Here is a 144,179-nt window from a genome sequence, read left to right as displayed (position 1 = left end):
GAATGAGAGTCAGGTGGTTGTAATCCTTAGCTGCAGAACCAACGATGGCTTCTACCTCCTGCATCATGCTCTTGAAGGTAGCAATTGCGCTAACCACGTCCACAGGTTTATCCACAGGTTTCATCTTGTTCAACTTAGTTAAAATCCTCATGAACCGGCGAGTGTTTGATAAAAACATCTGGTCAAGAAACGCCCATTGTTCATTATGATCTCTAATCGCTGACACTTGCTTGCGTAGTTCCGGGTTGGTTATCACCTTCTCCATACACAACATCAGACTTAACCTCTGGTCAGCAAATCCATAACCAGAACATAGATCTTTAAAGACCTGTTTAAAGTTTGGGTAATCCGTGTCAGTACCGTCGAACGACGGCAATAAACTGTTGTCCCAGCGCCCATACTGCGGGTTGGAACTCCGAATATCCACGGCGGACATACTTCTGGATAGCATGGCAGGTGTCCCACTCTCATCCAGGTTAGATGAACGACGTTCCATCTCTCTAAGCCTTCGGTACATATCACGTACTTCTTGGCGCAACTCCACGGAAATTTTAAGCACTCCCATGTCCATCTTCACCTTCTCAATGACGTCAAGGTTCCTGGCGACAGTGCTTGACCTCGCGTCATCTGAATCATTGTCAAGCCAGTACAGAATTTTTGTGCACTGCTCCAACGACGCATAAACTTTATCTGCAACAGTTTTCTGCTCACTAGCTTCATCCAAATCACGCTTGAACTCGCGTAGCTCACTAGTCTCCACGGCAGGTTTTAGACTTTTTATTAGGTCAGATTGGTCCTTGACCTCACTAAAAATGTCACGAATTGATTTTACAGTCACATTTTCACATGAACTAAAACTTTGGCAGGCTTTTAGATTGTCATAAAATACTTTTAACTGTTCATCAAAAACTTCTAGCCTTTCACTGCCAATAGCGATAGCTCGCTCAATTTTCTGCTTTTTGGTTAGTGGCATATTGATTCACTAGGTACTTATTTCACAGAAAAATTGTCACAGTTTATTGCATCAATAATTCACTAGATGCTATTGATCTCTTGATGAATGCTAACGCCTATCCATCAGATACTTTGAAATTGTCTCAACCATGACACTTTGGTTGAGCTTGACTTCCGAATTAGCGGGAAGTTCACGAGATCAGTTGGCGAACATACAAACCCCCAATACCAGGAACCATCAAGTTTCAACAGCAGGTTTGAATATAGATTTATTGATGAAATTATTTCAAAGACCTGAAATTACAAGATCAATTAATAAACAGAATAAAATATTATTCGTTATCTTAAAACTTTGAGCACTAAAAAAAATCTTTTTCTTTTCTTATGGTTAAAGAATCTTTGGAAACTTTGGCTTTAAAGGAAAATTATTTGGTTTAATAAATCATTGTTAAATGCAACAATAAGGCACATAAAAATTACTAAAACTTATATTAAACATAATTAAGTTTCATGCTTAGCTGGCTAAAGCCTTTTTTAAAACTACATATAATCGTCCTATACACCATACTTCTTAATCAAATTAACAAATTCTACCTGAAGCTCTTATGGTTTCAAATCCCTGATATACTAGGGTCGTTCACACTCAATGAGACCAATGATAGGCCCAATTTTGTTCTCCGAAATCTTCACACTCTCATATCTCATTCAAAAGTAAAGAACGTGCGCATCCAAAATAAACAAACACTCTATGCCGCGCCACATTATGAAAGGAAAGCCCTAAAAGACGACATTTGCGCTTTGATTTTGGTTTAATGATAAGGAATTTAATTTCGAACTTGATAAACACAAAGCTTCCTCGAAAAGAGGTTAAGACAGGATGGGAGGGTGGTAATACATTGGGTCAAGACAGTTTAGGTTATATTGGGAGCTACCTAGTCTCGCAGGGGTAGAACACCAAAATTTAAGGCCTTATGGAGTTAGGTCCCTTTGCAGGGGTCAGGAATAGAGAAAAAAAAATATCCCACTTCCCCTTTTTTTTTGTATGATAAAATTATAAGGGTGTGGAGGAGGTTTTAGTGCTCGATAAAACATATTCATTAATGTAAGTGCATTTCCTTAGAAAGATAATGTTTTCGCATGAATATATTTGACCTTGTTCAAGTAAACTATCATTAGCTAAATATTGTTGCGCTACTATTATATCATTTGTTCTTGATTTCACAACAAAACAAAATAATCGAAGTTCTCTTTGTAAAATAATCGAGAGAAGAAAGACAGATATAAGAAATACTGTCATTTTTTTATATCAATCATTTATACAATATTGTAAATTTGTTTTTAGCTAATTAATATTTATCAATATTAGTCTTAATTAGTAATTGTTTTTAGTCACAAACTTGGATTCTTGGAGAAATAAGGTATACACTTATAGAGCATAGCAACTTTATAATTATTTTTAGAAAGTCTAATTTAAACATGTTAATTAATTTAGCGTTTTTTATATGATGTAGGTAACTATTTACAAGGATTACTAGTACGATTAGACATAATTAACACATACAATTTAAAAGAAACTATTAATATTGACGGGTTTTAGCTAAAACTAATCTTAAAGTTGTTTTGTAAAGTTTTTGTTTTGTTAAGAAAACCCATTCATTAAGCTGTATATGAGCATTCATTCAAAAAGCCTAGATACATATCCAACTTTCGGGAATAGTTCCTTTCGTGGAAACTCCCCTTATTTTAGGTTAGGTGTGGGTATATTGGGTTAGGTGATTGCCACGCAGGGTTAAGCAATTGGCCCCGCAGGGTTAGAGCTAAAAATAGGAGAAAAACTACTTTAAAAGTACGAAGAAACGCCCCATAAAGGGCGTTGCCACGAAAAGGGACTATACCCTAACTTTCAAACAGTATTTTTTCAGCAGTGCAAATTCTCTATAGCTCGGATTTTTTCAATAATGGATGTAGAATTTTACGTGGATATTATGATAGAGGAAAAAGTGTCAGCAATGTTGCTTGCTAACTCAGGTTTATTGGTCAGTTCGTTCATCTAATAGGAGGGTAAGAGAAGAGTAAAGAGGGTGGAAAGGTGAAATTGTTATTTTAGCCTGCTGCAGGTTTTACTTCATAAAATAACATGAAATCTGGCAATCATATATCCATTTGTTCAACCGTTAGTGGGACAAAGTGACTTAAAAATCAGCCACGTGCCTTCATAAAGATAAGAAATTATCCATCTCTTTTTTTGGGGTTTTCTTACACACTTCTTCTCTCCTAATCCCTCATTTTTATGACGTCAGAATTTTTTTGAGCGACTTTCTTCGTCTTCCTTTGCATTGTACACAAGAGAACTCAAATAATTGGAAATCAATACCTCACCACCAAGTAAACTTAATAAAAAGAAAAGGCTTTCTTACTAAAATCATGAATAAATTTAATGACATAATATGAAAATAACAGTATAACAATGTCACAAATTCAAATTGAGAAAAAATTATATGTAATAAAAGACAGTTAGTCTTAGAATTTAAGAAATGAGTACTTATCCTTATATAAAAGTAACAGGGTCTAAATCTGTATGTGTGTTTGTCTGACTGTGTGTACCGAAAGATCTCGCCAACCGCTGAACCGATATGGTTCTCCTTTACAGTGTAGCTACTCATAGGTCCTTTAGTTTTTAACTATTTTGGGGGCGGGTATCCCCAACCTCCCAAGAGAAAACAATTGGGTAGTGCCGAAAAAAAAGGAACTTTTTGTTCGACTATACTTCAAAACTAAAATTTCTCAAAAAGATAAATAGATATGTAAACCGATAAATGGGGCGAAAGAGAAAAAAGTTATAGATAGAGATAAGGAAAGAGAGAGAAAAGAAGATAAATAATTGAAATAAAAAATGATTAATAAAATATTAACTTTTTTATAATAGGAATGTTTTTTCCTGAAAATTATGCAACTTTATAACTAATATTTTAATTTTATTATTACATATTAAATATTTCTATTAATTTATTAATCTCATTAACTTTAGGTCAATTGATATTAAATAATATAATTGCGTACTTTTTGATAGCTCAGCTACTCTATAATTTTGAATTCCCATATAAAAAATGCAGTTAAAATAAGATTTACTATAACTTATAATCTTCTGAAATTCTTGTGAAGATTCCCTTAACAATAATCATCAAAATGTTGGCTGTTTTTATAGCTTCTTTACTTTGGTGTGTTTTCTCAAAGTGCCTATTGAGAATAGAAACCAATTTTTCCCCTTACTTACTAAATAATGAAAAATTATAGGGCATGGGGACTTTTTCGCTTTTTTACTCCTTTAAGACATGTTAGTTGAGTTTATATTGGGTACTAGGTAGTCCCACAGGAGAAAAAATAATCTATTTTCAAGATAATGGGTGAGGTTTTCAGTGCTCAATAGGCACTTTGAAGGAAATTATAAATTTTCTTTTTTCAACATCCTCTTTTAGTATTCAGATGTATTTTTGTTCCTAACAATTACTTAGGTTGTTATTCTGTCCGTAATTTTTAAAACCGAAGCTTTTCTATAATTAGGGTCGGTCCGTCCGTACATCCGTCCGAGATAGATAGCTTTTATTCGTTAATTTAGGCATGTTAGAATTGTCCTATCGATTTCAAACTTTGCATGATGATTCCTGTGGTAGTTAGGTACGATTTAGAAAGCGTAGCAACTCTATAATCATTACCAGAATGTCCGTATGTCCATTTAAAACATGTACATTTTTCTACTTTTTTAACAACAAATTTTTATGTGATTTAATTATCCGTTTGATCTGATTTTTGGTATATTGATTCCTGGGACAACAAAAAAACAATATTATAAGCGAAGCAACTCTATAATCAAGTCCTAAAAATGTAAGTATGTCCATAAACATTATCCTGTATCAAGCAGTTTTTCAACAAATTTACTTACTATTTTGCTTCGACTCTTATACTTTTATATCCTGATTATTCAGTTTAGACACTATACAAGTGTTAATGTCCGTTTGTCCTACCGTTTCAGTGCTTCGCTTTTATGGATGTTGTCATCCTTGTTTTTAATTAGCTTGATTTATGTTTTTTTTAGCAGTTGTCCCAATTATGATTTTAAACAATTCATGGGTTCACTTAAAACAGAAATAAACAGATTGTTTTTAAAAGCGAAGCTTTTCTATAATTAGGGTCGGTCCGTACGTCCGTCCGTCCGTCCGTCCGTCCGTACGTCCGTCCGAGATAGAAAGCTTTTATTCGTTAATTTAGGCATGTTAGAATTGTCCTATCGATTTCAAACTTTGCATGATGATTCCTGTAGTAGTTAGGTACGATTTAGAAAGCGTAGCAACTCTATAATCATTACCAGAATGTCCGTACGTCCATTTTAAACATGTTGATTTTTCTACTTTTTTAAAAGCAAATTTTTATGTGAACTAATTATCCGTTTGATCTGATTTTTGGTATATTGATTCCTGTGACAACAAAGAACAATATTATAAGCGAAGCAACTCTATAATCAAGTCCTAAAAATGTAAGTATGTCCATAAACATTATCCTGTATCAAGCAGTTTTTCAACAAATTTACATACAATTTTGCGTCGACTCTTATACTTTTATATTCTGATTATTCAGTTCAGACACTATACAGGTGTTAATGTCCGTTTGTCCTACCGTTTCAGTGCTTCGCTTTTATGGATGTTGTCATCCTTGTTAATGTTAATTCCTGTGCATGGCCCTTCTCCATTTAAAACAAAACAAAACTTTGTTTTTATGTACAGGAAAAACTTATTAAATGAATATATGATATAACTTAATAATGATTATTTGATAACATAAAAAATAATTTATGGATGGGTGACTTTTCTTGTTCATGTACATGGATGGGGATGGACAAGTATTTTTTTTCATTTTATGAGGTGGTAAAATTGTTATTTAGAACTGCCTTTAAATTTTCATCCTTAATTCATTTTTTTTCAAATTAAATTTTCGTCGAGGTGGTAGGTAATGTTATGAATTGTTATAAGAATTAAATAGAAGTAATTATTTTATTTGGGGTTGGTTATTTTTCCTAGGGGCGATTTCTCTTGTGGTGGTTTTCTCACTAAAAATAACTATAAACCTTTCCTGGATCAATGAAAAGCCACAAAGAAAAGAAGAAGTAAATAATTCAAATTAATAAAATTTCCGAAAAAATGTCAATGTTTGAAGCTAAAACAACTGTAAATAATAATGAATCTCCAAGAATGACAATATATTTAGTATTATGTTATGAATAAGAACTTTTGTATTTGTAAATGATTTGACTGAAAAAACAAAAGACGTATATACAGATGAAAAAGGTTATTATACAGATGTTTACCAAGCTCTTTTAAATGGTTTAACAAACAATATTTTGTAAGCGTGTTTCAACTATTTTTAGTAGCGAAGCTACTCTATAATTCACAATGTCCGTCCGTCCGTCCGTCTGTCCGTCCGTCCGTCTATCCGTCCGTCCGTCCGTCCGTAATTAATGAATTGGGGGAAACGTGATTTTCTCGGCTCCTATAAAAGATAGAGAGCTGAAATTTTTTGACAACATTCCCATCATTAAGGAGCACAATTAACTATAAAACATCAATGGCGGTCGGACTGCTTTTTAGCAGGTTTTAGGCTATTTTTTATATTTTCCAAATTTTCCCCATATCTTTGGTGTTTAAGGTCCGATTTTCAAAATTTTTTCAGTTAAAGATATCAAAATTAAATTTCCCGTCATTTGAAGAAAACAACAATGACGGTCAAACTGCCTTTTTGCAGGTTTTTGGCTATTTTTATATTTTTCACATTTTCCCCCATATCTTTGGTGTTTATGGTCCGATTTTCGAAATTTTTTCAGTTAAAGATAGCAAAATTAAGTTTCCTGTCGTTTGAAGAAAACAACAATGACTGTCAGACTGCCTTTTTGCAGGTTTTTGGCTATTTTTGTATTTATCACATTTTTACCCATATCTTTGGTGTTTATAGTCCAATTTTCAAAAATATTTCAGTTAAAGATATTAACATTAAATTTCTGGTGTTTTAAGAAAAGAAACAATGGCGGCCAAACTGCCTTTTAGCAGGTTTTTGGCTATTTTTATATGTTTGACATATTTCCCCATATCTTTGGGATTTTTAGTCCAATTTTAAAACTTTTTTGCATTAACAGTTTCAAATTTTTTCCCCCATTGTTATGTGCATCTAGTATGTAATTTACTTTAACCGTCTTCATCATACAAAATAAAACAAGGTTTCGTGTTTATTTTCTCCAATAAATCTATTCTTGATTTTAATAAATACACTTTAAATCTACTTCTACGTATTCCCATCCACAATTTTTTGTGCTTCGCTACTTATGGATGTTGTCATCCTTGTTTTGTTTCCTTTCATATTTTTTGACAAGATGATCATTATTTGAAAGTAACAGGATAAATCTTTGTTGTTGAATCTTCTTTTTAGAAACTTTTTATTGGTGGCTAAAGGTTTTTTTTTCGAAAGTGCACCTAGAGGCTTATAAGGGAGAAGTCGCTATTGTATTTATATAGGATTATTTCATTTATTGGACCCTAGAGGAAAAAAAATTATATTTAGAGCCATTATGATAAATATGTATCCTTATAATAAAATAACAGGATGTTTGTCTGTGTGTTTGTGTGTTTGCGTGTTTGTGTGTTTGTGTGTTTGTGTGTTTGTGTGTTTGTGTGTTTGTATGTTTGTACCGAAGGATCTCGCTAACCGCTGAACCGATCGGGTTTTCCTTAACAGGGTAGCCTCTCATAGGTCCTGGGAAGGTTTAAAACTATTTTCTTGGGGGGTGGGACACCCCTAACCCCCCAAAAAATGAAAAATCCCCCCCCCCCAAAAAAAATTTCTTTTAAAATCTAAAATAAGAAATTGAATTATTAAATTAGACTCCCTCCTCCTCAAGTGCCCCTAGAGGCCTCTAGGGGCGTAGCCGCTAGTACATTCTTAAAGGGTTTAAGATTGATTTTTTTTCTGTTAAAAAATTTTTTCACTACTTTCTCTTTCACTAGCGGCTACGCCCCTAGAGGCCTCTAGTGGCACTTTCAATGCTTTTTTTTATTTCAAATATCTAATTAGAGAAATAAAAATAGTTGGTTTATGTTTCGATGAAGTCTCTTTTTTGGGAGGGGTAATTTTTTTCAAGGGGCCATTTCTCTTGGAAGGGTGGTGATACCCTCCCCCAAAATAGTTATAAACCTTCCCGGTACCTATGAGAAGCTACCCTGTTAAGGAGAACCCGATCGGTTCAGCGGTTAGCGAGATCCTTCGGTACAAATACACAGACACACAGATACACAGACACATAGACATCCTGTTACTTTAGTACAAGGATTAAGCACATGTCATATTCTAATGACATAATCCCACCTTCATAGTTGACAATCATGAATTTATACAGATAGAAAGATATCTAATTAGATAGAAAGATAGCTAGAGATATCTAAATGAATGTTATGTTTACATCACACCTATATTGAATAATTACTCAGGAAGGGAAAAATTTAAATTTTTTTGTGCGTAGTGTCTCAACAAGTTTTATTTCACTTTTTCCCTTTATTTCTAATTCACAGATTTATTTTTACAAAGTTACGCTTTTATATAGCTGCAATGAAAGAAGTTTCGGCAGCTGCATATTTAGCCGCTGTTTTGTTAGCAAGCTGCTGCTGTGTGGCAAATTACATACAAGTATGAAAACGCAAAAATGGAAGTTTAATGCGGTCGCTTACACTTAAACACCGCAGCTAAGTTGCTTTCAATGCCAGCGATTGCTTATATTTATCTTATACCCTGAATTGGTGTGATTCCATTTTAGTTTTATGTCCTTTAATATATTTATAACAGCTGAGGCATTTTACCTTGTCTTTATGATTCATAGTTGTTATAATTAAACAAGGATGACAACATCGATAAAAACGAAGCCCTGAAACGGTAAGTGTAGAGTGTCGGAACTTAATAACCAGAATATAAATGTGTCTAGGGACTAAATACAATTTTAAGTAAGTTTGTTGCAATACTGCTAAAATACAGGATGCTGTTTAAGGGCATACTTTCATTTTAAGGACAATATTATAGAGATCCTTCGCTTATAACATTGTAACTCTTTGTAAGGGGAAGAGGAAGGAGCTTTGCCTTTAAAAATAATTTCTTCGTAATCTTTCTACTCTGTTTTAGTAATGTTCACTTTTCTCGTTTTACTAATTACCTATGGACATTAATGACATTGTTAATTTTGTTTTAATTCATAGAATGAGTGGCTTAAACATATAATTAATGAGTGGAGACAATTTAGTGTTACATATATGTACTGCATAAGATAAGATAAGATAAGATTTATTTCCTCTAAGGTGCATATAATTAGGGCGAGTTACTAATAAAGGTTACAATTATTAGACTAATTTGATTTCTTCCTGAAAGAGAATGCATATTAATAAGGTACTAAGTTTCTTCCTGAAAGAGATTGCAGGTAAGATAAATAAATACATATTATAGAACATATCTTTCATTGCAGTAATAAATATCCATTGTAATTTATTAGCATATTAAGTTTCTAAAGTACATTTACTATTTATGTACCTAGCTCAGGGTTGTAGTGAACTTCTCCTTCCCCGTTCACCTACATTTTACTTTTTACTATACAATTAATATATAATTGAACACTGAGCAAGCTGAGAAGCGAGTGGATGGCTTAACCCCGGCCGGGGTTGTTGAACCGCAGTTCTGCGCGGCGCTTACCAAGTCGTTTCAGAGCTTAAGAAATAGTTGTAACAATCAGATTAAATTACATAACTAAACATATATAAGACATATATAAAACTACTATACTAAGGTATGCTGAATATACCATCTAACATTCATTCCACTAGAATCCTTACGGGGTTTCCAAAAATAAGACCAATACAATTAGGTTATCGGTGCCATGGAAGTTAGCCATGTTTTTTTTCCCGTTATAAACTGCGACCCCCACCGCCCTATCGTTCCCGGATTAAATGATTATAAGAACTGAGTATTTTAATCCCGTGGGATTTAATCCCACACTTCTTTGATACCTGCTAACTTATTTCCGAACCGACACTTTATTCCTACATCCCTGGTGGCGTTATTATATAAGAATAAATTTGCATATTTATGTTTTACGTTAGGTAAAAACTTGAGGGCTTGATGGATTTTTAGCCACATTTAAACATTGGATTGCAATAACAAGGATTACATATTCACGATGGGCGTGTGTATGTACCTAGTATGAGAAAAATGAAGAAAGATATCTGACAAGTTAAATGAAAAGGAAGTAAAAAAGATTATGAATATCAGAGAATGTTAGAGAAAAACTGACTTAAGAAGAATTTTTTGTTTAAGTGGCGACGTGCATTGACAGTTTTTAATATCGTGTGTAAGTATCTTGGGCTAGGTAAGTTATAGAGTGGCTTTGTTGACTTTGAGATGTAATTTTTTTATTTAAGTTTGATATTAAGATTGTGTTTTTTTGTATAATTCAATTTAAAGGGAGTGTGAACGTAAAAATTTCTCATCTGATTATCAAATCTTAACATTTACTAAGCACATTTCACTACACTGATCAACCAAAAATGTCCTATTCACAAAAATATCCAGAAATAATGCCTTGATTTTATGGTATTTTGAGAGGGAAAAAGGAAAAAACAGGGAAAATCTGAACGTTTTTGTTTCTTATAATGTTTGTAGGGATATTTAACTTGTCATATATAGTTGAAACAATTTACTTACTGTTAAGGATTTATTTTATGCTATAAAATTGCCAATTAGTTTTTTTATAACGTAGTAGTTAGGTAATAAAGACATATTTTAAATTCGTATTATTGACAAAAAAAATACCTCACTGTCTACAAAGGGTTGAATCTCATAGGTTATATAAAATAATAATATCCTTTTTTATTGTGTTGAACAATAAATAACCCACTTTGGAGAATTAGTTTACACTTTTATCAGACTGTTTATAAAGAAATATTGCGTCTTTATTATTTACAAATTTGTAATTAAAGGTGGGCGAGAGATGGGCCATTTAAAGTTAATTGGATACTAATAAAAAACCTGTTTCTGGCTTTGTTATTGTATTTGGTTTTCAATAAAAAAATATTGCTTATTTTATCAATTTCTAAGTAACTATACATTGGTTTAAAGCAAGGATTATGTTAAAAGTCAGCTTAACTGTTAGGAAAAATCTAGAACTATGTGAAAAAGTTTAATTTTAGCTATAATGGGAGAAAAAAGCAATTTAATGCACATTTTATATAATACGGAAAATTTCTTCCTTTCCCCGTACCTTATAAAAATCGTCGGAAAAAGCCGTTTTTTAAGCAAACAAAAGCGCGTTTTGCTCTATCTGTGAGATATTATGAATGAGATAATGTTAAGATTTGATATTAAGATGAGAAAAATTTACGTTCACAGTCCCTTTAAAGGAGGATGAAAACTATTATTTTAGAAACACATCAGTTTACTACTATTGTTCTTCAAGTGAAGATTCTTGTATAAGGATTAATAAGACGTTAAGAAGAGAAGTTTTTTGACTGTAGACGGTGATTTTTGAGGAGAAAGAGAGTAAGGACAGCAAGGACAAGGACGAGAACAGAGATGGCAGGTACGGCGCTCGAGCGGCTGCGCACCAGAGTTCTGACCGCGGCGGCCAGTCCTTGGCGTATCTTATCTGAGCGTTTAACAAACGCTTCTTCGTTAGCAGAGTTTTATCTCTGGGAGGTTCAAATTGAGGATGAAGTTTACCTCGAATTGGCTGGGATTTATGACGAGATAAATGAGCTGCGCTCATTTATTTTTGTCGGGCAACCCCGCAGCTTGACTGGCCACCTGTCCGGGCTGTGCTCTTTACGGCGCACACAGGCCGCCATCCTTATCATCGAAGGAAGACTTGCTGTGTGCGCGGAAAGATGCGCTCAGACTCTTAGTGCGCGGCGCCGATCGCCCTACCTACCAGAAGTGGTTGACGCTAATGAGGATTAAATGATTAAGTGATCTGAGGAGAAACTGACCGACGATTTAGCCGAAGATTAAATGAGAAGGATGAAAGAAAATATTAAAGAGAGAGTGAGCTAGAGGCTAAAGACTGAGTGAATGGATTAAGTTAGATTGAACACTTGTTTATGTTAACGCCTAGTTTGTAGTGATGAATATATAAAAAGAAAAACAAAAGAAGATGAAAAATGTATCAACCAATCGTTCCTTAAACATTTTAGTTAGAATCTACTAGAGTCATTTACCTCACTGCTTAGTACCTATGTAACCGCATTAATAAATAAATAAAGAGATAATGGTATGGCCTGTTCGGATAAAGGTGGTAAAAATAAATGATGATGGAATGATGAAAGTAATGATTGATGGAGAAAAGAGTCTTGGTGAGATATTAATGAATATAATGAGTATGAATATAAGTATATAAGATAAAATAAGTTAAAATTAAAATTGGTGTAAGTTTTTATAAAGCACTATATACCCCCCCCCCCCCTACCCGGGTGAGTAAACGGATCTTACAGATCCTATTTTTAGATTTTTGAGTGTAAGGCATAGATAATTGATTATAGATATTAGAACACTTACCGTTTATAAAAAAAAAAAATATATGTTTTTTAGATTTTTAGGTACCTACGTAAAATCAATTTGGTTTAGAAAGTAGGTGAAACATTTTCTATTGAATTCTTTTTCATTTTCTATTTGTTTAATATTATTGGGGAGACTGTTAAAAATTGTGGGGAATGAATGAAGGGGTGAGTTTAGTAAAAAATTTCTATTTGCTCCATTTGCATATGCAAAATTATTTACATTTATTGTGTTGTACCTGTGGCGATCATGAGAGATTTCCCAGGTATTATTAAAAATTTCTGGTTGTAAGCCATGTAGGTACCTATACATAAATTTAGAAACATTAAATTTAATTAATAGATTAATGGGTAAAATCCCATTACTTTTAAAATATTCTGCTGTGTGTGCTCCACTAGGTAAGTTTTCTATAATTCTTACTGCTGCCTTCTGGACTTTCAAAATTGGGTTTAGAAGATAGGCTGGACAGGCTGTAAAAAGAAGGCAGCAGTATTCGACATTTGCCTTAATATAGCTGGAGTACAAAATTTTTAAGTGTTTCTTATCTAGTAAGTGGCGCATGACACGCATAGAATAAATAATCTTTGAGATTTTTGCATGTACTTTTTTTAAGTGATAAGAAAACTTTAATTTTGTATCCAGACTAATCCCTAAGTGCTTTACAAAACCCTCATTATTATCATCTACAAGGTTTAATTTTGTGATCTTTTCAGGGATGCTTTCACCTACGTTATTCATGTCTATGTAGACATTAAATTCTGTTTTTAATTGAATTTCTTCGGGGGTAAGATTTTCTCTGGGGGAAGTAAAGACCATAACTTTGGTCTTGAGGGGATGTATTAAGAGTTCATTTGCGTTATACCAGGCGGTCAGCTTTGGGACAGTTATCTTTGCGAGTTCGATCAATTCCGCTAATGAGTTCCTTTCCAGGAAGGTTAGGGCATCATTGGCGAAAAGATTAATGAAAATTTCTGGGCTACAGTTTGCAAGATCATTTATGAAAATTAAAAATAGTACTGGGCCAAGAACTGACCCCTGTAAAACGCCTATGATAATCTCTTCTAACGTAGATGAAAACAGCCCCTTAAAGTACACCTTTTGGCGCCTATTGTTATAATATGAGCGGAACCATTGTAACGGTAACCCCCTAATCCCTGCATTTTTTAACTTTTCAAACAATAGATTTCTTGGGATCATGTCGAAACACTTCCGTATGTCCAAAAAAATGGACATACAGGAATTGTTTCGACCTAGGCACTGAGTGATCATATTTGAGAGGTCAAGAACATTGTGGTAGGTTGAAATGTTTTTTCTGAACCCAAATTGCCTACAGTTGAAAAAGTTTTTTTCATCCAAAAAATTTACCAAGCTATCGCATACGTACTTTTCCAGGGGTTTGCTAAAGTTATCAATCAGACTGATACCACGATGGTTATCAGTCTGACTGAGTGAACCTGATTTGTGAAGAACAATGATTTTGCTTATTTTCATGCCATCAGGGAAAATACCAGATTGAAGGGAAAGATTATAGATGTGTGAAAGGGGGTGTGCGATAACATCCGCACAACGGGAAATTAGAAACATACTTACATCATTAATGTCTGTGGACCTTTTGGGCCTAATGTTTCTAATTAAGTTTATTACTTTGAAGGGGTAAAGAGGTTCAAAAAAGATTGAGTCCTGGATGGGGGGGGGTAAATATTCGGCAAAGTTTTTTTCTGTTGTTGGGATCTCAGGTTTAAGGGAAGTTCCAATCTGGCTAAAATAGGAATTAAATTCGTTAGCGATAGCTTGGTCACCCTCTACTTTCCTGTCCCCGACCTCCAAGTATGAACACTCAGCACTCTTTTGATCAAATCCTAGCATATCTTTTAAACAACGCCATAATTTTTTACTGTCTCTGCCGCAATTTCTTATATTTAATCTGTAGTATTCAAGTTTTGCACGTCTTACATTTCTATTGTAAGAGTTTCTGTAAGAGTTATACAACAGCTCACTTTCCCTTGTCCTTTCCCTAAGAAAATTGTCATGGAGGGTATGTTTGTGCTCTCGCATTCTCAAAAGGTATTCATTCATGAAGGGTTGTTGGGGTTGGACCCTTAAGTTTTTTTTGACTTTTACAATGGGGCATAAGGTGTTGTATAACTCAAGAAACCTCACAATAAAATTACTATAGGCAACATTGACGTCATTTTGGTTAAGTACATTTGACCAATCGGTGCCGAAAAGCGCGTCATTCAGTGAATTAATGTTTTCATCGCCTAGCAATCTTTTTTCATAAGAATCAGGTTGTTTTGGTTTTTTGTTAGCATTAATTCTATAAGCATTTATCAGCACCAAGTGGTCACTTATTTGAGATGTTAAGACACAAGACAACATAAGATTTGGAATAAAATTACCAACGCCAAATATATCAATTAAAGTTGAAGTGTTTTTTGTGATTCTAGTGGCTTTGGTGATAGTATTCAAAATGCCGTTGAAGTTTAATGACTCTAGCAGACGCATACTTGGACTGTTGTTTTCACCAATCTTAAACAAGTCAAGATTAATGTCCCCAACAATAAAGAACGGTAGATTGAGTGACATGATCCTATCAAGTAATTCTAGGTAAATTTCAAAGAATTCATCAAGTTCAGCACTACTTTGGTTAGGCGGTCTGTAGGTGTTCAACACCAAGAATTTAAATCCATTGAACGAACACTTAAGACAGATAGATTCACATATACGTTCCTTAAATGAGATATTGTCAAACATTCTTACTACTTTATAATGTTTTTGTACGAGCAAACCCACCCCTCCCCCCCTTTGTGATCTTCTAAGGTTGACATGCCAATTATAGCCTTCGATATTGTACACATCAAAGTTTGCATTGGAATTTGCCCAGAGTTCTTGACACGCAAGAACGCTGGGCCTTATTCCTTTGCAACTAAATTTGTCTATGCACGCCACTAATTCATCAAATTTAGAGTTAATTGATTGACAGTTTAAAGAAAATAAAATTATCAGTTGTTCTCTAAAAGATTTCAATTTTGTTATTGCTTCGTTTTCGGACATATATTGACAGTTAATACCAAATTCCTCATTAAATCCATCAAAATGCTGGCCATAAATAGGATTTAGGAGGTCAAGCGTCGGGTTAAGATTTAAGTTAGCAGGTACCTGTTCGTTTAATCCATTAGGGAGGCTTGTAGGGTACAGGTGTGGGGTCTAGGTTTATCGCAGGAGGATTAGCACGTATATCATCCAGTGGGAACGACTGAAAAACAATATATATCAGCATACATAAAACATAAACATATTTACAATAGTAATAACAGTGAGATAGATAAAACATTTAGCTAAGAGGTGATGTGCCTCCGCTCTTTACTCTTTCCCCCCCCCCCCGTGGTATATTTGCTAGATACAAAAATCAGTAATCAATATTTTTTAATCTAAGTGTTGACATAGGGGGCAGGTAGGTAAAAATAGAGATAAATTCTGTACGTATGTTTTTTTAATTCTTTGACAAAAAGATGACAAGGAGAAAAAACAGATCAGAGTTAAGATACAGCATGTGCTGTGTTACATAGTAGAACTCATATTAATATTAGTGATAATGGCTATATGGACAGTAAGTATTAATTAGCGGCTTAATAATAACTATCTATTTATTTTATCTTACTGTCGTTTGTTTTCTTTGCTGTTCTTGCAGGGAGAAATTTTTGTTGCGGTAGCGGCTGCAGTCTAGATGAGCCTGCTTCAGGCTCCTTGGCTACCGGGCGGGCTGCTACTGTGGCAGGGGCTGGAGCTGCTGCTGCTGGAGCTGAAGTTGGCTCGGCTGGGGCAGTTGCACTCTCATCCTCGGCCTCAAGGACATCGGCGGTTGCCGTGTCAGAGGCGGTGGCGGTGACGGGCTCCAGGGGCGGGAACTCGTCTGTGCTGGCTGCGTTGGGAGGAGGTTCAAAGTTATCTTCAAAGTCGTCCTCTGTGATGAGAGGGTTGCAGAACTTTGAATTTGGGAAGAATGATCCTCTGTCTGTGTAGGGCACGCTGTTGTATTTAATCAAGGGAGGCTCCGTGGATGTGCTGAACAGATTCTCGGTGCCAGGTATTGGTTTAGTCATACCAATTAGTGTGTCAGCAAATGGATTCAGCACTTTTTGCCATTTAGATCCGGACTTGATCTGAAAGGCCACAGTCTCTCCCACTATTTTCGTGCGGGAGATCAGCTTGGTGGAGTGCAGAAACGTCTGGACGCTTTTATTCAAGCGCGTCGCGTCGTACTGCACTTTCAGCATTCTTCCTGGGTAGTAAGGTGCAGGGGACACACTCTGGCTGGTTGACTTGTACTGGTTTACCTTGGCTGTATACTCCTCGAAGACAGGGCGCTTGGAGATCATTACCGCTTGGAGATGGACGCGACTGTGAAACCTAAAGATGGCCTGGGGGATCTCCTTTCTCTTGGGATTGAACGGCAAGTGGTGGGCGTACTCGATGACGTCCCCCCAGTACTGGGCACAGTGGTCCTCAAGGCAAAAGAAGTTTGACAAAACCTACCATAAAAACGGACTATATGGCCATCAAATATACACATTGGAGGGCCAGGAACTGATTTTCTTAAAATCATAGCTGTTCCTTCTTGGGGTTTATTCCATTTTGAAGTTAACAGACCAAATTCCCTAAAAAATCAAGGTTGTTTGTCGCGATTTTGTTGCTTTAGATTCAAACCTTTATAACTTTGGCTGTATGAAAGACTCATGAAAGCTAAACCTACCATTGGAAAGCCTATTGAATGACAATTTCAGACATAGCTTTAAATTTTTTGTAGCTTTCTTACTTTTTGCTCTACAAGGAAAATTGTAATCAAAGGGAGAAAATTTATTGATAAATCTATTCTCAGAAAGGCTTTCACTAGGGTATTGTGATATAAATTTTTTCAGGATTTTTCTTATGTTCAGTGATTCTTTTGATGACAAATGCAAAAAATACACTTTCATACATTTAATTTGGTATATTTGTCTTTTTTCTACCTTGAGCCAAAAATTTTTTATAAAAATTATAAGTTGGTGTATATTTTTTTGTCCAAAATTGTACATAAATTTCAGGAATAAATATTAAGAACCATCAATTGCTACATTTTACATGTGTAGTTTTAAATTTCCTATATTTATGGTTGTGTAGGAGCCTCAAAAATGCTAAACCTACCATTGAAAAGCATGTTGAACACTCTATCCAAATAAATCTACGACTTTAAAAAAAAAATTTACTTAAAAGGCTTGCACAGGATTTATGTTAGGTGTAATAAATTTCACCAAAAATGTTTTCTTTCCTACAAAATTTGGATTAGAAGGGAGGTTACAAAGCAGTAATAGTTATCACATGTCCTGTTTCAACACCAATCTATGGAGGGGGTGTGCCCCCCCCCTCAAAAAAAAAATGGTACAGGGCTTAGGTGCCCCCCCCTTTCCCCCCCTACAAAGGGAGGGGGGTAACATTTTGATAGTTGAAAATAATGCAAAATTTAAAAAAATAATTTTTTTCAAAAATCAACAAGATATAACATTCCCCCCCCCCCGGCCCCCCTCCCCTACTCCATATCTATGGAGAATAATTCACAGTTGGGGGAGAGGGGGGGGGGTGTAAAAAGTGCATGAAAAGTGCTGAAATTTATTTTATTTTCCTAAAATATATTTACCCCAGGGGTAACACTTTTATGGGGTGGGGGGGTATTATCTGCTATATATCTTTTTAAAAAAATTAGAGATGGGGGGTGATTTCAACCCCTCCCCCCACCTCCTTAGACATCTCTGGGAATTTTTTTCATCTTTTTTAACTCTTCCCCTTCTAAATTCTGGTAACTTTCCCCAGTTCAGGGGGTTTGGGTGGGGCGAAGAATCCTTCCATAGAAAAAAACCTGCTCACGTTCAATCTGCACAAAGTAAAGACCAATTTAACTTTGGGCTCGGGAACGAAGTAGAGGTTGGAAACAACAATATGATGTTTGGCTGGGAAACCGCTAAAGGACTAGTCAGGCAGATGATTCTGAATTCCCGCAGACCAGCAAAAATTTGCACCTGGAATGTTTGAACAATGTTTCAGTCAGGCCAGAAACAAAACATTTTCTGAGAAATGCTTAAAGTCAGGGTTGATATCCTGGCTACCGAATCAAGGTGGACAAATAATGGAGAGTTTAAACATCATTCTGGCTTAAAATAAATAACTCAGGCCATATGAATGAGAATCTAGGACATAAGCAAGGGGTGGCTCTTATGCTGACCAAGCAAGCAGAGCAGGCCATGATCAGTTACCAACCCCATGGTCCAAGAATCATGGAGGCTTACTTCAAATCCTCAGATATAAACATCAATCTAAGAATTATAGTAGCATATGCTCTTACAGAACAAGCAGATACAGAGGTCAAAAACGAATTTTATGACCAGCTTGACTATGTATTTAAGAATGGTCATAAAGAAAAGGACCTGACCATGCTCCTAGGAGATTTCAATGCTCAAGAGGGGAGTAATAATGAGAATTTAGAAGAAGTCATGGGCAAATATGGCCTAGGCTTAAGTAATGGCAAGGAAAATGACAATGGTGATAGACTTGTAAGTTTTTGTACTGAAAACAAACTTGTCATTGGTGGAACCATCATTAAACACAAGAAGATTCATACTGCCACCTGGAGATCACCAGATCAAAGAACCTTTAAACAGATAGACCACATCTGTATATCTAGATGTATAAAAAGTTCTCTCCTTGATGTCAGGGTTGAAAGAGGACCATTCAGACTAATATTTTCTATCTTCTAAAGTTCGGCTTAGATTTAAAAAGCAGGACTCAAACCCTAACCCCAGGAAGAAATATAATTTAACAACCCTTCAAAACTCTGAAAAGCTACAAGAGTTTAAGCTCACTCAAAAGAACAGATTTGAGTTGTTGACTCTTCAAGAGGAAGATGGAGTTGAAGATATTGGGCAAAGTATCAAAAAAGTTTCTAATGATACTAGCCAAGAATAATTAGGTTTCAAAAAGGCTAACCAAAAGCCATGGATCACTAAAAGATCCATTGATCTCATGGATCAAAGAAGAGATGTAAGACAAAAGACACTTTCTAGAAACTTTCCAGAAGATAAAGACCTGTATAAGATGCTCAGCAGGGAAATCCAAAGAAGTGTCAGAATTGACAAAAAAGAACACTTGGAAAACCTTGCTATGCGAGCAGAAAATGCTGCTAATCAAAATAGAATGAAAGATGTCTATGAGATTACTAAGAGCATTGCAGGTAAAGTACACAAATCAGGATCACACATCAGGGACAAGGATGGTTCACTCCTTAAAACTGATGAAGATATTCCAAATAGATGGGCAGAGCACTTCACTGAACTGCTAAATCTTCCAGTTCCAGAGGAAGAAACTGAGATTCCACCCTCAGATGCACTTGACATTGACTGTCAAGCACTAAATCTATTGGAAATCAAAGAGACCATTAAAAATTTGAAAAATAACAAGGCCACTGGACCTGATAACATACCAGCTGAGGTCATAAAAGCAGACCTAGATACATCAGCTGAGGCATTCCTACCTTTGATCACAAAGATATGGAATGATGAGTTATGCCCAGAGGACTGGAAGAATGGGCATATCTCATTATTAGCCAAAAAAGGACACTTGACCCAATGTGGAAACTACAGAGGGATAATGCTTCTTTCAGTACCTAGCCGTATCCTTAGTAAGATTCTTCTTAATAGAATAAAGAAAAAGGTTAATGAAAAGCTAAGACCTAATCAGGCTGGATTTAGACTAAACCGTTCCAATATTGATCAGGTAACCTCTCTAAGAATCATCATAGAGCAATCCAAAGAATGGAACTCTGAGCTCTTTGTAAACTTCATTGACTACAAAAAGCATTTGATTCTTTAGACAGAAGATCTCTCTGGAAAATCTGCCGACACTATGGCATTCCAGAAAAGATAATCAATATCATTAAAGCTATCTTTCATGAAGGAGGTGGAAATGTAATGTATAAAGGTAAACTATCAACCTTTTTTGAGATTGTAACAGGCGTCAGACAAGGATGCCTTCTTTCTCCCTTCCTTTTCCTCCTTGCCATCGACTGGATTATGAAGAACTGTGAAAGTAATGATGGCATTTGCTGGGAGCTATTTGGCAATCCAAAATATTTAGGAGTTTTGGACTTTGCTGATGATATTGCTTTGTTAACAAGCAATAGAAGTCAAATGCAAAGAAGGACTAACATGATAGCTGAAACTTCCAAGAAAATTGGACTAGAAATTAATGTTCCTAAAACCAAAATACTCAAATTAAATGCAAATTCCCAAGAACCAATTACTATTGGAGACCAAATTCTTGAGGATGTAGATTGTTTTGAGTATCTTGGAAGTAAAATTGATGAAGCTGGAGGCACTTTAACAGATGTTAAAGCTAGAATTAACAAATCTAGGACAGCCTTTGCTAGCCTGAACAAAATTTGGAATTCCAACAACATCTCCATAAAGACCAAGTTAAGATGTTCTCTCTGTTTTGCTGTATGCGGCTGAAACTTGGTTCCTAAACACAGCATTGGTCTCCAAGCTACAGACATATATCAATAAACGTCTCAGGAGAATCCACTTGATCTTTTGGCCAAATAAGATCACTAATGCTGAGCTTCTAGAGCGCAGTGACATGTCAGACATTAAACTGACAATAAAACAGAGGAAATGGTGATGGTTGGGGCACACACTAAGGAAAGGGCATGATGATAAATCCAGGCCTTGACTTCGAACCCCCAAATAGGAAAGAGGAAACCAGGTAGACCAAAAACAACCTGGAGGAGGGAACACTTAAAGGGAGTGTAAAGGTAAAAATTTCTCATCATATTATCAAATCTTAACATTTTCTAAGCACCTTTCAATAAACTGATCAACTAAAAACGTCGTATTAACAAAAATATCAAGGATTTAAGCCTTGATTTTTTGGTATTTTGGGAGGGAAAACTGGAAAAACGGGGAAAATCTGAACTTTTCTCTTTATTAAAATGTTTGTAGGGATATTTAACACATATATTTTAAACTATTTACTTACTGTTAAGCATTTATGTTATGATATAAATTTGGTAATTCATGCTGTAATAACGTAGAAATTAAGTAATAAAGATTTATTTTAAGTTCGTATTATTGACAAAAAAATACCTTACTGTTTACAAAGGGTTGAATCTCAGAGATTATTTGAAGTGATAATATCATTTTTTATTGTGTTGGACTATAAACAACCCACTTTGGAGAATTAGTTTACACTTTTATCAGACTGTTTATAAAGAAATATTGCATCTTTATTATTTACAAATTTTGTAATTAAAGGTGGGCGAGAGATGGGCCATCTAAAGTTAATTGGATACTAAAAAAACCAGTTTCTAGCTTTGTTATTGTATTTGGTTTTCAATAAAAAATATTGCTTATTTTATCAATTTCTAAGTAACTATACATTGGTTTAAAGCAAGGATTATGTTAAAAGTTAGCTTAACCGTTAGGAAAAATCAAGAACTATGTGAAAAAGTTTAATTTTAGCTATAATGGGAGAAAAAAAGAATTTAATGCACATTTTATATAATACGTAAAATTTCTTCCTTTCCCTGTACCTTATAATAATCGTCGGAAAAAGCAGTTTCTTAACCAAACAAAAGCACATTTTGCTCTATCTGTGAGATATTATGAATGAGATAATGTTAAGATTTGATATTAAGATGAGAAAAATTTACATTTACAGTCCCTTTAAGTTAACTAAAAGATTTAAAAATTCCATCTTTCAGCATTGCCTCAAAACGTGCCCAAACAAAGGAAGATTGGAGAACCATTGTGCATGGCCTAAGTTCTGCCAAGAACTAAGAGGCAATGATGATGACTCTTCATGCACTTTTTACACCCCCCCTCTCCACCAACTGTGAATTATTCCCCATAGATATGGGATAGGGGAGGGGGTCCAGAGGGGGGGTATATTATATCTTGTTGAGTTTTGAAAAAAAAAATTTTTTAAATTTTTAAATTTTGCATTATTTTCAACTATCAAAATGTTACGGGGATAGGGGGGGGGGCACCTAAGCCCTTCACCATTTTTTTTGGGGGGGGGGGCACACCCCCTCCATAGATTGGTTTTGAAACAGGACATGTGATAACTATTACTGCTTTGTAACCTCCCTTCTACTCCAAATTTTGTAGGAAAGAAAACATTTTTGGTGAAATTTATTACACCTAACATAAAACCTGTGCAAGCCTTTTAAGTAAATTTTTTTTTTAAAGTCGTAGATTTATTTGGATAGAGTGTTCAACAAGCTTTACAATGGTAGGTTTTGCAGTTTTGAGGCTCCTACACAACCATAAATATAGGAAATTTAAAACTACACATGTAAAATGTAGCAATTGATGGTTCTTAATATTTATTCCTGAAATTTATGTACAATTTTGGACAAAAAAATATACACCAACTTATAATTTTTATAAAAAAATTTTGGCACAAGGTAGAAAAAAGGCAAATATACCAAATTAAATGTATGAAAGTGTATTTTTTGCATTTGTCATCAAAAGAATCACTGAACATAAGAAAAATCCTGAAAAAATTTATATCACAATACCCTAGTGAAAGCCTTTCTGAGAATAGATTTATCAATAAATTTTCTCCCTTTGATTACAATTTTCCTTGTAGAGCAAAAAGTAAGAAAGCTACAAAAAATTTAAAGCTATGTCTGAAATTGTCATTCAATAGGCTTTCCAATGGTAGGTTTAGCTTTCATGAGTCTTTCATACAGCCAAAGTTATAAAGGTTTGAATCTAAAGCAACAAAATCGCGACAAACAACCTTGATTTTTTAGGGAATTTGGTCTGTTAACTTCAAAATGGAATAAACCCCAAGAAGGAACAGCTATGATTTTAAGAAAATCAGTTCCTGGCCCTCCAATGTGTATATTTGATGGCCATATAGTCCGTTTTTATGGTAAGTTTTGTCAAACTTCTTTTGCCTTGAGGACCACTGTGTGGGGGACGAAATCGAGGAGGCCATTGCGGTGGGCGATCTTTAGTGAGGGCAGAATAAGTGTGTTGTATATCTTGAGCATCGTGATCTTCTCACGGCAGTGCGGTGACTGGAAGTTTGTCACCCGCAGGCTCCACGCTCTGCTTCTCTGCTCGCGGCAAGAGTTCTGAAAGAAAGAATAACGTTTGAAATTGTCATCGTTATTTGCTTGCGTCTCGAATTTACTCTGAAGAACCGCTATGCTATCCTTAATCGCTTTTAGAGTTTCTGCCGATATTTGGGCATCTTTAAAGTTATCAATTTGCTCAAGTACAGAGATTTTGTCACTTAATTCGGAAAATTGTTTTTTTACCGCATCTATTTCTTTTTTGTGGCTAGAGATAGTATTAAAAACTTCTTCGTGCCTTACCTTGGCTTTTTTGTTATCGTATTCCTCGAATTTTTTGTCGAAAATCACTTCCATTTTTTTCCAGAATTCAGGAGATGAGTGTTCCGGCAACATTTTCAAGCAAGTGAAGCCGTGTAGCTAAGATGGAGGTGAATGTATAATGCAGCTAGCCAATAGGATACGAGGAGATATTGATAACAGCCAATAGTGTGGTTTGTTGTTGACGCTACTTACTATCTAGCCAATGAGAGGGGGACACAGATTTGGCCCTCGTGTGATGTGGCCAAGTTTAAAATAAAAATAGATAAAGAATTGCGGATTTTTATTTCACTGATTAGGCGATTTTTCACTAGGATAGCATAAAATGGCTTTACACCGGCGATTTGACCTAGACGGCGGTGTAAAATATGGTGCCAAAACTATATACGAGTTTGCCCATGGCTACCATATCTTCCCAGTACCAACACGCGGAGGGACCACGGACGTGGGGTAAAGGGGAAATTAGTAAAGAGCGGGGGGTGTGCTGTACAGACTAGTACACACACATGGGCAGGAGAGAGAGAGATGTTGTACGCTACGCATATAAAAAATTTATTAATAAAAAAACATTTGATTATTCCTTAATAGTATCAGAAAGCATAAGAAAATTTGTGTGTAGAGAAAAAGTAAATTTATTATAAGGCATTCAAATCTTCTTTTACAAATTTTGATGTGATGAATTTTTTAGGATTTGGCCCAATTTTTAATCATGAAAATCTCCACGAGATGTAAGTCATTTCGTATAATAACACGTTCCAAAATTAGACGACATTTTAGTTCAACAACAGCCGAAGAAAAACAGTATTTCTTTTTCAGCCATTGATAGTTAACAATGAACTCTTAGTTTTAACAAAACCCAGAGTACATCTTTAAATTAAAAGGGAAGTATTTTAAAATTAATAATCAGGGAAGTTTGTTTGGGTCAAGTATTTTGTTTATATGGTAGTTAGTTATATAACGTCCGCACTCTAAACTTTGTAACCCCCCCCCCCCTGGGCCCTCCTTCCCAATCCCATACCCCCTCTAAAAAGACTAGAAACAAAGCCACTGTAGTTATGTATAAATAAGTAAAGTATGATTATAAGAATGCAAAAAATTGAGTGATTATACAATTAATGTCTAATGAATATTAGGATTAAAACAAATGCATTCAAAAAGACAAAACTCTTTATTATAACACTGGCGGATACGCCCCTAGAGGCCAAAACACATTTTTCATTATCAGTTTTTTTTTTTTTTTAATTAAAGGGCGAATATAGGTTTGATATAACATGAGCTTATTTCAAAGGTGCCATTATATAGATTATAAATAACTTAAGGATATTGACATATCTAATTGTATAAGTCTGTTTATAGCTTAAAACCTTTCTAACTCAAGATAATATTATGTAATAAGTGTGGTTCCCTAAGAACTCAATTACCCTAGCATCACACAAGGCTTCGTAGCAAGGTTGAATTAAAAAGCTTTCGTTAAAGGATAGTCGTAATAACGTGGAAACCAATTAATCAGGGGTAAATATACCCATCTTCTACCTTAAAACAAATTATATAAAGTAAAATATTTAAAAGTTTTAAAAAACATCAAATAATGTAAAAAGTAAAAAAAATAATTGATAAAATTTTCTTGGAGGAAGAATGATTTCAAATCCCTGTTTTTTTAAGGTTCGTGTGTGTGTGTGTTAAAATTGCGTACATCAGGGTTTTTATATTTTCCAGAATTAACCAATGATCTTTGTACAGAAAATAAACTTTAAGACGTATTATTTACCCTAGTCAAAACTTTTACGCAAATTATTTCTACGCTTTTTAAAAATTGAATTAAAGAGTATATAATCTAAAATAATAAACATTTAAATTATCATTTAAGATGAGTGCCATTGTAATAGTCAATCAAACTTAAGCAAAATAGTCAAAAAAAAGTCTTGTAAAGGGCTAAAATAAACCGTTTGTCGTCAATCTCATTTATCATATGTTCAATTGAAACAGAAAATTGCAAAATCTACTTAAGGATTTTTTTGAATTTTTAAATTTGGCATAGATATTCTTAAAGTATGAAATGGCACCTTTCATATAAGCTAATATCATATCGAACCTATATTCGCCCTTTAAGGGGGATAGGAATACTCACTCCTTATTCAACTCCATTTTTATTTTAGTTTTAATTTTTTTTTGGGGGGGGGATTTTTATAGGTGCGATTTATCTTGTGGTACCCTTCCCCAAAATAGTTATAAACCTTACCGGGACCTATGAGAAGCTTCCTTGTTAAGGAGAACTCGATCGGTTCAGCGGTTAGCGAGATCCTTCGGTAAAAACACACAGACAAACACACAGAAAGACAAATAGACATCCTGTTACTTTAGTATAAGGATAGATCATTTTGTATAACAAGGATATTTGTTGAAATCTAAACTTTTCTATAATTTGTATACAAAATTATTCTGGAGCTTCCCGTCAATGGTAAAAATGTAACAGTAAAGATTTTGAATTAATTGTATTGATATAGTCATTTAAAATGTATCAACATCCATAAGTAGCGAAGGTAAATAATTATGGATGGGCATCCAGAAAAAAATGAAATTATAGATAGAAAATTTAGCAATCGATCTAGCCCCCCAACCAATAAGCCAATCTTAAAAACAAAGCAAAACAATTGCAAGACTTAAATAGCTTGGAACTATGTGAAGATTCTATAAAACGGAGAAAATAATTTTTTTAGTAGTTGGATGTGTAGGTTTTTATCCAGGTAATCAAACTGGTAAATCCTCTATAATACAAAGTAGAATGATGTCTGTCCGCCTGTCTGTCCATCCGTCCTTCCCTTAAGAACTCGGTAACCACTGAACCGATCTGATTTTCCTTTCAGAGAATATATCTACTGGTCCTGTGGTGGTTTTAGCTATTTTCTTGGGGGGTGGGACACCCCAAATCCCCCAAAAAACAAAAATCCGCCCCCATTTTTTTTGCTGAAGATTTTTTTGGTCTAAGATATAGGCTTAAACTAAATAAAAATAGGTATAATCTATTAGACAAGAATGGAGTTTGTAAAGCTTTTGAAAAGTTACCTGACAACAAATTTAAAAAAAAAGAATGCGATTCTCAAATTCAAAATATTTACGTTCAACAAAATAAAATGACGAAAAGTAATTTTATATGTCAACTTTGGATGCTTTGATTCAAACCCAAAAATATAACTTTTTTATATTTTTGCTCCTCCAAAAAATTAGCTAAGGATTATTTAAAGAAAAGCCTTCCTGCCTTTTAATTGTAAGGTTTGGTGAGTTATGTAAAATAAGTAGTAAAGGGAAATACTGAAATCAATATGCACTATCAAAAACAATAAACTTTTAAATTACCATTTTACACATATAGAAAAGCTAATGCTTGGAAGAAGCTTAAATTTTATACAAATTAATTGAAAAATCTCTAAAAGTATTATCAGTTCCCAGCCAGTTTGCTTTTAATTTTAATCAGGTATGCTAATTTTTCTGAAAGCTGCCTGAAAGGGTAATCGACCGAAAATGTTTTTTACCAAGAAATAAATACGAGAAGTAGCTTGGTGTCTGTCCGTCCGTCCGTCTGAAGCTTAAGATCTCGGTAACCACAGAACCGATCGGATTCTACTCTTCAGGGTATATACCTATTGGTCCTGTGGTGGTTTCAAGCTATTTTCTTGAAATTACCCAGCTCAAAAAAAATTGGGGGGAGAAATTTTTTTAAATTTTTATTTTTTTAAAAACTACCTTATGTGGGAAGGCCCCTAGAGGATAGGGGCGAAGCTGCTTGTAGAAAATAAAACGTTACACATTAAACCAAACTAGACAAATATAAAAGCGTAGCTACTATTTATTAAGTTTAACAGAACGAAGTTCGAACGTTAACTAAATTCTGTAACTATAGGATGCTATGTTTATTTGTGTGGCTTAAAAGTGTTTCTTAATTAATATGTATCATTTTTATTTAAAAATCCATATTGAAAGTTTGTTTTACTGCTTCGGCTTCGGGTTTTTATATTTATTTGGTTTTTAACATTCATAAAAGTATTTGTATCGGTTAGATCATAAAGAAATTGAAGTGACAACTACGAAAGGCGACATTTAATCGAATATATATTTTTTAAATATTAAACATTTTTAAAAATATGGATACAATATTTGACAAATAAATGATTTTTATAAAAAATACCTTAAATAAATAGATTGTATTTTACTTTTAATATTAAAATATTCTATAAACAATTTTATGTACAAAACCAGCTGAGATTTTTTTTATAGATGTGGTTGAATTTGATTTGATTATCGACGGTTTCCCTCAAAGTGTTCTACTTTAGATTTGTTTAGGTTATATTTGGTACAGGATATAGCCCCGCAGGGTTAGAGCAATACCTGTAGAGACCTGGCATGTTAGAGAAAGCACCAGATTATCTTTTGCGACATTACTAAATATATATTATATAACATTATCAATAATATGAATAACCCCATTGGTGGCTCTGATATCTTGTTCCAGAACAAAGGCAGATTTTTCCTCATAACTAATATTCAACTGTCGCCAGTACCTAAACAAGGAAAGTTTAATTAATAAGTAGCGCAAAATTAATATCAATTAAGCATTAGTCAAAAATTTATATTATTAATGTGATGATTAAAAGAAAATGTCTATTACAGAAGTTAAGTAAATCACGATTTCACCTTGTAAAAGATTATCCCTAATAGTATTACAGCCAGACCGACGCTCAAATATATTATAGAGAAGAAGGTAAACCGTTGGTAGTTGTTTCTACCTCTAGTAATAGCCAAATAAAGTGCAATTTTCCCAAATAAATTACATATGATTATTAGCATTGCCGACTTTTTTGAGCTTATTGACAGGAAATATTTAAATTTGTCGTCTATCTTAAAAATGAGCAGAAAAATCACATTTCTGACAGATGGTCATTTGAAAATATAAAGTAGTTTTGCCTCTCCAAATTGTGCTAATATTCAAATAATAATGATGATATTAGATATTAGATTTTAAACGACAGTATTGAGAGCTTTCACACAAAGTACCTTGTTGAGCCCTCTCCCTGCCCCCCCCCCCCCCTTTTAATTTTTAATATGAGAGCGGGGTCGGTTAGTAGTTTTTGTTTGTTTGTTAATACTGTAGGCCAGAATAAGTTATCGTATGTTGGTTACTGGTTATCCGCATAAATTAAAACTGTCCGCAGGTGTTAGGCACTAATTCGGGGGAAAGAATGAACTGGCACTTTTTATAAAATTACGTGGTATTTATACTTTGCTTTGCAGAGAATCTTCAAGTATAGATGTATAAGCCAGACAACTAACTGGCCTTGGTCTTGGGCGACCTTTCTGCTTGTAAATTCCTTTCTGCTCTTTTGTAGCAAATAGCTGTATTCATAATTCGACGCTAATGGCTGGTATTCAAAGACCCATTAAAAGTCGGCACAGGGTCTCTGTAACTTTAATCTTCAAAAGTATTACAAACCTTGAAACAATAATAGTATCTCCTCCACATGTCAATAATTTGTTTTCGCCAAATAGAATTGCTTCAGCAGGTTTCTTCTAAAAAATAAAAACAAGGATAATAACTTTATTGACTGCGCAATATTTTTTTGTTCCACAATTGTTACAAAAGCTTACAATCTAAAAGTTATTTACTTAAACTGTATAATCTCTAGAGGACAAGATACACCATTTGGTTTTTTGTATCTCTGAACCAAATCTTGCTAATAAGTGCCTAATTACGCGACGATTGTTCTAAGACAATAATCCCTTTGTCTTTATGTCCTATGTGCATAGTAATGTGTTGCGTCTATTTTGTTCTAAAGAATTTCCCATACCTATAATAGAAATGTCGCGAACCTGCTATATTGAAAGTAAGACCGTTTTCAACGTCTTTAGTTATAACATGGTGTTAGAACGAGATAAGATCTAAGCACCTACCCGACAACTAGCCGATGCGCTACATGTTATGCCAGAGCCCAGAGTCGAGGGTAAAACAATACCTTAGGTAAAACATGTCTTAGAAGAACCGCTGACAACCCCTCGGGGTCTGACAGAAGAGCTGACAGTTCGGAAGGTGGTATCTAAATAAAAAAAAACATTAAATCCTATATACGAGATGACTGCTATTGCTCCACAATTTTAAGTGAAATTTGATATTGGTGAAGAGAAGGTTTTAGGCTATAAAGAGTTGGAGGATTTGACCATGAAAAATATACACAACTCTCTTCACCCCCCCCCCCCCCAAAAAAAATAGTTTTGAGATCATAGTGGACACGTCACATACCTTCTCAAAAGCTTCATTATTTGGGGCAAACACAGTGAACTCTCCTGGGTCTGAGAAAACAGTCCCCAAATCAGCTGCTTCCACGGCTGTTAGTAAAGTACTCAAGCTTAAAAAATAACAAACATGTTAATAAGTAGCGAAAAATTAAAGAAGTAAATGGAGAAAGTCGCTCAGTGTGACGTTATAAAAATGAGGGAGATGAGAGGAGAAGTGGGAAAGAAACCCAATAAAAGAGATGGGTATTAACTCATTTTTATGACGTCACATGTCTTTTTGAGTGACTTTCTTTATTTACAACAAAGAAAGTTAGAATTATACGATTTTTGAAATAATATTATTTAACATAGCTGGGAATTGAAGATTATTTTAGAAATAACAATCTTATGGATAATCTAAGCAGGAGATTCAATTTATCATATTGAATTAAAACCACATAGGAAAGTATTCAAAGCCAATTTCAGCATATTAAAACAGCCTAAAAAAAAGGGGATAAATTAGTCATTGGTGATTTGTCGGCCAAAAGTTTTTAAATTCATTCCATTTTTAATAGACACTATAAAAAGCTTCAGCTCAAAAAGGTTTTATATTTCTTTCTTTTTATATCTACCTTTCATTTTCAGATAACATTTCTGCTATAGATTTGATTGGTTTTCTGTAAGCTCTAAAAATTAAACATGGTCATGTTGTAATTTTATATTAATAAAACTATATAATTTAAAAAAACACTAAAAATGGGCCAATCTGTGTTATATTTTTGTGGATAAATTTACAGACTATGAGATATCTGAAAAAAAATCTGCAAACAGATTGTCATATCTTAGCTACTGATAGATATCAATGAAAAAAGAATAAATGAATATTGTGAGAGATTCTCCATACCCTGATAAAATGTTTCTTACTTCCCCTTTACTACATCCCATCTCCTTACCATAAAGGAACTTATTGACCAATATATGAATACTATATTAGCAATATAAATTGACAATCATTTCACAATATCTATTTATTCTAAACATATCTTTTTGGACCTTATTGTTCTTGTCAATATTTTACCTTGGATTACTCGCTCCAAAACTTGACATTGACTGAAAAATAAATGAATTAAATTGTTTGTCTTTTTCATTTCGATAAGTCTACTGTTCTTTTAATGAAAATCGCATACAATCTAGTAACTTTTTCAATTAGCTACTTATAAGCTGTCGCAGCAAAATGCAATATCAGCCGCCTGACTAAGTAGCAGCCTAGTCAAATCCGCAAAAATTAAACCCTCCACAATAGAATCTATTTTCAATGCGTTGAACAATCCACAGATGTAGCTAAGCCACGTTACTAATGCAAAACGATTGAACATCCATTTTCCATATAGATAAAGCTTAATAGGATGGTCAAACAAACGAACATTAAAACAAGTATAGAGTAAAAACGAATTTAACATTTAATATTATTTCGAAATATGTCCGAAATTCTGTGAATATATATCATTAATACTTTCATTTTGATAATATCATCCATATTTTTCTATTCGTTATCAACCGACGGACCGACCCTAAATGTAGAAAAAGCTACGCTTTAAATTATAGGCAATAGGAATTAAATATACCTGAAAAAATAAAATGGAAACAATAATTTTGAAAAACATTATAAAAAAATCTTCCAATTATATAAAAAAAATCTTGGAAATGTGATTTTATTGTAAGACTTAATGAAACTAACAAATACTATTAAATTTCATTTCTATTTATTTAAATTTCTTTATGTTTATTTCAAACAACTAAAATAAGGACTGTCAAATTTTGTTTTGTTGTTTCAGAAACAGATCTTTAGTAGAAGAATATACAGATAACTACCTGACTAAGGAACTTTTTCGTCTGTGTTATCATTCCCGGCACTATTGGTTGATTTTCACAGGCCCAATTGAGATTCAGCACAGTGTCCTTGGGTTTAGTTAATTACCCTAATGTTTCCGAGGTTTCTGAGTAATATAAATTTCAGGTATAAAAGTAAAAACATGAAACGTTTTTGCTAATTCTGTAGAATAGCATTTTTGAAGAAACGTCTTTATATTTCTGGGATAAGGGAATATGCATATGGAATTGTCTGACATAATCTATAAAACGAGACGATACATGATCTTTCAGTATGGCTCCGAATCAGTTCAAATTGATAACAAAGCAATACTGGAAAATAGTATAAAATTAAGTTTCATTTTCCTATCCCTAAATTCTGAAATATTTTCACTTCGCAACTGATGTTTTAATATATGCTTCAAATTTTTATATATTTTCTGTACTTATTATTAACAAGGACAAAAAGGTTATTGAAACTTAGCATATGTCATAATGTGAAAGTACGCATAGAGGGAGAGATAGAGATAGAGAGGGAGAGAGAGAGAGATAGAGAGAGAGAGAGAGAGAGAGAGAGAGAGAGAGAGAGATAGAGAGAGAGAGAGAGAGAGAGAGAGAGAGAAAGAGAGAGAGAGAGAGAGAGAGAGGGGACAACAGGCTGTTTATTACACAAGTCACCAAATGAATTTATGAATAAATGAATTTTGATTGGTTGGTTTATTACATTGAGTGTCCATACGTTTTAACCTCTGATTATAATTTTAAGAAGAGGTAATTCTGTGTATTAATACTGGGGATGTAAATCAAATAGTCGGTCATTGTCTTATCCCTTTAGATCCCTGAAAAGTACGTTTAGACTTATTACGCTTAAAGACATATTTCAAATTAGAAAATGTTACCAAATAGAGTAATATTTAAGGCTGCAAATTTAAAGATATATGTCAGGGCTAGGCAGCCACGAATAAGCATCAAATTAAAACCCCTAAGAGTGACAAAAAAGTGTTTTCGATAAGATGGATTGTCTGTTTATTAACAGGTTTAGACATCAAGCTAAATTGTAAAGTTATAATATGACAATTTCATTGAGGCTTACACACGGCTGACGAGCGGCCGCCGAGCCCTGATATATATATATATATATGTTCAGAAAAATCGGCAAGTAAAGGGGGCAGCTACTGTTTTGGGGGCTACAAAGTTGGCTGCAGGCTTGACTGTTCTTTTGGAATAAAAAATGAATAACTTTACTAATAAAAAAAACATGACACCAATTACCAAATCACATGAATGAATTGTATTTTAACTTTGCTATTATGATCGTCTGACATACATAGAAATATTATGGAATAGCTTTGTTTTACCTAATTACATATTTACTGTTGTTATAGAGAAGTTCTTGCAAAAAAGATTTTAAAATTAAATAACCAAGTTTGAAATTTAATTCATTTATATCCTATTATATAAAGTAGTATGGTCTGTAACTTAAGATTTCTATAACCACTGAACCAATTGGGTCCTTCATTTTAAGGAAGGTCCCGGGATGGCTTTTTACTTCTTTATAGATTTGCTAGCGGCTTCGCCCCTAGCCTCTAGGGGCATCCAAGAGATTTGATCAACCCACTTTTTGGTATTTTAAATTTAAAAGAAATTTTTTTTTAAAAATTTGGGGTGGGGGGGAAATTGATATTTTTTTTTTGGAGGGGTAGTCGACCCCACTGTTTTTATTTTAGTTTTAAAAAGAAAAAAAGAAAATAGTCGTAAACCTTCCCTGGACCTATGAGAAGCTAGCTTGTAAAGGAGAACCCGATCGGTTCAGCGGTTAGCGATATCCTTCGCTACAAACAAACAGACAAACAAACAGATAGACATCGTTCTACTTTGTAATATAGATGTATTATGTTGGTTTTGTACTTCTTGTCTGTCCTTTTCTACACCTTCAAATCCAGAGCCCTAGATCTAGGGGCTGAGCCTCAGCCGCTAGTCTATTTATATATTGTAAAGCTTTTCTAAATTTAGTAGTAAAGGCGTTTAAAAGATTTTAATAATCAACATAATGTTTTCTCTTTTGATTCTAACGCAAAAATCTTCAAAATTGATTATATTTGCTATATTCGAATAATTTTGTTGGTTTGAAATGTAATTATCTTATGAACAGGAAATTTAAGAAATGTAGACACTTTTTCATAAATTTTATGATTATTCAAGAAAAGAAAAAAATACTGAAATTATATTTTTTTCTTTATCACTAACATAAACATTAAAAATTTAGTTATGGTTCATGAATGACTTTTATTAGTTGAAAAATTTTAAAAATGAATTAATATTAGAGTAAAACACTAGAGGAAGAAGGGGTTAAAAAATTGTATGTCCACTTCCTAAAGACCTTGTGTGAATCACAATTGGTTCTTTGAAAATCAACCCAATTTTCGGGAATATTAACACAGCCCTGGTAGCAGAATACAATTTGCTAACAGACGAAAAAGGTCTTTGGAAAAGTGGGGCAGGAAGTTATTTGTAAATACATCTATAATTTAGATCTGTTTGGAAAAGGGAGGCAGGTAGTTCTATGTATATACATACTTTAGATCTGTTGACTATATGAACAAAAAGAAAAACAAAAATATTTACTTATTCAAAATTAAACTTCCCGTTGTTCATTTAACTTTATGCCACCTTACTGGGGATGGTTGATAACATCGTAGGTCCACAAATTTTATAGCAGGTCAAATTGTACAAACATCCTCATTATTGTAGACAACCTTTGTCCGGAAGTCCTAACTGTGCATGGTATACTTACTATTGTGCATGGTAATGATTTGTGCCTGTTTTTGGCTAAACAATATTCTCCCTAATCTTACTATGTATGTCGCCCATCTTACATAGCAGTAGTATGTACATTTTTTAACGTCTTTAGTTATGACGAGGTTCGGGCAGTGACAGGCTAAACTTCTTTTTGCTCATGGTCAGTTATTGTTACATACCAGATATGAAAGAAAAAGGTAAAACGCACTATGATCCAGAATCGAACCCGATACCTTTCTGTCAGCATTTAGACACCCCCACTTGTAATCTTGTAGTTTGGCTTTTAATTAATGAATTGAGATTTTGTTTAATTATTTAATTACTATGAATGAAAAATAAACAGTTCATTATGTTTCTTTTAAAATTTTAATTCGCTCAGCTACTATATAACTATAGGTTACATGCGATCATAACTCAACACGTAGCGCATCCGCTTGTCGCCGGTGAGGTGATAAGTTCGAATCTCGGGCCGACATCGCGTCATATCTAAAGACATTAAAACGGTTCCTACTGCTGCTATGTCAGGTGCGCGACATAAATAGTAGGGATAAGGGGGAAACGTCTTGGCCCATAAATAGGCACAACTCACTGCCAAGCACAGTTAGGACTGACATATATCGTTCCATCAAAGGGTTGGTTTTCTGATGGATGTTAATTAACCTAATATCCTTGAGTGTTAGAGTATCGCATCCCATTACACGAGGATGATGCTCTGGATTCTCTAGATGATCACTTAAATTGAAGGAGAATCCCGCCCATACGAGGTAATGGTAATATAATTATAGGTTTTGTTAACAACTGTGGACAATTAGTTTTTTTTCACTTGTACACATATTGATTTACAAGACGGCGGCTGGAATGACCATACCTTTTTTAAATCCATGGATCTTAAGGGATAAGAAAATGGCCGACAAATTAATGTACAGCCCCGGTCAACAATTTTGATAAACAAATGCACACAAACTTGATAAGGCCCTTAATTGTGGCAACGCCCCTTAAGGGACGATTCTCTATATTTTCACAGTAGCTTTTCTCCTATTTCTAGCCCTGCGGGGCAATCACCTAATCCAATAAAACCCAAAATGAAATAGAATAACCTAATAAAAGCCATTTAAAAAAAAAACACGAATCGCCCCTTCAGGGGCGTTGCCACGAAAGAGACTATACCCAAATTTGAAATCAGTACTCAGTCAAATTTGCAATCCAATATCTCCTCCTGAGTAAATTACAGTTGTGTATTAGGTTAAGATAGTTATTTATCGCATCGCATTATATGATGTAGACAGCTTTCCGCGGATATTAAAATAAGAAAACAAGATTATAACCAGTTTTCTTAGCCAGAAGCGGCTGAAGATAAGGGTAACAAAACTGGCATTAATTTTAAGATATTTAATACTGTTCTAATTATCCGTGGAAAATTGTTTTCAGTTTTGATAGCCACGGGGGGTTGAAAATTTTGGCTAACAAAACTGGCATTAATTTTAAGATATTTGATGACGATTCGTGGAAAATTGTCTGTAATGCAATGCTATTTATGATTTTTTAGTATGGCTGAGAACTGTTTCTAATCCAGCAGATATTAATCAGTTTTGAAGCCATACTGGAAAGATCATTATTCTATGATTTACTTTTTGCCTGAATATTTGTCATGTTCTTGCATCATTAGAAGGTAATTAAACATCTACAATGACATGAGTAGCGAAGCAATAAAAATATTTCCATTTTTTTTATTTTGTTTTAAATGCATTGTTTTTTCATGATTTTGACACCCCCCCCCCCCCCCGCCCCCCCCCCCTAGCTGCTTTTAGTGAATGTATTGGTTGGGGTGGCTGTTGAACTCTCGTAATATTGCCAGGGGGTATACTATTGTAATATTGCCCCCTGCTGCATGCTTTTGTATATAGTTTCTTGAAGTGCCCGTTTCTTGAATTGTTTCTTTGTTGCAGTCAAGTGTATTCGGACAAAAGGACGTTTTAGGAGTATAGAAAAGCTGCTGTGTTAACAAAATGATGCTTTTTACCACACATTCATTAATTCTATTCATTAAACTTTGTTATTCAATAATTGGTTCCTAGGCACATTTTTAACACTTAGCTTATATTGTAAATGAGGCATGTTGAACTGGTACTTTCTTTTATAGTTATTGCATGGCGATTCCTGCAATTAGAGCAAGAATTGATCATGCTAAAATGCTGTGATTTTTAATTTATTTCAATTCCACTTTCGGCATGAGTATATTATCAAAAAAAATTTAAGCGAAGCTTTTCTATAATTGTGGTCGGACTGTCCGTCCGCCACGGTTGGCCTTTTTACGTTAATTTAGGCATAGGGATTTCTGTAATAGAAAGGTAGAATTTAGTAAGCATAGCAACTCTATAATTGTTACCATAATGTTGTACGTTCATTTTAAACATTTTTAAACTTTCTTTACACCGAATTTTTATGTGATATAATTATCCGACTGATCTTTTCTTTGGAATACTGATTCTTAGGACAACAAAGTACAATGTTATATTAAAAGCATCTCTATAATCGAGTCCTAAAAATGTAAGTATGTCCTTAAACAGAATCCTGTATTTAATCAGTTTTTCAACAACTACTTTTAATTTCGTTTCAACTTTTTACATATATTCTGATTATTCAGTTCTGTCACTCTACAAGTGTCAATATTTGTTTGTTCTACCGTTTCAGAGCTTCGCTTTTATGTATGGTGTCATCCTTGTTAAAGTTTTATTTTTAATATAGAAGGACGATAACATCTATAAGTAGCGAATCACAGATATATTAAACTATTTGGCAAGATATCAAAAAAGTAAAGCAACTAATGTATATTTCAAAGGTTTTTAAAAGAAATTTTCAGGATACATTTTTATATAGAAGACAAAGTGAGTTTTAGAGTAGCTTTTAACACAAAAGTTGGGCCATTTAACTTTCAAAATTATTATAATAAGAAATGAATTATAGATACTTTATTCTAGATATAAAATCAAATAATAATCAATATAAAATAAAATAATATAGTTTAATTAATTTGATACAATGTAAAATACTAGATGTTTCTCCCGAAGCCCCTTAGAGTTTTCATTTTTTTTCGGGGGGGGGGGGGGGGATTTGACAAAGTATTCAAAAAATATTTCTAAGATATTTAAAACTTACAATTAGTTTTAGTTGTTTGGAATTTTTAATTAAAAAGACAAAGAATCAAAAAGTGTATATCATATCTAAATCAAGCACATACTTTTTAGACAATTAAGTTCAAGTAAAATGAAAAATAATTTGGTTAAATTGTAAAAAAAAACAATATTTTTTTATTTGAGAAACTAGGACTAATATTTTAATGAGTAGCGCAGCAACATCAAGCAAACAATTTTTTTGACAACAAAAATAGTAAAAATACTAGGGAATTGCTCCTCATAAAAAAAATATGTAAAAGACTAAAACAAGTAAGTTAGCAATAAAAAATTTAAATTTCTTATATTATATGAAATCACCTGCTGACTTTTTTGTTCACAATAAATTATTGAGAAAACATGGCGTTATCCTCTTGAAAATATTTTTTTTCAATTTTGAAAATTTTTATACCCCTCCCCTGGACAGAACAACTATCTTAGGTTAGGTTAGGTCTTAGGCAAGGGAGCCGAGCGCTGCGTCTAGGCAGGCTTTGGGGCCATGCGCCGCGGCCAGAGTTCATAGTTCTGTCGGGAATAAAATATAATTCTAAGAGGATAATACCGGAAACATATTTTGCCACTATCAAGAAAAAATGACTTTGACAGCAAAAAAATATAAATTCATTAGCACATTCTGTTTTATGAAAACCAAATTTTAAAAAAATTGTGCAGATGAGCCTCTAAAAGTAAGTTAAAAGCATCTTTAGAAAAATTACTTTTGAAAAAATCAACTTAAATATTTTCAGATATTGTTTAAATTTTTAACTTAAAAATCAAATCTTGATCAAAATATTTTTCTTTAAGAGGAGCTGCACTATTGAAATGCTAATGAATTTATAATTCTACTTTACTCCAAGTGAAAGTTTCTTTGTTGTATTGAAATGCAGTGACCACTTTCCATTTATTGGTCTTTCTACTAAAGATTTGCTCAAGATATTGAATTATATCTCCAGATACTGTCATATTCAAGCTATATATTCTATCTTCACCAGTGTTACCATATGTACGGTCAAAATATTGATATCCTAGTTTTGTTTCTCCACTCTCATCTTTTTCTCTGAAGATACCATCTTTAAGTGTTTTATTCTCTTGTAACTGATGAAGAAACTCTAAATTGTCTTCACTATCAAACACCCTAACAAAATCATCTCCTTTGCGACGAAAACACTTACATGGATTTGCGAAAATATTTCCAGTCATTATACTCTGTGTTGTACCGACAATCAGTATATCCCAATTTGTCTTCTTCCAGAAGTATTCTGACGCCATAGGAATGTCTTCCCATGTTGGAATGTACCCTAAACAAAAATTGCTTAATTTTTCTGCTTATTTTCCGTAAAAGTAAGTAAACAAGTAAGTAATTATAAACTCAACTAGACCCGTACAAAGGCATAATCCCTATAAGACATATACAGGGTGCGGCACTTAACCCCTTACAGTCGGGCCCCTTGCCGCACCTTAATCAGTCGGGGGGGGGGGGGGGGGCGTTCAACGCCCCCCCCCCTATTATCTCAGTTCCTATTAGAGCTAGAGGGCTAAAATTTTTTGTGCAAGTCCTCTGTGTTATGATGAATTTCCGACCTTAAGTAAGTCAAGGTCAATTTTCGCTTCCTTCACCCTTTTATTTAACAACCTTTGTTTTCAGGTCCTTTTTTACTTATAAATTTCAAACGGCTGTAATTTTTTTTATTTTTGAAGCTAGAAAAAAATTTTTTTTGCAGAAAATGTTTATCTTTATGTAAATTTTATATTTGAAATATCAAAATATAATTTCAGCGGCCGCAGCTGTACTTGGCAGCTGCCAGCCGCCGCAGTCGGCAGTCGGCGGGAAAACGGCGGCGGATCTTTATGAAATTTTAATACATTATGTAGACATGTAAGATAAGCTTAAGTTTGAAATTTGAAGTCTCTAAGTCAAAAATTGCAGAAAATGAGATAGAAAAAACCGGATGGGGGGGCGTTTAACGCCCCCCCCCCCCGAATATTAAGGGTTAATAATCTAAGTGATGAGCTTAAATCTATTGAAGATAGAAACCTTTTTGCTAAATCTATCAAGTCTAAACTAATTAATGCCTTGCAATAGCTATTTTTATCAAATAATCTAAATCTCCAGCTCTGTAAATTTTGTAATTTTTTGTGTTATTTTTATTTTGGCGATACTACCTAGGTTTTATAAGTTTAAAGGGATCCAGGATACATTTGTTTAATATATTTTGGGCAAAGTAGACAGATCCTTAGTGATCTATTCATGGTTACCCGGGCAGAACTGATGAGGATTTAGGTTGTTTATTGTTATAGTAATTTTAATTGTGTTTTATATTTGTTTTTTGATTTTATGACTATGTTTAATTTTTATGCCCAAATAAATATGTTTATGTTTAATCCAAACTTTTTTTTACACATTCATTGAACCAAAGGTACTTGACATATCAGGACTGTTGTTGACCCCACTATAAAAAGCTTAGATAACAACCTGCATATATTTTTGAAGAAATAATCAAGATTTATTTTATTCTTAATGCTTTTTATTTTAATGATTCCATTTGTCAGTTTTACAACCCATGTTTTTATTGTGCCTTGCTACTTATGGTTGTTGTTATTCCTGTTTTTAATTTAAAGGAATAATTTTTTCAAAGGGTCCCCTCCCTCTCGCAAAATATACACATATAGTTAGTGATAGGGAAAAAATAGTTAAATATCGCATCCTGTATCATTATACACAGTTTATGTAGATAGTAAAATGGAAAACATTACAACAGATTTCCATTTTGTAGGCCCCAAGTCGCCAGATGCAAACCCCAACAAAACAGATGATATGAATCATGTTAATGAAATATTTTTTACTGAGCTTTATCTTCTCTGCAAGTTCTGAAGGCAAGTTCATTGCTGCCAGGAAAAACCCTTAAAGAAAAAAATTAAGAGAAGCTAGCTAAAATTTAAAAAATGAATTATTTTAAGTAAAGCAACAATTTAAAAAAATACATTTTTGCATTTTTTACATAGCTTTTCAGAACTTTTAAGAATAAGAGTACGTTGCACTAAATTACCACGAGGCTGAACAGAAAAAGAACAAATTTTGATTTCTTTACATAGATTGAGAAATCTTTTTAAATTTTGTAAATTTGAGTAACACCAACCTCTCCTCCTCCCCCAACAAAACTCTTAAAATTGGTCATGTCGCTCGGCCCCCTAGCCAATTACCTAGCCTAACCTAATTGTAAAAAAAAGCCACGGCTAGGTTTCCTAGCTCTTTACTTTCAGAATATTTGCTTGAAAACTTGTGTGTAACAAATTGCAATATTTTGGAGTCAAAATACTGTCAGAGGGGTTTTGAGTAGGCCAAAGTCACAGTATTATATCATTATAGCTAAAAACTTTGTATTCCTTGTTAAAACTACCTGAATAAACATCTTCAGCAGCTTCAGAAATAATTTTAACAGAATTCACTCCTTCCTCAGTCTCATCTAGTGCTCTCTGCACTGGGTCTAATCCTGGTACATTCTTCAGAATTTCTTCATTCAAATGGTTGTAGTAGGTCTGTTGGATGAGAGTAAACATACCCCGTGCTTCTAACACAAACCTAGACATTTAGTATGATAAACTTTAAAAATGTAAGTTATTGTTTTTCAGTACTGTGGTTGATCTTGGGGATTTCCCTTTGAGGGATAAAAGATGGATACCTAAATAATGAATTACATTGAAAGGAAAGTGGAAAAAAAGGTTAACTTATTATAGTAAGGAATATTTTTTAGTAGCGAAGCTACTCTATAATTTGAAATGTCCGTCTGTCCGTATGTCCGTCTTAGTTTGGGGGAAACGTGATTTTCTCGGCTCCTATAAAAGATAAAAGGCTGAAATTTATTGACAACATTCCCATTATCAAGGAGCACAATTAACCATAAAACATCAATGGCGATAGGACCGCCTTTTATCAGGTTTTAGGCTATTTTTTTATTTTTACATTTTTCTCCATATCTTTGGTGTTTATGGTCCGATTTCCAAAATTTTTTCAGTTATAGAACTAAAATTAAATTTCCTGTCGTTTCAAGAAAACAACTATGACTATGGTCAGACTGCCTTTAAGCAGGTTTTAGGCTATTTTTATTTTTCACATTTTTCTCCATACCTTTGGTGTTTATGGTAAAATTTCCAAAGTTTTTCAGTTATAGATATCAAAATTAAATTTCCTTTCGTTTCATGAACACATCAATGACGGTCAGACTGCCTTTTTGCAGGTTTTTGGCTTTTTTTATATTTTTCTTCATATCTTTGGTGTTTATGGTCCGTTTTTTTTAAATTTTTGTAGTTAAAAATGTCAAAATTAAATTTCCTGTTGTTCTGAGCATCCAGTATGTAATTTACTTTGACCGTCAGTCTGTTAGTCATAGTACTGAAAAGGTTTCGTGATTTTTTCCTAATACACATGCTTTTGTCAACTAATACCTAAATTCTTATTTAATTGTTTATGCTTCGCTACTTATGGATGTTGTCATCCTTGTTTTTTCTTCAAATGATATTTATTACCTATAAGCTTCATATAAAGGCTCAATGTTACTAGTACAACGTTGCTTATAGACAGCCATCAGATAATCTCTGACCTCACTTTTCTCAAATATTCCTTCAGAACCACAACATTAACATTAGAAGTAAAAATTTATATTGGAAATACTTTACATTCCCCTCTTTCTCAGCTAAACTTATTAAAGGGAGTGTAAACGTAAAAATTTATCATCTGATTATCAAATCTTAACATTTTCTAAGCACATTTCACTACACCGATCAACCAAAACCGTCCTATTAACAAAAATATGCAGGAATAATGCCTTGATTTTATGGTATTTTGGGAGGGAAAAAGGAAAAAAAAGGGATAATCTGAATTTTTTTTGTTTCTTATGATGTTTGTAGGGATATTTAACTTGTCATATATAGTTGAGACAGTTTACTTACTGTTATGGATTTATTTTATGATATAAAATTGCCAATTAGTTTTTTAATAACGTAGTAATTAGGTAATAATGTTCTATTTTAAATCCGTATTATTTACAAAAAAAAATACATCACTGTCTAGTTCTACAAAGGGTAGAATCTCAGAGGTTATTTAAAATAATAATATCCTTTTTTATTGTGTTGGACAATAAATAGCCCACTTAGGACAATTAGTTTTCACTTTTATCAGACTGTTTAGTGTTTATAAAGAAATATTGCACCTTTATTATTTACAAATTTGTAATTAAAGGTGGGCGAGAGATGGGCCAACTAAAGTATTTGGATACTTATAAAAAACCTGTTTCTAGCTTTGTAATTGTATTTGGTATCAAATAAAAAAAAATGCTTATTTTATCAAATTCTAAGTAACTAAACATTTGTTTAAAGCAAGGATAATTTTAAAAGTCAGCTTAACAGTTAGGAAAAATAGAGAACTATGTCAAAAAGTTTAGTTTTAGCTATAGAAGGGAAAAAAGACAATTAACTGCACATGTATTTGTATATGGTCCAGAAATTTTTTTCCCAATCTTGGATATAATAAAAATCGGCGGAAAAAGCCGTTTTTAAGGAAACAAGAGACAGTTTTGCCCTATCTTTGAGACTATATAAATGAGATGATGTTAAGAATTGATAATCTGATGCGAAATTTTCTCGTTTACAGTCCCTTTAAAACTTAAAACTGTATTTTTATAAGCTACAAGAAATGTTTAGAAATATGTCCAGACTAATATTGACTCATTGTCCTGATTTATAATTATTATATAAATGAATCATTTTCAATACAAAACTATTTATTTATCAACTTTTCCAGTTTATTGTTGTTATAACCTAGAAAAGTACGGAACTCAGCCCTGTAGGAAGAAAACTCAAAAGCCCATTCTGAAAGGTTTTTTCTTCTTTTGATCATGTCAGAGTAAGCAAACATTATTCTTTTGTATCCATCTTTGTAACGCATGTCTGTTAGTTCAACCAGAATTTGATCCACCTTTACCTTAAAAACGTCAGAGATTTATTGTGTTTTTCTGAAAGTAAAACTTTCATCACTTGACCACAGTGCATAAAGGAAAATTCACTTATTTTTTCAGAAGGAAATTGAAAAACCTATTATTGCCCTAAGTTTTGCAATGCAATATCAATACAGATAAACCTAACCTAATTAGTCATTCTATGAATCTGTTACAGTTTTTTTTTTTAAACTAATTACTTGGAATATAAACTCGTTTGAAATTTTAATTATTAAAAGGAGAAATTAAAAGTAACAGGATGTCTAAACAACTAGCTGTGTATTTGTAGTTTAAGAATGAGCTATTCCTTGGCCCAAAATGGTTCTCCTTTACAGTGAAAGTTCTTTTGGGCCAGATTAAAAAAATATTTTAACATCTAATTACTCTTAAGTGAAGTTGCCCCTTGTGAAATAGACATTGGGATCATACCTTCATTGGCTCAAGATAGTCCTTCAGATCCTCAAACTTTTCATCAAGTTTGTCAATAATGTGTTGTTTGTGAGCAGCTACAAACTCCAGATATGCCACATCTTTAGGAGTAAGGTTATTGAAATTAGCTCCTTCCAGTGATTGCTTCACATCAACAGATGTCTAAAAATTAATTAATTTATTAACAAAAGTAATATATATGCAAAAACAAAAGGTTTTGTCAATTTCATTGTTTTTCCAGCATAAAATTTTGCATTTACAGTTGATAACCACAAATCAGAAAAACGTTAATGTAATTACTGATCAGTGAAATTCTTATTCTTAAAGATATAAACACATTTTTAATATAAAATACAAAAAAGGGGAAGGAATTATGTGAGCCCTAACCCTATAGGGCATATACCTGCAAGTGTCCTAACCTTGAAAGACTGTCATGTTTCTAAGATAATATAACTTAAACTAAACTAACCTAATCCAACCTTAGCTTTGCTAAACGGGCTAATAAAACTGGAATTAATAGAAAGTGTGGTAACCAGAACTGTGGGTTAACAAGTTTCTCATGGCGGACGAAGGTGGACTAGGTAACTTAATGACATACAGACTGTGTTAACCTTGCACTATAGAGGAGCCCCGCTCCGATAACACCATATAACAAGATTTGTAATCAAGTATTTAAACAGAACTAACAACACATTAACAATGGGTACAAAATCAGGGTACAATGGATATCAACTAGATAATTCAGTTATCAATGATAAACAAGCACATTATCTGGCAATTAGAGCCCCTATCCCATCCTCCCTGTCCAGGGGAACAGCGGGAGAGGGATAAGGGTACTAATCAAACAAAGGCTACATAAAACTATGAGCGAAGCTATTCTAAAATCTACGGGTCAGGCTTGTGCCTTACTACAAAAGCTGTCTATATATGAGGCTAATTACCTATTGCACTATAAGACAGTATTACACTATAAATTATGTCATTTGGTTATTTATTGCTATTTTTTTATAACTAATCATTACTATTTGGAGGTTATGACAATGTGTCATTGAACAAGCCTGTGTTCATATAAAAATTAAATATGAACCTGTGAATTCCACTTGTAAAATAAAATTGACACTTGCTGAAGCCCGGCAGCAAAGCCCTTACTTATGGGATCATTAGTTCCACTGCCTATGGTTGCAAATAATTTTGATGCATACATCATTCCATGCGCCATTAATGGCCTTTGAACAAGTATCCAATTTTTTGCCTTTTCCTCAGACATTGTTTATATTATCTACATCAAGACGTAAGATTTACATTATTGCAATAAAAAAAACCGATGGATTAGAACCGGTTCTCAAACATACTAAAAAAGCATATAAATTAACGTTTTTAAGTTTTCATTTTAGTATCTGCAGAAAGCTGTCTATAACGGGACGGTATAAATAACTAATATACATCCATATATAGATACAAAGAGGCCTCTAGTGGCCCTTTAAACGAGTAGAAGACTTCAACCAATTCAAATTTATATTTTGATTTTAAAAGAAATCTATAAGAAAACTGGGGGGAAGGGCATTTTTTTCTTGTGGCGATTTCTTTAATTAGAGGCTGGAGTTACCCTTCCTTCAAAATAGTTATAAACCAGGACCAATAAAAAGCTGAACTGTAAATGAGAAATATGTTGGTTTGCTGTTAATGGGATCCTACGGTGAAGACAGACACTCACACAGACAGAGATCACTTTATAATAAGGTTAAAAATATATATAGCATTTAACAGGATATGTCAGTCAGGTTATACATTTTTTACAAGGGAACAAAATTCATTTACACTGTCCTTATGTACGCCCCTTTTTACAATTATTTGTTTTAGTATTTTTAAATAAAAATAACAGATGCAAGATTCCTATGCCACTTTTCCAGAATTATTACTAATTAAGTTTTTTTATTATCAAATTATATATGACTTTATCATTTTATTTCACTTCCTTACAAATCTTGATAACAAAATAATATTTCAGACGTCATAGCAATATTTGGAATCAACAAAGGGCTGTGCCCAAAGCCATTAGGTTATCTAAAATGTTTGGGGAGTGGATACAGCTCAAAAATATCCACAACCCCACATAATCAGCTTATACCAATAACGAAATTAATTCGGAAAAAATCACGAAACTTATACATGTTTTTCAGCTGTCGTTGGGGGCCAACACAGCGTAAAATTGACGACCTCTCCATTTGCCCCCCAAATATTATTTTAGATTTATTTTGCTTGTTGGTTATACCTTATACCTGCTACATAATTACATATTTCAAAGTCTTTTAAGTGACCTTATATTGGTAAATAAATGAGCAGAGCTTGCAGTTTTTTCCCCATCTCTACCAAGCTTGAGTTAACTGTGACTTTTTACATTACACCTCCTTTTGCCTTTTTAGAAGGTTGAATTCTTAATGTAGACCCTTGTCAAGGTGGTTGTCATGGGGAGTAGAGAAAGGACATCTATTGGGGGTGTGTCAGCATCCTTTATTTTTAACATGAGGGTTCATACACCACCTTACACAGCTCTTCTGCAACCCTCTGTAATCAACGAATTAATTTGAGATGTCGTCTTTAGTTTAAAAAGCAGGTAAATGTAAAGCAAGTCAAAATATCGCCCAAAGTTGAAACACAATGTTTTCCTGTGTGTCTACAATACAGGAAATAAATGCCCAGTCCACAAACAACTTCTAGAGGTCGACTGATTCATTCTGTAGGTCAACCAACTAACAACTACAACCAACAAATGCCTTTATAAAATCGGTCGAACTAAAATTTCCAAAGGTCTTTTGTGAACTAAACCAGGTTTCAGAATGGACTTTGTCTTAATGATGATTAAATGTTTTACATATTTTTTTAGGTTTGATTAATTGGGTCTAGAACGTTTTAGAACATCCATAAGGTTTAACAAAAATGATTATTAAATGTGAACGGGGGTGTATGGGGGTTATACTTGTGGGTGTTATGGATGTGGGAGGTTGTATCAAAACATCGTAATATTGCAGGGTGGATACACCCCCCTTCTTCATGCTTTTGTATATTGTATAATAATTCATATTTTTTGCTTGTATTTTGAATTCTTTTTTTTATTGCAGTCAAGTGTATTTGGACACAAGGACGTTTTAAGGGTATAGAGAAGTTGCTCTGCTGAATAATGATGCTTTTTACCAAAGATTCGTTAAACTTTGTTATTCATTAATTGGATACTAGGCACATATTTAACACTAAGCTTAAATTGTTAAATTAGGAAATTGGGACTTCTACTTTCCATATTATTGTATTGTATATTGTATTGTATAGCGATTCCTGTAACCATGAGGTATAATTTAAAACTTATGAATTTATTATCATGCTTAAATGCTGTGATTTGTTATCTATTTCATTTCCAATTTCGGCATGAGTATATATCACAAAAAAATTTAATGAAAAGCTTTTCTATAATTATGGTCGGTCCGTCCGTCCGCCACGGTTGGCCTTTTTACGTTAATTTAGGCATAGGGATTTCTGTAATAGAAAGGTAGGATTTAGAAAGCATAGCAACTCTATAATTGTTACCATAATGTTTGTACGTCCATTTTAAACATTTTTTAACTTTCTTTACACCGAATTTTTATGTGATATGATAATCCGACTGATCTTTTCTTTGGAATACTAATTCTTAGGACAACAAAGTACAATGTTATATTAAAAGCATCTCTATAATCAAGTCCTAAAAATGTAAGTATGTCCTTATACAGTATCCCGTATTTAGGCAGTTTTTCAACAACTATTTTTTAATTTTGTTTCGACTTTTTTATCTATATTCGGATTATTCAGTTCAGACACTCTACAAGTGTCAATGTTCTTTTGTTCTACCGTTTCAGAGCTTCGCTTTTATGGATGTTCTCATCCTTGTAAAGTTTTATTTTCATTAAAGAATAATAATAATGTGTATAAGTAGTGAAGCAAAGATATTTCAAATTTTTGACAAAATATGAAAAAAAGATAAACAAACTTATTACATTCAAAGGTTTTTTTAAAGAAATTTTCAGGATACATTTTTATATAGAAGACAAAGTGAGTTATAGAGTAGATTTTAACACAAAAGTTTGACCATCTATCTTTCAAAATTACAAATATAAGAAATGAATTATAGATACTTTATTCTAGATGTAAAATCAAATAATAATCAATGTAAAATAAAATAATATAGTTCAATTGATTTGATATAATATAAAATACTAGTTGCTTCTCCCGAAGCCCCTTGGAGCTTTCATTTTTTTTTTTGGGGGGGGGACAAAGTAATCAAAAAATGTTCCCAAGATATTTAAAACTTACAATTAGTTTTAGTTGTGTGCAATTTTTTATTAAATAGACAAAAATCAAAAAGTGTATATCATATCTAAATCAAGCACATACTTTTTAGACAATAAAGTTCAAGTAAAATGAAAGATAAATGCAAAATAATTTGGTTAAATTGTACAAAAAAAAACAATCTTTTTTTATTTGAGAGACTAGGAGTATTATATTATATTTTAATGAGTAGCGCAGCAAAATCAAGCAAACAATTTTTTTGACAAAAAAATAGTAAAAATACTAGGGAATTGCTCCTCATAAAAAAAAATATGTAGAAAACTAAAACAAGTAAGTTTGCAATAAAAAATTTAAATTTCTTATATTATATGAAATCACCTGCTGACTTTTTTGTTCACAATAAATTATTGAGAAAACATGGCGTTATCCTCTTAGAAATATTTTTATCAATTTTGAAAATTTTTATACCCCTCCCCTCGACAGAACAACTATCTTAGGTTAGGTTAGGTCTTAGGCAAGGGAGCCGAGCGCTGCGTCTAGGCAGGCTTTGGGGCCATGCGCCGCGGCCAGAGTTCATAGTTCTGTCGGGAATAAAATATAATTCTAAGAGGATAATACCGGAAACATATTTTGCCACTATCAAGAAAAAATGACTTTGACAGCAAAAAAATATAAATTCATTAGCACCTTCTGTTTTATGAAAACCAAATTTTAAAAAAATTGTGCAGATGAGCCTCTAAAAGTAAGTTAAAAGCATCTTTAGAAAAATTTTTTTTTTTTTTTTTTTTTTTTTTTTTTATTACACCCCTGTCCTGGATAAAATGTTTATTTAAAAAAACATGCGCGTTCAGTTTTTTTCATTTCCTGATAAATTTTTGTCCCCCGATTCTAAAAATATCTTCCCCGAAATCCTAGCTGTTCTAGAAGATATCCAAAACTGCAAATTACTTTTGTCACTGATTTTTCAATAATTTTTTACTTAACTAATACAAAATTTTGTTCAAAACATGTTTTAGTGAACAATAAAAAGTGTCTAACACACATTAGAATATACATCCCTTGAATGCCAACAAGGCCTAACAGAATCAATAAAAATATACCTGCTCTTTTGACAGTTATTAACTGTTAAACAGAGCCAATTTGGGTTTTATCTAGAAAAGACATTGAAGGATCAGTTTTTCAGACTTGACTTAGAAAAACAAAGTTGTAGAACTTGCCAAGCCTAACAATAGTTATAAGATGAACTGTTGCAGCAGTGGTGGAGATTATCTGCGTCAAAAATATATATAACAGCGCATAGCAATGTTGTGCCCATTTTTAGACGGGAAGGACTCATGTTATTGTGCTTTTCCAATAAATACAAAGTTGTAGAATTTGCTAGGCCTAATAATAATAGACATTATTGGCATCCATCTAGGACACACTTTTCTGAGAAAAACTGAAAATTGTGAGTTAAATGTGAATAACAGTCAAAACAGTGATTGGTGGGTTTAAATTTTTATCTAAATCTTCCCTCATTGGTTTGTTAGTTTGTTCAGACCACACCAATATTATTGCATCCTAAAACAATGGAAAACATCATTGAAACTTGGACAAATAAACACAAATGTAGTCCTGTCATCTCAGAGAACAGCTGGAAAAAGTTACAAAGATCACAGAAACTCTCAAACTCATTACTGTTAACCTTAAGATGGCCCCAGAACAACATATACATCAAGAAACATTGAGTGATGAAATCAAATCAATACCTTTTGACCGGCCATCAACCTGACCATCCAGCATACACAAATTTTCACAGACAACTGCCAGCAATGGTAGTAGAGATTATCTGAATCGAATGTAAATAAAACTAAACATTTCAATGATGTTCTCCAATTTTAAACAGGAAAGACTTCACAATTTTCAGCTTTCCTCAAAATGTCCAGAAAAGTGTGTTCTATGTCAATGTTAGGCCTTGCAAGTTCTACAACTTTGTATTTATTGTTAAAGCACAAAAAACAGTTACTTAAGTTGCTTTGGGAAAAACTGAAAGTTCTGACATTTAATTGTTGATAATAGTTGTTGTTGAAGTTAGGACTCAGATGCACATGGAGACTGGAAGTGAGAATCCTTTGGCCAATCTTAGATTGGTAAGCTTTGCGCACACCTGATTGTATTCTATACTACATTACAAGCTGACTTGCAATTCTCATGGAAGCTACTTAATTATTACATCACCCTGGCCTAGAGTTAGGGCAGGTGTTCCATATCAAGCCACACTAATTAATGGCACTCTCATACGAGGAGCATGGATGAGGGAAAGCATGGTTAAAGCTGCTTGATATGTAGAACTTCCTACAAATCTCCCTCCTTACAACCTTAGGGCATCTCAGGGATGGTTGTGTGATCATAATCTGACAAATTCCGACAGCATTTGTCAACCAAATGCAAAGTCAATGCGGGGAACTCAGTTTCTCCCAACCACAGCGTAGTGAGCTAACCACCACTTTGGAACAAACAGTCATTGGCAGGTTCAAATTTTTTGCTTAAATTCTGTCTTCATTGGTTTTATTTTAGTGTCTGATGTTCAGGTCCCCCTACAATGAGTCCTTCTTGTCTTAGAATGGGCACAACATTGCTATGCGCTGTTATATATATTTTTGACGCAGATAATCTCCGCCACTGCTGCAACAGTTTATCTTATAACTATTGTTAGGCTTGGCGAGTTCTACAACTTTGTTTTTCTTAGTCAAGTCTGAAAAACTGATCCTTCAATGTCTTTTCTAGTTAAAACCCAAATTGGCTCTGTTTAACAGTTAATAACTGTTAAAAGGGCAGGTATATTTTTATTGATTTTGTTAGGTTTTGTTGGCATTCAAGTAATGTATATTCTAAGGTGTGTTAGACACTTTTTACTGTTCACTAAAACATGTTTTGAACAAAATTTTGTATTAGATACTTAAAAAATTATTAAAAAATCAGTGATAAAAGTAATTTGCAGTTTTGGAGATCTTCTAGAACAGCTAGGATTTCGGGAAAGATATTTTTGGAATCGGGGGACAAAAATCTATCAGGAAATGAAAAAAACTGAACGCGCATGTTTTTTTAAATAAACATTTTATCCAGGACAGGGGTGATTATTTGATTCTTTATTTGTCTTAACTATATACATAAAAAGTTAACATATGAATTATTAGAGTTATTATAACAATATTAAATAAGGACTAATCCAAGATATTCTCTTATAAAAAGTGTAAGTTCATTGTAAAGCAGAAGTAAGCAATACAAAGAAAGAAATTTTGCCGTTTAACATAAAAAGTGTACATTTAAATTAGGTCAATATTAATTCAACATAATATCTTCTCAAAATATGTCCAATTTATACAAAAAAAAAATAAAACTTGAGTAAGTTCCAGAAAGAAAAATAATCGTCATCGAGAAGTAAAATATAATATTCATGATAAAAATATTAGGTCAATAGGTACTAATCCTTAATATAAAAATGTGTATAATGGATACACAGCTGAACTTAAAATTGTTAAGGAGGGATAAATAAGTGTGGCCTGTTAAATGAAAACTGCAGAATGCTTTAATGGGCAGATCACCAAAAGCTCCACCTCAAGATTATTGTTAAGGTTATATACTGACCCTCTATTGGATGAGGTAATTTTTCTTGAAGGTCTAAACGTCACCATATGAAAAACAGGCTTAAATTCATATGGTTAAAGTTAAGAATCACAAGAAATAATTATCCTCGGGATCATTCTTTTTTACTACACTTTATTTATCAATACCCACCTGTAGATTTTACAGGTGAGATGAAGTTGAGGTGAAATACTTAAGTGTGTCTAAAGATTTGGTGTGTTTGTTGCAAGTGTAGAGTATAGTATATATATATTACATACGAATTTAAATAAACAAACACTTTTTAAAAATGCCCTCATTTGCAGGTAGTTTTCTTTCTATACTCGAAACATGACATTTATCCCGGGTCAAATTGAATTTATTTAGAAAAATTACTTTTGAAAAAATCAGCTTAAATATTTTCAGATATTGTTTAAATTTTTAACTTAAAAATCAAATCTTGATCAAATTATTTTTCTTTAAGAGGAGCTGCACTATAGAAATGCTAATGAATTTATAATTCTGCTTTAGTCCAAGTAAAAGTTTCTTTGTTGTACACAAATTTAGTGACCGTTTTCCATCCAAAATTTGTATTGCTACTTTTGATTTCCTCAAGATATTGAATATCTCCAGATACTGTCATATTCAAGTAATATATTCTATATTCACCAGTCATTGCATATGAACGGTCAAAGTATTGATATCCTAATCGTGTTTCTCCACTCTCATCTTTTTCTCTGAAGATACCATCTTTAAGTGTTTTATTCTCTTGTAACTGATGAATAGACTCTAGATTGTGTTCAATCACTCTGACAAAATCATCTCCTTTGCGACGATAACACATACATGGATTTCCGTATACAGTTCCCTGCACAATACCCTTTGCTGTGCCGCGTATTAGTCCACCCCAATTTGTCTTCTTCCAGAAGTATTCTGAGGTCATAGGAATGTCTTCCCAAGTTGGAATGTATCCTGAATAAAAAAATTATATGAATGCACATTTTTTATGTACTTAATGCATCAAATTTAAAAAAAATTCAAAACTTAACAAAGAAGGGAAAATTTGAGTGTACAATGAGGCAAGAAAAGCACTAATAATTCAATCCCTTTCCACCCCAAAATTTGTTTAATAAGATTTAACATTTTGCAAAGACAAATTGGCATGATCCTTTTCCTATTATAAAGTATTGTCTATAAAATAACAGCAAATTATTCATAGTTTTTGATGGTTAAATGAAAAACAAGCAACAGTGAAACTCAGCCTATGTTACTCTCAAGTAGGCAGTTTTATGAAAACTGTCTTAGCATCCAAGCAAGCATTCTTAATTAACATGTGAAAGCAATAAATCTTTTAAAATTTAAACGTTTAGAATCAGCAGGTAAGATTCTTTCAGTAATGGATTATATAGACAGAGATATTTAGTTGCAGATTATAAACTGTTATGAAAATACTAGTGGCTACAGCCTCTAGAAGCCTCTAGGGGCACAAAGGTAGGAAGGGAAAAAGTCGACATCATCCCATTTTAAATTTGAGTTTCAAAAGAGTAAAAAAAATATTTTGGGGGGAGGGGGTTGAAGATACTTTTCCCAACAGTAGTTTAAAACCTTCCCAGGACCTAGAAGAAGATTCACTGTAAAGGAGAACAATATTGGTTCAGCGGTTAGCGAGATCCTTTGGGACAGACAAAAAACGCTTACTTCTTTATATAATAGGATATAATAACTTACTGAGCTTAATCTTTTCTGCAAGTTCTGGAGGCAAGTTCATGGCTGCCAGACAGAAACCTTAAAGTAAATTGTTTGATTTTGGTACTAGTTGCTTTGTATATAGCCAATAGTATCAGCTCTCCAAATGGATGATGGAAGGGTATGGTATAGAATTTAAAGTTCCTCTATAATGAGGTACATACTACACAGTAAAATAAATAAAATTGAGAAATACAAGCATAACATGTAATAAATTTAGCTACCCACATTTATTTGTAAATGACAAGTAGTGCAAGCATCTTTAGACCATCAACCTGTCTAACAGAGTAAGATAACAGAAATTTTATCTTATCAAAGGCAACGAACTGTGAATAATTTGTTATCATTAATTTCAAAACCATACTATGGGCGCTTTTTATATACCATCTTTCATATAATGCAGAATCTAACATGTCTAAACTTTGTATCAAAACTAAAAAAAGGCCAGATAAGGCTAATTCTTAACTATTTTATTTTTAATTTTCATACTTTGAACTTTGATTAAATGTTTGTATAGAGATTAGGAATAATTAAGATTATGCTTTTATTATTGAATTTCAAAAAAAAATTACTCTGAGAATTGCATTTCTCGTATTCATTCGAATCCGGTGGATAGGAACCGGTTCTCATCCATACGAAAAAACTATGTCTAGCATCGTATTATATCCAGCTTTCTATGAATATAGAAATGTACAATCATAAGATTAAAACTAGTTTTTTTAGCCGGTGACTTCGTCACCTCGGGGCTAAAAAAATAGTTTTAATCTCATAATTGTACATTCTATATCCGCGGAAAGCCGTTTATAATACGATGCGAGAAATAACTATTATCTTGTAATAACATACCCGAATAAACATCTTCAGCAGCATCTGTAATGATTTTGGTTGCATTTAAACCATCTTCTGTTTCATCTAATGCTGCTTGCAATGGATCCAATTGTGGAAGCTTCTTCAGAGTATCTTCATTGATATGGCTGTAGTAGGTCTGTTGGATAAGAGTAAACATACCCCGTACTTCTAATACAAACCTAAATATTTGATTTATTAACAGTGAAACTATATTTCGTTTGCAGGAAAGAGTTCATTGAACATTTGTTAAGCCTTCAAACAAATCAATTGAAAGTATTTAAATGTAATTATGGTAAAAATTTAATTATTCTTTAAATAAAATTTTATTATAAGAGTTATTACTTGTAAGCATCATACAAAGGTTGGTCAGAGTCTCTGCATCTTTGCTCATACACTGCTGTAAGATATTCTTTTACCTTTCCTTTCTCAAAGAATCCTACACAAAACATAATTAACCCTTAATAGTCGGGCCCCTTGCCGCACCTTAATCGGTTGGGGGGGGGGGGGGGTGGCATTCAACACCTCCCCCTGTTATCTCAGTTTTGTGCAAATCCCCTGTTTGATAAAGAATTTCCGACCCTAAGTGAGTCAAAGTCAATTTTCGCTTCCTTCGCCCTTTTATTTAGCAACCTCTGTTGTTTTTAGGTCTTTTTTTACTTAAAAATTTCAAACGGCTGTAATTTTCTTATTTTTGAAGCTAGAAGAACATTTTTTGCAGAAAATGTTTATCTTTAAATAAATTTTATATTAGAAATTCCAAAACATAAATTTTATCGGCCGCAGCTGTGCTTGGCAGCTGCCAATCGCAGTCGGCGGTTGGTAGAAAAACGGCGGCGGATCTTTATGAAATTTTAATACACTATGTAGACATGTAAGAAAAGCTTAAGTTTAAAATTTTAAGTCTCTAAGTCACAGGAGCCTTTTAAAGATTTCTGACGTTCTCCTCTTTTGAAAACTTTCAACCCCTCCCCTCCAGACAGAACAACTATTTTGGTTAGGTTTTATGCTAGGGAGCTGAGTGCTGCAGCTAGGCAGGCAAGGGGGCCGAGCTTTGCGGCTAGGCAGGCAAGGGTGCCGAGCGCCGCAGCCAGAGTTCTGTCAGGTAGGGCGGGGATACAAATTTTCAAAAATGAAAACAAAATTTTAAGAGGATATTGCCAGATTTCTGGAGACCTGGAGGATCAGGACCTGCAGGATCATACCTGGAACCTGAAATTGACTTGAACACCTTTATTTCATAGGAAGATATTTTAGTATTTTGGTAAGATAAAATGCTTTGTTTAAGTCAAAAAAATATTTTTTGCTCTTTACCTGGATTACACTGCCAGGTTTGCTGGCATTCTGTGACCGCCAGGATGGAGATATTCAAAAATTCCAACTCAGAGTTATGTGTCATACCCATACTTAAAAAGTCACGCAGTTTGGGGTCTTTATCTTTCACACACAGAAAGTGAGATAGAAAAAAACGGAGAGAGGGGCGTTCAACGCCCCCGCCCCCCCCAACCGTTAAGGGTTAATCATTCAGTACAAATGTACATATAAATTCGATTTAAAATTTATTCATTATTAATTTGAGGACATTAATAATTTAGATTTATTCATATTATTTTTGTATGTGAATTGGCTTACCTAGCAAAGTTCGAAATTCAGCTTTAAAAGAGGAAAAATCATAAGCCCATTCTTGAAGGTTATTTCTTCTTTTGATCATGTCAGCATATTGGTGTAATATCTGTTCATATTTGTCCTTGAATCTAATATCAGTTAGTTCAGCAAGAATTTTGTCAACTTTCACCTACATGAGAAAAGAAGAGTAAATATTATTAATATATTCTGATTTTTAAACAAGACCATACAACATAACATAAATTCTTTAATGAACTAAGCAAATACATGAAAAAATTTAATATTTTCATTGGATTCTTGTCACACAACTCAATCTTACTTGTTTAAAAAATTGACATCTAAAGACAGAATTTAATGTCTGGTACAAAAAAACCTTTTAAAATTACCTTCATTGGCTCAAGAAAATCTTTTAGGTCCTCAAACTTCTCATCAATTTTATCCATGATTTCTTGCTTGTTGGAGGCAACAAATTCAAAAAGAATTTTTTCCTCTGGACTCAGACTCCTGTAATCTTTTCCTTCCATTCTCTGTTCAATATCTCTGGCAGTCTAAAAAAAAATAAAAATAATAAATAAAATTTTTAAAGTGATTTCAAAGATAATTATAACTTTTTAACTACGCCTAATATTTGTTTACACAATAGTATAGTAGAGCAAAACAGAATCACAGAAACTTATTTTTCACAAATTTTCATTTTTTTTCGCAGGCGGCAATGGTAAGGTTGGTTTAAGTATGTTCCACTTTTTTTCAAAGTTCCTGTTAAAATCTTGTTACTAGGCATTTTTAAAATGAAAAAAGAAATACATTTTCTATACATACTTTTCAGAAAAAGCAAACAAATCTTGAAGTATAGATGTTTTAAGTAGAAACATTTATAATCATGAATAAAAAACAGATAATCTTACAATAGACAAAAATTGTTTATCAAATTAGATGTTAAAAAAAAACATTACAGAGCTAATAGGGGCGTATCCTTCTAGTGTATATATATATCTAAATATATTTAGTGTAAAAATTACCTGCTTATTCCATCTGTGAAACAGTATGGACAACTGTTGCAGACCAAGTAATATTGATTTACTAATTGGATCCTCAGAAATATCACTGATGCTCCCTATTATTTTCGTTGAATAAGACATTCCATAGGCTGCATTAGGTCTTTGTAAAAAAAGCCACTGCTTTACTTTCTCCACTGACATTTTTGAAAATTCTGGAATAAACTTAATTTGTAACTTTCTCTCAAGAAATAAGGCAAATTAATGAACCATTTTGTGCATTAATTAAGAAGTATATTTTGAACGTTAATTAATTTTCTTATAAGTAGATTATCCTTAAATAACAGGATGTCAATGAGTCTTTGTGTGTGTTTGTCTATCCACATGTACTAAAAAACTGCTGGACTGATATGCAAAAAAAGTCCCTGCAGTATTACTACTTGTTTTTTTAACTAAAATTGAATATATAGTTGGGGTTGACCCCTCCCCCCCCCCCCCCCTCCCTAACACACATAATGCTGAATATAATAAATAGATTTGGAGAATCGTGTTAAAACTAATTTAGAAGAATAAATTTAGCTCTATTTATGACAAACCTTATCTCTAAACTAAGGTAGATTAAATTTAGAATATTCACAGGGATAAGAGATAGGAAACCTGGCCATTAATTAGGTCCCAGCCTATAATCGGAAATGAACTTTTACCATTTCCTAAGTAAATGACGTCATTGGAGGCAGCTCCAAATTAGCTATTGCTCTAAAACAATAATGATTGACTTGTTTTGTATCAACCAATAGGCAATTGGAGGCAGGCCATATAAAAACCACGGCATTTTTAGAAGCAGACAATTCAAGAAAAAATAATGAATTGTCTGCTTCTAAATTGGCGGAAATTTTAGAAGCAGACAATTCTAGAAAAAATAATGATTTGTCTGCTACTAAAAAATAAATATAAATGGTGTTATATCACATTAGCTTAATTATTAAATCTGCTCAGAGTTAAACATTAAAAAATACCATATATATAAATAAAAATAGAGGGATTTTTTTTAGGAAGTGCATAGCTAAGAATATTCAGATGGCAGTTTATAAATGAAGTGTTGTATTTCAAATTTTAAAAAATTTATACAGAATTGATGAAACACATAAACCTTAATTTTTGTACTATTAGCTATTTGCACAGAGTACAAATCAAATATTAGATTATGATTCATAGAACAATTGATAGAATGTTACCAAAGTGATTATTTGTTAAATAAAAATAACACAACCTAAAATCTGTCTGCGACAAACCCAATGATAGCTTTCTGAAAAATTCAAATTACTAGAGTGAAAGATAAAAAAATTTTGGGAGAATAAAAAAACATTAAAACGTAATTTTAACAAACGCCATTTGTATATTGGGTAAAAAAAGTCCTATTTTTATTTAAGGCTAGATACCTGAATTCTATTTTATTATCTACTTTGGACTTATTTAGCTATTTCATTATTCTAGTTGATAGTTAGTCAAAACTACTGCACCATCATGTAACTGGTTTTATAGGCCTAGTTAGAAAATAGGCCTGGAATAATATTTTCCTACGTTTCCCATCCCTTATCCCTGAATATTCATAGCTTTTATTAGTGTTTTACTAATTATCAAAATTAAAATTTTATTCATGCTTTTACACTTCCATTAGTAAAGTTAACATTACTTTTATATTTAAACTTACCAACCTATATACTTAAAGAAGCTGGATATAATTGTGTTGATATATAGCTCTTTGATTTTCTGTGATGCTATGGTTTTTTAAGAGACAGGTTATATTAAAGGGCGAATATAGGTTTGATATGATATGGGCTTATTTCAAGCGTGCAATTATATAGATTATAAGTAACATAAAGACATTGACATATTTAACTGTATAAGTCCGTTTCTAGCCTAAAACCGAACTGATTCGTTGATATAATTACGCCATTTCGCGTAACTTGTGTGGTTCCCTAAGGAATCCAAACATCCCTGCATCACACAAGGCTGCGTTGGAAGGTTGTATTATAAAGCTTTTGTTCAATCATAGTCATAATGAAGACGAAAGGAATGGGAAAAAAAAGGATGCTGCAACTTTTACTTTAGATCAAATAAATTTTTCATAACATAATTTCGTAAAAGTACATTGAAAAAGGGAGGGCTGAAAACTAATTTTAAAAAAATATTTCAAAATTAAAATATTATGTTTGTTTGCTAAAAGTTGCATCATGTTTGTGTCTTTACCCAGGCTACAAAGGGTAAATATATTTTACATATTATTTATTTTTATATAAATAAATTGTATTCATCATGAATAAATCTAAAATCTTAGTAGAGAAAATGAATTTAAAAACTTAATATTTATCTTTATGATGCACTATAAAGCAAAATTTTTGACGCTATTTAAAATTTGAATAAAATACTATATAATTAAATAAAATAAACATTTTAATTATCAATTAAGATGCATGCCAATGAAATAAGCAATTAAACTTAAGAAAACTAGTCAAAAAAAGTCTTGTAAAGGGCTAAAATAAACGATTTTGTAGGCCATCTCATTTATTATATGTTGAAGAAAACACGAAAATTGTAAAATCTACTTAAGGATTTTTTTGAATTTTTAAATTTAACATAGATATTCTAAAACTATGCAATGGCACCTTTGATATAAGCTCATATCATATCGAACCTATATTCGCCCTTTAAAGACATTGAACTATTTTTTTTTTGATTTTTTTGATTATTTTAGGAACTTTTTAAAAGCGAAGCTACTCTACAATTCGAAATGTCCGTCCGTCTGTCCGTCAGAGACAGAAAGGGGGAAACATGATTTTCTCAGCTCCTTTAAAAGATAGAGAGCTCACGGTTGGACCCTCAGATGTAAAAACTTTATTTTAGTGTTTGGCCAAAATGACTTAGCAATTGTATCTGTAAGTACGTCTAATAACACCCTTTGCTATTTTAAAAATCCTAGAAAATTTTTTTTGCAAGAAAATTGCATAAATTCGCAACCTTTTTTAGAACCACTACATAACTCGAGGTTTAAAACTTTTTATATAAAATCCTTTTTACAAAAAAATATTAATAATTACTTAAAATTAAACCTGAAAGAAAAAAATCTCATTACACGTGTTAATTTGCATGTTTTAGGTCTTTTTTTGAGGAAAGTATAACTTCCACATTTTTGACAATAATTATATTTTTTTAACAATTCAAAGTAAAATATAATAAAACTTAAACGATTTTTCTTGAATTATCAGTTGAAAATTTCATCAAACATGCAATTTAAGTGATGAAAATTTAATAAAATCATTTTTTGAATGTTTAGAATTACCAATTTTCTACATTTAAAACAAAATGTTAACAAAATTTAAAAACATTTTAACATATAACTTCAAAAATCAATAACATTTTATAAAAAGATATTTCAAAAAATAAATCATTAAAAGGTATTAAAATGCATTTGAAATTACTTAAAATTAAAACGAGAACATCTTTTTACACTGTATTCTGTGTAATAGAGTTTAAATGACATGATTAGTGAATGAAATATTTCCTAAACTCATTAAGCCTTTTTGTGGCTATATTAAAAATAATTTATTTTGTTTTATATTGTTTTTTTATTCAAATATTTGACAAAATTTTCCCTACGTCAATAAAGTAAAGTCAGTTTTTTACTGTTTCCAGGTTTTTCTTTATAATTATAACAATTAAATATAATATAAATCTTCATTATCTTTTATTTGAATTATCATACACATTAAAATGTAAAGTATAAGCTAGAATAGCACTTTTATTAACGAATATTTTAATGACATTATATCAAAATAATTCCTCTTAAATATCAAACAACATATGATTGGGAAGTATAGCCTTTTCTTTGAGGTATAATATTTACAAAAATACCATTAATTCTGTTTTTATCAGAAGTTAAAAAAATTGAACAATTCTAAAACAATGGTTGGCTGTCTAGATATTGAGTACACTAAGACTACGGCTCTGTTCTATTGAAATAACGTTGCAAAAAGAGGGGTTCTGAAAGTAATCTACCTAATTTTTTTAAAGAACAAACAAGTACTGTCAGTATCTTTTTTCTTGTAATCTAGCAGACAATCAAATCATAACACAATTTTCATGATAAAATATTCAGGTTTCTACTTCACATTTAAAAAAATATTCTGATCAATAAAATGTTCAAAATTTTACTTTGTACTAATTGAAAAAATATGTTGTAATTCTTATTTTAAAGTTACATTTTTATCCCTGACAAAATCATAGACGACTTTTAAAGGCATCTTATCTAAACTTTTTGAAGAAAAACTTAAAAACGTTAATTAAGTATGAAAACTATTTTCTTCGATTTTTCTGAAGTTATTATCGCATTCTATGGGTTTTTTATTATCATTTACTTATATCGAAAGTGCCAAACATTGTACCCTAACTTATTCATTTAATAAAAAACCAACCGTGAGCTGAAATTTTCAAGGAGTGATTATGTTAACATTCTTCATATTTTCGCAAAGTTTCATTAAGATTCGTCAATTGATTGGGGTGCTAGATCGATTCGTACATTTTTAAGTTTTCATTATTTTCTCAACTCCTATTCAAGATAGACGGCTGAAATTTTCATATTCTGCATACTTTATTGTTTTATAGAAATTTGCTAATTGGTTGGGGAGCTAGTTCGATTTCTAGATTTTTAAGTTTTCATGATTTTTTTATTCCTATTTGAGATAGACGGCTAATATTTTTAGGGATTAATTAAGTTAACAGTTTACTTATCCCCACAAAGTTTCATTAAGATTTGCTTATTAGTTGAGGTGTTAGATCCATTCCTAGATTTTCACGTTATAAATCTTACAAGGTTTTGTGATTTTTTAGTTTAATGTTTTTTTATGAAACTGCTCTACAGTTCATTTATTCCGGGTATCCTTCCATAATTTTTTAGCTTCGTTACTTATGGATGTTGTCATCCTTGTTTATTTTTTATTTTTCCACTTATTTTTGATAATGTTTTTGCTCCATACAAAAAAGTAACATTTATATTAAAACTGTTACTTGGTACACCTTGCACTGAAGTATCCATACTCCAATATATATTTTCAACCTTGCAGTTAATATTTCTCAATATTATCTCAGCTCCTATTAGAGCTAGAGAGCTGAGACTTTTTGTTTGATAAAGACTTTTCAATTAGAAATTAGTAAAAGTAATATTTCGCTTCCTTCGCCCTTTAATTTAACAACCTTTTTAGTAGCGAAGCAACTCTACAATTTGAAATGTCCTTAGTAGCGAAGCTACTCTATAATTCGAAATGTCCGTCCGTCTGTCCGTCTGAGACAGAAAAGGGGAAACGTGATTTTTTGGGCTCCTAAAAAAGATAGAGAGCTTAAATTTTTAAGGATTAAATATGCTAACAGTCTTCATATTTTCATTTTCACCAAATTTCATTAAGATTAATCAGTTGGTTGGGGTGCTAGATCGATTCCTACATTTTTAAGTTTTCATGATTTTCTCAACTCCTATATAACATAGACGGCTGAAATTTATAGGGATGGAATACTTTCATATTCTGCATACCTTTATGAAGTTTTATCGAGATTTGCATATTGGTTTGGGTGCTAGTTCGATTTCTAGATTTTTAGGTTTTCACGATTTTCTTTACTGCTATCTGAGATAGACAGCTGATATTTCAAGGGATTAAATAAGTTCACAATTTACTTATCCCCACAAAGTTTCATTAAGATTTGCTAATTTACTGAGGTGCTAGATCAATTCCTAGATTTTTACGTTATAAATCGTACAAGGTTTCGTGATTTTTTAGTTTACTTTTTTTTTATGAAACTGCAATAAAGTTATTTTTTTCCAGATATTCATCCATAATTTTTGAGCTTTGCTTCTTATGGTTGTTGTCATCCTTGTTTATTCCTTTTTTACTAAAAAATTTAACCTGTAATTTTCTTATCTTTATGGCAAGAAGAAATATTTTTCAGAAAATGTTTATCTTTATGTAATTTTATAGTCATTACAAAACATAAATTTCGTTGCATTCAGCTGTACTTGGCAGTCGCAACTGTTAGTATAGCGGTCAGCTGGAATATAGCGGTAGATTTTTATGATGTTTTAATATGTCATAAAGTTTAAAATTTGAAGTATCTAAGTAAAGAAATGCGGTCAAAGATTTCTGGAGACCTTGAGGATCATACCTGGAACCTGAAATTCACTTGAACACCTATATTTGATATTAGGATGTACTTTTGTAGGATAATTTAGTATTTCGGTAACATAAATGATTTGTTTAAAGGTTAAGAAACTATTATAGTATTTGGGTGTCCATCTGTTCACCATGACCGATGTATTGATGTATGATGGAATTTTAACATGTAGTGTTTTCTCCCCTTTAACAAATTGCCAAACTTAAAAAGTCATCAAGTTAAAATAATGAGAGTAAAAAAAGATCTATTAGGGTTAATTATAGGCAACTTGATGATTAAGTTTGTCTAACTCTTATATACCTATACCTCATATACTTTTTAATAAGGAATCATACAAAATGCATGCATATATTTCATATAATAAATTTATATCTTTTGAGGAACTATTTTTTCAAATATCATTGCTAATTCTAATTGCCAAAGATCGCTCATTAAAAATTAGTAAAGATGAATGTTTATTTTAAACTGTTTCTCTCAATCATTGTTTGTTGTAAAATCTGCTTTAACAATTTTAAATTATATGGGTCTAAATTCCGATTTTCTAAATGATTTTCTTGAATTTCTATTAAGACAAAAAAATGATGTCTCATACTTCAAATGTACATGATTTATATCCTTTAATTCGTAATTTATCTATTATAAACATTTAAAAATACATAAATTTATAATTAATGTTTAACTCGAAATGTGGTAGGCGGCATACTGACAAGCCTTTTCCAGAGTATGTGATGCTCCGTGTTTACCAAATAACACCCAGACGCTAATCCCCAGCTTATCACAATTCTAGCCAGCCCATTTTTGGCCATTGTTTAATCATCAGAGACAGCGGTCAACTTATACACCGCTGATAACAGGAGGGGCGCTGCCCCTCCCCACTTCATGCCCCAGCAACCTACCCTTTTCCGGGGGATGTCTACCTTACCCCCCTATGGTAGCCTACCCCTCTGCTGTTCACCTGGATGGGGTTTCCCCCCATCTCCCCCACACCCTTCTCTACCTAACCCATTTGTAATCTGTTTTGTATATAAGCTATTAAATAGTTGTATGTGTATTCAGTTCAAATATATCTTTTAAACAGTAACTACTTGTAGTACTTTATTGATAGAATCCTTAAGGCTAGGGGCTCTTTTGAATCGAACTCGCGTTGTAGGGTTGAAATGTTTCACCCCTACCACAATTTGGTGTCAGCGTTAAAATAGCCGATTCTATCTCTGGCCGAGAGATTGGACCCTTTTGCAAGTAAGGGGACAGTCAACTGACAACCTTAGAAGCACTCCTGGCCGAGAGATTGGACCCTTTGGCAAGTAAGGGGACAGTCAACTGACATCCAACAAGACTTCAAGAAGCCAACTGACAAGAGAGATGGCCTTTTTAGGCAACTTTTCCATCATTTTGAACGCACCACACTGCACCCTTAGTGACCGTCCAAGCCGCTTTGCGGATTCGTCATACACTTGCTGAACGCCTTAGCGTCTAGGCCAGCAAAGGTAGGATCCACCAGTGGGGCACTTCCCCAAATTTTGCGGGTTTGATAAGTGTCTGACAACCTGATTCTAGGGCTCAAAGGACCAAAGGTCTAGACACAACTGTAGCTGAAAGCCTCGTCCCCGAGCAGTTACACTAGCTGACACTCCTAAAAGCTTGGAGAATGCTAGCATAGTTGTAGTCGCCTCCTGCGAGTATCAACGGACTAAAGGTCCAGATGCAGCTGTAGCTGAAAGCCTCATTCCCAAGCAGTTACACTAGCCGACACTCCTAAAAGCAGGGAGAATGCTAGCATAGTTGCAGTCGCCTCCTGCGAGAAACAACCTAGAGGGGAGTCTTGAATAGAAACGACCACATTTGTCACAATGTTTTGCGATTATGCTTAGGAAGGAGCATTTGAATGCATTGTCAGAAGTGTGGGGCACCCTCTGCGGGGTGTAACAACTGTGCTTAGAAAGGAGCATAAGTATTGCACCACAGAGGTGTCCATCATTTGCCACACTGTTGGGTAGTCACGATTGGGGTGATACTGCAGTGTTGGAAGTGTTGTCCACGTACTTTTCCACAATTACTGGGGAATTGTACACCACTTAGTACAGCATTTGCCACACTGTTGGGTAGCTGCGATAGGGGCACTGCCGCGGTGATTGGAAGTGTTAGCCCATACGGTTAGAGCGGGTTCTAACTTGGCACGTGCAGCTGGGAACAAGCCCCAGGGCACCTAGGCCAGACCCATGAGACAGAGTGCAGAGTAGCTGGTCTCCCCCCGAGAATCTACAAAACGGACAGCTGCGTAGCTGGTCCTCCTATGAGACAGAGTGCTGAGTAGCTGGTCTCCCCCTGCGAACTGGCAACGTGTCGGCTGGGCAGCGCCCGGACACGAGTAAGCCCAGAACCCCGAGACAGACAGCTGAGTAGCTGGTCCCCCTGAGAGTGTGTTGCAGGGCACGAGCCCCCAGGACACCAACGAACATTGCACCATCGTGCCCCCTGCGATGGACAGCGGAGTAGCTGATCCACCTGTGTAGCTGGGACAAGCCCCAGGACACGAACCCACGGCGCTTGCAGGACGAGTATTCCCTGCCGCCACCGCTTCCAGATCACCTGTGTAGCTGGGACAAGCCCCAGGACACAAACCCACGGCGCTTGCAGGACGAGTATTCCCTGCCGCCACCGCTTCCAGACCAGCCTCTGGAGTCCTGTGCCCCTCACCATGGTACGGGAGGGCAGCATAGCTGGGGCCTGGCCGCCGCCGAAATTCCACCCAACCCCTAGCGGAACGCGAGAACCCCCAGGGGAGAACCTGTAGGACCCCATGCGGACCTGGAGCTTGACAAGACTGAATTCTGGGAGATAGACCCCATGCTCAAGATGGAGGTACCAAGTGCTCCAGGACAATGCCAGGACGTCAATTACCCTTTTAACCCAGGAGGATGGAAGCTCCAGCCCGATACAGCCCAGGGCCGTAGGAAGAGGCCATCACCCGGCACCAGGAGTAAGGGAGAGCCAGCCCCCCTGAGGAGAGTCCAGGCCCCCACAGGATCAAGGCCTGGGGAGGACCCCAACCTCAAGCCTCAGGACTGCCCGCCGGGAAAGCTACCTGTGACATCAACCCCGTACAGTAGGGTTGCCCCTGAGGCCCTGTTGCAACCGTGTCCTTTCACTCGGACCCGCAACTACCCGGTCACCTGGCCCAGCTTATTGCCTGCCTTGGACAAACGAGACGACCCACTGTGCAGCAAGAAGTCAGGGATGGCCAGCTTGTGACCCTCAACCACCTGGCATCAATGTACACCGCCTGGCTGCCAGTCATCGTATTGTTAATGTTGAGTGGTTGTACCTGGCTCTTACCCCTACATCTCTTGATGTTCTTACAAATGTTCACCTGGATTGGAAAGTCAGCGACTGAGTACAGCAGCAGTGGTATATGGCAGCATGGGAGAGTCCAGGCATCCAGCCGGTTGCCATATCCGGCACCATCACAGAAACCCAGAAGATCCCCTGACCAAGGCTCAGGGGGTTAGAACCCATGCCAGAGAATTGGTTGCCTACGAGAGAGGTACCAGACCCCTAGGATGGGCCAGAGGCCACCAGAGGTTGATCACCAGGCCAGCCCTGAGCAGCTGCCAGCCACTGCAGCATCTCAACCTGCCCTGACCCAGTGCCACCAAGGGACAAGCCCCCCAATGGGAGATGTGATGAGAGGAGAGGTGACCCCTGTCACCACCAACAACCGTTGCCGCCACGGAGAGACCAGACCTACTGTACGAGTCAAGAGGAGGAGGGACCACCATCGCCCCCCCGGGAAACCAGCCAACGGGGATCTGCCAGAAGTTGGAGACCCTGCTTGGACGCTAGGGCCCCAGCCAGATGAACAGAAGGAGACTTTAGCTGAGGCCACCACCCCCAGCTGTGGACTGGGTCAGAGGTGCAAGGGGATAGCAGAACACCACTCCCCAAGAGGCCTAGAGGCCCCTGTGAGACAATCGGCCGCCTGCCTCTGCACAGACCCAGTAGCAACCAACCTGCCTGTTCCTGGGAAGGGTTCACCAACTCTACCCTCAACTGCCAACGAGTGGTCACCTCTAGCCAGACACCCCTGTCCAAGGCCAGCCAAGAAGAGCTTGCCAGCCAGGGGAGACCTTCCAAAACCTACGCCTCCAGCTGATGATGTGTGGGACCCAGGAATACCGACATCAGCCACCTCCAGCAAACAGGTGGCTGATGACCTGCAGAACTGGGAACAGCCGCTCCGGCGCGACCCACCGACGCGATATGGAACCCAGATGCCGACATGGAGCCTCTGCCAGCCAGCAGCGAGCCCCCAGGACAAGAAGAAGCCACTGAGATGTAAGTTGCGGCCCCCGAGGACGAAGCTGAAGCGATGTGCCCCCCCAGATGACAGCTATACCCATCAGTGTTGGAGCCAAGGCCCCCAGTAACCTGGACAAGGCGGGTGCACCCATGGAGCTCTATGCGCCTACTTCCATCGCCGTCCCCCTCTAGGGGCCTCTAGAGTGAGCTTGGGCCTCCATGTCAGATTGCCAGCTGAGACAGAGATAGTTCTCCAGACCAGACAGAATTTCCGGCGCCGAGGCCTGACCATCACCAACCCTCAGCTGCGAGCCGACAGGGAGCTGACCATGCTGATCACCAACCACAGCCAGACCGAGCAACGAGTATCCCGAGGGGCCTGTGTGGCCCGATCTGTCCTACACCATGCTGTGCCCCAGGGAGAGTCTGCCGCCCACCATGGTTCAAGGCCTGATGTCCCGATGGTCCCGCAGCCCTTGAAGGGGAGATTGTGGTAGGTGGCTTACGGACAAGCCTTTTCCAGAGTATGCGATGCTACGTGTTTACCAAATAACACCCAGACGCTAATCCCCAGCTTATCACAATTCTAGCCAGCCCATTTTTGGCCATTGTTTAATCATCAGAGACAGTGGTCAACTTATACACCGCTGATAACGGGAGGGGCACTGCCCCTACCCACTTCATGCCCCAGCAACCTACCCTTTTCCGGGGGACGTCTACCTTACCCCCCTATGGTAGCATACCCCTCTGCTGTTCACCTGGATAGGGTTTCCCCCCATCTCCCCCACACCCTTCTCTACCTAACCCATTTGTAATCTGTTTTGTATATAAGCTATTAAATTGTTGTATGTGTATTCAGTTCAAATATATCTTTTAAACAGTAACTACTTGTAGTATTTTATTGATAGAATCCTTAAGGCTAGGGGCTCTTTTGAATCGAACTCGCGTTGTAGGGTTGAAACGCTTCACCTCTACCACAGAAATATAAAAACAAAACAATAAATTCTGTCAATAATAGCAAACAAAGCAAAGTTCAAGGCAGTTTATTGATTTGCCTTTCAACCTTATCACCAATTCTAATGAATTTAACTACGTCAAACAGAAAAAAAAACTGTTTCTAAGTCTAGGTACTAATATAAATTAATATTAAAAGCAATGATCTTCCATAATTCGGGTCGGTCCGTCCGTTTGTACGTGCGTCCGTTACAGCTAGCTCTTTGCGTTAATTTAAACATGTTAGAATTGTCCTATCGATTTAAAACTTTGTATGCTGATTTCTGTAACGGTTAGGTACGACTTTGAAAGCGCATCAACTCTATGATTTCTACCAGAAAGTCCATACGTTCATTTAAAACAAGCTGATTTTTTTACTTTTTTGACAACAAATTTTTGTTTGTTAAAATTATCCTATTCATTTGATTCTTTCAATACTGATTTCTATTACAACAAGGTACAATGTGATAAGCAAAGCATCTCTATAATCAAGTCCAAAGAACGTCAGTGTGTCAGTTTATTAAGTTCTGACACTCTACAAGTGTTTGTTTTTCCATCCATTTCAGAGCTTCGCTTTTGTCATCCTCGTTTATTTACACAGAATATTAAACTAAAATATACCTACAGAAAATGTATTGGGTCGATACAGGATGAAAAGACTTAATCTTTTTTAAAGTTCTAGATTTTATAATAATATTTTTCATCCTTGTTTTTGTTTTTTTATTTGAGAGATAACACGCTAAAGTTCAACTGTATAATTTTTGATATCAAGTAAATTCAACATTATTTATATAAAATAAATACAATCATTATTATACATTATAATAGTCTGCATTTTAAAATAATCTTTTCATTTTTAAAATATGTTAAGTTGAATCAATTGATGAACATCGTAAAAGTAGGAAAGGTTATAAGGCTTTTAAACTTTCATTTTCTTTTCGTATATATTTGAGATGTCGTCTTTAGTTTAAAAAGCAGGTAAATGTGAAGCAAGTCAAAATTTGGCCCAAAGTTAAAATACGATGTTTTCCTGTGTGTCTACAATACAGCAAATAAATCCTTTTTCAAAACCAGGTTTCAAAATGGCTAAAAAACAATGGATTTTGTTTAATAATGATTAAATTTTTTAGTTTTGATTGGGCCTATAACATTTAAAATAAAGTCAGAAAATTATTTCTGGTAAAAAAGAATGACAACATACATAAAAGGAAAAACAAAAATGATTTACATCAATATCAAATAAAGATTAACAGAATTTCAGAAATGTTTAGCTTTTCTGGTTATTATCATATTTTGTCTTTACTTTCCCGAATATAAACATAAAAAAGACATAAAATATTTATCTAAGTCAACATATTAAAATACAAAGATAATGACAGATTATGAATATTCCCTTTTGTTACAGGAATCATTAAGTAAGGTTAAAAATAGCTTATACAATTCCACCTTACCTAAATTTACAATAAGGAAAGAAACGACTGAATGACAAAAGCTTCGTTTTTAAATTAATTTATCTTCTGGCATTGTGAAAACATAAGTTTCGATTTCTATTCGCCTCGAGACACACCTTTGATGGGTAAAATTCATAAAACGTCTCAAAGTCCACTTCGCCGAGGTAGTCTTTTTATTATTAATTCTAGTTTTAGGCTATTTGGAGAGGGATGTGTAAACAACAAAAAAAATCAAAATGATAAAGTTATACCCATTTTCTTATTCTTATGTGTATAAATCAAAAATACTTTTTAGCGTTTCAGTAAAAGGGGTTAGCTCATGTGGGACGAAAAAAAGACAATTAGACATCATTTTACTTAATTTTATAGTCAATTATTTTTTTAACCAAATCCTCAAAGATAGCCTAAAATAATACTTCACCTAACACCATTTAAAGATATTAAACAAACCAATATCATATTGTTTCAGGGGTGACGTGCATAAAATCAAAGAATACGGCCTATCCTAAATAATCCCAAAGTTGCATACCAACTAAATACGCGACCCGCTATTGTGCGCGCACAAAAACATATAACCATGCACGTACGCACACCCTAACGAGCACGCACACACACAACCACTATGCGCCAATCTACCTGTTACCTACAAGTAACCATTTGTGGGGTGTAAAAATTTTGAAGATTTTTTTTATAAATGTTTAATTTTTCTGTAAAATAACATTTGTTATCTATTTTGTACATTACCTTATAATTTCTTAAAATTTACCTATTTTATTTATAGTCTACAAAATATAAGGAAGAGCCCACCCTATTTCTCAGGATATTACTGTAAGATATTCCTACGCTCCTAAGACAAACCCACACACACACCCAAACACACACACACACACACTCAGATAGGCAGACAGACAGGCTTATGTCTAGATTTCAAGAAAAGATGAACAAACATCGCTTTTTTCGGTCTGTGAAAAATATGCAATTTTCGTGATTTGATAAAAACCACAGTTGAATATAAATTATAGTGTTAATTTTGTGAGTTTTATTTAACCATCCATGTAAATATGATGGTTTTAGAGCGAATCTTAATATTTAAAATCATACATTTGTGAAATGTTATAGGTTAAGTTATGGAATTTTGACATAACTTTAGTATCATTAAAAGTTAATAAAGTGATAAGCATTCAAAAATAAAACCATTTAAAAGTTTTTCCAGTATGGCTATTAAATATTTTGATATATTTTGGCTTAGAACCGGTTCTGATCCATACTGAAAAATCAAGCATAGCATCGTATTACAGATAATTTTCCACGAATCATAAAATTAGTACTAGTTTTCATGTTATATTTTTTTATTTCAATATCCGTAGAAAGCTGTCTATAATACGATGCGATAAATAACTATTGAAATTTTTCTTTAGATTGGATCAAAGTTAATGAAAGTAAAAAAAGTTGTCAGAAATTGCAAAAAAGGTTCATTACAATCAGACAATTCTTACATTACCAAAAGGTTTGGATTTCTTTAGATTAGAAATATGTATTTTACAAAAAGGACAACGTTTGTGAAATTTAAATGGACCCCAAAATCTAAAAATACAAATTTAGGTCTTTTGGACTCTTACAAAAATTGTGTCCTAAATTAGGATTTGAAAATACAAAAATACTCATTTTATATTCATAATATATTTTCATATTTTTATTTAAAATGCAGAGCATGTTCTATAAAGATTTTTGGATCAAGTCAAGCTGAGTATGCCAATAGCCTGTTTTGGCACACGCTACTTGACTTGGGGGAATATTGGCATACTATACTTGACTAGGGGGAATATTGGCACACTCTGCTTTACTTGGCGTAATATTGGCATACTCTGCTTTACTTGTCAAGATATGCTTTTTCTAAAAGAAGTTGTATCAACTTTTTTTTTTATAGCTAGCCGGTTCTTTTAGTAAGTAGTAGATGTAAAATTTTTCATAGAATTCAAATATGCAATCGGTTTTTTTGTAGACCTCTTATTTTTTAAGTAATTTAAGTTTTTTAAAAAAATAATTAAGTCGGTTTTAAGGTACTAAAACGCACCAAATAAAAGAAGAAAATGGTCAGTAAGAACAAAAATAGTAAGATCTTTAATTTGACACCTTACTTTTAAAATTCTGTTGAGTAATTATTGAAAAAATCTATTTTTTTAACCTCGGTATAATAAAAACTTTAGACCTAAATATTTTCTCAAACAGACATAAAAAACATGGGTTCATATATACCATTAGAATCAGAAAAATATTACGAATCCATTGTAAGCAAAATTGAAAAAAATTAAAAAATTAAAAAATTACAGAAATGGCCAATTATTTTTTTTGTTCAGACAACACTATTGTTTTCCCTTTTTTACCCCCTCTTTACCCCCTCTTTACCCCCTTCCCATTTTTATACTCAATTGAAGAATTAAGACGTTGCCTGTACAACATAATATGATATTTTCATATAATTCCTTTTATTGTAGTTTATATACTATATTGTAAACTTTTTTTTTCAATTTTGCTTACAATGGATTCGTAATATTTTTCTGATTCTAATGGTATATATGAACCCATATTTTTTTATTTGTGAAATAATAAAATTAAGTTCAAAGTTTTTATTCTCGTGGGTTTAAAAAAATCGATTTTTTCAATAATTACCTGACAGAATTGAAAAAGTAAGGTGTCAAATTAAAGATCTTACTATTTTTGTTCATAATGACCATTTTCTTTCTTTTTTTGTTGCATTTTAGTACCTTAAAATCGACTTAATTTTTTTTTTTTTTAAACTTAAATTACTTAAAAAATAAGAGGTCTACAAAAAAACCGATTGCATATCTGAATTCTATGAAAAATTTTACATCTACTACTTACTAAAAGAACCGGCTAGCTATAAAAAAAATAGTTGATACACCTTCTTTTGAAATAATTTATGTAAATTTACTAGCAACTCCACCCCTCGCCCCCCCCCCCCTCGATGTCTCTAGAGGCATTTGAGGGAAGAAGAGAGCTGAAAATATCCTTTACTTACATTTAAGTTTTAAAAAGAAGAACTATTGTAACAAAATCATGGTATTTTAAAGGACCAATAAGAAGCTTCAATGAAAGAAGAACCATAACAGTCCATTGATTAGTGAGATCTTTTATTTTGAAATTTTAATGGTTATAGGCTAATTTTCGTAACTTTACTACTACTTGGAATAGAGAGCTCCTAGATGCTAGGGACGCAACTGCTAGTTTATATATTTTACGTACATAAAGTAGTAAATTTGTAGGTTGAATTATCATAACATAAATCGGAATATATGTTAAATTCATCTTTTTTCATTTTTTTCTCATGCTGCTTTGTTTGCTAAACTATTGGCATACTATGCTTTACTTGATGAAATATTGGCATACTATGTTTTACTTGGGGGAATATTGGCATACTCTACTTGACTAGGGGAAATATTGGCACGCTCTGTTTTACTTGTTGCCATTGGCACACTCAGCTTGACTTGATCCAGATTTGTATACATCATTTTGTCTGTAATTGTAATATTGTAATTATAATTTTGAAATTTGTAATTGAAATAAGAGGCGGGGTTAGTTTTTCTTTAGTTTGTTTATTCATGTCAGGTTAGGTTAGGTCATAATTTTGTACTGGGAAGCCCCGCACGAGTATGGCACTGCTGGAAGGAGTTAGGCAAATGGAAAAAAAAACTACCATTATTCTAAATTTGTTTTTAAAATAGTTGGGTTTTGTTAGAAAGGCATTTTTAGGTAAATCATCAACTTCAACATCAGAGAGAGGGGAACAATGGGCTGTTTATTACACTAGTTTCAAAGTTTTAAAATAACGTTTTCTTTTTCGTTGGCTAATAACTTTAGGGACTTTTAATAAATTTTGATTGGTCGTGAATGTCCAAACATTTGAACCAAAAATTGTAATCTACAGAAGGTGTATTAACATTGGATATACATCAATTTATCGGCTATTGTCTTATCCCTGATCAACATAATCTTCTTTAATCATATTTTTTCAGGTGAAAATGTTGTAGATATTATTAAAACTAAATAATGATGCCACAACTGTAGACACTCTACCCACCATATATATTACCATATTAGCGCCATGTATTATAGTTGTATTATCATGTTATTGTTGCCATGCTTCTTTTCACTCCTACTGCACCCTGCACTAGCACAAAATCCTAGGATTATTAATAACCAAGGTAGGCGGAATTTTTAAAAGTGAACTTTTCATATAATTAGGATCAATACGTCCCTCGATCCATAACGGTTAGACATGTTAGAATTGGACTATCAATTTCAATTTATTCAAGATGATTCTTATAACATTTATGTACGATTTTGAAAATGTAGGAACTCTATTATCGTTACCAGAATGTCCCTAGGTCCATTTGAATTATGTAGATTTTTAATTTATGACAGCAACTTTTTATGTGATATAATCATTCTATATATCTATGTATATTTGGAATACTGATTCCTAGGACAAAAAAGCACAATATTATAAGCGAAGCATCAAGTTCTAAAATTGTAAAAATGTCCTTTAAACTATATCCTGTATTTAACAGTTTTGCAACAATTTTATGTACAATTATGTTTAAAAGTTATATCTTTATATTCTGCTTACCTATTCAGTTCTGACACTCTACAATGTTCGTTTGTCATTCTGTTTCAGAGCTTCACTTTTATAGATGTTGTCATCCTTGTTTTTATGTATAGCTGCTATATAAGTATTTAAAATAAATTAAATTTTATTCTTTCTTCTGTATGGTTATAATTATGTTTACTGAAAGCTTCGTCCCTAGTATATAGGGATTTTTTTCTGAAAGGGATTGGATAGAATAAGCAAAGAGCCCATATCCATCTAAACACTTTAACTTAGAAAAAAATGTCCTAAATTAATAGTTTTAACTACCGTATAGTGGCGAAATTTAATAGATCATAAAATAAACTTACATTTACTAAACATAATACAAGATTTTCTTTGTTTTACTATATAAGACTTATCTGTTTTTGTCAGTTTCCTAATTCTGTGTTACATATAGACAAAATTATCCTTGATAAATCTTAATATTTAAGAAAAAACTTATAGCCAATGAATGTTTTAGCAGAGAATAGGCCACCGCGGATACTGCAAGCGAAGCATCAAGTCATAAAATAAACTTACATTTACAAGATTTAATACAAGATTTTCTTTGTTTTACTATATAAGACTAAACTGTTTTTTTGTCAGTTTCCTAATTCCGTGCTACTTATGGACAAAATTGTCCTTGTTAAATCTCATAAAAAAACTTTTAACCTATGAATGTTTCTGCAACAGATCTATAGTATAGATGTATGTATAGACAACTACCTCCCTTCCCTTTTTCAAAGACCTTTTTCGTCTCCTTCTAAATTATTTTCTGCTACTTGGCTGTGTTAATATAAGCGAAACCATTGGTTGATTTTCAATGACCCGATAGATAGGTTGCACAAGGTTGATGCGATGGGGAGATAAAGATATTTAACCCTTATTTCTCCCTCTAGTGTTTTACTCTAATGTTTCAGCTGAGAATAGGCCACCGCGGCTATTGCCCCAAGGTGATCTAGAGAGGTTTAGCATTGCTGAGAACACTCCGGTTGGCACTATTATCTATAATCTCAGGTAGAATAATAAGCGGGGCTCGGCAGCTGCAACTTCAAGGATTTTTCTGAACAATTAATTCAACTATCTGCTTTCTTGCAAATAGATCAACACACAAGCTTTTTTTGGTAGGGGTTTTCTGGTTAAAAGCCCTTAGTTTTTACAAATCAGATAAATTAACAGGCATATATCTAACTCATATGCTACCAGTGGCGTGCACAGCGATTCAAAAGAGGGTGGTGAAAAAAAAAGAAAGGCGATCCCCTTACCGCACGCTAGTAAATGAATGTTTTTATGAACACCTCTTTTATCCCTTACACCTTTTAATTATTGTTTGAACTAATCAATAAGGAATTATTGTGTATTTTTTACAAGAATAATCATGTTTTGAATACCTATGGATATACTATACGCCTATTTATGTTGCTACTATTATAGTCTTAATTTATTGGTAAGTACGTTTATTTCTGTAGGAGGGTAGGGAATGGGATAAAAGAGTTGGATGTGGGGTATATTTATAATAGCCATCTGGAAGGAACATTTTATTATAGTAGGCGAATATACGGTGCAATATCCAATTAATTACATATCGATTTGACAACCTGACTTTAAATAATTTCATCTTTAGAGCTGAAGACCCGGAGGGTGGAAATGTTCTATTCTTCATCAGTGGAGACTATCTTAGTGTTGATAGCAACACAGGAGTGGTGAGTCATACATTCATCCACAAGTAGCAAATTATATAAAAGAAAAATAACTAATATAATTAAAAATCAAGAAAAGATCAACAGACAGACAGAAAAGTAAGCTTTATATCAGATAAATGTATGAATACTAAAAGGAAACCGAGAAAATTCCATTTCTCCTTGTACATTTTTATTTATCTAATTTCTGTGCATCTCAACAGATGGAAGTTCAGTAAACTTTGTAGTCTTAGAAATAATCAAGAAATTTCATATTTTACTAAGTGTTATCTTCTGCCAAAGCACGGACAGCCATTTACAATGCAGGTTAAAAAGTCGCTTCGCTTCTTAAATATTTAAAAAACACTTACATTATCTGCTTTAATCATATTTATTTGTTAGGTTACTTTGGCAAAAGCTTTAGATAGAGAAGTGACGCCTGTCCTTGATGTGGTTATCACAATTGAGGTAATTTGTTATAGGAAGGGAGGGGACATTGGACTATGAATAATATGATGGTACCCAAAAGTTTTCTATATTTGTTCTCACAACAGATATTTACTATAGATGTATATACAGATAACTACCTCCCTTCCTTTTTCAATGACCTTTCTCGTCTGCTATCAAATTGTTTTCTGCTACTTGGCTGTGTTGAAATTCCCAACACCAATAGTCAATTTTCAATGACCCAATGAGAGTCGGCACAAGTACATTGTGATGGAGAGATAAAGTTATTTAACCCTTTCTCCCTCTAGTGTTTTACTCTAATGTTCTCACATTCGTTGGCTTTAAAATATTAGGTACTTTTATCAAATTTCATATGGCTATACAAACCTTCAGTAATTGTAATCTGCAATACTTTTTTTTGTTATTACGGGTGTACAATATTTTTTCAAAAACCTGACTACTTTATATATTAAGATGACTATGATAAAAAACTTAAAATACTTAACTGCAGTATGTTTATACTTGACTGTATATATAAATGTATATAATATTCATTTAATTCATTTATTATTGTAGTTTTTTTTTCTATGTATGTATACCCAAGAATAATAAATCTAATCTAATCTAAATCAGGATGAACCGATACGGGAGGCTCCAGAAAACCTTGTGGCCGCCAGGAGAACTATTCCAGGTATGTTTTAATAAAGCGCTGGAAAAAATTCGTCTACAAAGGAGGGATGAGAGGAGAAATTGGAAACGAAATTCCTAAAAAAAGAGATGGATAATAGACGTTTTTTATGACGTCACACATGTCACTTTTCAGCGCTTCCACAATTTTAAGTGTGAGTAAGGCGGTTAAATGAATTTGACAAATTCTTGTAATGCTGGTATATTGCTGGTATGGACAGCAGATAGAAACGCTCCCTATTTGATTCCATGCATTTATAAATCTAAAGCACTATTTTCTTCCGATGGCTTCAACTCTATAGAGTTTGTATTTTGCTTGGTTGGTTAGATAAGTTGAGTGTCTAAAGTTAGACAACTAATTGTAATCTATACAAGGGATAATTTTGTCATTAGGGATGTACAGGGTGTCCCTCGTAAACTGTTTTTTTTTTTAAACGCTTATTACTCCCTTAATATTTGAGCTATCTATCTAGAACTTTAAGATTAGTTAGGGTTCAAACGGCTGGTGGCTCAGACTTTCTAAGCACAAAAATAGAACAGGCTTGGCATGGCATACCAGAAATTCTCAATATTCAAGAATCTGAAGTGTAATATAAGTGAAAAATATGTTAAATAGGCATAATATTGATCTTCTTGGTTATTTTTTCATGTGAGCTCGCTTCAAATGCACACTAGAACCTGAAATATATCAGATCTTTAAATTAAACTACAATGCCAGTTCTTATAACGTCTGGAGTAAGTCTTTGTAATCCACCGTTTGACCACCAGCTGACTTAAAAGTTAACTAAGGCATATTTTTCTTGTGGATTAGTCTTATATTCACTAAAATCAGTCTGTTATGTATTACCTTGTAGATTTTTTTCTGTTTACTTTGCGGATTTTTCATCACTATATCATTAAATGGTCAGTAGTAGGCTGCCAAACACTTTTTATTATACTAAGATAGCTAAAATATTAAGGGAGTAATAAGCGTTTTAAAAAAAAACAGTTTACGAGGGACACCCTGTATATCACTTAATTGACCTTTGTCTCATCCCTTAAGATCCCTGAGGCTTACCAGACCACAAATGCATAATAGCTAGATTGTGCAAGTTTATAGAAATTGGCATTAAAACACAGCCATAACTTAAAAAATAATTGAATCACGCACTAAAAGCTTATCATTTTTGAATTGGCATTGTATCCAATATTAAGCACTAAAACAATTGATAAAATTATGTCAATATTTCTTATGTGAACACCAGTGCAAAGTTCAATAGGGTTAAAAAGTTACATGTTTTAGAAACAATGGATTTATTATCACTTAGATGTTATACCAGATTTTCATGTTCTCTTATTGAAATTAGCAGCCCCATCCATCAACTTTACCCCATCCATTTCCCCTCCTACTGGATGAACGAACTGGCCAATAAATGAGTTCAATATTAGCAACCTAAATTGACGACAATTTTACCCCTGTCATAATATCCACGTGTATTATTTATCCATTTATAAATCGTCCCCATGATGAGACTATAGCGGTTTTCCGGTATTTACTTAATATGCACTGTTAAAAATTAAATATATATGATAATAGCTGGCCAAAGCATTTTATAGTTTTAGTGATAATTAATTTTTGAAAAAACCTATCAAAATTGTTGGCATTCTTCAATAAGCAATTTATAAGTTTATATCGACCAAATTTTTATGATAAAAATTTGTCATGGTTGACATATAATCGAAATTGCTATGATATTATAACTATATACTTATGTTGACTTACTAATGACACAATTTCTTGACAGTATACTGGTATACTACTTAGTTTTTTTCTGTATTTTTTTACAGTATGTCATGTCAAATATGTGAAACAAATATTTTAATTACATGATGCATTTTGTGCCTTCTGATTTAACTAGCGGCTTTGATCTTAGCCTCTAGGGACTTTGCCTCAAGAGTTTATGAACTTTTGGGTGGGGGTGTTGCTACCCCCAAGCTAATGGCTTAAAACCACCACAAGACCAGTAAAAATATTCCCTGAAGAGAGGACGGCCAGACAGTCATCGTTCTACTTTGTAAAATATTTTCTATTTTTACATCAAATTTTGTTAGGTTTCTATTTATTTTTAAACTCTAAAAACAAATCATTACCTTTCATTATTTATAGTTTATAGTAATATCTTCGGAAAGGTAAAAAAGAAGCTATTTTATAAATTTTATTGAACTTTTAAATAGTTAAAAATATAATTTATCAAACAAAATACAAAACAAAGTTCCTTGGGCTAGCCTATAAGTAAAGGTTTCTTTAGCATTGCAAAGATTTTAAGAATACTTAGGAAACCCTAACTTCTACACTACCATTATGAATTTTATAGGATTTGTTTCATTATGATTTTCTGCAGGGCAGTTGCCGGTATCTTAAGTTGAATCCTCTAGTATTTCCAGAATTACCTAAAAAAATGTTTTTTTATAAGTACTAGGTATTAAAGAAATTATTTTAGATTTTCATTTGATTTTTGTTCTAAAAATTGATCTATAAATATTCGAAAATTACAGTAGGGTTGAATCCTTATAATTAGGATATTTTTCTGTCTGTCTGCTTATCTGTAACGAAGGATCTTGGTAATTGCTGAACCGACATGGTTCTCCTTGTTTTTCATAGGTCCCGGAAAATTTTATAACTATTTTGGGGGAGGTTACCACCACCCTCCCAAGATAAATCGCCCCCATAAAAAATTACCCCCTTCACAATTTTTGTAAAGCTAACATTTAAAATGAAGAGGGGGTAACCCCCCCCCATCAAAATTTTTTTTTTTAAACTTTTTGTTAAAATCTAAAATAATACATTGGGTTACCGAATTCAACTCGTAGCGTAGCCGCTAGTAATATATATATATTAGATCTTTTCATGAAAATACACTTTTTCGAATTTCAGTCTTCTGCTAACCTAAAAAGTTACTTTAGGAGCCTAGAAATACATGTACAAAATTTCAGCTCTCTATCTCTACTGGCGACCTAGCGCCAGGCATGTAAAATATTAACAGATAACGGTAGCACGGCGGTTTTAACAATATCTCAGCAATGTGCAGGTTTTAAGCTATTCTGCATATTTCAATTTAAACACATAAGTACAAAGGTATATAATCCCAAAAATCTTTTGTCAAAGTCTACTCTACACCTAGCGCCAGTCAGTTTTCTAAAATCATGCATTTTATACCTGTGAAAATAGAAATCGCCAGCGCTAGGTGTAGAGTAGACTTTGACAAAAGATTTTTGGGATATTATATCTTTGGCCTTATGTGTTTAATTTGAAATATGCAGAACACCTAAATTCATCTTCCAAGCCATTCTCTAAGCATTTTAATTTTTTTTATTAAATAACGGGATTTCAAAACTGCCCTTTGAAAAGGCCTAAAAAATATCTTTTTTTGTCACTTTTTTCACTGCTTATAATTACAACTTATTAAGATATTATGCTCAGTTAAAAAAAATCGGCGCCTCCAGCACCAAAACCGGCAAAAACTGGCAGTTAAACTTCTGTGCCCCTGCTTGCTCCCCTCTTCGGCCAACAGTAGTTATCTCAAGAAGTAAAAGAGATATCAACACACAGAAAGAAAACTTTTTTAACATAATCGAACAGATTGTAATGTAATGTTTACAGATTTCATTTTGGGACTTTCCTTCTAGGGGATTGTGGAGCAAGAGCCCCCAAAAACACTAAAAATATGAGTTCTGAGCTTATTTTTAAAGATATCAACCTGATTTTTTTTTGTAAACTTTGTTAACATAACCAAACTCAGTAACATTAACAGATTTCATTTTGGGACTTTCCTTCTAGGGGCTTGTTTGGCAAAAGACCCCCAAAACTAAAAATATGCGTTCTGGATTTATTTTTAAAGATATCAACCTAATTTTTTTGAGAAAACTTTTCCACATAACCAAACTCAGCAACCTATACAGATTTCATTTTGTGACTTTCCTTCCAGGGGCTAGTGGAGCAAAAGACACCAAAACACAAAAATATGAGTTCTGAGCTTATTTTTAAAGATATCAACCTGATTTTTTAAAAAGAAAACTTTTTAAATAAAACTGAACTAAGTAACCATTACACATTTCATTTTGGGACTTTCCTTTGAAGGGCTTGTGGAGGAAAAGACCCCCCTAAACATAAAAATTTGAGTTCTGAGCTTATATTTAAAAATATCAACCTGATTTTTTTAAAGAGAACTTTTTTAACATAACCAAACTCAGTAATGTTTACAGATTTCATCAAAACACTAAAATATGGGGGGTCTTTTGCTCCACAACAATCTTTAAACATTACTGAGTTCGGTTATGTTAAAAAAGTTTTCTTTAATAAAATCAGTTTAATATTTTTAAATATAAGCTCAGAACTCATATTTTTTGTGTTTTGGGGGGTCTTTAGCTCCACTAGCACCTAGAAGAGAAGTCCCAAAATGAAATCTGTAAAGGTTACTAAGTTCTGTTATGTAAAAAGTTTTCTAAAAAAAAATAGGTTGATATCTTTAAAAATAAGTCCAGAACTCATATTTTTAGTTTTTGGGGGTCTTTTGCCAAACAAGTCCCTAGAAGGAAAGTCCCAAAATGAAATCTGTAAATTTTACTGAGGTTGGTTATGTTAACAAAGTTTTTTTTAAAAATCAGGTTGATATCTTTAAAAATAAGCTCAGAACTCATATTTTTAGTTTTGGGGGTATTTTGCCCAACCAGCCCCTTTGAAGGAAAGTCCAAAAATGAAATCTGCAAACATTACTGAGTTTGGTTATGTTAAAAAATTTAAAAAAAAATCAGGTTGATATCTTTAAATATCAGCTCAGAACTCATATTTTTTGTGTTTTGGGGGGTCTTTTGCTCCACAAGCCCCTGAAAGGAAAGTCCCAAAATGAAATGTTTAAATATTACTGAGTTCAGTTTTATTTAAAAAGTTTTCATTAAAAAAAATCAGGTTGATATCTTTAAAAATAAGCTCAGAACTTATATTTTTGTGTTTTGAGTGTCTTTTGCTCCACTAGCCCCTGGAAGGAAAGTCACAAAATGAAATCTGTATAGGTTGCTGAGTTTGGTTATGTGGAAAAGTTTTCTCAAAAAAAATTAGGTTGATATCTTTAAAATAAGTCCAGAACTCATTTTTAGTTTTAGGGGTCTTTTGCCAAACAAGCCCCTAGAAGGAAAGTCCCAAAATGAAATCTGTAAATGTTACTGAGTTTGGTTATGTTAAAAAAGTTTACAAAAAAAATCAGGTTGATATCTTTAAAAATAAGCTCAGAACTCATATTTTTAGTGTTTTGGGGGGTCTTTTGCTCTACAAGCCCCTAGAAGGAAAGTCCCAAAAAGAAATCTGTAAACATTACATTACAATCTGTTCGGTTATGTTAAAAAAGTTTTCTTTCTGTGTGTTGATATCTCTTTTACTTCTTGAGATAACTACTGTTGGCCGAAGAGGGGGGCAAGCAGGGGCACAGAAGTTTAACTGCCAGTTTTTGCCGGTTTTGGTGCTAGAGGCGCCGATTTTTTTTAACTGAGCATAATATCTTAATAAGTTGTAATTATAAGCAGTGAAAAAAGTGACAAAAAAAGATATTTTTTAGGCCTTTTCAAAGGGCAGTTTTGAAATCCCGTTATTTATTAAAAAAAATTAAAATTTTTAGAGAATGGCTTGGAAGATGAATTTAGGTGTTCTGCATATTTCAAATTAAACACATAAGGCCAAAGATATAATATCCCAAAAATCTTTTGTCAAAGTCCATTCTACACCTAGCGCTGGCGATTTCTATTTTTACAGGTATAAAATGCATGATTTTAGAAAACTGACTGGCGCTAGGTGTAGAGTAGACTTTGACAAAAGATTTTTGGGATAATATACCTTTGTACTTATATGCTTAAATTGAAATATGCAGAAGAGCTTAAAATCTGCACATTGCTGAGATATTGTTAAAACCGCCGTGCTACCGTTATCTGTTGATATTTTACATGCCTGGCGCTAGGTCGCCAGTAGAGATAGAGAGCTGAAATTTTGTACATGTATTTCTAGGCTCCTAAAGTAACTTTTTGGGTTAGCAGAAGAATGAAATTCGAAAAAGTGTATTTTCATGAAAAGATCTAATATATATGACCACAAACCTTCTACAGCTGAATGGAAATGTAAATTAAAGGGAACCGAACATGTGATGATTGGATGTTCAGCCGTTGACGCACTAAACACATTCAGTAATGGTCCACAAAACCTAAATAAATTAAATATCAATAAAAAATAAAAAGGATCAATTTGGTTTGAAATTGATTTTAAACGGCTCTTGTGGCCAAAAGAATAAATTAATCAAAAAGAACATTTATTACATTCAAAAGTCTGATTATTATCTAAAGTTAGATTTCTTCATACCACCAAGAAATATGTTAAAACGAACAAGTTTTTGTTGGTGTCTTTTTCATACCCATCCCCTTTATCTCTGTTTTTTTGCATACCTAGTAAAAGATTGGGGATTAAGACCATCTTCACTTCCCTGGGGTATCAACAAATAATCTCGTCCATTAGCCCTGCAAAATATATACAGTTTGATCAATTATTATCATTTAAAATTAACAGGATGTATGTATGTGTGCGTGTGTTTGTGTCTATCCGCGTGTGTATACTACATTGCTATCTTCTGAACCTATATGGTTCTCTTTTATAATGTAGCTTCTCATCGGTCCTGGGAAGGTTCATAATTAGTTATGGTAAGGGCACACCACCCTCTCAAGAGAAATCACCCCTAAAAATGACATTTCCAAAACTTGCCGCTAGTTTTAAGATAAATATAGCCCCCCCCCCCCCCAACTTAAGTTTTTCCATGTTTTGCTTGCTATGAGGTCAGAATTTTCGCTAAAAATACACATTTTTACAAATTTTTTATCAGTTTTTAAGCTCAATTATGTTATTTATGAAATATACTGTAGGAAATAAATATGTAGATTAATTTTTATCTTAGACATGCACCACACCCCCCCCCCCCCTTATCCCCCACAAAAAACCACTATTTTTCGGAAACTAAACCTGCACGTAACAGCTGTGTTACAATCGCTTGTACATGTTACTTCATTTGTTTCAAACCCGTCAGGATTTTCTGTTGCTATATACCTAAAATCTAGAAGGTTAATATTCATAAATAGCGCTTCACTAATAATTATTTAGATAATACCGTCCTATGGGGGAGGAGGGAATTCTGGTAGTTTACAGTTTCCAAACTTGCAATATATAGTTTACAGTTTACACAACCCCCCACATTTTTGGGAGGAAGGGGGGGGGGGGATATAACAAACTTGTTATAAATCAGTTAAAATTTCATAGACTAGTATTTGGATTTGGGGTTATCCACTCTTCCCATAAGTAAAGTTTACCCCATGGAGTAAGTAAAGGTTTGATTTTATCTATTTTATCTTACATACGTTGATTTTGTCATCCTTGTTAAGATTTTAGAATGCTTACTTAATACAACAGTGGTTAGCCTCTCTTCTTATACAAATAGTATAATCCATTCCAGCTAAATGTACCTAAATATATATTTTCAATTAAAAACAAGTCAATAACGTCTATTAGTGGTGAATCTGTTTGGAATTATCTACAGATAAACCGGAAAACAGAAAGTAAATAAAAAGAAAAAAGAGTTAAAGAGAGATATTTGATATTGTAGTTTAAGGGTTAGTCATAAAAATCATTCAACCCAAGCTATATTAACAGAAAGACAAAAGAACGAACAAACACCTATAGTGTAATTGATTTACTGAAAGGAATCTTTTGTTTTTTTGGCAGTGAGAAGGAGGGGTAGCTGAGGGTTAATTGCTCTATTAAAATTACTCAATTCATTACTACAAGATTTGTGAATGCATAGCCCCTTTTTTTATTTTATAAGCTGTTACCTGTTTTGAAATATCTGGATTTAAAAAGTTGAAACTTGAAATCAGACCTGTTGATCCTAAAAAATAATATAAAAACAATAGTTTTTCCCTAATTTCCACAGCAACATCAATAATCATCAAAAAATTGTTAAAAACTTCTTCATTTGGAAAAAAATATTTTTTTGTTATGCTCCTCCCCTTCCCAATATCTTTCTTTTCAAAAAGAAATAATTATTATGAAACCAGTTGATAATTAAATTTCACCTGTAAAATATTGATTACAACCAGGATAACTTTGTCCACACTCAATGTATCTTACCAGTACGTTGTAACTGGCACTAAAATATTAGTTAATCTATGCTAGAATCGTCCTATCCATTTCAAACTTGGTATAAAGATTTTTTTGTAAAAGTCAAGTAGAATTTTAAAACAGTAGAAAGTCTAAAAGTAAGTGTAAAAGTCATATGTTGATTTTCAAAAAATAGAATAAAATGAATAATATTGTGTAAACACCTGTGGACCTGTACCCGATACAACCTAACCTTATCTGAAATAAGTCTAAACACTAAAACGCAAAAATCTATCCCTTTATTAATAATTAATTTAAAACAAATTGAGGAGGGTTTCTTTGGTCGTTAGTCACTTTGAGGGAAACTGCTACCTTCTAAACCACCATCCTCCAACCTCCAACTGATGCAATTATACCTGGAGCTTTGAATATCAAAAATAAGATTGGCAGTCTCTCCTGAGTAAACATCAAAATACAAATGCTGACCTGAAATTATAAAAAAGCATGGCTCTAAAGGAATAAGACAATGGATGATAAATTGATGTACCTACCCAATGATTATAGATACAATACCCCTTTTGTTAATTAAACATTTGGGACACTTTTAACAACCGATCAAGATAAAGTCATCAAAAGATTTTTTTTTAAATTAGATAATCTGTTATTAAAACTTTGGGTACCAGTATAATTTACAGTCCAATGTCTCATAAATCTTGATAACAAGAATGACAAAAATATTAAGAGCAAAACTTAACAAACTTGTCAAACAAATTAAGATGCGTGTAAGAATTAAATGCATACCATTTGATTGTATCCATAGTTGTTATTAACTTTCTAGATTAAACCTTACAGTATCAGATGTCTTAACTATTTTGGCAAAATTATATTGAAATTAACTGTTTAACCTACAATCTAAAGTACGTAATAAGAAACCATAAATATAGAAAAGTTTTTCAATCATACCCTAAAAAATATTGACATAGATATGCAAAAAAAAGATTTTAAAATCTTACCAGAATTGTAGCCGCAAAGGGTTGGACTTTGGGGTGAGTTAAGTTGATCTATTCTAAATATAAATTTGTCGTGGAAAAATAAAATTTTAATATTTAACTATCAATTAAGTTGTTCATCTTAACATTTAGAAACAAGGACAAATTCTTTTAAGATTATCCATATTGCATTGGAATTAATTAAAAGAGTGGGGTTGTAAAAAAAACATAAAGGGGTTTGGCTCTGAGGGGGGGGGTAACATTTAACCCCCTTAAACTAAATTTTGGTTAACCACATTATTTACCTAAACGTATCAGTAGAACATAATCCACCCAAATCTGCCTAAAAAATATAAATTAACTGAAACTGTTAATAAAAATATTTTAAGATAAATTGCAAACATATTACCTACCAAGAGAAATTATAATTCATAGTAGCATTTTGAAAATGGGCATACAGACGTTTTGGAAAAGATTATAGAGTCGCCACACTAATAAAACTGTTTGACAAATTACCATGCCAATTTTTCAATTTGATAGGACAATCCAAACATAACTAAATAAACGATTAGTAAGGAACGGAAAGACCCTATTGGTAGAAAAACTTGGCTGTTTAAAAGTTATACTTTACAATTTTGAACCTACCATTGAATTGTCTGTAGGGCCATCTAGCACAAAAGTTTCAAAGTCTAGCCTCACTTGACAAACCCCATCCGGTGCCTTTATGCTGTATTCACAGGAGGACTAAAGCAAATAGAAAAAATATTTTGTGCTTTCCTTCAAAGTGCCTATAGAGCATTGAGCACCGCCGCCCCCCAAGATTTCGTTTAAATTGAATGGGATATTTTTCCTTAACTCTGCGAGACATATAGATATCTGCGGTTACCTAACCCTGTGGGGCTAATCAGTCCAAATATAACCTAACCAGATCTAAAATAATGAACAAAAAAACGAAAAACAATAATTATCTATTTTTCATTGATTCTAGGCTCTTTTTAGATGTCCTTTATTTTTAAAAAAATATAAACATTCTGATTTTAGAACATATACGAAGAAATCATATACGTTTTAAAAATCACTCAAATCTTCCTCACTTTTTTGATTCTCTTATAGGGGCGAAATCCCTTGAGCAAAGAGGCACAGCAGCTTGTAAATAAACTTACTACATCTTGATTAGAGCTTGTAATGTAGGTGTTGTTAAATTCAAGAATGGCTCCACATCCTATAATGGAGATTATTCATTCAGCACAAAATTCATGAAAATTTTAAAGCCGTACCTTACCACATTTTACTTAAAATAGGAATCAAAAGTACATTTTTTCTTTTAAAAATTTGTTGAAAAAATTGAACTAAAAGCTACTCTATAAATATATTGTGTATGTATAAACATTCCTTGAGCAATAATAAGACAGCACACACCAAATCCATGGGCGCAGCTACCCTGGTTCGAACCTGAGCATTCTGCACACTTAAAAAATAAATAAAAAAGGTGACAACATAGGGATAAGACAATGGCCGATAAATTAATTACATCCCCAATGATGATACACAAAACTACCACTTTTGTGGTTGAAACATTGAAACACTCAATTTAATAAACCAACCAATTGAAATTCACTAAAGTCACCAAAGTTGTATAGGCAATGAAAAAAAAAAACATTTTTGAAAAAATTTGGGGACTAGTGTAAAAAACAGCCAATTGTCCCCTTTCTCTCTCTGGTGACAACATCCAAAGAAATATGATTTGATAAAAAGATTTGAATCCTCAGCCTACAATTTTTCTGCATTTAAAAAAATATTGTCCCCCCCCCCCCCATCGAATTTCAGCATACAATATTGTAATATAATTGTTATCAACAAAGAAAAAGTGTTTTATATTATTTCACGATTTCTGTATCCTGAAATGATTCAAATCTAACCTGTTGTTCTGTTAAACATGTGCCTGTCCCTAGATCACTATAACATTCAGTATTTCTATAATATCAAATCAAATCAAAATATATTTTATTTTTATATGTATATACCCACCTAACATAAAAGACATAGAATTAAGTTCTTATAGAGAAAAATTTGATATAAAGTGACACTTATAATAAATTTATTTAACATAAAGTGATAATAAAAATAATCTTTTTACAAAAAGTGACATTTGATATAAAGAAACACTTGACATAAAATGGTACTTGACATAAGGTGACACTTGACATATGGTGACACTTGACATAAAGTAACCTTTGACATAAGGTGACACTTGACATAAGGAACATAGAGTAACATGTGAAATAAAGTGACACTTGACACAAAAATCCTGTGATATAAAAGGAATCTTAATATAAAAAAAGTTTACATAGTTTAACATTAGACATAAAAGAACACCTGACATAAAATATGTTAACAAAAACTTACTCAAATGTAAAAATTGTAAAAAGGCCTCTTGCATATTCTTCATTTCTAAAATAGATATTTTAATTTTTTGGTGGTTTCTCTCATATTGCATTTGGAACACAAACTAAAGCTTAGCCCCCACAGAACAAAAATGTTGTTTTTAATTCAAAATAGAGGGGTTCGATGGTCAAGAAATAGGTTAGAGTTAAAGCATCAGTTAGTTGTTCAAGAAACATAAGCTTTTTAACAAATTTATCACATTAAACAAAACAATGAATATAATAAAATACAAAGAAACTGCGTTTTATTTAAGAATTTCTGGATTTAATCAAATTTCTTTAATTATGAAACCTTTGTCATTTTATTTATATAAAAAGACTTGATTTGACCAAAATTGCTTCCGTTTTGGGGACAAATTTTATGAAAAACAAAAGGTAGAACAAGGCAGACAAAACTTTCTGTTATATCTGAAAGAACACTATACTACTAATACTGTACTATCCTCATTATAAAGTAACATGATGTGTGTTTGTCTTTTTGTCTGTCTGTCTGTTTGTTTCTAGCGAAGGATTTCGCTAACTGCTTAACCGATTGGGTTCTCATTAACAGAGTAGCTTCTCATAGGTCCCGGGAAGGTTTATAAATATTTTGGGGGAGAGTACCACCTACATCTTAAGAGAAATCGCCCATAAAAAAATACGATCTTAAATTTTCTTTTAAAATTTTTCTTTTAAAATCTAAGATAATAGATTGGGTTATTAAATTTGACTCTCCCCTCCTCAAGTATCCCTAGAGGCCTCTAGGGGCGTAGCCGCTAGTTATTTATATTTCAACATTTGCTAAATATCCAGAGATCTTAGGGGATAATTTATTTACATTTCTTATGATGATGAACTAAATCACTCCTTGATTAGATTAATATAATTGGTTGAAAAGGTTGACCACTACCTCCCTGTATATTTCACGATAAATATTTATTAAATAATTGATATATTTTACTTCATATTATCTATAGCATAGTTAGTCCTACTGCGCCATTTATGGAGATGATTTGTCATATTATAAAACAAAAAATGTTCAAACCTGGTAAAATTTTCTGCGTTTATGCTTCCAAATGTCAGAAACCTAAAATGTAGTATTATTATTAAAATAACATATGTAAAATTTAAACAAATAAATACCTTTTTTCTATTATAATACAATTTTCTGTAAAATTAACTTTTATTTAATTCCTAATTGATCAATGCTCAAAATAAAAAGTGCATTTTGAAACAAATCACAAAAACCTACATCATACAAATGTTTAATAACATCTTTGCAAGAAAGTCTTCTTAAAACTGACTTAAAATCGTGAACATTTCATACACCTTTAACTATTTCAACTTAAAAACTTTCTAAATTCCTTTTTATGCAAATTTATAAATTGTTTAAATTGCAAATCTTGTGTTCTTAAAGAGCAAAATTATCTAAGGGAGATAGAGGCCATTAGACTACAAATTATACTGGTACCAAATAAAACTTTGGGTACTTTTGATAAATCTTGATTAGTTGGTTTAAGCTAACAGGATATATTTTTCAACCATTAGATTAAAAGGGGTAATTTTGTTTATCATTGGAAAAATCATCAATTTATGGTTCATTTTATTTTTCATTTCCCGGCTATCATTAATCCAACACCTATGTAAAGCTTTCATGTAATTAAATATTTTGAGGAGCCGTTTATAGATCTTAATTTACAGGTAGATAAGCTTTTCTACCAACTATTCAAGCATAATTCTATGGTTAATGATAATAAGATATATAAACACACACATTTATTTGATAAATCATCTTTTTATATACTTAAATTCTATTTTGTTCATTTATAAAAGGGATAAATATAAACTTTTTGTCTTCTAGGTTCTCTGTTTTATAAAGAGGATGGCTGGTTTAGAAATATAGCCTAAAACCCTTCCAAAACTTGAGTTTCAAAATAGATAGCATAAAACCATTCTAGGATCTGTGTGAAGCTTCCCCAAAATAAAGAACTCCGTCGGGTCGTTACTCATTACTCATTACTTTACATATTATTTATATTGTTTTAAAAATTCTTCGAGTTTAATCTGAAAGTTGTATATTTAGCCCGGCAAGGCAAATGATTATAATTTTATGTTGAATTTTCATACTTTTCATTTTAACATGAAAAGGATAGAGGGTCTAACGAAAAAATAACTTTCCTAATTTTGAATTGTTCACAATAGAATTCAATAGTTATTTCGACATAAGGCATTAGATAAAGATGGTAAAGTCTGACTTATTATTAATATACCTTTTTTACTAAAAAAATAGCCTGTTAAATTAGGTTATTAATGACCCTTTTTAATTATTAACACGATGTAGTCTACAAAATTATATACCGATAGAATGTCAATAGTTTTGACTGGGAAAACTAAAATGTTTATGTCAATATAATACCTTCAAGCTAACAAGGAAACATAAATTTGGTTTATAATTTTTTTTGAGTTTCCACATCCCTTCTTGTTAATTTTGATTATTTTCATGGTCTTTGGTTTCCCAGAATAATTTCATATCAAACTAAATGTAAGAATAACTAATTTTAGTTTTAGTTTATCATTAGAACTATACATTAGTGATTTTATTTTCTATCCTTATATAAAAGTAACAGGATATTTATGATTGACGTTATATTTCGAAAAAGATTCAGTATACGAACATAATAGTTATTTCTCGCATCGTATTAAAAACAGCTTTCCGCGGATATAGAATGTACAATTATAAGAAAATTGCCGAAGGCACCGGCTAAAAAAACTGTTTTTAATCTTATGATTGTACATTTTTATATTCGCAAAAAGCTGGATATAATACGATGCTAGGCATAGTTTTTTCGTATGGATGAGAACCGGTTCCTATCCACCGGATTCGAATGAATACGAGAAATATATTTATCTGTGTGTCTGTCTATTTGTACTAAAAGATCTCGAATCTTCTTCAAAACTTGTTTGGAAAATCGATCCTAAAACACTAAAAAATTTAAGTTTAGTATTATTCTATAGCAGGTTTGAAGCTATGTAGTTGGGGGAAGGGGGGGGGGCAGATGAACCCGATGAAATTTTCTGGGGGTTAATTTGGGCGACGTTGGAATCTTATTAAGGAAAACTAAGACTTCTCTGAATATTATTTAGATTAAGCTTTCAATATTTCTTTTCAATTACTTAATCTTTTTCTTGAATTTATGGCTGTCATGTTCTACTTTTTTCTTTTCAGAACACTTTTCCTTGTTTATGACAATGTAAAAAATTGTGAGAAAAAATGAAAGAAATGAAACTTATTTTAGTTTTGTATTTATTTCTGCATGCAGAAATAGATTGTCAAAATCTAATTGAAAATTCATCTTTGTTTAAGAATACAAAAAGGCAGATTTACTTCATATTTTGCTTTAAATTTAATAATATACTTCATACTTTCAGCAAGCATAATTATTTCCATTTAACATATAACGCATAAAATAAAATTCTTGTGAAAGCTAAGCTTCTATTTAAGTATGGTTTATCGAGTCATTGGTCAAATTTGCTGACATGAACTGAATTATTTCTTAATGATTAATAATTACAAAAACCTTCAAGTTAATTTTTAATTACATTCCATTAACTGATTTTAACACATTACCTGCTAAAATGTGTACTAGCGGCTGCCCCCTTGGCATCATAAGCTCTGAAACAGAAAGGGTAGGGAGGTACCACTTGGTCCTATATAAAAATGTGGGTTTTCTGGCCACGCTAATTATGGATATTGTTGTTTATTTAGAATAGTATTAGCTTATTCATTGCTTATTGATATAAATTTCCTTGTTTAGTCTAGTAATGGGTTATTCCTTGTATAGCTCCGCTACTTATGGTCTTGTAACCTTGTTTTAACATGTGAAAAAAATTGAAGTAGAATAAATTTGAAGTAAAAGTATATCTATTTAGAGTCGAAAATACTGAAATTGAAAAATTACCTAAATCTACAGAAACTGAAAATAAATCTTCAAAACAATTGAGAAATAAACAAAATTTTGTTCCTTTCTCACTAAAGTCATATGAAGGTTTTTATATGTTATAAAAATTATAAATAAAATAATCGAATTAAAAAAAACATTAAGTAAATTTTAATTATACAATGTTTGTATGTATCTCAAACTTTAAGTTGGACTTGATATCATATTTTAAAGCCCTTCAATGATATTATGAAAAGGTTGATTTATTTTATGCACATGGACATCACTTATTGGTCAGTTCGTTAATTCAGTAATAGAGGAGGGGATGGGTTAAATGGGGGGGGGGGGGGCATTATTTTGGCCAGCTAAAAATTTCACATTATAAGATTACATGATAATCTGGTGTAAGATCCAAGTAATAATAAATCCATTAGCCGATCTCATGAAGATATTGTTAAAATATTGTAAGATTAATAATGTCATAATTAGACCATGAGTTTCATAAAGTAGGAACAATCTGACTAAATTATTGGTTAGAAAATGTACACATTTTATAAATCAACGAAAGGACAGTTTTTTTAATCTATTCATGTTTTAAGTCAGCTATAAACAAATGAATTTTCTTAAATGAAACTTTGCTTACAGAAATTAAAACTTCGTCCCTTGGAATCCTATTTTACTAATTATAAGTCTGCTATGATTTCTTTTTTAAAATTTGACTGATTAATGTGTCTAACCATACCCGCGACCGTGGCTCAACACGTAGCGCATCCGCTCGTCGTCGGGAAGGTGATAGGTTCGAATCTCGGTCCGACACCGCGTCATAACTAAAGACGTTGCCTTGGCCCAAAACAGGCGCAACTTACTACCATACACAGTTAGGACTTCTCAGACAAAGGTCGTGCAATCAAAGGGTTGGTTGTCTGATTGGCAAATGGACGCTTTACACCGCAATCATAAGGATTAGAGCTGACAACCCTATCCCATATCCATAAAAAAAAGCCACATTGTTACAGAAATTGTCAGCGGCCTATGCTCTCCCTGTGGAGTGAAAAGGGCTTGTTACTGTTACTTCAATGTGTCTAACCAACTATCTAAGAATCTATTAGATGATGCAATTTTATCATATAAAAACCTTTTACTTGACTAAAGATCTGTTAAAACTGAGTCCTAATGCTAGTTTTGTTGGACAAAGAGATGGATACAGCCGCACTCTACCAGCGAGTGCTTTGTGTAAGCTCATTTTTATAATTTGCCAGGGGCGTGCATTGCATACGCCTACTTTTTAAAGTGGGCTGGGGGGGTTATCGGATTTCATTAGGAGGTGAACCATCAGAATATAATATCAGTAGAATCACATCATATTTGAAATTAAACACTTATATATTTCACATTTACCACAGATATGAATATTTTATACTATAAGGACATCTCAATAGTTGTCTAGCTGTATGAAGAATTATATGAAGTTTGTCTTATGTTAAAGTAAGACTTTGGACCTTGAAAACATGTTTGACCATTTCCAGTTGTTCTATTGTGTCAATAAATTAATAATACATTTAGCTTTTTTCATTTCAATAATAATTTGTATTGATAAAAACTTTTTTTATTTTAGTGTTGGACCGAAATGACAATCCACCAGAGTTCAGAGAGAAACCATATGCATTCTCAGTTCTGGAAACTCAGGTAAATTATTTATCTATCTATCCATCTTTTTGTCTGTCTGTCTGCCTATCTATCTATCTATTTATCTATATATCTATCTATCTATCTATCTATCTGTCTATCCATCTATCTATCTATCTATCTATCTATCTATCTACATATATATCTATATATCTATCTATCTATATATATTTATCTATCTATCTATCTATCTATCTATCTATCTATATATCTATCTATCTATCTATCTATCTATCTATCTATCTATCTATATATATATCTATCTATCTATCTAGGATGTTGGATCAACAGTATATTCGTCAGTGTTGGTATTTGACGCTGATTCTGGTCCCAATGCAGAGATAGACCTCAGATGTACCGAGGAATCTTCTATAGGTAATAATTAATGTTTTTTTCTTTTAAAGTGACACAGTATTCTTATGGATAGTGAATTAACTATGCTAAATATTACTAACCTAGCCATACTAAAAATTACAATTACATAGTTTTAAGACAAAAGTTTTAAGACAAAAGCGATTAAGTGATGCAAACCCCCAATTTTGATAAAAAAAAATTAGTAATTATGTATATTCTGTAAAATTCTGTGTTCATAAAACTTTGGAAAATCTTATAATTAACAGACCAATGTCCCATCTTTCTCCATAATCTAATTAATTGTTTCGCTACAGGTATCATTTAACATCTCTACTATGAAGCGTTTTTGTTAAGGCTTTAGACTTAAAATTTTAAAAGAATATCATTAATTAATTGATAATTTGTAATTTAAGTAGATATTTTGTATTACTACAACTTACCCATATCCACCCCTTAAAGACAAAAAAATTTCAGATGCCTGCGAAACCTTTGATATTTTTGCAGAGAAAATCGAAGAAGGAAAATACAGAGGTAAAATTTTACTACTTTTTTTATTTGGGGGGGGGGGGGAGGAGGGTGTCAAACGAGAGTAATAGACTATTCTAATATGATGCCATTTGGGATACTTCGGCCAAAGGTTTTTTTTTTAATTTATCCCCCTTTTTGTATGTTACGTACTATAAAGAGCTTTAGAATTTATTAATGCTCATTCCTCATTGTCTAACTTTACAATAATGCTTATTTTTTCAGGTTTGGTTGTGTTAAAAAAGAAGTTAGATTATGAGCGTGTATCCTCCTACAACATTGATATAGAGGCAGCTGACAAAGCAGTCGGTGGAGAGGATAGATTAGCCGCTAGAGCTTCTATAATTGTCAAGGTAACGGTTTTAGCACCTGTGGTCTTAAATATTAGCAGCGAAATTACTCTTTATATAATTGAGTTTTTTTTCTATTTTTTTCTGCTTGTACTTCAGTAAATAAATCCTCTTTTTGGTTTTCTTTCTTTTTCTTTCTCTCCCCCCCCCCCCTGTCTCTCTCTTTCTCTCTCTCTCTCTCTCTCTCTCTCTCTCTCTCTCTCTCTCTCTCTCTCTCTCTCTCTCTCTCTCTCTCTCTATCTCTCTCTATCTTTATCTGGACTTTTGCTATTGGACGTGATCATACACATTAACTACTCTCAATAAAATTAAAAAATATTTCTAACTAACATGTAAATACTGTAAAATACTGTAAATACAATACATGCAATGTTGATATCTTTAGGTTGACGATGTCCAAGACCAGGATCCGGTTTTTCTGAACTCTCCTTATAGCGCGACTGTGGCTGAGGGAGCTCCACAGGTAGATATACAGACAGATAGATAGACAGACGGAGAGAGAGACAGATAGATAGATGTATAAACAGACATAAAGACAGGTAGATAGACATTATAGACAGAAAAACAGACTGGAACTGGTTTTTTGAACTCTCCTTATAGAACTAAAGCGTCTGAATGGGCATGTGGATTGAGAGTGACAGACTGACAGACACAATGACAGGCAAACAAAATGATTAAAAATTATTAGGTAGATTATTTCATGGTTAAATTGGAGGTTTGAATAGTTGGATAGATATATAATAATGTGTTAGATGGATGTGATTTATAAATATACGAGATCACAATACAAGGTTATATAGATACACAAATTCATTTTAACAGAAATACATCATAGGGATAGACATATAATTTTGAATGAAAAACACAAACACACAAACAGAAAGACAATTTAAATACATACTATTTACAGAAAAAAGATAGATTCCGTACTTTCTGAAATACAAAATTTGGTTTTACAAAAACAGCATTAAAAATGTAAATTAAAATGCTATTTCTTTTTTAGGGAACTGAAATCTTTAAAATAGAAGTTAGAGACGGAGATACAGGTAAAAATACTAAATTTTAGGTATTTTTAAGCTTTTTACATGTAATTATAACGCTTTGCCATTTGGGGCATTTTAGGGTAGGGGGGAGCAGGTCGATCATTTATGTTTTATTTTAGATATTAAACAAAAACTTTTCATCTTTGTTAAGGAGAACCATATCGTTTCAGTGATTGGCGATATCTTAAGCTACAGATACACAAACAATCATGTTACTTTTACTATATGGATTATACTTTTAATAGAAACGTTTAGGAGGATAGAATCAAAGAGGGAAGGTACATGGCTTCCAAAAGTCTTATAAGAACATTTTTTTATTCGTTGGCTTAACAACCTAGAGAACTTTTATTGAATGTTGATTAGTTGTATAATTTAATTTAGCCTCCAAACTTTTCAAACACGAATCGTAAATTACAGACGGTATAGTTTTGTGTATCAGAATTTTGGATGTAAATCAATTTATCGGTCATTGTCTTATCCCTTTCGATCCCTAAAAAAGAAGGGTGACCTATTTCCCTTTCCTTCTCCCGTAGAACACAACGCAGCTACTCTATAGTTGTTGTATTATTTAGGAAAACCTCGAGATTTGAATGTCAGACTGGAAGAAGATATACTTCAATATTTTCAACTTGTGTAAGTATTAAATTTAAAAATTTATATAAAAGGTATGGTTGAGGTATTTATTTTCCTTTATTTGCTTGTTAAGGTTAGGTTATTTTGGGTACAGGGTAGCCCAGAAGGTTAGGCTTTTTTTGATGATTCCTATAACAAATGTGTACAATTTTGGATGCAATACACGTCTATAAGCAGAACCAGAAAGTCCGCATTTACATTTTGAACATATCCAAAACAAAATTAAATGAGAAGAACTTTAAAATCAAGTTTGAAAATTTATCTTTTTCCAAAATAGGCATTCCTTTTTCAAAAAGTTTTTTTTGACTATTTATTTTTTCTATTATGAATCTTATTTATCCTTGTTTGAATGCATATATGTTATTAAATCATTCCCTTTTTTAGTGAAGAAAATAAGAGTGCAGATGGGGTGCTGACATTAAGCCTACAGACATCAGAAAATCAGATTGATAGGGAGAACAGCCAGATTTTAAAAGAGGGCGGCCTCTATACTTTCACGGTAAGTTTGCATTTGGTCTTGGCCTAAGTATGTCTCATTTTATGATTTATTCGAAGTTTTCAAATTTTTCCCCCTATACTTGCGGCTACGCCCCTATCATCAAGGGGCTCTGTATTCTAAGTGGTTAGGAGAGACAAGAAAATAGCCTAAAACCTTTACGGGATCTCTGCGAAGCTTCCCTACACTTGAGAATCCAATCGGTTAAGTATTTGACGAAATCTTTAGCTACAGACCAAAAGACCTTGCTACTTTGTCGGATATCCTTGAACTACTATACGACATAAGCAAATGATAATATAATTTAGTAGTTTAAAATTTTGTTTTGGAAGTAAACATTAAATACATAAATATCAATATTTTTAATTTAGATTGTAGCAGAAGAAATCTCGCCTCTAGAAGACGGAATACCAGGTAAAGAAAACTAATACGAGCACCTAAAAGGATTTTCTCTCAGAAATTATAAAGGGATGTCCGCTAAGATCTTACAAACGACTAAACCAATTGTTCAACAATTTTGAGAGAATATTGATATGGAACCTATGAAGGGTTTAGACTATTTTGCGTGGTTACATACATCATATGTGTATCCTTTTTTGATGATATGAAACAAATTTTTCAAGTAAATTATTTTTTAGGTGCAGAGACTCGAACTGGAGTGACTGTGGTTATTACAGATATTGATGATGAATTGCCAGTTTTCAATAGGAATGGATACTTTCTATTTTATCTGATTTTACGTCGATATTATTACTGATATAAATTATATAATCTTTTATAATCTTATGTTGATAAAATAACAGCATGAGTGTAAAATCTTCATATTCAATATATTGATATATGTTTTACCATGAACTTCCCTCTTCCTTTCAAAATAGCTTGAATGGCAGCTGTTTTTAAGATATTACTGGACACATATACAAGGACGTCCAAGCTTTTTGTTGAAAGGGGAGGGGGGGATAATTACCCTTTACCCCTCCCCCCTCTTGGACGTACCTGCATATATATATATAATACAAATATGCAATACAAAAATTAATATCTATTATATGTATGATTATTTCAATTTTGTTATCCCATTTTCCGGTAAAAATATCAAAATATCCCCCCCTGCAGAGAGGAGATAACAGTACCCGTGCCCGAGGATGTGGGAGAGGACACCCCCCTCCCAGGACTTACCCTGGAGGTTGTAGACATGGATGTCAGCAAGAATGCAGAGTTCTCCATCTTTTTAGAACCAATCACCCCAAATTCTGAGGTAAAAATCAGGGATTAGGGAAGGGACAATGGCTCACAACTAGTGTTGGGCCGGATACTTTTTTGGCCGGATACCGGATAGCTGATATCCGGCTGATTTATAATGCCGGATATCCGGTTCCGGCCGGATATCTGGCCAACGTTCGATATTCGCAAATTACCTGATATCCGGCGTCAAAAATCAGCCGGATATCCTGTAACCGGATAGTTTTAATATCATATATTCCGGCCGGATATTGAAAATGGCCGGATATCCGGCCAAACCGGATATCCGACCCAACCCTACTCACAACGTTTATATGATTAAAAACATTAGGGGGTAATTGTGAATCTTGATTGGGTTGCACAAATAATCATTGACTATCTTTTTCAACTAATAAGTTGAATCTATTTTTTGTAGAATACTGAAAAATTTGGTATTGTCTCCTTCCCTGTTAAAATACCTATTTATCAAGACCGTTTTTTTCATAAGTAGCACAACAGTTACATACTAAAATCCCTTTTTAAAAATCTGTAGAACGACTAATAACCAGAGGTTTGTATTCTTATCTATAGGTTTAGTTTTAGGTTTAGTTAAACCTATCTTATAAAAAAGTTGAATCCCACTAATTTAGAATTTAGATAAGTAAATATGTTTATACATAGATTTGTGTAATTTTAGCTTTATCTGAAGATTGGGTTTCATAAAAAGTCAATACTTCTAAAGGATAACACTATCCTAAAGAACCAAAGGTGCTGACAAATATTTACAAATATGTTGCTATGTTTTTTAGGGTGTTTTCTATGTATACCCAGAAACGGCAATCGGTAAAACTCCCGTCATTATCAGGTATCATTATTTGTCTTCTTCCAAAATGTCAAAACTAACATGAAATATTAGTAATAAAATATATCATTTTTGAAAAAATATTTAAATGCATTACAAAATTTGATATTAGCTATCGTAATGCAATCGTAGAATAAGTAAAATTTTTGGGGCTGATCGAAGTTTTTTTTTGTAGGTTGATAAAATCAGAGGTTTCAAATGTTTAAGGGTATTATCTAATGTATTTATTTAAACAATGACGGATGTAAAATAAGGGTTTTAAACGTTTGAGAGGGGTAAACAAAACACCCCTTCAATCCACCCCTTTGGACGTGGATGCTGATAATCATGGTTTTATATAATGCTACTGCTGAAAATTCCTAAATATTAGCAGCTTTTTTATATAGCTGCAATTTACTACCTGAACCTTTACCTATTTTTAGGGTCAAAGATCCCGGTCAGCTTGACCACGAGAACCCCGAGGCGAAGGAGTTCTCCTTCTATGTGGTTGCTCTGACCGCCAACAACGAGGCTGTCAAGTCCAGGGTCAACGTCATCGTTACGGATTCCAATGACAATGTGCCAAGGTAAGGATTATTAATACCTTAATTAAAGTAAATTCTTATTCGTCGGCTTAACAACTTTGGAGACTTTGAGGAAATTTAATTAGTTGGATTTTAAAATATAAATTAATTGAAATCTACATAAGGGGTAATTTTTTGTATCATATTTGCCAATATCTTATTCCTTTAGATCCATGTAAATTTAAAACAATTCATCAATAGAAATAAATGTTAGTAATCATTTATAGCAATTGCAAAGGATTAAAAAGCAATTTAAAAAAAATTATATATGATCTTTATTATTCTGTCTGTACGCTGTTTTATATTTTTGTAATTATTATTTCCAGCTTCCCTGAAAATACGTATGAATTTTCTGTTCCCGAAGACGCACAACCTGGCACTGTTATTGGTCAAATTCAGGTAGATAGATAGACAGATAATAAATAGATTGATTCTACATTAAGTATAAAAGGCAGATTTAAAAGTAGATTGAATAGAAATAAATAAATAGATATATAAATAGTAGACAGATAAAAAGTTAGGTCGACGCATAAACAAACCGATTAACAACTGATATTTCGCTTACACTATTCTTTTATAAAATTTCAACTTTGTTTCTTTATTTCAATAAATACTCTGATCATATAAATAAATTGCTTAATGTTTTTACTACATAGTACATAAAAGTGTGGCTGTCAGTTTATCTAATTTAAAAGTTTTTAACTATTAAAATATTAGATTGAATTCAAAGGAGTTTATAACATCTATAGATAAAGAAACACTTATTATTAAAAATAATTTTGTAAATTTTTTAGGCATTTGATCCAGATTCCGGATCCTTCGGACAGGTTCAGTATTCAGTCAGAGGTTTCGGGTCTGAGAAATTGACAGTTAATCCAACCACTGGAGATATTGCTGTAGCTAACTGTGGCCTGGCCCCATCTAGGTCTAGGAGAAGGTATTGATTAATTGATTGATTTTCATTAATTTAATTAACTATAAAGAGGTATAAATAGATGGATCAAAAAAGTATAGATAAAAGATTTATTTTATAGATAGGTCATCTTTAGATAAATTGTAAAGAAGTTGCACTCTGTTTATTACAACCATAGCGCAGTGTGATAACCACTACACTTTGGGAAACTGCTATGTCCGCAAGAATCTCGTAAACGGCTGCGTTAATATTTCAATAATTGTAAGGGAAGGTTCAAATTTTTTCTGAGAAAGATGTATAGATAGTTCAGGATATGCATTATGTAAGGATAGAAAAATTACCATTAAAAATTTATAAAATTAATAAAAATAATATAATTATTAACTGTTAATAATGAGAAAACTATTTTCAATTTTAGGTCCCAATCTTGTCTTGACTATGAAGCCCAGAAAACCTTTTCTCTAATCTACACAGCTACAGACGGTGGCGGTCAAATTACTACGACAACTCTTATTGGTAAGTTATATTTAACTGGGAGGAAGGGTACATTGGTCTGTTTATTACACTAGTTCCCAAAGTTATAGAATAATGTTTTCTTAGTCGTTGGTTTTTCAACTTTAGAGACTTTTATTGAATTTCGATAGGTCAGTGCATTAAGTGCATTTAATTAATAATTGTAATCTAAAGAATGGGTAATTTTGTGTATCATCATTGGGGATGTACATAAATTTATCGACCATTGCCTTATCCCTTTATCCCTATACTAGCGGCTACGCCCCTAGAGGCCTCTAGTGGCACTTTAAATGTTTTTGTTTGTTAAAGTTTCTCCGATAATTTTTTACGTACGATACCTCTTTATTTGACGTTGAAGTCTCCCATAATTTTTTTAAAATTTCAATTTTTTAGTCATTTTTCTTGGGAGGGTGGTAGTACCCTCCCCCAAAATAGTTAAAAACCTTCCCAGGGCATATGAGAATCTACCCTGTTAAGGAGAACCCGATCGGTTCAGCGGTTAGCGAGATCCTTCGGTACAGACAGACACACAGACAGACAGACACACAGACAGACAAACATCCTGTTACTTTAGTATCCCTATATAATTAAAATGGTTAGACTTTGTTAACCCTAATTACATTATACCTAACTTTAAATAAAAACTTTCTCTCTATGGTTTAAATAGATCAAAGAGTTAAAAAAAAGACCTGTTAGATAAAAAGTTATTACAGCCTGTTTTCTGGACTAGACATAACTTCTTAGAATTTTATGCCAGATCAGTAGCATTAGGGAACAATTTCTTTTTAAAGTTTACATTGAAACATGGAGTGACAAATCCTTTAGTAGCGAAGCACAAAAAAATCATGACCGGCAGACTAACAAAACAAGTAAATCGTACACTGCACTGGATGCTCTTATTTTCACAAGAATATTCAGCAGTCTATCGTGAATAACAGCCGAGAAAATCACATTTCCCCCATAGCGAAACAGACAAAATAATCTATTGAGAAAGATTGCTACTAAAATAACTTAATTTTAGTGAACATCGAGGATGTTAATGACAACGCTCCTGTATTTGAACAGACTGAGTATAGACGAGTAGTTAGAATTGGAGATGACAAGTTCCAACCTCCGCTAGTTGTCAAAGCCACGGATAAAGATGGGCCTCTACAGGTATGGATTAGTATATCATGTAAAATATGATGTTGAATTTACATGAAACATCTTTATTATAAAGTAAATTTTTCATATATAATACAATACTTATATTAAAGTAATAGAATGGTCTTTTGTCTGTGTGTGTTTAAAAAGATATCACTAACCGCTGAATCCACATCGTTCTCATTTACAGTTAAACTTCTGATATAATCATTAGATTCATGACGTAGAAAACTGGATAAAATACAATGCTATACATAATTTTTCAGTATTGCTGTGAACCGGTTCATATCCAACGGATGTTAATCGGTTTCGAACCGATACTGAAAAATACCTTTTACTTTTTATTTTTAAACTAAAATTTAAATTGGTGGTTCGATCAATTAATCTTATTTTATTTATTTTTCAGGGAGGCGGAAAGGTGTTCTACACAATAAAATCCATCAACACCGACGTAGTGGTATTTGAAATAGACCCGCTGAGTGGGGAGCTAAGAATGTTACGTCCAGTCAGTGTCGAAGACACAGAGAGTGGCAGATATGATCTGGTTATCAGAGCTACAGATCAAGGTATGTCAAATCTTTGTGAACAAGGAAAATATAAATTCTTATTGGCTGTTTTAAAGAGTATCACTAGATTAGTGCAGTTTAGTGTCTCTTTTAGCTTAACGAACATACACACATCATACACTTTCATCTATTTTTAGGGGTGTCCTTTCCCTTTTCTCATCTCATCCCTCCTTTATAGAATTATTTTTATGACATCACACATGACACTTTGAGCTTTCTCGTCATCATGCTTTAATAAATATTCATATTAAAACACAAAATTTATGAATACATAGTAACAAACAAACATTTGATAGGAGAAACTTACACTTTTTAGAGAAGCTTTAACACTTAAAAATTTAGGTAATCCCGAACCATTACACGCAGATGTGAACGTGTATGTTAATGTTGGCAGTATGAGGAATCAACGTCCCAAGTTTCAACAAAGGTAAAAAAAAAAAATATTTATTGCATCGTATTATAGACGGATTTCCGCGGATACTAAAATGAAAAATTATAAGGGTAAAACTAGTATTAATGTTATGATTTTTATTTTATTATTTGTTGAAAATTTCTTAAATACTATGCTATTCATGATTTTTGATTATGGCTGAGAACCGGTTCTAATCCTACGGATATATAAAAAAATAACAAATGGCAGTGTTATTTTAAAGCAAGTTTCAGACCGTCCGACTAACATACATTTAAATTAAACATAACAACAAAATGACTCTAAAAATTAAAGAAAAATGTATGTTAAGTGTATAAAGTCGTGTTAAGTTTTTATTGTATAAAAATAATGTTAAAATTTTAAAATCTCTATGTTGTATGATATTCTTTTAAATTAGGCAATAAAATTATATAAAAGATTATAGAAAAAGATAATTAATTGAGAGAAAGAAATAATTATAGAACAAGAATAGTTATTTCTCGCATCGTATTATAAACGGCTTTCCGCGGATATAGAATGTACAATTAAAAGATTAAAACTAGTTTTTTTTAAGCCCCGAGGTGCCGAAGGCATGGGCTGAAAAAATGGTTTTAATCTTTTGATTGTACATTTTTATATTCGTAGAAAGCTGGATTTAATACGATGCTAGACATAGTTTTTTCGTATGGATGAGAATTAATACGAGAAATATAGCTCCTTGGCAGGAAAATAAAAAATTCAAGATTTCTTACTGATAAACATATTTGTATTTCTACAGATTATACGAGGCTACTATCCGAGAGGACGCAGGACCTAAGACTGAGGTTATTGGTGTAACAGCTACAGATCCAGATGGTAGCGATGCAGATTTAAGGTACATATATATTTATCTATCACTTTTTTGGTGGTTCGTTCAAAATGACTGGTCGATAGAAATTCCCCTCTTCTTTTTGAACATAAGCCAAAGATGTAGTTTTTTTGTGTGTTTGTTTATTTAGTGCTCGACATGTACTTTGAAAGAAACCACGAGTTTTTTTTATCTGTATCTTTTTTTATTGATACATACTCAATCTCATAAGCAGAGGCTGCTATTCAGCCAATTAATTCCATTTGAAATATTTTGTTGGAGTAAAGTTGGAGTAAAACTTGTTTTTTGATGAAACTGAAAGGGAAGTGGGCAAGAAGGGGGAGAAAAAAGGTAATTGGGTTGAGGGGAAATTTTCACTTAGAATTGTTTGTCAGAATCACATTCCCTTTTCCCTCCTAATAAGATTCACCTAGTAAATTTAGTACAGTTTGACTTCAGAATAACATTCGATAAATTATTAAATCTTTGAATCTTTATGATTATATGGATCAAAGTCGAGTTAGACCTAATCAATTAAGAATGGGTGTCAAATTTTATACATAATTTATGCATTAATATTAATCTAACCATCTACCTATCTATTTAGGTATTCCATTTATTCTGGTTCTAAGGACAATTTTATTATTGACCCGATTACTGGTGTTATCTCAGTAGCCCCTGATGCTAACCTGGATATAGATCAAAATGGAGAACTTTACGAGTTAGAGGTATGTATTTTTTTTAAAGCAGCGCAGCTCAATACAATTTAAGCCAACCTTTGTTATATATGTTCTGGATCATGGAAAGAAAACCCAGTAGCGAGTTTTGTCCTATTTACACAACCTAAAATAACCTATCAAAAGCTACTCGAAAATACGACGAAACCTGCTACTTCGTTTTCTTTCCATGATCCTTTCTTTTAAAAAGAAAAGGACCTTTTCACTACAGTGAATATATCAAAAGCTTTTCTGCAAAATTATTTGAATAATTCAATTTGAACAAAATTAACAAATGTAACCATTTCCAAAAGAAGAGCTTCGCTTTATGACATCCTTGTTTTAAAATGTATTTCTTTTAAATAGGTACAATCCACTGACCAAGGAGAACCACACAAGCAAACTGGCAACACAAAAGTTATCCTTACAATCCAGGTAAAGAAACTTCGGGGAAACAGGGATAGGATAATGGACAATAAAAGTATATCTACAATACTACCTTCCCCTTAAATAATTATGTCTATAGTTGATGGTAATTTAAAAGAAGCGGTGATATACATTTTCAATCGCTATTGTCCTTTCATCCTTGAAAAACTATGGTTTAGTAGAAAAATAAGGATTGACAAAGATTTAAATGATGGTAGTTGAATTGATTGATTGAGTATTACAATATTTATAATTTTATTAAAGATATTGTATTATCCTCTTAGAAATATTTTTTTCTATTTTGAAAATTTCTAGATTCCCCCTCCCCCCCCCCCCCCTCCCCACTCTATAACCTAACCTAACCTAATTGTAAAAAATTTGTTCTCTGGGGGGGGGGGGGGAGTTATAAACTAGGATAACACCAAAGATATTTTAGCTTTATGCCATGAGAGGGTAATCATACTGATTAATTAGAGGCAGATCTATTTGGATAATTGATACAACTGCAATTTTTTTTCGTGTGATTTAATCTTATTCATAATATTTTTAATTTTTAACAAAACAAAGCTTCTCTATAACTTCTTTTCATTTTCAGGATGTGAATAACAAACCGCCAAAGTTTACACAGAGCAGCTACACAGAATATGTTCTGGAAAATGAACCTAAAGGCTTCCAGGTATGAAAATCAACTAAACAAATCCGTATATATAAAATAAACAGGATTTGTCTCTGTCTGTCTGTAGGTATGTATATACTGAAGGATCTCGGTAACTGCTGACAATGTAGCTTATAAATAGGTTTATAAATATTTTTTGGGGGAGGGTACCACCAAAATTCCAAAAGAAATGAAATTTCAAGTAGAAGGGGTTGTCGACTTACCACCCCATCTCCCACCACAAGTGCCCCCAGAGGCCTCTAAAGGCGTAACCGTTAGTACATACACATTACACATATTACATGATGATTGAAAAAGCAGCGTCTGTTTATAATACTGATCGTGAAAAATATTTTCTTTCAAATGAAAAAATTCTTTTAAAACATAGATTGCCTCAATACCTATGTATTTGTAGTCCTATGCCTATCATGCCTAGATCATGCCCTTTGAACGATCTTTTAATTTATTGGTGTACATCCCCAATGATGATACACAAAATTACCCCTTTTGTAGATTGTAATAAGTGGATAAAAAGTTTGAACAATTAAGTTACTGGACTAACTAAACAATATTTGATCCCCAAATGTTTTAAGACAACAATAAAGAAAACGTTCACATAAAACTTTGGGGACAAGTGTAATAAAGAGCCCAGTGATTATTTTGATCTATCCTATGTTTAGGTTTTGGAAGTAAAAGCAGTAGATCTAGACCGTAATGCTGATCTAGAATATGATATAGTTGAACCTATAGTGGCTAGGGATAAGAGTGGATCTATTTTAGAGAATGTGGCTGCTTATAATTACAGGTAGATAGAAAGAGAGAGATAGATAAATAAATACATAGATACATAATTGGTAGAGATAAGAGTGGCTCTATCCTGGAGAATGTTGCTGCTTAGAATTACAGGTAGATAGATAGATCTAAATGTAGATAGATTGGCGTATAGAAAGAGAGAGATAGATAGATAGATAGTTGCCAGGGATAAGAGTGGCTCTATTCTAGAGAATGTTGCTGCTTATAATTAAAGGTAGGTAGATAAAATGAGAGTTAGATAGATAGTTAGATGCCTGGATAGATAGATAGATAGTTGCCAGGGATAAGAGTGGATCTATCCTAGAGAATGTTGCTGCCTATAAGTACAGATAGATAGATATACATACATCATACATATATTGAATGATAGATAGATAATGGATTTATTCGAAGAATGTTGCTTCTACAATCAAAATGAGTTAGATACATCGGTAGATAGATTAAAAGATTAGTAAGAACTCACAGAAACATACATTTATTTGTATAGACTTTAATATATAAAACCGACAGATTATTATGTAGAGACCTACGCTAACATACAATTAGAAGAGAGATGGTCAAACCTATAGTCAAACTATTTTCAAGACAAACATGAAATCGAAAAAAAGATTATTATGATTTTTTTATTTACTAAGTATATTTGCGATTACTTTTATTTAATGAAATCTTCCAATTTTTAACATGTACAAAACGGCCTGCTTAATTGCTTCAAGATCCATGTCAGATCTATATAGGAAATAAATGTCTATAAACGAGCTCAAGTTTTCCAAGGAATATTTGTTTAAAACTCATAGTGCTCCAATAATCCATAATAAACTCTCATTGCCCAGAACGATAAGACCCATTATTTTACTTTATTAAAAATAAATTCCTTTTTTTAATTTCATGTTGCTATTTACCTTATATCAATGTATTTAATTTCTAATCATAAAAAAGAAAATTTAAATTTATAAAATAATAAATGTAAGAAAACTCTGTTTTAAAAGAATTCGATTGTGGCGACACTTTGTGTGTTCAAATATTAAACTAAAATTGTAATCATCATCATTAACCCTTTGGTGATGGTAATGTAAAGAAAAGATATAATTTAAAAAATCTTTTTAAAATCATTTAGATTATTAAATATTTACTTTCTTTTAGATAGTAATGCCGGGTGAGGAAAATAGATTTATTGAGAAATAGATATGCATATAGAAAACTAGCCAATAGGGAGATAATTATATCGAGCCAACTCTAGTATTTTTAGATCTGCCTTTACCATTGACCCTCGAAATGGGAAGATAGTTATCAATGAACAATTGAGCTACAACCAAGCAGCTGTTATCATTTTGACAATAGAGGTTATATATTTTTTTTATATTATTAGCAGCGGAGTATCGTTATAACAACTCGTATATAATACGATTACAAATTACTGTATATTGTATGTAAATATATAATGTCATTAAAATACCGTCGATAGTTTAAATTAAAGTCAGCTATCTCATTTAAAATATGCTTTCTTGAATTAATTGCCAGTTAGTAGATCTATTTCTTTAAGATGTATTTTAAGGTTTTTATAGATTTAGTATACCTTTTAGCAAATATGAATTACATTTTGAAAATTTACTTTATGTTACTCAAATAAGATTCATATGAGTTTTTTTTAAATCGATTAACTAACAAATAATAAAAATTAAATGTTTAGGTGAAAGATAAGAATACAGAAGTAGGAGAGAATTCAGCCGTTGCAGAAGCTACTTTCTATATTCAGGTATTATATTTTTGAGGGGAGAATCATTTGTTGTTTTAAGTGACGTATTGAATATTTAGATTTGTGTGATTTTTTTCGAAAAATCCGTGAGTATTTTTTTTGTAAATCCGCAAGTCCTTTTTCGATAGCTTTTATGAGTATGCTTTTAGTATTGAGAATGATATTGTCTTAAATATATATACAAACATTTTAAAATAATTTCTTAATCTCAATTCTATTATTCAATTTATAATCAAATACATTGTTACTGATAGTTATGGACAGAGATTATTCTAATTTATTTTAATGTTTTAATTATTATTTTTTTCAGGCTTATAATGCAGACAGTCCAATTTTTCCGGCCCCTTGGACCCCTAGCGACCCCACTATAGAGGTAAATAATAAATTTATTGTATTTAAAATCTTTGTATTTCTACTCTACTATTTCTTGGTCAACTAGCTAAAACAATAATGAAGCTTAATTTATTTGAATCATTTAAAGTTTGAGTAAAACTTGGAGTTTTTATAATAAATATTCTCCATTGATAACACTTACTGCTTAAATAGCATACATTTACGCTGCATAAATTTGAATTAATAATATCATTCTATTGTATTGTACACTATACATTTTTCTCTTGTGTACAGTCCCTTTATATTGTAACAATAATTACCATTAGATGACATTTGTCTATTGCTTATTATAAAACAATAGTACGTGTAGATGGAAAACTTTAATTCAAATATAAGAAGCTACACTGTTGTGAATAATGTTTTGTTTTTAATTTAGATTGAGATTGATGAAGAATTAGAGCCTGGTACACCATTCTATAATATCACTGCTAAGGTTAGTTCATGTCAAGGAAATCAATATTTGATGTCGACAATTATGCATGTCATAGAGTATATTTTAGATCCATAATTAAGGTCTTCTATTGGGAGGGTGGTGGTACTGTCCCTCAAAAATAGTTGTAAACTTTCCCAGGACCTATGAGAAGCTTCCATTTAAAAGAGAACCATATCGGTTCAGTAGTTAGCGAGATCCATCGGTACATACGATTACGCACAGACACCTAGAGATCCCTTTACTTTTATTATAAGGATTCCTAAATTATCAACCTAACTTATAATTGTTTTCAGGATCCTTTGACCGGACAGTTGATAACAAACTACCAGAAGCTTTCAGCAACAGATCCTATGAGTGAAATCATTCAGGTATAGATTTATAAAAAAAATATAATTCTGACAAATTCATTGTCAGACAGACAGATATACATATATTGGCATGATATATATAGACAACCGGATGGACATACATAAATACAGATATGCAGACATACACATAGACAGAAAGATATACATACAGACAGATATACATACAGACATACACATAGACAGAAAGATAGACATACAGACAAATATACATACAGACATACACATAGACAGAAAGATAGACATATAGACAAATATACACACAGGCATACACACAGACAGAAAGATAGACATACAGACAGATATACATACAGACAGATATACATACAGACATATACACAGACAGAAAGATAGATATACAGATTGTCATTTAGTCAGTTGAAAGTTTTGAAGCAAAGAATAGAAGAATATTTTTCTTGCTCAAATTAAATGTGACCTTCCTAAGTTTTTTCTCTAGGTTTCTCAATTAATTAATTTCTTTGTTGTAGGTATCCCAGTACGGTGCCATAATCTCCAACCAAAGACTGGACTATGAGACTGTCAAAAGTGTCAAATTTTCTGTGGCTGCTTTGGCAGGTACCCCAGAAGATTTGCGCAGAAGTGAAGCACATATCACAATCAAATTAAAGGTATAATCATGATTATTAAATTGTGTATTTATTATAGAGTACTTTGCTGTCAAATATATGCAATTTTCTCATTTATTTACTACTGGCCAAATTAATACCAATAAAATTATACCTACCTACTCTCATAATTACATTTATTGTCAAATTCCTAACTTAATTTGTTAGGGGGGGGGGGGGGGTAAATAAATATACTTTTGCTAGTTGTAGAAATGACAGTAGAGTTGTCGCTTTCTCTGTCGGTCTGTCTGTAAGGCTTCAAAAGACCTTATACACTTTGTAAGGTTTCGTGATTTATTTTATAAAATTTAATGTGTATTTTTTCCGGATGTCCATCCATAATTTTGCAGCTTCGCTACTTATGGATGTTGTCATCCTTGTTTCTTTATTTCGATGTTTTTAATGGTAATAACCATGTATGCATATTTTAGGTTTTGTGTGTTTTAGAATTAAAAAATCTATACTTTTTAGGATGTAAACGACAATGCACCTGTATTCGAGTCCCCTGTTTACAGAGCCAAGATCAATGAGAGTGTGCTCCCTTTGGCTTTAGTTACCACTGTAAAGGTAAATATAAAACACAAACAGCTGTGCCCCTAGCACTTATGGGCACGATATTAAAAATTGTAAAAATCTACCACTTTTTGTAAAATCCACGAAATTCTAAACCACATATGTATTATTAGTTGAGGCTTTTTGTCGTCGAGGCTATTTTGTCCGAGGCTATTTTGTCCTAGATCCCTCTATATTCTTATTCCAAGGGGTAGGATTGTGCAGAATAATAGCGTCATAAAATCTTAAATTTATTACTAAATAGCCTAAAACATGAAATGACCTGTGTTTAAGGTTGAGTTGCTATCAAAATCTTGAGCTTCAGACAAAAATATTACTACTTAACGTACAAATAACAAAACTTATAAGGTATCTGTGACATTCAACAACAATGTGATTTTTTATAAAATTTAGGCCACAGATGCCGACACTGGAATCTATGGTGAAGTTATTTATAGTCTGGAGGGAGAAGGAGAAGAACAATTTATGATCCATCCAACAGATGGACACGTTCAGGTATAGATAGACAAACAGATACATAGATAGACAAATCGATAGATTGATAGACATGGTATTTATAGTATTAAAGTAGAAGGAGAAAAACAATTTATGATCCATCCACTAGGTGGACATATTCAGATAGATAGATGGACATATTAACAAATATATTCCTTTGCCAGGTACGAGCTGGAGCCAGAGGTCGTTCCAACCTGGACAGAGAGATCAAATCCTCCTACTCACTACGCGTCATCGCCAAGGATATCCCTGCAGGAGGACCTGATCAGAAGTCAACATCCGTTTTGGTTGAGGTTGAGCTCTTAGACGTTAATGACTCGCCACCCAACTTTAGCCAAGAAAGGTAAGCGGATAGTTACATGAATATAATGAATATGCCATTTTATTTTCTAAAAACAAAATTTGTACACAAATGTTTGATAAAAAATACCTTTGAAAATATACCTTTTGACTTTGAAAATGTATTTTTTTTCCAAAAATTTTAAGTATCTTATTTTGTACAATTATTTAATTTGTCTACAATGATGCATATTTACTGTGCTTTTTACTTTTATCTATTTTTTTTATGGAAAATATTTAAAATATATCAAGTAAATTTGGATTGGAAGTTCAAAATACATACTTTTCAGATATAGTGCTGTTGTACCAGAAAATAGTCCACCAAATACAATGGTCATCCAGGTAAAAATATTTTTTTCAACATTATTTTTATAATTGTTATGCACAAAAAATCTTCCACAAATGGATGTACATTTAATAAAGTTAAGTAAAGAGTTGTTTTGCTGTCTTTTTTGAACATTTACTTTTTCGTGAAGAGATTTTTACACAAAAAATTATCAGCTGCTATGTAATCATTTTTCTATATTTCAGAAAAAGTTTAAATAAAATTAGAAATAGTTTTTTGAGAAGTTGATGATCATCAATGAGCATATAGCAAAAATTTATTAACGTTCTTACTGCGCTATTTATTGACACACATTTTTGTCCTTGTATAATAATTTTCGTAGCTAACGTATAGGGAGTTACGGAAAGTGTCATGTGTGACGTCATTAAATTCGTCTAAATCCATCTCTTTTGTTATGGTTTTCTTTTTCTACTTCTCATCTCATCCTTCCTGTTAAGACGTAATTTTTTGACGTCACAAATGACACTTTCCATAACTCCAACAATAATTTAGGTACACGCGGAGGACCCTGACGTGGGTGAGAACGCGCGTGTCTCCTACGACTTTGCCAACCCCAACCAAGTGCAGGACCTGTACCGTATTGACCGACAGACCGGCCAGATTTACACCAAGAAACTGTTGACCGGAAAAGGCCGCAATGAGCCGTATATCATCACAATAAGGCATAGTATACTATAGAGTAAAATCAATTGAAATACTGTGGTTTTTTTTAGTCTAGATTTAAAATTGTGGGTATGAATATGTATATGAAGTACCTAGTCAAAATGGCATTGACATATCTCAATGTGAATATTTTTTAACAAACTTTCAAAATTTTAGTGGCTAGCTTAGAAATTAGGCTTTTTCTTTGCTTACATAGATATAAAGGAACATGTAAGGTCAGGTTAGTTAGGTTAGGTTATATTGGGTACTGTATAGCCCGGAAGGGTTAGATCATCCCCAGTATAGTCCCTACAGGTTAGGGTCCTCAGGGTTATGGGGTTAGAAAAAGAGAAAAAATATAACCCCCTCCCTCATCCCTTTTTTTCAATTTATTGAGGAGGAGAAGTGGGTAGGTACTCGATAGCCAATTTGAGGGAAAGCCCCACATACTTATTTATAATGACCTAATATCAAGATTAACCATTGCATTGAAATTGTATGTGCTTCCTTAATGCTTCCATTCTTGATAGGATATCTATAGTAAACTATGTCCACAGGGCACTGGATGCTGGCACCCCACAGCAGATAAAGGACACAGATCTGTATGTCACCATCGGTGACGTTTCTAGAAATGACGGTGTTCCAGAGTTCATAGCCCCCCAGGTAAATAGATTTTCATACGTTCCAGAACCGGATCTCTTAGTAGATGTGAATATAAAAAAGTGTTTGAATTTAACATTGGAAGTTGCTTGGAAATATTTATATTTCATTTTCTGTGGTATTTTGATTAATAGAATAATAATTGATGTAATATAAAATTGTGTTGTTCTCTGCTTTTACATTAACATATCATTAAACTTTAAAATGGAATAATACATTTCGAGTGAAATATGCTTTTGACATACATCCATAAATACACATTGTGAAATTACTTTAAGACAAGGACAGATCTAAAAAAAAGTCGTTTATAGGCCAAGGCATTCCCTCCATACTAGTAAACTAACTATAACTCAATGTTAAGGTTGGCGATGTAGCGACAGTTCTAGAAGAAAGTTCCGCCGGCACTTTTGTATTCCAATGTGAGGCGTACGACCCGGACGACCCGAACACAGCCAATGGAAAGTTAGTTTACAGTTTCCCGCAAGATGGCAGCATCATACATCAGCTATTTGATATTAATCCCAGCACTGGCTTGATTACTACGCTTGCAGCACTTGACAGGAAAATTGATTTTTAAGTATTCATCAAAAGTTTTGCAGATAAAAAATTATGAGAATCTTCTTACAAGAAATCTTAGAAACCTATATTTTATTTAAATATCATGAAACCACCCTACGAAATAAATGTAAAAATAAAATAGCCAAAAACCTTTCTTGGGCCCAGAAGCTTCCCCAAAATGGAGTATTCAATCGGTTGTACTCTTAAGATACAGAAAGCAACCTTCCTATTTTATAATATACGATCTACTTTCTATTATAGATTAAAATTGAATACTTAAAATAATATTTTTCAATGACAGAGAGACTCGAAGCGAATATTCCCTAATAATTGAAGTAAAAGATCTTGGAACCCCTGTGCAACAAGCTACCCGCACTCTTACAGTCAAAGTAAAAGATGTTGACGACCACGCGCCCATGTTCGACAGACAAAAGAATTCGGTTCCCCTGCGACTAGAGGTGGTAGAGGAAATGGCACTTGGATCCAAGATTGGGGCTGTCACGGCGGTGGATAAAGATATTGAAAGGAATAGTTCTTATTCAAGTGTTTAAAATATCACTATCACAAGCACCATATTTGGTTTTTATGAAAATAGTTCTTTCTCGCATCGGTTTATAGCAGGAATAAGGTATAACCAACAAGGGAATTAAATCTGAAATAATATTTGGGGGGCAAATGGAGAGGTCGTCAATTTTACGATGTGTTGCCCCCCAACGACAGTTGAAAAACACGTATAAGTTTCGTGATTTTTTTACGAATTAATTTCGTTATTGGTATGAGCTGGATTTATAGACAGCTTTCCGCAGAGATTGAAATGCAAAAAAATATTCTTATTATTCATATTTCAATATTTGTGAAAAATTATCTGTAATGCGATTCTTAACATGATTTTCAGTATCCCTAATCATTTCTCGAATCACAATGCTAAAAAAACTAAAAAAATCATGTAAAGCGTCGTATTACAGACATTTTTCCACGAACTTTCAAGCATACACTCAATAAAAAGCTTTGTTTTTCTAGGGTCATATATATGCTTTAATTTTGATGTACCAATCTAAAGAAAACACTTGAATTAATACTCTAAATTATAGGAATGCTGAGGTTGGTTATGCAATCATTGACGGCAATGAAGATGATATCTTTGAAATAAGGGATGAAAATAACGTTGGGGTTATATATGTCAAGAAAAGGTTGGACAGAGAAGTTTCAGGTTTGTAATAAAAGTTCGAGGGTGAGGCAAGGGGGGTGGGGGGTGATAGCCGCATATATAGGTTGAAGCTTTATTGGATTTTAGGTAAATTAAAGAAGACATTTTAAACTTCAATAATCTTTTAAAAGGTGTAAATATTTCACAATTAAAACATACCAAATTGAAAGAAATTTGATTGAAACCTTATTATATAAAATAGTAAGCTTTTTTTGTCTGTGGGAAAGAATCTTGCTAACCGCTGAAACAATATGGTTCTCCTTTACAGCAATGATTCTTTTAGGTCTAGGGAAGGTTTTATTTTGGGGAAGGTGTCTTTACACTCCCAAAAAAAGGTGACCCCCCAAATGTTTTTCATAATTTTCTTTTTGAAATTCAAATTGAAAAGGAAAGGGGGTGGTTCGTCCCTTTTCTCTCCTACTTTTAGTTCCTCTAGAGGCTTCTATGGTATAATATAGGCCGCTAGTATAATATAAACCAATATTTTATTTTATCAAAAGCTTACCATAATATTAATTTTTATACTTGTTTCATTACAGGACTCTACTCATTGACAATCCGTTGTTTTGAGCCCGGAAACCGCGCTATCAAATCGCAGAGGAAAAAGTACGACAAATCCAAGTTGGACGAAATTAAAGTCCTCATAGTGGTTCTTGATATGGATGATAATAATCCAAGGTATACATTTTATTATTTAGTTTAGTATTTTTTTCGAAGATATTGGGCGATTTAAGTTCTAGTGTGTCGTTAATTAATTGAAATAGTCAATTTTGACAGTGATTATTTATGTGTTTGTGGTGTAGTTACATTTTTTATTGTTTAAACTTAAGTAACCTTTATGTAAGATTGAACAGTTTTGTTACAGCCACTAGGGCCTGCTGAATCTCATTCAATCTATCTATCTATCAAGGTTCGAGACCCGTAATGTGACACTAGGAGTGCGTGTGAACGCGCCACTGTACACAGATGTAGTACGCGTGACGGCTCTAGACCCGGATGCAGACGCTAAACCAATCAGATATTCCATCAAAAATATCACCTTTACAAAGTAAGTTTTTAGCTTTTTATAAAAAAAACTAGTTGCTCAACCCCCTACCCTTTAGGAGCTCTTTAAAATGGCATAAAACCACCCAAAGGCATTTATACAGCTTCCACGAAAACGACAACCAATCTTGACCTTTAACTTTAGACAAGACCTTACTGCTTTATCTTATAGGGTATTGTGTTCACATAGATTGTGTAAAAAATTAATAAAAGTCTCTTTTTATTGACAAATCATCGACAGGAATAACATATTATATTTTGCTATTATAAGAAGTAGTATGATTTTTGTCTTATAAACCGATTAAGTTCTTCATTTTGTAGAAGCTTCACATAGGTCTAAGCATTGTTTTTTTTAGATTATTTAATTTTTAAATTTAAGTCTTGGGATGGTTTACGGCTATTTTTCGGTTTTCCTTATTACAGAGCTCTTAGATGCTACTAGCGCAGCCACAAATTCTCATCATAACCTAACTACGAATTTAATTTTTTTTTTAAATCCCGAAACCAATACGTGATTTTCAGCTGTCGTTTGGGGGCAACACAGAGTAAAATTGACTTTTTTATCTGCCCCCCAAATATTATTTTGATATTTTAGAGTTATTTCGCTTGTTGGCTATACCTTATTCCTGGAAAATTCTTATTACAGTATTTATTTAAAATGTTATTTTGGCGCTTAAATCTTGAACAAAATTATAGTTTTCAGTTTAAATGTAAATTATAATTGAATTATTTTAGGAACTTAAATAATTTAAACTTATTTAACTCCAGGCCTAAGATGAACACCATCACACAAGTGGACAAAACTATCTTCCTCATTGATCCAAACTCAGGCAAGAGTTGTCAAATTATTTTGCGGAATTGTTCTATTGATTTGAAACTTGATTCCATTATTGGGACATCATAATTAAAAGAGTTATCTTAAAACTCCTCATATTACTCTGTTGTTTCAATAAAATTGTCTGAAGTCACGTAAATATAAATTATAAACTGAAGGATAAATTTCAAATAAAACCAAAATACAATATAAAATTTGTACATTCAATGACCCTCAAGCTTTTTTGGGAACTTGGTTCAAAACCTTGAAATGGGGTTGGGAATTAATTCAGGGTGGGGGAGTCTTTAACCCCCTCTCTTGCATGTCACTGTGTACATTTTATGCTTTTTTAATCTATGAAAAATAACATGACAACTTTTATTCCTCAGGACATATTCAAACCAACCAAACTTATCATGAATTTAGCGATGGATATTTTATGATCACTATCATGGCTTCAAATAGTCCAGGTACAAACATAGATCGATAATCAGTCATTGTACAGATAGATATACAAACAAACATACGGATAAACAGACATGACATAAATACAGACACATAGATAGACAAACAGACAGGTAAACATATTGTTAAACAAACACACATAGATATAGACAGATAAACAGTCAGTCAATCAGACAGAAATATAAACAGACAGACAAACAACAAGAAATACACACAAACAAACAGACAGAGAATTGATAAACTAACAGACAACCAGACAGACAAACAGAAAGACAAACAGACATTCAAACAGACAGACCAACAGGCAGACAAACATACAGATAAACAGACATACAAAAGGACAGACAAACAGACAGACAAACAGACAGACAAACAGACAGACAAACAGACAGACAAACAGACAGACAAACAGACAGACAAACAGACAGACAAACAGACAGACAAACAGACAGACAAACAGACAGACAAACAGACAGACAAACAGACAGACAAACAGACAGACAAACAGACAGACAAACAGACAGACAAACAGACAGACAAACAGACAGACAAACAGACAGACAAACAGACAGACAAACAGACAGACAAACAGACAGACAAACAGACAGACAAACAGACAGACAAACAGACAGACAAACAGACAGACAAACAGACAGACAAACAGACAGACAAACAGACAGACAAACAGACAGACAAACAGACAGACAAACAGACAGACAAACAGACAGACAAACAGACAGACAAACAGACAGACAAACAGACAGACAAACAGACAGACAAACAGACAGACAAACAGACAGACAAACAGACAGACAAACAGACAGACAAACAGACAGACAAACAGACAGACAAACAGACAGACAAACAGACAGACAAACAGACAGACAAACAGACAGACAAACAGACAGACAAACAGACAGACAAACAGACAGACAAACAGACAGACAAACAAACAGAAAGACAAATAGACGGACAAACAGACAGATCACCTTAAATAAGATAAAAATTATATTCTTTTTACAGATTTAAGTAAGGCTGATATGATAACGCTGAAAGTATTCGTCCTGCAAGACACAGACCTCATGAAATTTGTATTCGACGACGATCCAGTGAAGGTGTCCAAACAGATATCCGACATCAAGAGCGAGTTGGAGAGTGCCTTCGCTCTGCCCCTGTCTATAAATATCTATGATACAGAGTTTTATAGTCAGTATGATGGTAGTCTTGACTTTGGACGCACTAGTTCTTGTTTCCAGGTAATAGTCTGCAGTAGATCAGGACATTAAAGTAATATATATAGAGTGATAAATAGCTATGAAACCATTTTCTTTTTTCAAAGACCCCTGACGCTGCAGAAGGTTGTTTATCGATAAAAATTTTGCTTTCTCACTTAGCTGCTAGAAAGCTCATAAGCTGTCATTGGAATAAGATTTGAAGGAACTTTACTAATTAATCAAAATCACCGTATATTTTGGTATAAGGATTTGGGGGACCTTTATTATTAATTAAAGTCATGTGACCTAATGTACAAGAGTTAAAACAATTAAATCAAAAGATTTTAGTGTAAAACTATTTGTAAATAAGAGTATAAGAATAAGATATTGTTATCAACGACAAAAAATAAATGTTTTGCCTAATTTTTGTAAAACTTTAGAGCATATTTATCATTTAAAATCAATGCTATCTTTTCAAAAGTGTTTCCATTAATTTGATTGTGTTTTGTAAGCAAAACCTGTTTTTTATTATTTGTACTGTGTAATTTATTTGAATATTTAATTCAAAGATAGCAATTTTTTTTAAAAATAACCTAAGATGAATGTCGGAATTTTCTTATTAAACATAATAATGTATATATAATTAGAATAGTAAGACCTTGAAAATAAGCAAAAAATTATTATATGATAATTATCAGTAAATCTAAAAGAATTTAAACGTAATTATTAAAAAGCTAGCTTTAAAAAATAATAATACATTTTTTATTCAAATACTATAGTACATTCTAACAAGGATGATGATATCAAGTTTAGCAACATTTAACAAATATGTCTTTCAAAAATCAGTTGATTTATTGCATGAAATATTGAAAATGTATATAGCAATTTACAGATTTTTATTATTTTCAGGAATTTAAAATAATTACATTCATTTTGTAACTGTAAAAGCAGAGTATAGCATGTATAGTGTCATAAATGAGCTACAATTTAAAATAATTTACATATATTTATTGGGATGAAATATCCTTTTATAAAAGGCAAATACAGATTGATTTTAATTACAAGTTCATTGAAAAAAAATCCGGACTTTCTGATGGATAGACAAAGTGAATTATAGAGTAGCTTCGCTACTAAATATGTCATATACACATACATGCGCTCTGGTTCAGTTCACATTGCTATGGACAGTTAAACTATTTAGGAAAGTTGTAAGGAAGAAAGTTATCTATCTAGTACTAAGATAAAGATTTAAAAGCCTCCTAAAAAAAGAAATATATTTTTAAAAACAAATTAAATCTATAGTGCTGTTAACTTGAACTTTAATATTGTTATTATAAAAATGGAAATAATCTGTACTTTCCGAAATAATTGTACTCAAGACAGCTTGTAATGAAATTACTATCCAGATTTTTACGATTTTATAATTTTTTGACAACGCCAAAATTGTTTTTTTACTTTATTAATTTTAAGATATATGCATTATCTATAAAGGACAAACATAAATACATAATAAATTTTATAGTTAGGGTATTGTTTCTAAAAATGAAAAACCCTGTATAAAACTCAGCCATTTTAGAGTCTAAGCTGTCAAATTTCTTGAGCAATGGGATTGTGTTGGTAGGTCTTTGCGATAGTTCTATATAGTCATGTACCCTTGCTCCCTCTATTCTCTAACTTTATTATCAGGACAGAAAAATATTTTTACATATGAATCTTTGACAAACGCTAAAAAAATTGGATTTTAAGCCCTTAATTTTAACAAATAAGATGTCCTTAAATTTTCTGTTCCTTGCTTTGATGATTTGCCTTTTTAACCTAAAATGTCTCTCCCTCTATTAAAAGTTTTACCCTCCCCCCCCCCCCACAAGGTGGAAGTTTAAAAATTTTGAATGGTGCGACAATTTCAAAATTAAACATTTTCTTTAGATTTTGAAGGATGACAACGTTATTGATCTCAACTCAGTACAATCTCTTTTCGATGCCAGGTATAGTAATTTTTAAACTAGCAAAGCTACAAAATAAGTTGTAGTGTCTGTTTGTTGTTAATGCAAGAGTTGTCTGATTTTTATTATAAACCCTTCCTTCAACATATTTACAATTGTTTTCCGTATACTTTGCAATTATTTTCTAACAAATTCGGTTCTTTGGAAGTACAGCTACTCTAAAATTACCTATTCATTGTTTGTCTATGAGTTATGGAATTGTTTGTGACAACAATCCTTGAACTAAATAAATTTATATGTAATCCTTTGAAATGTTTATATTATCAACTTTCATCGAACTTTTATGCATACAAATTGGCCTATTGAAGTGAGTATTTGGCCTACAGACAACCAACTCTTTGATTTAACATAGAGAAGTGCGGCTGACCTTCGTGGTGTTATAGGTTTGATCCAATACGAAATACATTAGCCAATTAATGATCAATCATACATCATCAAATAATCGCATGAAATCATTGATAGATCTACTGCCAATTCAGTCTTGATCTAAATTTAACAATCTTGTTATCAAATTCCTTATTTCAGAGCCAACCCCAGTGTACAAGAAAAGTTGGAAAAGTTCCGAGTAATCAGTGTTGAACGATGTGCCAATGTTAAATCAAATTATGAAGTCAGTTTTTAACTCCATTATCATTTTAAATTTTTCATTGAAGGACTTCCAAGTCAGAATGCTACTGATTTTTGTCTATTTTGGTCATAATATTTAGGACAAAGCTTCTCGACAAATTATCACTGTAAAAAGGAAGAAATTCATTAAATAAATTAATGCATAAATGTAATAAAATAATTAATAAAACCATCCAGTCAGCTATGTTAGGCGTTCCTATCATTGAGAATTCTTCAGTGGTTAGCGAGGTCTTTACGAACAAAAAAATACCATTGTTTATTAAATCTAAATCCGTAATTTGTAGATTTTCTATCTTCATTCATATCGATGACATCATCCTTGTTTTATTTGTGAATTTGACAGCGTTCTACAACCAAATTTTTGTTGTTTCAGGTTTCCTGGGTCCAGATTTGTATCCTGGCCATTGCCATCCTGATAGGCATTGTTGCCTTCGTCGCAGCAACAACTTTATGCTGCCTCTTTGGAAAATATAAACGCAGGATTCGCCGTCAAAATATCAGGGACGTTGTTGTTGTAGATTTTATTAGATTAAATTTATTATTCTTGAGTGTACATACATAAAAAGAACAACAATAAATGAATTAATTGAATATTATATACATTTATATAAACAGTCAAATTCTATTAGTATGGTTATTTTAAAAGATTTTTTTTTCTAAAAATCGCTGTTTCTTAAAAGGTAGTATGCAGTAATGTGTATAGACTAAAAACGACTCTAGACAATTATTAATCTTCTCTTATGATTGGTTTAGATTAGCTGTTTAAGAGATCTCATTGCACACATACTAATTTTTACAACGAACTTCTTATGAATCTGAAAAATTTGTACCCACTTAACCTAATTTTATATTTATCTTAAATTGAATCTTAGTCTACAAAAAGTTTGGTCTTTTTCCCATCTATTTTAAAGTTAGTATTTTTTTCAACCTATCCCCAGTTTTTCCCACTTTTACCCATCCCCATTGTACCGAATGTAGTGACAATTCATGTACATACGTCTTACTTTGAATAGTTGACATTTACTAAAACAACAACGTCAAAAAATCAGGATTGTTGAGGCCCCTGTTAGAGCCATCATTCCTACAACCCATCCTCCAGGTTCCATTTCTGGAGGCCACCACCATCCCATGTCACCTGGATCCATCGCAGGCAAGCATTTTTTGGGTATAGTCCCATTCGTGGTAACGCCTCTTAAGGGGCGTTTCTTCGTATTTTTACAGTAGCTTTTCTCCTATTTCTAGCCCCTGCGGTGGGCTCTAACCCTGCAGGGCCAATTGCCTAACCTCACTTAACCTAAAATAACCTATCAATAACCCAATAATTTTTCTATTATGATTTTTATTACTCAAATATTGTTACCTTAAAATGCTGTGCTACATTTTCATTATTTTATATACAGAGAAAATGTGAAGTATTTTTTTATAGTAAAATAAAGCATTTTACCAAAAATAGTTATGTTTTAGGATCGCGAATTTACGAGTGGCAAGAAACGGCTCTTCCCATTGATACTGCATCATACAAAAGTATTCCAAGATAATAAAAATGTAACAAAAACTTTTTTAATCATTATCCATTTGATATAAAAGAATCTTCTTAAAATTTGTTATTCAGTAGGTATTTTATCTATTTTGTAGTTTTTGAAAAAAAAATGATTCGATAAGTGACAATAATTTTTTAGTTACCTTCTTTTATTCTCTAGCTAAGAGTAATTTGCTCAAAATTTTGATTTTAACATATCAATTTTGATACTAACCAATTTCTACCAGTTTTTCCTGCCATATTTTATTTTGTTTGATTCGTTTTTGTAATTTTTTTTTAGTGTGGCTTTAAAAAAGCTGTAGTTACTACTTTTTTAGAGTGGCTCAAACAAAGCTAGGTGCTATAGAGCAAGTTAATAGTTATGTTACAACGATAATGCATATTTTAAAACAGACTTTTCACATATTTTTTGCCATATTTTTAGATAGAAAATGATAGGATTTTTTTTAACGGCAACATAAAAGCGAATTTTCAAACAAAAAGTTTTCTTAAATTCAATGTTCTTTTAGACATTTAAGTTCATTACAAACTGATATTCTGACCAACCGACATGACAACTTCTAGAGTTGCGTAGCTACAAAAAAAATATGTGAAATGTCTGTTTAAACCTCTGGAAAGTTTTACTACAAATTCCAAGTCTTCCTTAAACATGCGTGTATAGTTAAACAAACATAATTAGCTGTAAAAGTTCGGACTCGAGGGATAATACAACTGAAGAAACAGCAAGTAACGCCTGTTTTTCTTTTTATCAATAACTCAGTTTTTCTTCAAAATTTTTCTTTAGATTTATTATCCCCTGTTATTGCAAAAGATTAGATTTTTAAAAGACCTTTTTTATATGATTATTTTTTTCCAAATAGGTCTCAATTATTAATTGTATGTATGTTATCTTTGATGTTTGATTAAATTGTTAGTTATTCAATATTTGTAAATAAATTTTTATAAAATCATGTGCTTTTATTCATATCATTTTTGGGGGGGAATTTTGATCAGCAGCCTTACGGGGCTACAGGATGCAAGCAAACCTTGCTGGGTCATCCAGATACAGAAATCAAAATCTTATTACTTAGATGTTGAACCAGATTTTCATGTACTTTAATAAAGTGATGCTCGGAAGACGAAGAAAGTGCTTTAAAAAATCAGCGTGTTACGTCATAAAAACGAGGGATTATTCATCTCTTTAGGGGGTTTTCTTTCCCACTCCTCTTCTCCTCATAGTTCATACCTCATTGTTATATTGTCATTGAGAGACTTTCTTCGTTTTCGATGATCGATGCTGGGTAAACTAATGATACCCCACACTCCCATTGCTCAATCCTTTTGACTTCTACTGGATGAACGAATTGTCCAATAATTAAGGTCCATGTTAGAAAGCTAAATTGACGACAATTTTTCCCATGCCAATATATCAACGTATATTTGTTTCATTATCCATTAGTACAGGGCAAACATGTATTATATCTTTACCAAAGCGTTTAAGTGTCTCCAATATTATTTAGAAATGTTAAAATTTACTTGACTGTTTCTAACCCGCAAAAGATTAAAAGGTATAAAATATATTGTGATCACCTACTCTTTAATTACAGTTTGTTCGTTCGTCTGTATCTAAGCACCTAGTCTAACTAGCATCTTAACAGGTTAGTTTTAAATTTAACAGTACACACAGTTAATTAAATATTACATTTAAGAAATATGTAATACGATTTCTATTCTATATCAATGTTGTTTTTAACATATCTTTTTGCTGAAACGCAATTATTGATTTTACCTTCTGTTCTTAACATGTATTAAATGGATGCTACAAAATGTGTTACTATTTATAGTTAATGTATAAAGATAACGTGCTCAAAGTCAAATTGTCTAATTTTAACAAATAGTGTTCTAAGTTTATAGAGATAGGTTATTTTTTTATTAACTGTCCATAAAGATCCGGCTAAACAATAAAAAAGTGATTCCTTCTTGAATTGAAATGACTGGGATTATGAAAAAAGGAGTAGATTACGAATTCGAAAATCTTTCGGGATATGGACCGTGATACAGCAAATTAATTGTACATATTTAAAATTTCCAAAGAATAGTTTTATATTTTTCAGGAATAAATTTTAGGTAAAACTTGTTTTGTGATGTAACTATAAGATAGTGGGTAAGATGGGAAGAAATAAAAAAAGAATACTTGAGAAAAAATTCACTTAAAAATGTTTCTCAGAATTTTGTTTTCTTGTCCCTGTTTCGGGGTATTTTATATATAAAATATACTTTTTACTGTAGGGTCAATAAAAGATAGCAGACATTATTTGTAGATAGTGAGAAAGTACAATCCTCCAAGTAGTAAGTTTTTTTTTCTGAGGCTAAAGATTTTAGAATTTTGTAGTCCGGATCAATTCACTTTTCTGGGAAGCTTTATGAATGTATTTTGGTGGTTTTAAGCTATTTTCCTGACCCCCTTTGCTTTCCCCTATAATCTAAGGCGAGAAAACTTTTTTTTTAAGAAGCTGTTCAGTTGAAAAAGAGAAAATACACATTGTAAAGATTTTTTGACGGATTGCGGTCATTCTAAATCAAGGGCATGCAAAGACGATTAATGTAGAGGGGCTCGAAAAGCTTTCCAATATTGACCTACACTTCAATTGATTCCAAATGTAAAGATAAAATTTTATTTAATTATAGGAAACTAGGATTTTTTAGAATTGAGTATCACCATCTGGAAGGATATAGAATGCAAGAAGAAAAAAAGTTTTGTTAAATTATAAATTTACAAGCGGATGACCTTAGAATCTAGGGGCTTTGTATTTGAATAGAATGGCCTAAAACCATTCTAAGAATTAAATCTAAAAATAAGAAAAACCACATGGGTCCATCTGAAGCATCCCTAAAAAGGAGAACTCAATTAATCAAAGACTACTTGATATAATGGGGTATATGTTAACCCCTAATTTAACCCCCTTTGTTTACGCGACCCTTTGAATTTAAATTTTACACTTAGTTCAATTTCAATCGTTCTTTTAATTAGAACAATGTTTTGTTTGTGATTTGAATACAATACTACGAGATTTGAATACATTTAATTGGGAATTTTATACAAAGACAGTATAGAAGGTCAATAATTTTATCCAAGCAATTTAAACAATTTTATGCATGTAATACTTTTGTGCTATGCAGGGCATTTAATGTTTAAGTTCATAAGTTAAAAAAATAGGCAGCTTTAGATTTTTTGTGTATCATTTTGTAAATCATTTAGGCGATGGGATGATTTACTCTATCCCCCATCCCTTAAAATAGTTTAAATCTGCCCTGTACAAATACATAATTTTCCTAAAAATTAGTAGTTGTTTAAGTGATATTACTGGACATACATAAAAACAGATAGACATACGACAGAGAGACATTGTGTTACTTTACAAACAAGCTTGTTAGAAAATTTACAGGGATCTAAAGGGATAAGTCATTGGCTCATATTTACATTCCAAATGGTGATACACATAATTAACACTTTTGTATATGTAATGTTTGTTTTTAGTGGTTCTCTAAGCATAAATTTGTTATTGTAAAGAGGGAAATGGCTACTTGTGTAATTGTTTCAAATATTGCTTATCCTTGTTTTTAAATTAGTGATAAGAAGATAGTATGTTATGTGTTTATCAAATAAATTTGTATTTACATAGAGTGCCTAAACTTCATGAAAAAAAAACAAGTTCTTAAGTCATTATAATAAAATAAAAGGATCGTGTGTCTGTTTGTGTGTACAGAAGGATCTCACTAACCACTGAACCGATATTGTACCTTCTCATAGGTTCTAGACAGTTCTAAAACAATTAGAGGGCTTTAGAGGAGTATCTGCTAGATTTTTTAAAAATTACATTGCAAAGAAACTAAAATTAGAGTATGAAAAGCCTAGCTTTTAAGAAAATATTTTGCTTTTTAAAAGAAGTACAGCAGAATTTCAAACCCTTTATCTTTAAATATTCATTCCATGAAAATCTTTTATAATGAATAATACTACAAAATTTATTTAGTAATTCATTGACTTTGATTCAGTTATCTTAAACAAGTCATTAAAGGTGATTGTTAAAGTTTTGAAACAAAATAAAACACATTACCTTGTATTGTACTTTTTATCTATTGCTAGATTTTTATGCAAATTATTAAGAAACAGACAAAGTGAGTTATAGAGCAATTTAAAATAGTCAAATGTATTTAATACTATTTTTAAAAAAGCATAATTTCTCCATATAAATTTGATGTTCTCAAGAGTATAACACATCTCATATTAGATGAATATAAGTTAGAAAAACCTACACAAAAAATAGTCGTCTTGAGAAATAAAGTCTAAGTAAATTATTTGTTTTTTACCGATGTCTAAAATAAAAGATAGATAGGATGCTCATTGCTCATTGGTCAGAGGAATTTTCACAAAAAAAGATGTCAATTTTTTCTAGCTTTTCCGAGATCAAGACGGACACACAAACAAAAATTCAAAGTATAGATTAACTGTGCTATTGCTACGTTACTTCAAGTTATTTCTAAAAGGGGAGTTTTTTATATTTCACTAAAAATAAGAACGAAGTAAAAAGAGAATTTTTTAGATGCGTACCTACTCTTAAAGTTAAAATGTCTGTTTGAACAATGGCAATAAACATCCATATTTGTTCGTCGTTTTGTCAGTTACGCCGCCTTATAACGGACATTTGTTTTTCTCGGCTATTATTTATCGTTAATATTCTGCAATATCAATATGCATCATTGGTCATCTTGTAGATCTAGGAAGCACTGAATGATGGAGGTCCATATAGACTTGGATGAAGAAGAGTTGGCTTATGTTGAAGAAAATGGGCTCACTGAAATTTTACAAGACAATTTGGGACAGGTAAAACATTTTCCAGTATGGCTTCCAATCCGATTGATATCCACTGGATTAGAACCGGTTCTCAGCCATTTTGATATTCATGTATAGAATCGAATTACATACAATTTTTCACGAAAATAGTGTGAAACTTTTTTACAATTAAAAATGGTAAGAAAAACATATTTTTTTTCATTATAGATCATATTGTTATGTAGAATATGGATTTAGAAATATTTGTTATATGCAAAACAATTTTGGAGATTAAAGCAATAATTGATAAATTAACATAAATTCTCAATTATGATACACAGAATTATCCCTTACTGATTGAAAATTTTTGACTTTGCTAGTTTGAACTAACCAATTAAAATTGCATTAAAGTACACAAAATTACGATTGAGAGAACTTTGGTTACCATTATAAGTTTCAGTTTAATGGCCCCTTCTTCCCTCATAAAATCTGCATTGTATATTTAGGCAATTAGAGAAGTAGCCAAAACAAAATCCCAGCAACCATTTCTATCATTGGTTGAAATATTAAAATCTACAGGATCATGTTCCAGTCAAACTCTGGTTCAAGGTACAACATTTTATTGTTTAGTGGTATGGTTAGTACCATACTAGCACCGCAGAATGCTAACAAAATAGGCATGTAATCATACCATAAGACCATTTACTTTGAACATAACTGATTAAAGAAATATATGAGTTGAAATAATTAATAGAATGGGAGATTAGATTGTAACACTACCTAATTATGTTTTTTTATTATCTAAATATGATGTTCTTAAATGTAAGGATAAGTTCAAACTAATATAGTATTTAAGTCAATATCCCAATCAGTTAGTTTGACTTTAAGAAAGCATTTAAAACAAACAAGTTATCAAAATAATTATTTTAGGATTAGGTACACTTAATTAGGATAGGTAGGAATTTTACTTTTAAAACTTCAAATAGTTAATACAAAGTTTGATAATGTAGAGATGGTGATGTGACCTATGTATAGAGTAGATCCGCAACTGATGATTACAATATATTAAGGGTATCCCGTAGAATGTGATGATCTGGTTGAACTCAGGGTGGGACCTGTAGTCGGAGAGGTGAAGTATTTTTTCAATGACAGCACTGCATTACTATTTATTGCTTCATTTTTTTTTTAAATACAGTTACTCTAGCCAATAGAGGGTTATTTACAAATAAATCTTAGTTTTCACTTTGAGTTTTTTAGAAAATAAGATAAAATAAAAAAGGAAAAAAAGCATGTCACAATTAAAATCTTAAGAATTAAAATCATAACTTGTTTTTTTTTGTATCCTAATAGCTAACTTATTTTTTTATAAAAATCCTACAAAAATGTATAACTTTTTAAAGCTATTATTAATAAAAAATAGAAAATTAATCAATCTAGGTAACTGATAATATGGCCATCCTTGTTGTAGAAGTAAGAAAATTTAAATCCAAGTCTGCCCCCATTTCTTGTCACTTATACAAGTAAGTAAAATATATACTTTTATACTTTTGTTGAACTAGTCCATACTACTGATACGTGAGAAAGTCTTGGTCCAAAACAGGTCTAATTTATTACAATCTACAGTTTGAACTTCCAAACAAAGGTTTTACAATCAAAGGGTTGGTTGCTTAACAGAAAACTAAAGCATAACTACGTCACTGTAATAACTTTAGTGATACATTATTTTAAAAATTAATGTTTTTGTATAAAACCGTCTGAAGGTAAGACTAATATAGTAGCCATGCTATTAAAAAATATGATCTAAAGATTATTAATGAAAATTGTTTCAGGAAGGGAGAGGCCAACGAGGAAAGGTAAATGTTTTTTTTTATTAAACATTTCAAGCAACGTCTAAATTATCTATTTTTGTTATAACAAATGTTTTTTTCCTCAACATTTTTGAAAAAAAAAGTTTAATAAAACCTGATTTTTTCTAAAAAAAAAGGTCTTACTTTCACATTATGAGAAAAAACTTGTTTAATTTTCTCAACATAACTAAATTACAACCTTTAGTATGCTGAAATTTTATTCATGATTTAAATATGTATTACTTCAGCCATCTATCTTAAAAAGCAGCTGATAAAATAACATTACGGACGAAACGACCGTCAAAGTAAATTATAGAGTATCTACGCTACTAACAACTTCTACATTTAAAAATAACTAAGTTGTTGTATTAGTAATAAATCAAATAATAAAAAGATAAGAGTATTTATTTAAAGTAGATTAATAGATTCTTAGATTTTGATTTCGAAGTACTTATAACCCCTATCTACCCCTTTTATTCTTATTTTTTGTCATAGCCACAATAAGAAGTTTGTACTACATCGAGCTGTCTATAACTACAAAAAAACGTATCACAAAACTAGAGGGGGAGGGAGATCGAAGTGCCTCACTTACATGATAAGGGACTTTCTAATCATTAAACAAATTTCCATTTTTATAGTGATTATTTGCTAAATACAAGTTTTAAGATAAATATCAATATATTAACTTTTTCTAAAAATGTATAATTAAACTAACTAGACAAACTGTTTTAAAAAGCAATTAATACATAAAACAAGGATGACAACATCCATAAAAGCGAAGCTCTGAAACGGTATGACAGACAAACATTAATTTTTGTTGAGTGTCAGAACTGACTATACAAAATATGAAAATATAAGGTTTTACAAAATTATACGTAAATTTGTTGGACATACTAACATTTTTAATACTTGATTATAAAGATGCTTCGCTTATAATATTGTACCTTATTGTAATAGGAATCAGTAATCCAAAAATCAGATCAATTTGATGATTTTATCACATAAATAATTGTTATTAAAAAAGGTAAAATATCAACATGTTTAAAATGGACGTACGGACATTCTGGTAACGATTATAGAGTTGCTACGCTTTATAAATTGACCTAACTCCTACAGGAACCACCATGCAAAGTTTGAAATCGATAGGACAATTCTAACATGCCTAAATTTAAGAAAAAAGCTATCCGTTACGGACGGACTGACCGACCCTAATTATAGAAAAGCCTTGCTTTTTAAAATCCTCCATGGTCTTTTCTGCGCTTTTATTATATATTTTGAAGAAAAAAAAACATTATTTTATTATAATTTTAGATGTATAACAAAAGATTGTGCTTTCTCTACTCCAACTGCATTTGTGTTTCATAGATTAGGTAATTATTGATATTCAAGAAGATTGACCGAAATACGGACAAGCTCGTTGATTTATTTGACCCCAGAATTAAATTGGTTGTTGAAAAGAACAAATAAATACACAGATGTACCGGTTGGGTACAGAACCCACCCTTTATTACAAAATAAGTTGGGGCTAGTTTTTTGTTTTTTTTATTTTAAGGAAAGCAACATAACCTACTTTTAGACTGCATATGGATTTCAAGGGTTAGCTTTAAAAATCTGTCTCTAACTTTTTAAAAGCTCTAAGTTATATCACAATGTATTTTTTTTAACAAACGGGAAAAAAATAATCATCAATTACCTATTTCTAAATCATTGCAAATTTTGGATGAAACTATCCTTGTTTTAGAACCTAGTACCGAGTATATTGCCATTTTCGGCGGGGTGAACAACATCGATGCTAAAAAAGCATTTGGGATGTTTAGAACAAAGCCAACTTATTCCACTATGGATACGTTTAAGGTAGGTATCTTTTTTTTAGTCGGTTGGTCGGTAGAAAACAGGCTGTAATGTGTTTGGTTGTTTTCAAACCTTCAATTAAGTTTTGATTTTCCTAATTTGTAAGTATGTTGAAAATTATTAACTTTATTTTTTTATTATATCCGTGTGGACTTTAATTAAAGTGTTCATTCAGCACTAGCGGCTGCGATACTAGATTATAGGAGCTCTGTATTCCTTAGTAAGAAAAGTGGAAAAATAACCCAAAACCAAACTTAAAAATAAGTATTCAATAAACTAACATTATCAAGGAACCTATAAAAGCTTCTATAAAATTGAGAACTCAATCGGTTATAGAAATCTTAAGCTATATTCTGGGAAGTCCAAGATTTTGATTTTGATAAGGGTAAAATAAGAGGTTTCTATAAGTTTGAAGGGGGTAAACACCCCCTTACCCCACCCTTGGACATTTATTTCCATATCTTAAAATTTTCACTTCAATCTCATGAAAACACAATAGAAGCTGAGATTATCCATATTTTATTGCTGTTACATGTTCAAAAAGCTATGATTGATTGTTGGTTCAACATTATGTATACTAATTTTATATGTACATTTTATCATATTTTTATTGAAGGTTATTCTTCTTTTGATAATCTTGTTTTTGTTACGATGGACACAATTTTTTTTCATTTAGCATATTCGTGTCATAACTGCATAGAACTTTGTTAATTTTTAAACTTTGTATCATTTGTATAGATTATTGCTTTGAGTTGTGATCGACCTGATAGAATGCTCTTGGGACAATTAAATCCATGGTAATCATTTGAGTTTTGTGAAAATTTATAAAAAAAAATTATGTATATATGTATAACGTAGGACAACTACTAGGCTCCAGTGTTGGGAAAATTTTCGTCTGCTAGCGAATTGCTTTCTGCTCTTTTGTAGGGACTTGGATGTGTTCATATTTCCGACGCTATTGGCTGATTTTCAAAGAACTAATTGAAAGTCGGCACAGGGAGCTTCCACCTCGTATTCATACAGCTATTTAACCCCTGCTCCCTCTATTCTTTTACTATAGTGAATATACAGTGAACTCTAAAGGATAAGACTATAGACGAAATCACAATAAAAATTCCCTTTGTCGATAATCAAAATTAAACATACTGTAGATTAAATCATCAGTAGCAACTGTTACCAACCAATCAAAATTTCAAAAAGTACCCAAAGTTGTTTTAAAAAAGGAATAAGATAATGGGGTTATAAAACTCATGCAATTTACAGAGCTGATAACTCAACATTTTATTATATTTAGTATATTAAGCATCTTTATTCACTCTTGAAAATTAACCAATACAGACAGACCAATTTATATTGTAGAATCCATCTATCTCAAATGTTTTACATAAATCTCAAATTCATATAAAACGGGTACTCAGAAGCAGCTAAGAAATGTATGCTTCTATCTAACTAACCCCACCCTCCCCAACAACCTAAAAACAAATATATTAAAGGGATGGGGAGGTTGCTAATATTTAAACATAATTACTATACAGGTATGAATTAGAACGTAAGAGCTACAATATTGATGTTATGCTGCATCTTGGGGATCAGGTCTATAATAAGGTAAACCATTTCGTAGTATCGCAGCATCTCTGTAATTAGTTTATGTTGTTGTGTGTCCTTCCGTTATATTTTTAATACTAAACAATAAAATATAATGATATTCTCCCATGATTTATTTGGCTTTCAGTTTACTAAAAATTGCATAAAAAACTTATGGTGTGGACGTATAATCCAAAGATTCAAAATATTTTTTTTTCTACCTAGAAATGCAAAAAAAGTCCGTCACCAAGTAATGTTATTATTACCTTAATTATCAAAAGACAATTCTTTAAAAAAAAAAAATACTAAAACCGATATGTCAAAGAAGGATTTGCATATGCTTGTCACATTTTCATATATTTGTTGAAGTTTTGAATATGTTTTAAAAATGTCAAAAAGATTATCATGTCTGTAGTTTAATATTTACAAAGAAGCATAACTTTAAGAGATATTAATGGATTGTACGTCCCAGTACGGCTTAAAAACCGATTAATGTCCGCTGGATAATAACTGGTTTTCGGTAATAGTGTAAAATCATGTATTTCGTCGTGTTACAGACAATTTTCTATGAATATTAAAATAAAAGTCATAAAATTGATAACAGTTTTGTTAGCTTTGTGCTAATAAAACTGGTTTTAATCTTATAATTTTTCCTTCTAATAGCTGCAGAAAGCTGTCTATAATACGATGCAATGAATAACTATTCTAGTTTTATTTGCTTTGAGCTTTGATTGTTTTGGACGTAATAATCTTTGTTAAAACTAAAAGTTTTTGTTTATTTAAGGGGGAAGATAATGATAATACAGAACAACTATTTAGAAGGTAAAAACAAATAATCAGGGCTCGGCAGCAGCGCGTAAGCTGCGTGTGAGCCTTAGTGAAATATTCAAATAAAAATTTTTAAACTTAGCTCGGTGTCTAAACCTGCTCTTAAATAGACAATCCATCTTCTAGGATTTTTTATGCACATAAGCTGGATTAAATTTTAGGCTTTATCGCGACTGCCGAGCCCCGTAAATAATTATATATGTATATTCTTAAAGCAAAGCTACTATAAAAGTAAGAACTGTCGGTGTGTCATTATTATACATACTCTTAAAGATTTCAAAGATCATTGATTCCTGTGACGTCATAAAAATGAGGTAGATGAGAGGAGAAGTGGAAAAGAAAACCCCTAAAAGAGATTTATAATCCATCATTTTTATGACGTCACAGGAATAAAAAACAGAAAAGATTGAGCTTCGTAGCAACTAGCGGTCAAACCAATAAAAATAGTTCTACAAATAATCGGAAATAGCCATACTTAATAATGCACATTTATCTTGTAGCTCACATAAATGTGCAGAAAATACTCAATTTATCGTATGGTCATTAGTCAAGCTTTCCCTGTGCATCATTGAATCTCGGCATCATTCATGATAAATAAGGAACGCGACTCTTTAAAGCAACTGTAAATCTATACTAGAAATTCAAATTTAAGTTTTACCGGGCGGTAAAAAGGCCCTACTAACATCTATGATTTTTTAGTGAATATGAAACATTGAGCCCTAAGAAACAAGAAAATATGAAGAAAAGAGCCAGAGCTTTACTTAGGTACAACATTTGAAATATAATTACTTGGATGTGCTTCTACTTGCCTTAGATATTTTTTAGAAAATGTATAATAGATACAAAATAAAACAACAATTTTTTGTGGATTGTGTATTGATCATAATCATAAATACATAAATTTAGGAAAAAGTATCGTGATACTTTCAATAAGAAAATGACAAGAGAAACACTACAGGTATACAAAATTAACAGACGGAAGTATCGAATTATAGAGTAGCTTTATTACTAGAAATTTACTGCGATGAAAACTTTGAGTGAATTTCTGATATGGGGAACAATTCCTCGCAATCATAGACTTAAAAGCTTTGTGTATTTTTAATCAATTTAGATTGGTTAATTTAAAATACGAGATTCCAAACTTTTCAACTAATGAAATCCTATAAAATACAAAAAAAAATCTTATTTCTTAAGATCCATGAGATTTGGACAATGTCTAGGATTTAGCTTGCTATAAATTATTAAAATGAAAAATCATTAAATTAGAGAAAACTATAAAACAAGAACAAATATTAATCATAGAAAGGGAGCCATCTGATGATATGGTCCGACAATGACGTGGCCAATGATTTTACCACCAAGAAAAATGAAACAGGAGACCAGGTACGAATAGGAATTATTTTGCCCCCAACTTTTCAACCAGTCAAAAACATTCATTATTTTTTATCACTTTTTTAGTTCATTTTGTAGAACACAACTTTAGACCAAAATATATTTACATATCGTTTTTTACATTGCATCGTATTATCCTTATAAAAGGAACAAGATATCTATTTGTCTCTCTTCCTTTGTGTGTGTGTGTGTGTTTTTGAAGCGACTGCTTATATTGTTAATAGTTATTTCTCGTATCGTATTATAAACGGCTTTCCGCGGATATAGAATGTACAATTATAAGATTAAAACTATTTTTTTAGCCCCGGAGTGCCGGAGGCACCGGCTAAAAAAACTGGTTTTAAACTTATGATTGTACATTTCTATATTCGTAGAAAACTGGATATAATATGATGCTAGACATAGTTTTTTCGTATGGATGAGAACCGGTTCCTATCCACCGGATTCGAATGAATACGAGAATAGTTATTTCTCGTATCGTATTATAAACGGCTTTCCGCGGATATAGAATGTACAATTATATGATTAAAACTAGTTTTTTTTAGCCCCGTGGTGCTAAAAAAACTAGTTTTAATCTTATGATTGTACATTTCTATATTCGTAGAAAACTGGATATAATACGATGCTATCCATAGTTTTTTCGTATTCATGAGAACCGGTTCCTATCCACCGGATTCAAATGAATACGAGAAATGATATTATTTCATTGGTCTAAGAAAGTTTTATATCTGTTCAAGGGGAGGGCATCTTATTAATCCACAGAGATATGTAACCTAGGGGCGTAGCTGCTAGTTTATATTATATTTTAGTACTACCCAGCAGAGTTTTTACAGTGTGGGATTCAAGTTTACAGAGAATATCAAAGGTATGATTATATTTTTATTAAGATGCTTACATAGAGGGAGAGAGAGAAAGAGAGAGATAGATAGATAGATAGATAGAGAGAGAGAGAGAGAGGAAGAGAGAGAGAAAGAGAGAGAGAGAGAGAGAGAGAGAGAGAGAGAGAGAGAGAGAGAGAGAGAGAGAGAGAGAGAGAGAGAGAGAGAGAGAGAGAGAGAGAGAGAGAGAGAGAGAGTGTGTGAGAGAGAGAGAGAGAGAGAGAGAGAGAGAGAGAGAGAGAGAGAGAGAGAGGAAGAGGAAGACAGTAAGTAAAGAAAGCAGGCTTAAGATAGCAAAATATCAAGAAAACAATATTACGTGGTAGCTTGTTATTAAGATAGCAAGAACCTTGGACGTTAAGTATGGTCATAAATCCGATATGTTCTAAGTGTTCCAATTTGCTTTTTTAATTTTTATGTTTTTTTTTTATTTCTTTATTTTAATTATTTTTTACAGACTTCTTTGGGATCCAGATTGTGATACATCATTACCAGAGGATCCAGGTACTAGGACAGAACCATAACATTATACCAAGAGTATTTTTAGTCAACACACTTTTTGTTTTGAGTTCAAGTAACGCCCCAAATATTATAAAGGTTATAATGCTGCCATGTAATTTTGAAAACTTATTTAGTTTATTTAATCAAATGATTGTTTGTCTGTATTATAATAGTCGTAAGATAATGCAGAATCTGCATGGATTGAGTCCCCCTGTACAGTAAAATTTACTAGAACCAATATTTTTTTTGATAAAAACAATAACTTTATTGTAAATTGTATTAAACCAAGATTATAAAATCATTAGTGTCTAAACTTTAACAACGAACACTTTAAACAAATTATTTTTTTAAAAGAATATAACTGGGAGTATTAAACAACTTATAATTCATATTTTATTCAGTAAAAATTCTCATTATAATCATTTTTCTCGTATTCATTCGAATCCGGTGGATAGGAACCGGTTCTCATGAATACGAAAAAACTATGTCTAGCATCGTATTATATCCAGTTTTCTACGAATATAGAAATGTACAATCATAAGATTAAAACTAGTTTTTTTAGCCGGTGCCTTCGGCACCACGGAACTAAAAAAACTAGTTTTAATCTTATAATTGTACATTCTATATCCGCGGAAAGCCGTTTATAATACGATACGAGAAATAACTATTAACCCCTTTGTGGAGAGACAAATGAAAAAACAAATTTTTTACATATATTCTCTATTTCAAGTTTAATTTTCTTTAGATGCTTTATTTGATGAGTATCACAGCCACATCTATGGGGAGGTTGGCATATTTCTCATTGATATGAGAGGAAACAGGTAAATTAGTGCTTTACCTCAAAATACGTGTTGAGCACTGAACCCCCCCCCCCTCCAAATATTTAGATACAAATTGAACTATTATTGGAAGATTTTCTGTCCTTAACCCATTGAAATCCCTTAATCCAGCGGGTTTTATGCTTGCAGTACCCTAACACTGTGCGGCTACCCCCCCCCCCCCCTCCCCTTCTGGTTTTATTTCATTGCTCCACAGGTACTTAGAGAGAATACATCGGTAAATCTACAAGTATATTTATCCTAATAGAGAGCCTTAGAGTTTGGTCAGATTTGATTAGAAAAAAAGATAACAATGTCTGAAAAATAAAATAAAAATTCCAAATCAAAAGCTTGAAAATTTAGACAAAAATGGCAAATAAGAAAGTTTCATGGAGTTAAATAAATTATTTTTCTTGAAATAAATTGTAATTAGGTCTTAAGACACCATGGAAACTGTCCCAATTTTGTATAACTTTTGCGGAACATGTTCCAGTTACGTCATATTTTTCTTTCCCGAAAAAGGGAAGAGGGAAAGAAAAAAAAGGGAAGAGGGGAAGAAAAAAGAGATGGGAGAAAAGGGGGTTTTCCCCATCTCTTTTGAAGAGATTTTCTTCCCCCCTTCTCTTTTTCGGGAAAGAAAAATATGACGTAACTGGAACATGTTCCGCAAAAGTTATACAAAATTGGGACAGTTTCCATGGTGTCGGTCTTAAAGGTAATTAATTTATTTTAGTATGTAAACTTTATATGAAGCAATCTGCATCAAATAGTTCCATAGGCCCCCCTCCCCAATACTTTTCTTATTGTAAAAAAAGTATCTTTTAGTAATCTGCTTTTATATTTAGAATATAATAACTTTTTTCTTATTAAAGAATAACAGCTGCTGGTATACAGCAAAGTGAAAATCCTATTGTCAGTGACAAGCAGTGGGAAGCCATTGAGGTTATGTTTGCTAATGATAACCTAAAGGTAAATCAAATCCAGTTTAGCAGAAAGTGTCATGTGTTACGTCAAAAAAAATACTTCCAAAAAAGAAGGATGAAAGTGGAATAGGAAACCTTTAAAAAAGATATGGGTAATTGACGTATTTATATGACGTCACACATGACACTTTCCACTTTCCCATCAAATCCTGACAAGGGCAGTTATGTCCATAATTAGTGAATTAATTGCAAGCTTTACATAATTTTTACAGAAGGGTAATAGATATTTATCGCATCGTATTATAGACAACTTTTTTTGGATATTAAAATAAAAAGTATTAAGATTAAAACCAGTTATGTTAGTCACAAGGGGCCAATACCCCTTGCTATCAAAACTAGTATTAATTTTATGACTTTTATTTTAATATTCATGGAAAATTGTCTGTAATACAATACTATGCATGCTTTTTGAGTATGACTAAGAACTGTCAATCCAGAAGATATTAGGTTAATATTATTATTGTTAGTTATTAAATCTTCAAATTAATACTTTTTTTTTTAACTTTTATATTAAACTATCTTTAATTAATGGAATACGTAGATATTGTTACAGGAGAATTTCGTCAATTTAGTTTGCTAATATAGTCCTCAGATATTGGACAATACGTTCCTCCATGGTCAGGGACGGGTATTGGGTAAGGTCATATTTAAGGGGGGGGGGGTATTGTTATATCAGCCAGCTGAGCCTGAAGAAACATTTCAACAGGTTATGCTAGAATCTCTCACAATATCCCTGTATTCTATATTCATTCTTGTATTTTACTTATTGCATTAAATGCTCTTTTAATATCAAGGTGATCATAATATGCTCAGAAATTCCATTCGTTGGCGATGAACCTGCCACAATCAAAGAAAAGGTTATATTTTAATATTACATTTTTTTTATTTTGAATAAATATTCTAAGCTGCATGTCTTGGCTTTCCAATATAATATAAAAAATCGCTAGTTCATTATAAACATACAAAAATTGTACAAAAAACATATATGATTTAAAGTGGATTTAAAATTGATATATGTATTTGTCAAATATAATAAATATCTTAGGCTGAAAAGACAGATTTTCTGAAAGATCATTGGCCTTACAACATTCAAGATTTAGGTAATCCTTAAATGAAAGTAACATAATGGTTAGAGTCTGTCTGTCTATTTGCATCGAAGAATCACGCTGACCGCTGAACTGATATGGTTCTCCTTTAAATTAGGCTTATAGGTTTTTGAAAGTTTGTAATATTTTTGGTGAGGGGACGGGTTTCAGTCTTGTGTCTGTTCTTTCCTTGTGATAATTAGAGATGTGACTTTGATAATTATAACAGACACTACAATACTTATTGTCCAGTTAGGTTCTGTAAGCAAAGATTAGCAATAAAAAGGTTTGTTGTCCTACTTTCAGTTTTTATTAAACCTTTTTCAATGCTTTAGAAAGAATTCTGGACCTGGCATTTAACTGGAAGGCAGTGGATGACATGAACAGGGAGGTTGTTTTCATCGGAGGCGACATTCATTGTGGGGTCGAGTCAGGTATAAAATTTTCCATGTCAAAAAGCTTTTGTAAAAATGTTTCCTAACTTTTGTGATTTTTGTTTAACCCATTCGTGACGAGCTCCCAAATTTCAATAGATTTTTTCAAGAATTACTAAACAGAATTCAAAAAGTAAGGTGTCAAATTAAATATCTTACTATTTTTGTTCATAATGGCAATTTTCTTCTTTTTTTGTTGCGTTTAACTACCTAAAACCAAATCAATTTAAAAAATTTAATTACTTCAAAAATAAGAGGTCTACAGAAAACCAATTGCATATCTAAATTCTATGGATCATTTTACATCCAATACAGACAAAAAGCACCGACTAGCTATTAAAAAAAAATATACAAAAGTTAGGACACGTTCTTTTCAATTAAATAGATTACATTATTAGGCGTTCTCCTCTTAAAGGTTAGGTTATAGGCTAGGGAGCCAAGCGCTGCGGCTAGGCAGTCAAGGGGGGCGAGCGCTGCGGCTATGCTCATCTTCTATAATACAAAGTAGCTTGAAGTCTGTCTGTCCTGCTGAAGCTTAAGATTTTAGTAACCGCTGAACCGATTGAATTCTACTCTTTAGGGACTATATCTACTGGTTCTGTGGTGGTCTTATTTTCTTGAGGGATGGGACACCCCCAGCTGCTTGTTTATTTTTTTCAAAGAGTAATCTGGAAAAGAAAATCATTTTGATATTACCACTATATTTTTAAGAAACATTCTACATAGGAGGGGTAGAATACTTATGACAAGTCAGGAATGCCATCATAGTAATTTTGGATAGTAGGAAATTTAATGGTTTAATGTATCAATATCAAAGATAAAGATTTGCCATCATTATTTTATTTATAGTTATTAGAGATGAGGAGACAGGCTTGTTAATAAAGCACATCACTACCTCCCCAGTTACTAACCATGTCTGCAAATTTTTTCCAGATCTTCAAGGAAGGTAAAGCTATTTTTTATATTTTTAACTTTTGCTAACCTCCTAGACCACTTATTATCATGTTAAACTAATCAAAATTAGCTTCCGTATAGAACTATACAAGTTATAATTGTTAAATGGAAAACATGCAAAAAACTTTGAGGAATATAAACTGCAATGACAAAACATAACCTCACTGCCTCAATCATTCCGGATAAGCCGACCTTATTTATAGTGTAGCTTTCGCTAGAAAAAAATAAACATAGGTCGAAGCGGCTTTAACATGTACATGTTATGTATTACATAAATTTTAAGATCCTAAAATCACACCAGAATAAATCTAAGCTTTTATTACAATAAAATGTTTAAAACTTCAAATATTTTTTTAGGATAAATGACAGATATTATTTTACTCATACAGTACTTGGTGAAACTTTCAGGTTTGATTACTTTTCAATGATATTTAAAAAATAAAAAGTTTTCAGAGAGTTCTAAACGTCTCTAGCATGAATATTGAATAGTAACACGTCCACTTGTCATAGGAGATATTGATCTTACACCGTAGCACACCGTGACTTAATAAACGTAGTCATTGCCAATACGATAAATGGTTGGGCTTCAAGGTTTGTTGGACGTTTTTTATCCCAAAAAACTCTAGAAAAGTAACACATGTACAGCGAAGATCCATATAATTTGTAAAGCAATTGTAGTTTATAAAATTTATTGGATATTCAACAAGAATGTTTAGTATATAGTAAACTAGAAAAATATATTAATTAGGAATTATGCAGAAATCAACATTACTCTAAAGCCAAGCTTATCTGTCACCACTCAACTAAGGTAATCCTTATGTTTGTCTGCCTGTAACAAAGGATCTCGCTATTTGCTTTACCGATATGGTTCTGCATTATAATATACCTTTTTATAGGTCTTTTTGGGGTCTAGCCGCTAGAACATATGTATAAAGAAACATTTCATATGAAAAAAAATAGTTAACTTCTATTTTTTAACAGTTAAAATTAATATTATGTAATTAAAGAAATATAATATCATGCAATTGGCTGGAATGTAAGTTTGATAATCAGGAAATTTTGATTTATGAAAAAAGCTTTTATAATGAGTGTTATTAATATAGGCCTATTCCAACAAATATCTGCAGAATTCAAGAATGGTTTTCTGATGAAGAAGACTAAATATCAGGGCTCGGAAGCTTAACACAAGCCTACAAAATAATATGATTGAATTACAAACGGCTGACGAGAAATATTAAGAATATGTTTAGAATTTATGTTACTATTTAAAAGTAGACTTGTTGATTTTGGTATAAAATAAATTTTCATTAGTTGTTTTCGAAAGGTCGTCATACTTTATATGATTTCTAAAAAGATTGAAGTTTTCATGGCTATAAAAAAAGCAACTAAAAAATACTAATAACGATTCATTGTAAATCATCTATCTTTGATAGCAGACAAGAAAATTACACTGACTCTGACAGACAAACATTATGAATTAAAATGAGTATTTGCGGAAATGTAACTAGGCACACATGAGTGAAAAGGGGTTATTGTTTTAAGTAAAGATCTATCTTCAGAGTGTGGTATTGCCCTCCACAAAATAGTTATAAATTTTCCCTGGATTTGTAAGGAACGGCTTCACAGTTTAGCCGTTGGTGAGATCTTAAGCTTCACACACAAAAATACATTCATTATGTTATTTTTAAGGATTATAAAAAAGCATTGAATTATAATACAAAAATAGGGAAAAAATAGCACTTTTAACAATTATGAATCTATCTCAACCATAACATTTTAAAAATT

The 144,179-nt window shown here is 32.6% G+C and overlaps 6 protein-coding genes and 1 long non-coding RNA gene across 7 annotated transcripts in view; 2 read left to right on the top strand and 5 right to left on the bottom strand.

The window, feature by feature from the left end:
* The window catches only part of LOC145323863 (uncharacterized), a 6,529-nt gene extending 4,707 nt beyond the window's left edge, over window positions 1-1,822 (bottom strand). Inside the window, exons 1-2 of the mRNA XM_080166447.1 lie at window positions 1,549-1,822; window positions 1-1,248 (exon numbers count right to left, since the gene is read on the bottom strand). The exon at window positions 1-1,248 is cut by the window's left edge and continues 4,707 nt beyond it. Coding sequence (XP_080022573.1) covers window positions 1-973 — 973 coding nt within the window. The 5' untranslated portion in view covers window positions 974-1,248; window positions 1,549-1,822. The remainder of the gene's footprint in view (window positions 1,249-1,548) is intronic.
* A 26,275-nt stretch (window positions 1,823-28,097) lies between these two features.
* On the bottom strand, window positions 28,098-32,009 carry LOC145324577 (uncharacterized protein SYNPCC7002_A0175-like). The gene is made up of 7 exons (XM_080167160.1): window positions 31,897-32,009; window positions 31,350-31,381; window positions 30,904-30,957; window positions 30,297-30,402; window positions 30,013-30,093; window positions 29,493-29,569; window positions 28,098-28,563 (listed from the first exon to the last, which is right to left on the bottom strand). The coding sequence occupies exons 1-7, from the start codon at window positions 31,933-31,935 to the stop codon at window positions 28,455-28,457; spliced, it is 498 nt and encodes a 165-aa protein (XP_080023286.1). The 5' UTR covers window positions 31,936-32,009; the 3' UTR covers window positions 28,098-28,454.
* A 5,884-nt stretch (window positions 32,010-37,893) lies between these two features.
* LOC145323862 (uncharacterized) lies at window positions 37,894-45,803 on the bottom strand. Its single transcript, XM_080166446.1, has 7 exons — window positions 45,616-45,803; window positions 44,529-44,690; window positions 43,924-44,086; window positions 42,634-42,727; window positions 41,508-41,689; window positions 40,954-41,010; window positions 37,894-39,407 (listed from the first exon to the last, which is right to left on the bottom strand). The coding sequence occupies exons 1-7, from the start codon at window positions 45,793-45,795 to the stop codon at window positions 38,944-38,946; spliced, it is 1,302 nt and encodes a 433-aa protein (XP_080022572.1). The 5' UTR covers window positions 45,796-45,803; the 3' UTR covers window positions 37,894-38,943.
* Window positions 45,804-52,849: 7,046 nt separating this feature from the next.
* Window positions 52,850-57,882, bottom strand: LOC145324350 (uncharacterized). Its single transcript, XM_080166956.1, has 7 exons — window positions 57,686-57,882; window positions 57,053-57,214; window positions 56,673-56,835; window positions 55,386-55,479; window positions 55,041-55,222; window positions 54,177-54,233; window positions 52,850-53,420 (listed from the first exon to the last, which is right to left on the bottom strand). The coding sequence occupies exons 1-7, from the start codon at window positions 57,863-57,865 to the stop codon at window positions 52,963-52,965; spliced, it is 1,296 nt and encodes a 431-aa protein (XP_080023082.1). The 5' UTR covers window positions 57,866-57,882; the 3' UTR covers window positions 52,850-52,962.
* A 16,779-nt stretch (window positions 57,883-74,661) lies between these two features.
* LOC145324576 (cadherin-87A-like) lies at window positions 74,662-125,374 on the top strand. The gene is made up of 54 exons (XM_080167159.1): window positions 74,662-74,846; window positions 76,192-76,288; window positions 76,896-76,974; window positions 77,353-77,418; window positions 78,031-78,088; window positions 95,211-95,281; window positions 95,557-95,656; window positions 96,110-96,166; window positions 96,386-96,513; window positions 96,896-96,973; window positions 97,514-97,556; window positions 98,126-98,186; window positions 98,571-98,685; window positions 99,054-99,096; window positions 99,321-99,422; window positions 99,801-99,940; window positions 100,713-100,768; window positions 101,188-101,331; window positions 101,655-101,727; window positions 102,123-102,265; window positions 102,660-102,757; window positions 103,776-103,909; window positions 104,304-104,463; window positions 104,806-104,890; window positions 105,651-105,746; window positions 106,327-106,447; window positions 106,802-106,870; window positions 107,457-107,537; window positions 108,197-108,321; window positions 109,576-109,669; window positions 110,017-110,082; window positions 110,393-110,455; window positions 110,852-110,908; window positions 111,202-111,276; window positions 111,762-111,902; window positions 112,371-112,466; window positions 112,866-112,967; window positions 113,132-113,310; window positions 113,597-113,648; window positions 114,145-114,314; window positions 114,852-114,957; window positions 115,316-115,515; window positions 115,814-116,042; window positions 116,608-116,722; window positions 117,259-117,397; window positions 117,630-117,767; window positions 118,499-118,593; window positions 118,967-119,047; window positions 120,066-120,298; window positions 122,183-122,241; window positions 122,785-122,869; window positions 123,260-123,388; window positions 123,937-124,036; window positions 124,351-125,374. Exons 1-54 carry the CDS (start codon window positions 74,747-74,749, stop codon window positions 124,422-124,424), a joined length of 5,601 nt encoding a protein of 1,866 aa, XP_080023285.1. The 5' UTR covers window positions 74,662-74,746; the 3' UTR covers window positions 124,425-125,374.
* Window positions 86,230-87,316, bottom strand: LOC145324349 (uncharacterized). Its single transcript, XR_013881256.1, has 3 exons — window positions 87,259-87,316; window positions 86,662-86,731; window positions 86,230-86,294 (listed from the first exon to the last, which is right to left on the bottom strand). It is a non-coding gene; the product is annotated as an uncharacterized LOC145324349 (long non-coding RNA).
* A 3,765-nt stretch (window positions 125,375-129,139) lies between the features above and the next one.
* On the top strand, window positions 129,140-143,670 carry LOC145324348 (uncharacterized). Its single transcript, XM_080166955.1, has 24 exons — window positions 129,140-129,290; window positions 129,746-129,848; window positions 130,310-130,368; window positions 130,677-130,759; window positions 131,069-131,092; window positions 132,398-132,456; window positions 132,828-132,940; window positions 133,676-133,734; window positions 134,473-134,542; window positions 135,306-135,343; window positions 136,049-136,114; window positions 136,256-136,307; window positions 136,652-136,732; window positions 137,551-137,606; window positions 138,077-138,123; window positions 138,866-138,941; window positions 139,811-139,907; window positions 140,716-140,778; window positions 140,967-141,021; window positions 141,342-141,440; window positions 142,290-142,386; window positions 142,752-142,802; window positions 143,143-143,202; window positions 143,498-143,670. Exons 1-24 carry the CDS (start codon window positions 129,198-129,200, stop codon window positions 143,553-143,555), a joined length of 1,659 nt encoding a protein of 552 aa, XP_080023081.1. The 5' UTR covers window positions 129,140-129,197; the 3' UTR covers window positions 143,556-143,670.
* Window positions 143,671-144,179: the final 509 nt, after the last annotated feature.

The sequence above is a fragment of the Acartia tonsa genome, chromosome 7, assembly GCF_053477335.1.
Source record: "Acartia tonsa isolate MP-2025a chromosome 7, ASM5347733v1, whole genome shotgun sequence".
NCBI classification, from domain to species: domain Eukaryota; kingdom Metazoa; phylum Arthropoda; class Copepoda; order Calanoida; family Acartiidae; genus Acartia; species Acartia tonsa.
This window is presented reverse-complemented; position numbering and strand designations above follow the sequence as displayed.

Bases quoted from the DNA above. Each gene is read 5' to 3' on its own strand.
- LOC145324577 (XM_080167160.1), bottom strand. From the start codon at position 31,935: ATGTTTTTCAAAATTATTGTTTCCATTTTATTTTTTCAG. The intron at 30,958-31,349 runs GTAAAATATTGA...TTTAATTTTTAG, and splicing joins TTTGGAGCGAGTAATCCAAG to AGCTTACAGAAAACCAATCA. The intron at 30,094-30,296 runs GTATGTGACGTG...TTTTTTATTTAG, and splicing joins ATAATGAAGCTTTTGAGAAG to ATACCACCTTCCGAACTGTC.
- LOC145324350 (XM_080166956.1), bottom strand. From the start codon at position 57,865: ATGTCAGTGGAGAAAGTAAAGCAGTGGCTTTTTTTACAAAGACCTAAT. The intron at 57,215-57,685 runs GTAATTTTTACA...ATTTTTTTTTAG, and splicing joins TTCACAGATGGAATAAGCAG to ACTGCCAGAGATATTGAACA. The intron at 55,480-56,672 runs GTAAGCCAATTC...TGTTTTGTGTAG, and splicing joins TGAATTTCGAACTTTGCTAG to GATTCTTTGAGAAAGGAAAG.
- LOC145324348 (XM_080166955.1), top strand. From the start codon at position 129,198: ATGATGGAGGTCCATATAGACTTGGATGAAGAAGAGTTGGCTTATGTT. The intron at 131,093-132,397 runs GTAAATGTTTTT...TTATAATTTTAG, and splicing joins GGAGAGGCCAACGAGGAAAG to ATGTATAACAAAAGATTGTG. The intron at 132,457-132,827 runs GTAATTATTGAT...TCCTTGTTTTAG, and splicing joins ATTTGTGTTTCATAGATTAG to AACCTAGTACCGAGTATATT.
- LOC145324576 (XM_080167159.1), top strand. From the start codon at position 74,747: ATGTATTATAGTTGTATTATCATGTTATTGTTGCCATGCTTCTTTTCA. The intron at 104,464-104,805 runs GTATGTCAAATC...TTAAAAATTTAG, and splicing joins TATCAGAGCTACAGATCAAG to GTAATCCCGAACCATTACAC. The intron at 112,467-112,865 runs GTAAATATAAAA...TATAAAATTTAG, and splicing joins CTTTAGTTACCACTGTAAAG to GCCACAGATGCCGACACTGG.
- LOC145323862 (XM_080166446.1), bottom strand. From the start codon at position 45,795: ATGTCTGAGGAAAAGGCAAAAAATTGGATACTTGTTCAAAGGCCATTA. The intron at 44,691-45,615 runs GTTCATATTTAA...ATTAATTTTTAG, and splicing joins TTTACAAGTGGAATTCACAG to ACATCTGTTGATGTGAAGCA. The intron at 39,408-40,953 runs GTAAAAAATATT...ATTTTTGTTTAG, and splicing joins TGCAGAGAAGATAAAGCTCA to GGTACATTCCAACATGGGAA.